Below are 141,297 nucleotides of genomic sequence, written 5' to 3'. Positions count from 1 at the left end.
TGAATGCTTTCTTAATCCTAGTAAGTTGAGAAGAAATTGTAACATTACATCTGGAAATGAAAGATGGTGAACCTTAAGACTGGGAAGTGCCTATGAAGGGCTTTTTGTGCAAGCTGATATAAAATGGACAAATAGGAGAATAGCTCCTGAAGGATTAGAGACTGTACCCATTCAAAACATCTGACTTATACATGCTTAACTTTTAGGCTATGATATGTCTACCTTCATTAGGCGGTATAGCAGATACTTGAATGAAAAAGCACTTTCATACAGACTTGTAGCAGTTGACTTCACCAAAATGAAAAGAGGGTAAGACTGGTACTGTGTGGTTTTTTTTTTTGGTTTGGTGTTTCATGCTGTGGGGGATGAGGGTGGGAATACCACTTGTTCTTGAGATTATCATGGAGTAGTGCTCCTTTTCGCGCTTAGAAGCAATACAGCTTTGTTGCAATAGTGTAATATACTGCGGTCTCTTGGTAACTTGTAAACGTGTTTCCTACTCTGTAGGATAGATGGGGTGATGAGAACCATGAATGCTGAAAAGCTACTGAAAACCCTTCCAATCATACAGAACCAACTTGATGCACTCCTTGATTTTGATGTAAGTATTTTAAAATCAGTCTTAGGTAACGCTTTGTCATTTTGAGTTTTATTATTTTATTAAATACTAATTTACTTTCTCATTGCTTTCTACACAGGCAAATCCAAATGAACTAACAAATGGTGTTATAAATGCTGCCTTTATGCTCCTCTTTAAAGATTCCATTAGGCTTTTTGCAGCATACAATGAAGGGATTATTAATCTTTTAGGTATGTGAGAACTTCTTTTAGCTTTTGAACTTTTACTGGGAGTAATAAAAAATATAGACCATTTCTGACTGCAGTTTCTTAATAAATTGTCTCCTCCATTACCATTAAATTAAGTCTTTCTTAGTTTCAGTGGCTGCTAGCTTAGGCGTAAATGTATATTCCTATCTAGAAGAATGCATCTTGAAACAGAAATTGAGATGAGGGGGTGACTGGTGAGATTAAAACAAAGATACTGTAAATGTGCAGTGGATGATCTTTGCAGTTGGGCTGTAGAAGTATTCGTGAGATATCTGGCATTTTGAGTATTTAGCGTAGTCTCCGTATGACTTCTGGTTTCCCATACTTTCTCTATAGCTTGACTATTCACCTTTTACCTGGATCTACATGAGCCTGGCAGGTTACATGTAGAGTTTTTTGTTCAAGTGGGTTGAACTCTTAGCGAAGCCTTATGACTATACAAGCAAATGTCTAAATGAAAACATCCGATCTATTTGTTCTGTTAATCCATTAGGTTTTACTTGGTGAAAGAGCTGTATAGAGGAAAACCATAAAAAGTGAGGGATGTGGTTGATACTTCTTTTGGTAGGGCAGTTTATGTACCACTTCAGTAGCCATTCTGATGTCATTTAGATATTAAGGCCCTTTACAAACATCAAAACATGTTAGTGTCTAAAAATGTGAATATGTTCCGGGCATATTTTCAAATGCTAATTTACCTTGTTGCCAGCTAATAAGCTGACTTCTTGAAAATATTCCATAATTTAATGATTGCAGTGATTCACATCCATGCTTAGTAAAGCTTTTTGTTATATCCTAATGCACTGAAGTAGAAAAAGTCTGTGTGAAACACTTGTTACGGACAGTGTCAGTTATTTGTGTAGACTTTAAAACTCTGAACAGCTTTGAGTTACTCCTGTCCTCTCTCCGAAGCTTGTCTCAAATTAATGTTAATACTGTGTCAGCTTTTGCTGGGCAGGGTATTATCTTACAAGAATTTCATTTGCATCCTCAGAAAGATATTTTGATATGAAGAAGAACCAGTGCAAAGAAGGCTTGGATATTTACAAAAAATTTCTGGCCAGAATGACCAAATTGTCAGAATTCCTCAAAGTAGCAGAGGTAAATAAACCTACATCTATGGAAAGGGTGTCACTTAGCTGTCTCTACTGGTACAGTAGTCTGTATTCATAATAACTTCACAGATTAATGTTTGCTTAACTTCCTTATACAAGAATTATTCTACGCATGAGGTGTTTTAAAGATTGTATACAGTCATTAATAGGAAGTGAGTATCTGTTTTATTAGCCAGATAACATAGTAAACTTTCTGAAGTGCAATTAAATTTTACTGGTCCAAAACGTATGAACTGAATATTACAGTCTATTTCCAGTGCTCTAGTTTACTGGAACTGCTCAAAATGGAGAAGTAGTTCCGGAAAGCCTTGTGGGTGTTTCTAATGCTCCCAGTTAGCTTTTATACATGAAAAAGTTAGGCTTGGATGAAAGTTGAGTTTGCTTTGAGATGCAGTTTAATGCAGTTGTGAGTTCCAAAGTGTGTTCCTAGTGAAACTCGTACCAGTTCAGAAAGTTATGAATATCCCTTTTCAGTGTATTAGTTTCTACGTAGCATTCAGACATCACTGGTTTTTATTTTCATTGCCACTGCATGTAGTAACGTACTTTATTTTTCTTTCTTTTTTTTGTAAACCCAGCAAGTTGGAATCGATCAGGGTGACATTCCAGATCTTACTCAGGTTAGTGTACACAACATTTATTAACCTAATTATTTGTGGTTTTAAAGTTTGTGTCTCAAGAGCGGATTCTCTGCTGTGTAATTATATACGGGGAAATGTCTGGTGACTCTTCACATAGATTAAATGTACTCAGTACATTTGCAGCTCTTGATAAGGTTTTTCAGTTGCTTAAAGCAAAAAAACCCACAAATAATATTTTTCAGGAACTTTTGGGTTTTATCACAGAGGATTCAATGGCATGTAAGCCACAAGCATCTTGCCATGCTTTGAGGAAAACCTTCCACTTCACTGTTACTTCTTCCAACAGACTCAAAGATCAGTTACCTTGTTCGGTCAAGGATTTTTTTCTTTCCCTTGAGATCTGAATACCTTTGTTTCTATATCAGCACTTACATTGGCTTTGATATTACTCAGTAGTATGAAGGACACACACAATACAGCTGGAACACTTAGTTTAAAAGATGGAATGCAGGGGAACAGCTAGTGAGGATAAATTTGCAAATTCCTTCAGTTCCTAGGGACATTGTATTTCTAACCTAGGTGCACCCCAACAGGACAGAGGTATTTGGTATCCTTTCTGTATCTCAGGGTCACCTGGTGGGTAGAATAAATGGCAGCTGGTCAGGCAATGAATTGGAGTACCTTTGAGATCTAGAGTACTCAAGCTGTTTATGTGGAGTCAGTGGAAAGCAGTTAATCTAATGTGTAAACTTGGAACAGATGCATCTAATCCTACACTACCTTCACAAAATCAAATATCATGGATTAATTGGGTAAAAAATATCTACTGTGAAGATTTGTCTAAACTTGATCACAGTGTCTCTTTAATAAAACTACGAACTTCCATCGTCAGTCAGTGATGTTCATTACAGCCTTCAATGTGGTTTCCCTCTGAAATACTACATGTTTCAAAGTACGAATCTAGTGCTTGCTCCTAGCAATTAATTTAACCCATTTAAGAACTTCTATGGCTTTGTGGTAGGAAAGAAATAGGGCTATAACTAGCAGGGTAAAAGCATGTAATGAGTGAAAACAGTAGTTTGATGTTTTCTATTGGTGTTTGATCTTAGCATCTTACTCTTTTGATTAGTATTGCAGTATTCAGCTGGTCTGTATAATGCTAATGAAATTATCCTCCAGTCTGAAGTTATACTTCACTGGCTTTGTGTGCACTTGTCCAGTTAATTGGGTCATTATAAGGCTCTTCAAAGCAGGGCTTTTTTTGATTTACTGCCAATAGGGGATTTAACTTCATTTTGTTGCTTTTTATATCTGAAATTTTCAGTGAACAAAACACTTTATCTACTGTTCTCACAACGTTTTTTTCTAATAGCTCAGCTATTTTGCTTTAAGTGCACTTAGACATGAAAGGCAACTCTGAACTGTGGTGGTAGATGTCAGTATCCTGTGTATTTGGGCAATTTCAGTGCCACTGTTAAGCATTACACTTCCAAAGTAATTTTCATGGCACTTAATAAGAGTCAAATAATTGCCCATCAATTTAGTGCCGCATTAAAGGAATTCACTAAAATTTCTTAATGCTAGGCTTTCACAAAAATTTAATTTTCAGCATGCCTGTCTTTCTGAAATAAGTTCTGGCGGGATTGTGTCTTTTGTTTCTCTTCTGGTCTGCAATATTTAGTTTTTTCCCAAATGCTTTGTTTAATTTTTCTGGTGTACATTCCGTTCTGGGATACGTGCTCTTCAGTTTCCTGAAGCTGTTCCTGACAACAATGGTTTTGTCTCTTTAGAGGTTTATTATTACTGCTACTGTATAACCATTTTCCTTCCTTGATTCTGATGTTCACACTACTGCCACTTCTTTGCCAGTTCCTACAGAGAAACTATTTTCCTTTGTAGGTGCCCTGCTTCACAATGAAGTTGCTTACTTTCGCTTTATAGTTGTTACTGTATTTCATGAGTGCAGCCTGTTCACTTTCCTCTGTACGTATGTTAGTCTATCAGATGGGGGAGGGAGGCCAGGTCATAAAATACAGCCTTTTTAAAGTCATACTGTCTGTCTGTCAGCCCAGGCATCTTGTCTGACAGAAAAAAACCAAGGTCTGTTCACTCAGAATTTCATCTGTGTTCTGTTGGATGTCTGCGGCAGAAGTTAGTTGTTTTATTTTAGGTTTTGTGCTGAGAAGGTAGTTGAGGGGGTTTTAGGAACAGTAGGTATAAAATACGCTTTTCCATACAGATAAGTTTCACATGGCCTTGAAAAAAAAGATGACTAGGAAAAACTTTCTGGAATTAAGCGTATAATCTGCTATTAAGATTATCCATCTAGCTGTGTCATGCAATACCTTTTGCACACTATTGTTCCTCCTGAAAGGTGTAAGTGTGGGGTTCTTTAGTTTGTGTGGGTGCGTTTGGTTTTTTTTTTCCTGCTACCTTTCCAGAAAGGAATTTTGGAACGTTCCCCCTTGGGATTTAGCTGTCTAGTTTGAACTCAGAATTTATTCATGACCTGTTGTTGAGGTACCTACACTGTCTTAGCTTACCTAGCTCTATTTATAGACAGAAGTATGAACTCGGGCCTTAACTTCAAGCCAGGCAGTTTTATAGGATTATTCTAATTGCTTTTCTTCACATCTCTTATAGCTTGAATTAGCCTTCATTGAATGTGGGAAGCTAGGATTGTGCGCAGTATTTCTGAGGGGAACTTGCCAGAGCCTAGCGTGATGAATATTTTTCCTTTTTCTGGGAAATACTTAAGTCTAGCTTTTGGTGCAGGCTAGCAAGGGCAAGCTTGTTTTTCTTCCAAACAATGTCTGTCATATCTGTTCTACCTACTGAAAGTTGGCAAGTGGTAACAGAGGCTTAATGCCTTTGCAGCCCTGCCAGATTAGGAGGACTTTGCTGGCAAAGGGATTAAAACTTTAGAGATCTGTTCCCTTCATCTGAATCTGCAGTAGGATTTATTTTGCCTGTTTTATGGAGTATGGACTGTATAGTTCAGAGTGAAGAAAGCAATGTGGCTGGAATAGCAAGGCAATGACCTCTTCTAAAAGTGCCAGCTTCAAAATTTTACTTGCTGGAGACTGTTTTTTGGGGTCATTTGGAGAAATCTTAATCCATACTAAGGCTGTATAATCAAGATGATTTCAAATTTAATTTTTATGGAAGAATTATTTTTGTAGTGGGTACATGTCTGTGGCAGAAAGATGCCAGGTGGTGGTTGGCACTTTTTTCTTGTTTTCTGTAGGAACTAAAGCAGCTCTAGTGTGCCTCAGTCTGTATGTTTTAATCTTGCTCTTTTCTGTTACTTATCAGTTAAAGTCTCTGTCTTGTCTACTGAATAATGACATGACTGTGCTCTCAAAAGTCTTGGTAAGCTTGTAAGCGTTGGTCAGCTAAACCTTATTTAGGTCTCAAGTCTTACATGAGGTGTCTGACTTCCTGCTGGATTTAAGTGGCAAGAAGCCTGTTTTTTGGAATCTTCTTCATTGCTTTAAAAGATAGCTTAATGTTTAAAAATGTCTCATGACCAATACTTTCTCGGTGGATTCACCCACCAGGAAAACAACTATTTGGAGTGATTTTGCTTGTTTTTAATGTTGTAGGTTACCAAAAACTTTGGAATAATTGAGTTGGCTTGTTGTGTAGACATGTGTTGAATAGCTGCTTAGTCTGTAATTCTGCTGTTGAGATCAGGTTGAATTTGATTGCTTTTTAAATCAAACCTAACATTCTGCTGTAGTCAAGGGTTTCTAATGCAAGACTGTAAGTATATTTGAGAAGCGATTGGCTTTTTGTTGCCGGGGGTGGGGGGGAGGGAAGTGGGGTGGAGAGGATTAAAAATGTAAAGGCTTCGTTTTGGTACTTCTGCAAGTTTAAGAGTGTAGTGCTTAATCAGCTGTGGTTATTGGATCAGTCTTAACATAGCAAATACTCTTGCCAAAACCAAGAATGCAGCTTATGTACACAGAAGCATACCTACTCTGGGGTAATCCTTATTTCGTGTCTCTGGGGTGCTGCTACTTTTAAAGAACCACAGCTGTGTAGATGGAATTCAGGTGTGCAGGATGGCAGCAAAACCCAAAGGCATAATTGTTGATGTGTGGTGTTTTGTTGTTAGTGGAGTGGATAAGGAAACTAATCTGTGTGCTAAACAATGATATGTTTAAAAGCAGTGTTTTATAAATGCTTTGACTCTAGGCACCGAGCAGCTTGCTTGAAGCACTGGAACAGCATTTGGCCTCTGTGGAGGGAAAGAAAACAAAAGAAGTCTCTGCTGCCAGCAGGTGAGCACCTAGTGAATTACAGGGATGCCGATACTTAGAATTTGATATTCATACTAAGAACTTTCAGGGTGCAGTCATTTGGTGTTCTCCTTGAATTTCACCCGCTTCCAAATGTATCTTTCTAGAAGTATAAATGAAGCATCTAGTGAGTAGTATGGCAGGGTAGTCATATTTGAAATCGAGATATATCTACTTGTATCTCTGGCAGGCTTACTGTGCTGTAATAAGCCACTGAGCTGAGACCTGTGTATTGTTCTGTTAAGCTTTTACTTGCTTGAAATCCTTTGACTTTTAAGAATTCTCAATATCTGGATTTTGAGGTGCTCTTTACCCAAAATAGGATGGTTTTTATTTTTGCTATCTCGGACCTTGAATTTATCTTAACATGCTTATAGTTCTTCAGTCCCTTCTTAGAACAGCCAAACCAGCTGAGATGCTTTGTGCTGACAGGAATTGTGTTACTCTGTCAAGTATGGTATTAATGTGTGAACAGTACCTCTGACTGAAGAGCTGCAGGTCTCTGGCATAGGCGTTCTCTCCCAGAACTTTGGTAATTATTGATAAATGCATCAGCGTAAGCTACATTCCTGAACTGCCATCTTGGTCCTCTAGTATTTTTTTTTTTTCTCCAAATATCTGAGGATTCACTACACGATATTGTGATAAAAAGAATACCGTATAGGGAATAACTTCTGTGCTTTCTTTGCTTGTTGTATGTATAATGTGTACGGACAAGCTTTCTGTGCCTCTGCCAACTGAACGGAATAGAATTCCGGTCTAGACTATGTGAAGTTAAAGAAAAAAGACAACTGGTATGTTCTGCACTTTCCAGTTCCTACACGCTGAAGCCTGAGGGAGTAATCCTGTGTACTCATGACACTTTTTCACCAAACTCCATCATTATTGAAGTGTCTGTTTTTGTGTACCAAGAGTAATAGAAGGAAACACTAGAGAAGGAAGAGCAGAGGGGGAATGACACAACTAGATAAGGCACTTGATTAAAGTGCCTAAGTGATGTATATGTGACTGTATTTCTTAATTAAACTTTTTAAAATTATGACTGTTTTTAGAGCTAGTGCCCTATCCAGTGCTGTTTCGACACTTGCCAACACAGGAATGTCATTTAGCAGGATGGATGAGAAGGAAAAGCAGCAAGCATTGGAGGAAGAACAAGCTAGACTACAGGCACTTAAGGTACTATGTTTTTCATGAGTTTGTGTTCTGAGATTTTATATTATTTTAATAAGATGTAGGTGAAAACCAGGATTGGCTTAAAGCAGTGTGTATTGGGGGAATTCTCATCTTGAAAAGAGAAGGCATGATTCTGTAGGATGCGAGTGTGATGGCTGCCAAGTATATGGTGACCCTTCTGTGAGGAGCGCGAGTTAAGTAACAGCAGATATAAATAGTTTATAATCTTCCTTACAAGAGATGGTTATTTATCTCAAAGATTTTCATTTGAGGGGTGGGAAAGCTTGCCAGCTCACTTGACATTTTGTTTGAGGAGTATAAGTAATGTAGAGCATAAACCTGTGCTTTGACCTGTGCTGTATAAACACAGTGGGCGTATCTAGAAATAATGAGGGATTTAACCCTAAAATTAACAATATAAACTAGATTTTTATTTTGCTAGTTTAAAATTTCTTATTGGAAAAGGTTTTCAGGACTGAAGTGTTAATAAATAAATAAAACTGAATGCAAACTATCCGGTCTTTCAGGAGCAGCGATTAAGAGAGATTTCTGTAGTATCAAATTCCACCTCATCATCAGCATCCCCAAGCACCTTATCAGGGAAAAGTGTGAATACCGCTGTAGCTGCTGACATTTTTGCAGTACCAGCACCCACAACAAATAGGTGAGAAATGCTTGCTTTGCTTTCTGATTGTGTTGGTCTGTAGTTCCACAATCGACTGCTCCTAGATTCTCCTCAGGTAGTTTTCAAGAATAGCCTTTTATTGATGATTTTCTGATGCGGTCACAGGAATTTTAGTATTAGTTAATAAGTGCTTAACTACTAGTTTTGTTTTGTATCACAATTATTGAGCTACTAGTCAACAAGAGAAATCGAGATTGGTCTAAGTGTCCATTTAACATAAAAATGCAATGTGTATTACATAGCTTAATGTTTCTCTCTCATTTAGCATGCCCAACCTTTCTAGTGATCTTTTTGATCTTCAGCCTGCATTTGTTCCAACTGTGCAAAGTACTCCTGCAATATCAACGTCAGCAAACAGCGCTTGGGGAGGTGAGCCGATACAGTGATTTGGCTGTTTAAATGATAGGTCAATTCTTAGAATGCAAGAATAAAACACAGATTTGTATGTAGGGTTAAAGGTGTAAATTCAATTAATTATGGGTCATCCAAACATTCCTGCCCTGAGATAATGTAAAATAAGTTATCCGAAAGGTCTGGCAAACTGGTATAGAAAAGTTAGGTTTTTATTTTTTTTTAACACATAGCAATAGTGTCAATGTGCAGTGATGGAATGAATGAGCTGCTCAAACACAACTAAAAGTTGAGGTTTAAAAATGCTGTGAAACAGAAACTAATCAGTTATAACTGAAAAGACTCTGGACTAGTATTTCCATTCTGTTAAGTGATATTTAATACACTTTTCATTTAAAAGGTGTTGATGTCTTCAGAGTTCTTCTAACAAAGCTGTTGTTCCCAGCTTTCTTGGGCACAGCATTCTCTGAACCCTCACCCATCTCTCTAAGGAAAGTCAGGATAGATGTCAAAGAAATGTCGTAAATGCTGAAGTAAGGCAATGTTAACACCATTGTAAGTGTTGGTACTTTAATAGGTGGAACTGATACTGTTTTGTGCTATTTAAAGTTAGATTATTAGTGTCTAACTTTCTTCATCAATAAATCTGTCATTCTTTCCCTGCCACCCAATGGCAATACTAGAATTATTTTCTTTAAAGAAAGATCTACTAACATGTTAATCTGAAACTAAGAATTTGTATCTTTAGTGGGCTGATCACTGGGTTGAATATTTATAGTTTGATTTTGTCTAGAGATTCTCATGTTCAATCACTTCAGTCTGTTTTTCTTCTCCATTATTTGTGCTCTCTATTCTTTCCTTCACTTCTGCATCTGAAAGGTCCTTTCTCGTCCTCAAATGGTTGTGTTGGTTCTCCACCTCATCTGGACATCTTTGACATGAAGCCAGTTGAAGAAGCTGTAAAATCTACCACCCCTTTCATCAATTCCACTTTTTCCTCCAAACAAACAGTGGAACTGTTTAGTGGTAAAAAAACCCAAACAAACCAACCCATGTAATTTCTTTGCAACTGGAGATAATAGTGCTAAAAAACTGGGCTGTGTAATATTTCTGTGGCTTGCACCAATCTTCACTTTTTATTAACAAGTCAAAATGGTGCATTAACTCCAGATGTAGTAAACAAACGGTTTCCATAAAGTTTTAGTTCTACAATTAAAGTAACTCGTATAGCTTCCCCAACTTAGACATACTAAGGCTTGCAGTGTTGCTGGAATTTTTGCCGATTTCTTTCAAACTGCAGTCTTCTTTCTCTTTTGCAGTGGGGAATACAGGCATTACTTGAGCTTTTAACATTTGCTAAACAAAAAACCCCCATTTTTTAATTAAAAAAAAAAAATTAACTGCAGGCTTAATTTTGGGGGCCCCTCTTCCTTTTTCTCTTAAACTGATCTTATTTTCTTCTCTCTTTTTACAAAGATGACTTTAGTAGTCATAAGCCTACGTATGGTTCTCTGTATCAACCTCTGACTGTTGATGGTAATTTGATTTTTTTCCTTTTAACTTTGATTTCACTGTAATGAGTGCTATTACTCCATAGGTGTATTTGATTACACTTTTTTTTTTCCAGGTTTTGCTCTTCATTCAGCTCCTCCAAGTACCACCTCTTCAACAATTACAGTGGATTTTGATGCTGTTTTTGGAGGAAAATCTACGGCACCAGAGTACAAGACTGCAAGTGGTAAAAGCTAGCTTATGGCTAATTAACACCCTACGGGCAACAATTGCTTAAGAACTTTTAATTGTAATTGCTGTTGCGGTTCAAAATTTACTAACTTAATACATTTGCAAACTGATTATAGGGCTGATAAGATAACAGGCAATCAGTTCAGTAGTAGTTATTTGCTTTACAATTAGCTTTGACTAATCTGTCTAATAACTGTTCCTCTCTTTTTGGGGAAATGAACTTTGAACATGGCCCTCTGGATATCTCCTAACGGGTAAGCTTATGTTAGTCTGTTTTCAATGCTTATGCCATCAGTGTTTTCCTTTTATATATTATAACAAGTTCCCTTTAACCTCATTGTGAGGCATTCTACTTAAAAAAATAAAATCTGAAAATATTTGTGTGTGTGTTGCTTGAAGAATAGCTGAGTTATGATCTCTCTCTTGGTTGATGCTCTTTTGCTCGTATATTCAAAGTTTTCATGAAAACACAGCAAAGGAAGTCTTGTGTACGTTTAGGATACTAGCAGTATCATGAGATGACTGCTATATTGTTACAAGAAACCTTTGAAATTGTCTTTAACAACCTTCCTTCTTTGGTTCTAGGGGAGTTTTCTCTTAATTAAAAAAAAAAAATCAGTTACTTCTAAAGTAAAATTAAAGATCCTGCTAGATTGAAGCTACAATATAGTATTCCATAAAAAATAAGAAGTTAAACTATTCTGTCTAAGCCTTAAATGCTTCCTGCGTGTTGAACCTTAGTTCTTAGGTTCTTAGGAACTAATGAAGTACTTAGTGTTCTAGAAAGAAAATAGCTCCCAGCCCTATAGATGTCTCTTATTAAATGAAATGTAACTGCTTGAAGTTGCTTTTATGTTCTTTGTCTAGCTTTTAACTTTCTAGATGAAGTATTGCAACCCACAGTACCACCACAAAGTCAAAGAGCCACTTCAGCCAACCAGCAAAGCGGAAAAATTTTGGGAAATGACCTTGATTCTTCTCTTGCTAATCTAGTGGGAAGTAAGTGGTGAAGCTTTTAAATTTAACTTTCCCATTTGTTACTGAAAACAAAACAATGGGATTTGGTCTGTTTTTCTTCCCCCTCAGATCTTGGCTTTGGAGGAACTCCGTCCAAAAGGTAAGTGCATATATGTACTTGTGTTCTGACAGGACTGTTTGGTAGTCTGTGGCACAGTTTAACAGCACTAACATGACACGAGTCTCAGCTCTTGAAAGTAATCTGATACCAAGAACAGCATTGCAAGTGTGGGTTTGTGGTCAGTCGCCATAACAGCCTTAACTTTTGAAGTAATTCACTTTAGTTTTCAATTGTTGCATTTTTATTTAAGTATTTTTATGAAGCACCATAAAAGATCTTGCAGTTACATGAAACTCCAGTTAATCATTATGCTGTACAGTGCAGTAGTGATGGTTTACTTTTAACACCAACAGAACCCCTAGGCTTCATGCTTGCTGAAACAGTAGTTACTGAAATTCTGAGTGTTTCTTCCACTCATAGATTTCAGGTCTGTGCATGTAGTAAGGCATGTTTGGATTTTCCTTTATGACGTTGTTACTCTAGCAGTTGAGTCTCTGAAAACTAATACCACAGTTTCATTTTAGATCAGATATGCAGTGGACCCAGCCTACAGAGAAAAAACTTACTGGTGGAACAAACTGGCAAGCAAAAACAAGCACATCGACCACATGGAATCCTACTCCCTTACCCACTATTCCCCATATGGTAATTTCTGTCCTATTGAAATTGGGCTTCATTCTAGCAAATGCTACTTTTCTGCTTGAATTAACTTTAAAAGAATAGCAAAGGCTGTTTGAGACAAGACTGCGGGCGGGGGGAGCGCTTGTAGGATCACTTCTCACAGAAAATGAGGTAGAGATTTTAGTATGCGTTGTCTCCCCTCAGTGTAAAACCGATCAAAGAATTAATTATATCAGTCTCTCTTAGTTCGTAAGTTCTTTCTAAATAGAAACAAAGACCCCAAACCAGAAATGTGATGTGCATCTTTGGGACTCCCCCACAACCACCCCACTTCACATGTGCCTTTTAAGAATGTTGCAAGGGCAAAACTGTGGTTCTTTCTAGTTTTTGCTCCTGTTTCAGTTTTATCACATGAAACACTGCTGCAGCTCGTGCAAGGCACCTTAATTGTCAGGTCAAGCAACACTTTGGCCTTTTGATAGTGCTCAACAGCAGTTCTGTATTTTTAACACAGTACAAAGTGCTAAGTGGAAGTTTTGTAATTGTTTAAATGAATAATTTTCATTTGTTGGAGGGATATTTGTTGGGAAATGATTTTCCCTGTGCTTTTAAAAGAAATATTTTCAAGTGTCTTCTATTTATAGCTGTTCAGAAGTGATTTGTTTGAAATAGAGGGAAGTAGCGTGTTCATCCCAGTTATTTGTACAACTAGGTAATTGCTGCATTTGCTGTGAATTTGGACTGCTGTCTGACTTCATTTTCCAATAGCATTGCCTGTAACGCATATTTTCCTCATCTTATGTTAGTATGCTAATTCAAAATTGTCAAAGTTGAGTAGAACATTAAATCCAGTATTGGACCCAAACTCAAAACTCAAAAATTCACCTGAGAGGATGTCTCCTTTGTATAGCAATGTTTTGTAACACTTTCAAGATGGTAAAATCTTTTTATCCTCTCTTGGTGCTCTAGAACACATTGTTGAGAGTGCTGATGCATTTTTCTTTTTGAAAGATAGAGGGCACATTAGCACTCACCATTCACTGGATTTAGGTTGTGTGCATTTGTTTCTTGATGCTTATGTTCAGTACTTTCTGGTCTAAGCATTCAAGGGCTTTATGCCAGATATCTGTGCATTCACGTGGAATTACAGCCATTAATGATGCAAAGAACCAGCTCAGCTATGAGCATCTTTAAAACCAATGATCTGCTGTTGGAAAGACGTAACTGGTCCTGGCTTGGTCTGTGGCATTCAAGAGTACTACCCCTCCAGTTTGTGTAGAGTCTGCCTGCTCTTTCATCGTCAAGTATTTTAACTAGCGCTCCATTTTTAGTATAATTAGCACTACTTAACAATGCATGGCAATATGAAATGCGTGTCATCGTGCCTGTGAACATAATTTGATACAAGTTATTACCAGCTGAATTACTGATACTTTTGTTTTTCACATTACTAGCATGTTAGCAACATTTACCAGACCACATGTCTGTTGCTGTTTATTTCTTAAGCTGAATGGTCACTGGCTTCCTCTACTTTTTTCTGTGCTTTCCTGACGTGTAATGAGAGGAAAAAGGATTATTGCATGACATGTCCTCTAAAAGCTTCTCACACAAATGTTGGCGCAAGCAATATAGTCAAATCTGGCTAGATTTAGTAAAATATGTATTTTTGCGGTCTCATTACTGACAGCTTTCTAGGCAGGGAGTCTATCCAAGTTAGCAGGTGTAGTTACTGCTTTTACTGTTCTTGCATTTTTCCTGCTCACTTTAATAAATTACTTGAGCGTAGTCACGGACAGTTGTGGTATTGAACTTGAATCCATCCCTTGGTTAGAATTTCCAGTTCTAATACCTCTTAAATAATTTTCTGTCCTTACTCCTTTTGCTGTGCCAGAATGGAGTACACTATCCTGGATATGTAAGTCAATTTCTTGTAAATATGTTGGTTATTTTAAGTATCGAAAGATGTATTTTTCATTTTTTTATATATATATTACTAGTATATGTGCGCGCATCCAAAATACATTAAACTTTTCTTGATTGAAGGTACCTGCTCCTATCACATACCCATTGACCACACCTCAAGTGCCTGTATATGGAATGGTAAGAAACATGACTCTCTTGTATGCCTGAAAAAAACTAGTTGTCTCCTCCAGTGGGTTTCATGACAGACATTATTATGCTCAAATAATCACTTACGTGTATTGTTTCATAAGGTTGGTAGTTGTGGAGTGTGGTAGCTCTTCCAATGCAAACTCTAGACTTTATACAGCAAGATTTTTAAAAGCTTTGTCTTTATTACTTATGTGTGTGCATGTAGCTATATGCTTATTTTCTATTATATTTACACTGTGAAAAGATGTATCTTTTGGAATTAGTTGGAAGCTAATATATCTGTCTTGGGGGGGGGGGGGCGTTGTTTTTCTAACAGGTACCTCCTCAGATTGGAGCTGCTCCTTTGATGGCACCCCAGTCAATGATGTATACACAGCCTGGTCTAAGGCCAACAAATCCTTTTGCACCTGTTTCTGAAACTCAGGTGAGCTCTTTTTTTTTTCCATCTTGAGATAACATTGACAGTTTAGTCTTAGTAAAAGCAAATATATTTTATAAAGGGCTGCTAATTTGGACTTCCTATGACATTAGCTGGATACTTGTTTTTGTTGCACTGACTTAGAGCAGCGTTGAAAGCTTTCTTAAGGATTAGGTGGTGGGGAAGTGAAAAAAGTACGGACGAAAGATCATCCAAATTGAAGAAACTGTGTACTCTCTCATCCATGTTGGTCTTGATGCTCTTTGTGGATTTTTTTTTTAAGTTCCAAAACGCATAGTCTTAATACGCAAGAAACAAGGCAGTTGAATAGATTCATAATTCTAAAAGACTGGGAAACCACGTGTTATGCAAGTGGCATTAATATGTAATCTCTGCTTCACAGATACAGTTTATGTAGAGCCGCCAAAGCAGCAAGATGCAAGAACAACCAAATACTGGAGAGAAAAAAAAAAAAAACCGACTGAATTTCAGTCTTTCCGTGATGTATTCCTGAACAGGGCAATGCTTTTTTCCCTGTATAATACAATATTATTTTGGATTGCAATGCTTTAGAGATTCTTGTTTATAACAGTCACTGCAGTGTGAATCATGTTTGTTCGCTGATTTTTTTTTTTAACTATTTCATTGAGATTGACTCAGAAGGTGCAAGCTGGTTTATCATCTTCAAAGCTGAGAAGAAGGGGTTACTATGCGATTGCTCTACAACCTTATTCATCAGTGGAATAACTTGAGAAGTTAACAGAGGATGTCAAAGCTATTTATTTTCTCCATAAATTCTGTGGCTGTTTTAACCAAGACAACACAAATGAAGTTAAGCAATAAATTTTTTAAGTGCTCTAATAAATATTCTGATAGAGCAATGCTTGCGTTTATCGTAAGGCCAATATTGTGTGAAATCAGACAGCTTTTTCACATTAGAATAGCTTATAGTAATTTGCAAACTTTATAATGTGAGTTTGAAATGCTGTGAATCAACAAGATATATACATATTACATATATATTATATATATAAGTATATATAGTAAAGACAACAAATTGCTCCATTGCTATGTCAGTGTTATGTGGCTGGTTGAAAGAACCAGGCTCTGATATGAGCTGAGAGTCTGTGATGGAGTACGGAGAACAAGTATGCTGCCGAACAGCACGAGCAGCCTCCAACAGGTGACTGGAGCTGCACTGCTGTTGAGTTCTCTTCCCTGCAGAGAACATCTTTCATAGTTGAAGGAAGAACTAGCATTGGAGTAAGGAATGGAGGTATCTCCAAGAGCAGCAGATTGGAGCAATTGGAAAATCTTGTTGCTAACTGCAAAAGAGGCAAGAGATCCAGTCTTCTTTTTTTTTTTATTTTTGGAAGTCCATTAGGTCAAAAGAAGCAAACCTTGCAATAGTGCTGATGCAACTGGTAACTATATTGGAATTATCCAGCTGTAGAGAGTAGCTTGTGCTGCTTTTCTAAAATAAGAACCTAGTTGTAAACCATGTAAAAGTAATTATTTTTAAATGTGTAAATATATGCAAACTTTTAGATAATCTTTTCTTTAATGCTGCAGTAATCTTTCTTCTGTAGTAATTTCAAGGTAAAAATGCAATGTTGAGAAATCTAGACTCTTTGAGAGGAATATCTTTTTAAATCGACTAATTTATGAAGTATGCTATTCATGATGGGTCGGATGTCTACAGACTTCTGGCATGTCTTTTGTATTAAACAGTATTCCTCCAGAACTGAAATCGGCTATGAAAATGCCTTATCTTGTATTTTTCCATGTCTGATAAAAAGTCATAGCATTAAAAAAAAAGTTTATAGTAAGTACATGGGACTAGGAGCAACGTTTGTTCCAGTAGTTTTGTGGCGGAATACACAAATGACTCTTGTAAATTACTTTTACTAATGATTAATATTAAAGCTGAGTTTTCAAAAAATGAAGTTTTTTATTGTTACAATAAATAGCCCTCCAGAGTAGACTTTTGAGGAGTCTATAAAAGCAGAAATATCTCCAACTCTCAGTATAAATGCATATAGGCCTGAGAACCTTGTCAAACCGTCCTGAGGAGAACTCCTAAAACACAGCACTTCCCTCATAGTGGGAACAAGCCTTCTCTTTTTCTAAACACTTAATTCTCTCCAAAGAGTGCAAAAGTAGTATCTCTTAATGCCACATACATATTTTTGCCAAGTGAAACAACTTGAAACAATTAAAAAACCAAACAACCCAGCCCTTGGAATCTGTAACCAGTAATGTCCTGGGAAATGTAACCTAGCAGAAATTTAAGACTTGGAGTTTCGGAATGTGTATTGATTTTAAAATAATTTGGACCAGTATATAACAGTTTAAGTTTGGATTACAGAAGGCTTCAAGCTTTAATCTACCTTTACTGGGTTGAACAATTCAACAGTGAGTTCTTCAGTGCCTGTAGTTAACATCACGTGATGGGGGAATAGATGCCAGAATGAGTTATTGTGTTATGGGGACTGTTTATTTAAGAAATGGTGAATTTCACTGAGTTGTTCAGCATTGAAAAGTTTTGAGTTCAAACTAGACCAGTACATGGTAGTAATAAATGTCTGGGCATTAATGACAGAGCTGAGAGTGCTAGAAGCAGGTAATTTCTAGCACTGTAAGCTGTTAAGTCTCTTCTCATACAGAGCTGTGTAAGTAGTAATCAGTTATTTTAATAAAATATGCAAATAAATGCCTGGCAAACTATATATTTGTTAACTTTATTGCAGAGCATTCTGAATATCTGGAATGTACTTTGCTCAGAAGTGGATTTAGTACTAGGTACAGTTTGCACTACTGCTGATCTGCTCTCGATTATTTTTTTTAAATGGTCCTTTGGAATGCTTTCTTGTAGCAAAGCTGTCTGATACCAATTTATTTAGTATTAAAAAAGGAGAAACAGCCACAAAGTACATCCTAAAAACTTTATAAGCTACCTTCTTTTTAGTCTTATTCAGAATGTTTGGTACATTAAAATACAGCTTTTGGATTTATCTTTATGAAGAAAAGATTGCTTTACACATTTCTCTCTGCACAAGAGCGCACAGGACTGCTTTTTGCCAAGCCTCTTCTTTGTGCGCATACTGGAACCCATAAAATGGCAGAGCACTGTGGTTTAAATAACATTAGAAGTGAAAAAACAAGGACATAGCATGCTGGCGAGGCTTATATGGCTCAGAACTTGTTCTCCAAAAAACTCCAAAGGCTAAGGTAGTTCTTGAGAGTGATGGCCCACAGGAATTGCGGATGGTAGTTATGATGAGTGAAACTCTGAAGAGAGATGTACATAAATATGTGACTTTCCCTTCCACCTCGTTTGATCAGAATCCTGTTCTGAATAGAACTTCAGAAAGCAGATAACTTAAGATGTCACTCCACGTTTGTCTGAACAAGGAGGAAGACTTGAAGTATGCTGTGTGCTTTGTGTTGTGCTTTAGTGAGTCATTCAAGCCGAACTGCTGGGATTCATGCTGCTGCAGGGAGGCTGTCTTTCATGGGATATACCGTAAGATAACTTCTGGGGGAACTTGGAGAGGTTAATTGTGTTAGGCCTGTTGGATTTGAAAGTGTACCTCTTTTTAAGTAACTGGGGTTTTCTAATGCTCTCTAAATAGAATCCAACTTTGCCTCCAAGGAGTTATTGCATTGACTTTTTGCTTAATTTTGGGCATGTGTACTCAAGAAATCTCAGTTCTGTGCACATAGTGGCAGAACGCTTGTAGGTAGAAATAACAAATGAACTTTTGTTTTAAAAAAAAATAAATAAAAAACAAAAACAAACCACAAACACACACACAAAAACCCCAGCAACGAAAAACCTTCTGACTACAGGGTTGAGTACAGGGTATATCCCCCTCTGGGTTTTTTGATGTGTGGCAGGGAGGGTGGGGCTACCATTAGAATAGCAGGCACTGTGGATCGGTGCTGAATTTGTACATAATAAGGAAAACTTTGTTTGGGGTAGTTTGTATTATAAGGACATCATTTAAAGGCACTGTGTATCGGTCATTTATTTCCATTTAAAAGATTATATTTTTGAGCAATGGAAACTGTGTATGTGTTACCATTTATACTTTACTGATAGCCAGGGGTATAGCAACCCTGTCGCTGTTACTCTGGAGCTGTATCTCACTTGTTGTTGATATATACATCACGGCATCACTACTCTATGTGGAGTCTCATGGTCATTTATTTAAAGAGATTGTAGTAACTGGTACAGTTACAGCAGGAATTGTAACACCTGATCTTTCAGTAGATTTCAAACATGTATCCTTACAATTAAGTTTTAATCCTTTACCAAATCTTTGGCTGGAATTTAGTCTTGGAGCAATGACAGAATAGGTGCTGGAACAGATTTCCCTCACCCCAACCCCCACTTTACATTATTTATTTAATTGGTCTTGTTTTGTATGTTATGTTTTTTCCTCAGAACAGGTTTGTGCCTTTTATTGGGTATTTATTTAAAAGGAGCTACAATAATTTAGGTTGTTGGGGCTTTTTTTCAGGTGTATTCTTGTACAGCTCTTCCTTTATGTGCGTTCCTTCATTTTATAAGAATACAGAATGTGTGGAAAATATACTACCACAAACTGGAAAAAAAACTTTTGAAGGTTTATGTTCTATGAATTAATAATTTTTTTAAAAAGAAGCCGAAGCACAAGACTGGCTGTGTTGATATTTTAATTGTGGAACTTCACAATTTGTTAGTACACAAACTGTTTCTTTTTTAAAAACTGCTCATATTCAGTTACTTGATGAAAGAACTTTTGGAAGAAAAATAAACTTTAGCACATGCAAGGAATGTGTGTGTGACTGTTCTTTGGCCTGGGGCTTTTTTGGTGTTCTTAGGATGGTGCTCCTCGCAGCACCACCACCGACGGCTCAGCCAGACTCTCTCCCCCTGCTGCATTTACAGCTGTTGCAGTGTTTTGCTTCAATCAGATTACAGGTTACACTTAGACATTCTCTTTTGATCCGGTTTTCCTTCGGGAAGGAGTGCCTGATTTCCCCTTGTGGGTTGTGACTGAGGGGGAGCCCCAAAGCTGGCTCCTTGCATGGGGTGCCTGCAGGCACTCGCTGCGCCCTCGCAGGATGTCACCCAGTTCCACCCCCTGCCACGAGCAGGGACACCTCCCACTGGCTCAGGCTGCCCAAGGCCCATCCAACCTGGCCTGGAACACCTCCAGGGTTGAGGCAGCCACAGCTTCCCTGGGCAACCTGGGCCAGGGCCTCACCACTCTCATGGTGAAGAAATTCTTCCTAATGTCCAGTCTAAATCTGCCCCTCTCTAGTTTATACCCGTTCCCCCTCGTCCTATCACAAGCCTTTATGAACAGCCCCTCCCCAGCTTTCATGTAGCCCCTTTCATGTGCTGGAAGGTCGCTATAAGATCTCTGAGCCTTCTCCAGGCTGAACAACCCAACTCTCCCAGCCTGTCCTCATACGGGAGGTGCTCCAGCCCTCAGATCATCTTTGTAGCCTCCTCTGGACCCGATCCAACAGCTCCATATCCTTCTTATGTTGAGGATTTCAGACCTGGACACAGGACTCCAGATGAGGTCTCACAAGAGAGGCAGGCACACCTCCCACCGGATGAGGCTGCCCAAGCCCCATCCAGCCTGGCCTCGAACACCCCCAGGGATGGGGCAGCCCCAGCTCCCTGGACACCCTGTTCCCGCCCCACGAAGACTCGGGACCCTTCCGCCCCGCTCGCTCCTCGCCGTCCCCGCCGCCACTGGGCCGTGCCTCACGTCGCTGCCTCCGCTGCAGCCAATGGGGGCGGCGGCGCGTGGTGATGACGTAAGACGCAATGACGCACGGCTCGGGCGGCGCACGCACCCCCGGTTCTCCAAGATGGCGGCGGCCACCAGCGGCGAGGCGGGGTGCGGCGAGGCGGCGGCGGGCGGGAAGCGCGGCCCTCTCGGCATCCCCGAGGCCGTCTTCGTGGTGAGCGGCGGCGAGGCTGGCAGCGCTGCGAGGCGGCCCGGGGGGGGAGGAGAGCGGGCTGCGCTCCGGACCCCGCCTGGTGGCACCTGCGGCGGGGCCGCGGCCTGGCGAGGGCAGAGCTGGAGGGAGCTGAGGGCCAGAGCGGGGGGCATCTGGGGCCAGAGCGGGGGGGAGCTGAGGGCCAGAGCGGGGGGGGATCTGGCACCAGAGCGGGGGGGAGCTGGGGCCAGAGCGGGGGGGAGCTGGGGGCAGAGCGGGGAGGGAGCAGGGGGCAGAGCGGGGAGGGAGCAGGGGGCAGAGCGGGGGGAGCTGGGGGCAGAGCGGGGGGGAGCTGGGGGCAGAGAAGGGGGGGAACTGGGGGCAGAGTGGAGAGGATCAGGGGGGCAGAACTAGGGAAGCTGGGGGGCAGAGCAGGGGCTGCTGAGGGGCAGAGTGGGGACTGGGAGCCGGGAGCTGTGGTACCCCCTCCCTGCCCGCCCCTGGTTTGTCCTCCCGGCCTGCTGTCCCGGCCTGGGAGACCCCGAAAATGCCAGGAAATCATCTTCCTTAGACTCGTTTTTGAGTTTTAGAAAGCGAGCATCCTTTATCAGGGCTGGTCCACACGAGGGAGTGATCTCCATTATTGTGTGCAGCAAGACAGGAGCTGGGGCAGAATGGATTTCCCACTTACAGGCATATGGATAAATTTTCCCAAAAATCTTGTGCACATTCTATTACTTTCCAAGGGCTAATTTTAATGTTATTATGAACTTGACAAGAGTCAAAACTCCTGCTAATTTCATAGAATTACTAGTTTGGAAAATACCTCTTAGACCATCTAGTCCAACTGTTCCTATCTGCCACTAAACCATGAATTTGGAGCTGGCTTCGGCTCTGCCTGACCTTGCATTTGAGATAGGGAAACACTACAAACAGAGGTGATTATAGAAAGAGACATGTTCAGATCAGATCATACTGAACATAAGACGTTATCTTCTCCAGAAGAACAAAAAGTGTAACAATGTCTGGAAAAACACTTTAAAAAAAGCATCCTATAAAAAAACATATCAGAGGAACTTTTTAACTTTCAAAAAATACAGTTACTTGGATAAAAGCTTAACTCTATCTTAAATCAAAATATTCCACTTCTTGTAATAGTAAGTGCTTCTTGTATTGGGACAGCACTTCTCCTCCCTGCAGTCTGGCCTGTGCCCCAGGCCGGGGCTGCTGCAGCCCTCAGGATTTGCACAGGGTGCATTGCTTCCTTTGGGTCCTGTCCTGGCCGTGTTAAGTATTAGCACACTTCACAGCAAACTCCTGCCACTGTTGTAAGCATTGCCATGTCATTTCCCTGGCCGGCTCACATGCCAGCAAAGAGCGCGTTATGAGTGAAACCCCATGTCACGCAGCCTAAGCTGTGGTTCTTGATTTGTATCCTCCTGCCTGGAGCACAGCCTTGCTGCTGCAATTTCAGCTCAGTGCCCTGCCATGCTCCCAGCACCCTTCCCTGCACCTTCCTCTCTTAATAGAGTTCTTGTCCACTGAGCAGAATCACACTGCGGAAGTACCTGCTGTGGCCAGCTCAGTTTCCTGACATCTTAAAAACCAACAAATGTATGTCTTCTGGGTGAACTTGTTTATCTGACTTTAGAAAAAGTAATTTGCCAAGCATTTAATAATTCTGTTGCTGTTTGAAAAGAAGAATCTGTTGACTTAGAGTGGCGAATGTCAAAATTATCTGTTATTCACTTTCTACTATAAGCCAGCTCTTGGTGTGCCATCTTGATTGCTACTTCGCTTTGTTTCACCACTAAGCATTGATCGGGCTGGCTCTGCCTGGCTGGTGTCATCTTGAAATGTCAGCTGTCTGCCCTGAGTTCTTTGTTTATGGGGCTGCTTTATCACTTAGATTTTCTTGGACTTTGAAAATCTATATTGCTCGGATCTGTCTTAATATCTTCACCAGAGCTGTTTGGGCTGATCAGGTGTGATTGCCCTTATAGAATTAACTTGATGTGACTTGCATTTTCATATTTCTAGGTGTAGTACCTGTATCTCCTGGTGTATTTTGCTAGGGCATAGGTCCTGAACAAATGGGTGCAGTATGTTTGCCTTCAGAGCAGCCAGATCCTACTTTTTCTTTAAGATTCTTTTACCTGTTATTGGGATCTGGCAAATCCTACTGAATGTAAAACCACTGCTGCCTGTAGCTAGCTTCCTTCCACCCCTTTATGTGAGACTTAATGTAGACGCAGGGGAATGGAAATGACCATGGCTTCAGCTGCCCTCCAAGATCTCCATCATTGTAACAGAGGAGAACTTGTCGTCTGTGGTGACTCTTACAGTGGAGATGGCCACCGTGAAAGGGGACAGGAGATAACCAGCCTCAGCGAACACTTTGAGGGTGTCTGTCTTATCCCTGATTTTCATGTTGGTAGCTATCAGTGCAGTTCATGTCTGGGTCCATGTTGTTCCCTCATGTCTGAAGTATCTCACGTGCTGTGCCATGCAACCTGGAAGAGTTCTGAGGGTTCTGGCTTAGCCCCGTGCTTCCGTTCAGTTCTTCATAACCCTGTGTCTGGACCTAAAACCCACTGAAATTTCCTAATTCTCAGTTCTGGGAGGTGCTGTATTCAAATACAGACATCTCTGCGGAAGAGACCCTTGATGGTCATCTTAGAGCACTGACATGCAGATTTTTCTTGTCTGTTCATGCAAACAGATGTTGGCTGTGGCAGAAGTGGGCAGGCAGTGTGTTGGGTGGGTTCTTGCCTTCCTGCTTGTTTCTGTCTTGGGTGATTTACCTGAGCAGAACAGCTTCCACAAGAGGGAGTTTCATTTCAGAACATCCTCAGGCGTTACTTCTACAAGACTTGCCTGAATCTAATCCTTGGGGGTATTTTTTGGTTAAAACGTCTCTATTGGCCCCATCAGAAGTCAGAAACACATCTCATTTTGTTATTGGTGAGGTAGCTTAAGGCATTCCTTGGGCAGATAGTCTGAAATGAGGCCCTTTGATTTCTGCTGCACTACCTGGCTCGTGCTGCCTGCTGAAGTCTGTTGCAGAGTTCATCTTTCTACTGCAGATTTCCTTACTGATGAAGGTAGGAGACCTTTTGCCAGGTTCAGTAATTTCATACTGAGTTTCTTCAGCCAAGAGAGCTTAGGAGTTGTAATGTGGGAAACTGGCTATGTCTGATATTCCTTTAATAATGCATTATAGTCTTTTTCTGATATGAAACTACTGGGACAGAAATATCTAGTTGAAAAGGAGAAGCTGAAGAGGCCTATGGGAGGCTTCCAGCAGATCTTACAGACCTACCTAGACAAATAAGGACAAAATTACCACAGTGGATGAGTGTTGCCATCTTGAGCTGTGCATAGGTAGATGTTGTCAAGGTCAAAACTGCGTGACTAATCTCTGGCGCAGTGTGCCTTTCACGAGGCTGAGAACATTGCTACCAGGCAGGTGAACCCTGGGAGTCTGAAGGAGGCACTTGCAGAGGTCAGCATCCTTGCCTGCTCAGGCCTGTCTTCTCCGGCTGCTTTTCCAGTTGATGGTAGAACTGGCTGGGATTGTTCTCCAGAGGTTTCTGTGGCTTCCTCCTGGCTATACAAGGAGCTTTGGAAGACAAGCTGTTTACTCCCATAAAACTTGTCTGAGCAGATACTACAGTTTTCCCCGCTTTGCCTCTTCCTCTGCCTCAACATGCTTGACCAGGCCGTGATTCTTCTCCTTCATCAGTCTTATCTTGAACAGATCATAATCTGATTAGCCAGAGAAGCATTATCCCTGCTTTACAGATAGAAACCCAAAGTTTAGCTGTGGACTGGGGGTATCTGTCCCTGTTAGGTGTCAGTTGGCATCAGGCAGGACTGAAAGCACTGCTAAGAAGGTCCTAGCAAATATGATGATGGAATAATCCTTTCACCTATCTTGTAGCTCCCTATGAAAAGAATGGGAAGGGAAAATGTGACCAAGAAAGGAAACAAAATGATTTTGTAGTTCACTCCAAAAAAAAGTTTGTTTACACATAGAAGCACCTCCAGATTTGGCTGCAGTAAGATGATAGCATGACTATGCCTAGGATTTCTGTAAAACTCTTCTAACACTGAGGGTTTCTTTCTCCCCTTAAAGGAAGATGTAGATTCTTTTATGAAACAGCCTGGAAATGAGACAGCAGATGTAGTTCTAAAGAAGTTGGATGAGCAGTATCAGAAGTATAAATTTTTGGAACTTAATCTTGCTCAAAAGAAAAGGAGGTAAGTCATAATTTTTGCAGAATTTGGGAATGTTTAGCACAGTTCTATTTAAATATCCCTTGTAGTAAAGCATTGATGTTAGGAGACCTAATATTTGCAGAGCTCTCAGGAAAGGCCAGCTTTTTTTTTCTTTCCTCTTTCTGAGAATTACATGCAAAAGAACTTGCAGTGTTGCTGAATTGTCCTTAGCCTTTAAGACCGCAAAATACAGCTGTAGTCTCTTAATTTTGTCAGCCTAGTGTAAATAAGAGTACATTTTTTGTCAAATGACGACTGTCTCAAGCCTGTAACTTTTGGTTTCGTTATCTCACTTCTCTGCAGTAGCTTTGTCTTAATGTGAGGCTAGCAAGAAGGGATTTTTATAAGCTAAAATGAAAATTTTATGTAGATTAAACCTCTTTCATGGACAGATGTCCCTCATAATTTCCATTTGGAGGCCTGCATTGGCTGTCACCATTCTCTGAGCCTGCTTGTTGCAGTGGAGGGTAGCCTGGAAGGCCAACAGGGACCCCAGCATCTGCTGGGCTGCTGCCATAGCCGTTGAGGAGCGGGGTGCCCTGAACTCCTGAGAAAGCTTTCATTTTAACAGTGTCAAGTCTTATAGCTCTAAACTGTTTGTTAGAATAGTTTGTGGACCTCAGAAGAAACAACACTTGTTTTGTTTTACCTACAGTGGGTTTTGTCTGTATTTCTGCTGAGGTTTCCCTCTCCTCTGGGGAGATGAGAAATATGCAAAAATGCACCAATAAAGCAAACAGGTATCTGTTCCTGTTAATTTGTGTTTGTTGCAGTCTGAGCTGTGTGTATTGCTCTGCTTCAGAAAACCAGTGAGCCTCAGTGTAGTGACAGGAGCAGCTTTTGCTGAGATGCCTTTACATGCTGGATCTTTCAAATCTGCATTTGTAAGCCTGGAAAGCTGTTAGGAGTGACAGGTTTTTAAATGGAGGTTGGACTGTATAATAAAACTGATCACTTGTTTAGGAAACTGTGTGTCTCTGTAAAATAATAAATTATGACTGTTGTTAATTCACAGGCTAAAAAGTCAGATTCCTGAAATTAAACAGACATTAGAAATTTTAAAACACATGCAGAAGAAAAAGGTAAACTATTTTGAATATCTAATGAGTATGAGAAAAGCTAACTACCTTTCCACCCTAACAGAACACATTGCAAGAAATGTTTTGGAGAGCACACTTATTATGCCTTTATAAATAACAGAATTGTTTTTAAAGGTATGTAGTACTTTCTGACAGCTAGTTCAAAGCAAGTTAATGTTCGTGATGCAAACTGCACTTTTAATAGTGTATTGATTGCAGCTAAGCTTTGACTTTGTCTCTGTTCTTTATACAGATTTCTGTATTGTTTTTAAATGTTTCATTCTTAGAGCTCTGACTTGAATGTTGAAGTAAAATTAAGTAACTTCCACCACAGTTAATACTGTATCAATGACAAAAAGCAGAAAAATGTGCTCTTTACTCTAAGTTTTATGTCTTTGGCACAAGTTTCCAGTGAAAATAGCAATTCTAAGTTTTATCGTTTGCCTTAAGGACTCCACAAATCCAATGGAAACCAGATTTTTATTGGCAGATAATCTCTACTGCACAGCTTCAGTTCCTCCTACAGATAAAGTTTGTTTGTGGTTGGGGGTAAGTAAAACGGACCTTTCTCTGAAACTGTTTAAATAGCTTGTAAAAGGCTTTTGAAAGACAGTGTTTGTTGCTGTCTCAGCTGTACTTCTAGTGGCCAAGGGCATAATTCTGTTTGAGGTGTGCCCTGCCAGTGGTAAAACGCAGGCAAACCTAATGAGACACTTCCAGCGCATTAGTGAAGGTCCCATGTTCAATTTTATTTGGTGCCTGAACAATAAGACTTCAGAAAACTGCAATTTTGCTGGATTGTTCTTTCTAATAAGCATATTCATGAATGTTTTCCTTATAGTTTCTGTCACTTTATGGTTCAGATTACCACCCAGCATTGCCTGGGATTGGAATGTGCCCAGCAAAATAACATAGTTTGGCAACTAGCTTCTCATCTTCTCTATTACTTATATTTAGTATCTCACTTTTCATTTTGATGCATGTTTTTAGGGAAAGATGGGGTTTCTGTTACTTGCAGGTACCTGCCAGCATTTAGAGTAGAATTTTTGCTAAAGACTGGTGGGATCAGAGTTCAAACCACAGATTTCTAAGTACTTAAGCAATATCAAGTTGGGATATTTCGTGTTCAGAGGCTTCCTTATATGTGGAGATAAACTGCTAGTGTTTAGAGACTTCTAAATCTTCGATGTTCCCAAATCCCTGTGTTGGCTGCCAAACAAACCTAAACTTGGTTAGGACAGAAACATTGTTGACACATGCAGCATCTGGGTGGATCGGGCAGGTTACTCCCAACCTTTCCCACTTATATTCTATCATTAAAAGAGAAGATTTGTCTGATGCCTGTTGTTTCCAGGAGACTGTCTTCAGAGTTCACAAACATTGACTTTCTGGAGAATCCCAGGTTTATTCCATAACAGAATGTCAGAGAAAGTTCAACCTATTGGTGCTTCATACAGAAAAGCTCTAATGCAATGCCACAAGTAGTTTATTGCATTTAGGTGTTCTGGGCCTTCTGCCTTGATCTTCCTTGTTGCTTGCAGTCTCCCTGCTGGGCTGTGCATATTACTGCTGTTGGGGAAACAATGTCTTCCAGCTGTTTTAGAAGAGAAATGGCTAATCCCACCCTTGCAGCTCTGTAGCATTCCCTGGGATCCTGTCTACTTAGCAGTATGTGGCTCTGCTCAGTGCACACCTCTCGAATGGCCCAAAGCTTCATTGGTGCATCACCACTTGTTCCTGTTCTTTTATCTCTTCATGCGGTAGCTCCTTACTGAAATAAAGGTTTCTAGATTAAAAATCACCACAGTGTAGGACAGGGCTTTGAGATGTGTTGTATCTTTATTTATATATATAGTATTTACCTGTGATACTTCTTGTTAACGACCAGTGCCATGAGGCTCTTTGTCAGTGTTCCACATGGACATCTGAGGTTAATCTTGAATGCAACAAAAACTATTTCTAGAGTTGTGCAGCGCTTGAGAGGTGCTGCTAAGAAACAGGAAGTCTCTCTTTCCAAATCTGGTGAAGGTGAGACACTGATACTGCAGTCCACGGGGAGGGAAAAACCTTATTGCTCAGCTATAGGAAGAGAACCTTTTTTAAGTCACTAGATCAGTTCCTGAAGTGGGGGAGGCTTCGGGTGGGTTCTGGCGTTGCTCGTCCTAAACCTTTTTGTCATGGCCTGGCAGGACAGCCTTTTGCTAATGCGATAAGTTGTAAGTAGCAGCCTGAAATAAGCTTCCTGTGGCTTATTTGCAATGCAAGAGTAAAAGGTTTTTCACTTCCTTTTTCAGGCCAATGTGATGCTTGAATATGATATTGATGAAGCTCAGGCTCTGTTAGAGAAGAATTTGTCAACAGCCACAAGGAACCTTGATCTTCTAGAGGAAGACCTGGATTTTCTTAGAGATCAGTTCACCACTACAGAAGTCAGTATCCTTTTTTCATTATTTGCAGGGGAAGAAGGTTGTGTGAAATCTCAGGTACAGGTAATTTCCCATTTCCTGACATGTTTGTATCTTAGGCTGGCTGCACTCTAGGAGCTTAACCCGTTCTCCCAGTGGCACGGGATCTTGTGTTTCCGGCACCGAGCTGAAAGGGACTGGGTTACATCCAGCAAAGTCTGGGTTTGTGATTGGGTCTGTGAAACCTCCCATGGTGGCTGCAGAGCTAGACTGGGAGCGAGCTGGGAGTGAGGGTTGGGGCTGTGGACTGATGTCCAGGAGGCCATTCCAAAGCAAAGTGACACTTCCTTCCTCTCTAGAGTGAACGTTGTTCTTCAGGCTATTGCTAATCCCATTCAGTTCAGCTGCCACTGCAGTGTTCCCCAAGCAACACAAGCCCTGCACAGCCAGCTTGGCGCTACCTCAGGCATCACATGGCCGTTTCATGTCTTTATACTGTCATGAACCACCTCCAGGGGTGAGGACGTTCACACTTTCTACTTACAAACTATTTTAATGATGATGATGGTAGCCATCAAGTGAAGCATTAGATTTAGTAAATGAAGGCACAGCTGCTTGGTTTTCCAAGTTGATACTTAAGGTATCTTAGTGCTGCAGGAAGCTAGGGATGCCTGAAACAGGCAAATACATTAGATACAGGCAGGTTGACTGGAATCAGAGCTGTAAGTAAAACTAAAAGTGTGTTTCACTGTAATGTCTTTTTGGAGGTTTCTAAGTACCTGGTATTAATGCTGCAGCTAGTTAGCAGCGTTCCTCTGTGCTGAGGCTTTGCACTAAGTCACCTCTTTCATTAAATGCTTTCTGTACCGACTGTTGCAAGTAAGTGAAGTGTAGCCAACTGTGTAACCTGCTTTTCTTTCTTTTTATCCCTTTCTGAATGCATGATCTATTTCCTTAATTGCACACCCTCAGATATGGCTAGAGTTTATAATTGGGATGTAAAGAGAAGAAACAAGCAAGACCCTTCCAAAAACAAAGCATAGTTTTGCCAAGTTTAAATGTGGTTTCAATTTCCAAATATTTTTTATTTAAACACCCCCAAGTTCATTCTTAAGGGGCTGAGTTACTTTAAGCATTTCAGTAAATGGTAAAATATATAAAAACTAATGGTGAGCACCATTTTATTTATTTGTAAACTCAAAATTTGGTTTCATGCATGCTTCATGAAATGAATTCTTTGAAAAGGCACCACACAGTCCAGCAGAGGACATAGTATTTTGATCAGACCGGTCTGTCATAAACAAATTTCTACATGAAAGCTTGTGTGAAAAGTTGAGGGGCATGTGTGAAATGAAGTCTCTCGTGTTAGCAGGGTAAGGTGATGCAGGGGCTTGCTTCTTCGTCTCTGTGTACAGCTGATGGAGTCCACTTGGGCTGGGAAGACACACAGCTGTAATGATCTGCGAGACGCAAAATACAGTGAAGTCTTGGATTTTGTTTCAGTCAGTTAATTGGCAGCATTGATCTGCAAGCATTCCTGGATATCCGCTTTGGATACACTCGTTTTTAACAGTGAGTGGTTAGTCAGCTGCCTGCTACTGAACTCTCAGCACTTGAAATAACAACAGTTTGTGACTTGTCTTCAGAGAGGAGTGGTAAAGGGAGTAAACAGCACAAGCTATGTCACGGCTGCAGATGATCTCACCCCGTTCTTTCATACATGTGCACACACTGCTTATTTTTGCAAATGGGTGGAACAAGGACACCGAAACACCAACAGCCTGTAAACAAGAAGCCCCTATTTACGATCCCTTAGAGAAGATGTTCAGTTCAAATGTCTTAACGCGCTCAGCCTCCCGGGCGGGGAAACCTGTATTAGCTGGGGACGGATTACTGACACATGGCTCCCGGGGTTAACACTTGGAACCTTTGTTTTGGTTCTTATGAAGCCTTGCAAGATTGTTGCCTTTTACCTCTGCAGTTTCTTTCTCAAATGAAATGCTCAGTGGTGATGTCAGTGGCTAAAAATATTCACATTCGGTGACTGAGAATACAGGTTTCACTGCAAAACAAATGCAAATGTTAACTGTTTGATCTTCATGTAAGAAACAATATACCTGTAAATTTTTTTGTACTTTTATTTCATGATATTAAAATAGTTAAACTAAACAGTTGTGGCAAACCGCACCTGGTTTTGTGCACCTTTCTTTGTGCGAGGTCTTTTCTAATGTTTCTAATGAGGGTGAAAATATTAAGTTGAAGCAGCAGACGGGAAGTGTGGCTGCTGAACACCAGCCAGAATGAAGCGGGGAGTGTGAGCCAGTGCCTGTGAATTTGAACACAAGCAACTGATGAGACAGCACTGTGGCTGTCTAAGGGTAAGAGCTGCTGGGATAAAACAGACCAACCCTTCCTACCCGTCACAACTAAGAACCTGGGCCTGGCTCATCCATGTCTTTCCTGCAGGGCGGTGGTGTTTGTTCCAGTGTCTCTGGCTGTAGCAGAGAAACGTTTGGATCTCTTGGATTATTTGATGAGCAAGTATCTGCCCACTGTTACACTAGGCCAAGCGTGGGGTTGCTCAGGCTGCTTCTCGCCTTTCTAAGAGCATCAGCACTGAGAGGGAAGGCAGCTGCACACACATCCTGATTTCTTCTGCAGTTTTCTCTTCAGTCTGGATTAATGAGATCCCAGCAGGCTCAAGCGCACTCCCTCCACCCTGTCGGGTCCAAAGGCAGCAATCGCCTGCCTTTGTTGTGCACAATGAAATGACGAGTTAGCATTTCAGCACGAGCAAAATGAGGACTGTGTGCAATGGCCAGTGACCTAATGCTGGGTACCGGGGCGGGTGACAGCATTCCAGCTGGAACAGCGCAGTAGGTTCCAAAGGTATCCGGCTTCGGGGGATGGGAGATGGCTGTGGCCATCCTAACTCTGGGCTTGGGGGTGTGTTTGCTTGTTTGACACAAACTAAATAAAACCAAACCAAAACTCATAGACAAGCACTTGGCTTCCCTGTGACTGATGCTTGAGTGGTAGTGTCTGACCTTTGCCGTTGGGTCTTTGTGACTCAGAAGCGCAGAGGGTCAGTTTGCAGCAGTTTGTAGCTGCCGTGCTGCTGGCCCAGCCTGCTGCGGAGCAAGGCCGCCCAGAGGGGCTGCGGCTGGCTTTGGCTGCTGCTGCAGGGAGGGCTTGGCTTGGATTGTTTTGTTAGTCTGTTCTGCCCCTTCTTTCTCAACGAGGCAGCTGGTTGGAAGATCTAAGCAGTGCGTGTGCAGAGAACACTATAGCGGGTGCTGTTGCAGGGCGCCTGTTTATTGCTGGGTCCAGGTCAGGCTCTCAGTCACGGCTCGGGTATAGAGGTGGTGCAGATAAGAGGCTGCTTACTGATAAAGAATGGAGAGGGGAAGGAAAATAAAAAGCCACCAGAGTTTCTTGACAAGTTTTGAATTTCACATTATCACATAGGAACCGTTTTGCTAAATACAAGCATATTTCCAGTCACGTACAGACAGCTAAATACAGCATTATTTTCACAGTTCGTTACAGTGCATAACAGAAAGCGAGGAAAGTGTATAGTATGCCTTTATTCTGGAGGTTCTGAGCAGTTCAGTCTAACATGCAGATTGTTTTTAACATGTGGGAGAGACCACAGAAAGTTAGCTTTTTCTTTTCTTTTTTTTTTTTTTTGTTCTAGAGTAAAAGAGCTCCTGACCTTGGTTCTGTGAAAGGAATCACCTTCCCGCATCTCTAAATCCCTCTCACACTAGAAGTCAAAGCATTAAAACCAGTTGTTAGAAAAGAATTCTTAGCATATCCTATGAGTTCTTCATCTTAGAAAAAACATTCCAAATTTTGTACAGCTGAATCTACATTTCCTATAGTTTAATAAGCTGTCTAGAAAATGCAAGGAATTAGAAAAAGATGTATATAACGATTTCTCTATCATTTAATATAACCATTTATTACCTCTAAGTAGTTAAGACATTTTCTTCTGTACTGTTCGTCTTTAGAAGTATGACACTTGTATTTTTAAATTGCAGATCTATTCTGAAGGCCTGAATGCACACGCTTAGTTAGGCTGTCTGGACTTTCTCTCTGGGAGCAGTAACAGGGAATGTCCAATGCTCATTAAATAAAATATTGGTTGTGTGGTGAAAAGTGATCTTTCCCCTGCTGGCCAGGTTCCTGCACAGAGAATTACTGAATTTTACTCTTGCTAAACCACCATTTGCCCCCAGGGACAGCTGCCACCCTCAGCCGGGCAACTCAAGGCACACCTCATGGCTGCATGACCCTGACAGACCAAAGCAGTGGCTGGCTGGGCTTCCCACGCTAGAAATGAAGAACCTGACCCTTTTGTACTTGTTTGTCCTTGCCTTTGTGAAAATATGACTAACAGACCTGGTCCGAGTAAGCCTTATGCGCTCCATTGGCGTCAGCCCATGAGAGCCCACGGCAGCCTCCCTGCATCCATCTTCTCCAGCTTCGCTTACCTAGAAAGAGACTTCGTAGAGGGATATTGTTTTATAAATCTTCAGGGCACTCAACAGCCACCGAATCCCCTTGAGCTCTAGCACAAGGGTTTAGTAGCTTTACACCTATTCCAGAGCGCTCCGGGGTTGGCAGAGGCGAGAGCACTGACCACCGCCACTCCTCCCTTCCTCTTATTTGCTACCAGCGCCCTCCCAGCTGGTGCAGTGCTCCCCTGCGCAGCCCAGGAACTGAAACTGTTCCTACAACACTGACAATAAAAATGTCCATTTTCAGGGGTTTGGTTGTTGGGTTGGGTTTTTTTAACATGGAAACCACAGGGGTATTTTTTATTTCATACAGCTGCAAACTGTGAGTGGGTTTAAAGGACAAAACAGTTGAACTCAACAGCAATCAAGACCCACACTTTCATGGATGGGGTAGCTGAAAAAGCTGCAACAGGTATTTCCTTCTCCTCTACTTTGAGGCCTAAAATCAAACACTAGATGCTGCCTGCATTTTTTACCTAGTCTCTCCCTCCTGCCCATTGGCAATTTGGTATATAAAGTTTGCAAACTTGAGGGAAAAAAAAGGGTCACTGTAGTTTTTGTTGTTCGCCTGTCTTTATTAGATTTGAACTTCCCTACTTTGCTACAGAAGCACCTGCCGCACCTCAAAAGCTGAAGCTGAAAGTCAGAGGAAGCAAAGCTCAAGTGGTGAATGGCATTCCCAGGAAACATCCACCTCCACAGAGCTTTTGTAACACAGCTGCCATCACATGATGGCCAACCTGAGATGGATCCTCCTTTGTCTAATTAAGCATGAAGAAAAACAAACGTTACTCTTGAGCTCATCTTGAGGCTTTCCCTTCGCCCCTGCTCAGACCCTCCTGTTGTGTGTTCCTCCTTCCCAGTGCTGCCTCTTCCAGAGATGCCAAGAAAGAAAATGACACTTGAACAGCAGAAAGTACCGATGGAAGCTGTTGCTTTCCATGCTATTTAACTTCTGTAAAAGCAAATCTCACCTTTTAGGATGTCTGATGCACCTGAGTTAAGCTTTTCAAGTTTTTTATTTTGTTGGGTTTGGGTTTTCCACCCCTCTTCCTTTCCATTTGTCCTGGTCACCTGGCTGCTAAGACACCCAAAAGGCCAGCACAGTGCTGTTGGCAAGACAGGAACGTTGGTGTGTCCTACCTGGCTGCAACACCCCTGCCTTGAGACATGAGGACATGGTTCCCTGTTTATGCTCTTGATCACTTAATTCTGCTGGAAAGCCCTGAACTCAGGGCAGTTTTGAGGTACTCACCTAGGCAGTAAATGCGTAAAAATGCATTGAATAATTACTACTGGAGCAGGAGCTGTCACTTTGAATCCCAGTTCAGCACAGCAAGAAAAGCACTGTTGGGGACGGGGGGGGGGGCGCAATAATTTAAATTTTAATTACCAGACAAATAAATAACTACTATTTTCCTCTTTAAATGCCGTGGAACATTCTTTGCTATCGAACTAGGTTCAAGAAAATAAGGAAGAAAATTCAGAACAGTGCATACCACGTCAGTAAACTCCCTTTGGAGTTGGCCTTATGAGACAATGGTATCTGAGCTGCCTTTACACCCTCCTGGTAATAAATAGCTGATGCAAACGAAGATGCCCTCTTTCTTTCTCTCTCTCTCTGCCCATTTTTCATGCTACTGAAATATCCACACTCAGGCTTCAATACCCAGCATGGAGGTCTGGATTTACTGGAAAGAGGACATGTACAGTGCTGGCATGTGCCAGCCCATTCAGCCCCCTATATACTCCCTCCTGTCTCCTGCAGCCCCTCATTTCTGCTTCCTGCCTCCTTACAACATCTACATGCACCCTCACTCACTCTCCGTTAGATTTGTAGCCCCCACTTCTCAGAACATTTCTTTCTGGGGTCTGTTCTGGTGTCCAAAACAATGTGGGAGGCTGTTCACAATGGGAGCGTTTGCTCTCCGTTCTGTCACACTGAGTTCACTTAGTAAAGTATGTTTGGTTAGTAGAGTTCATCACCACTTGCCTCACTAGAAGAGCTCAGCACAAGCATCGCCTATCTGATTTCACCACTTCTTCTGAAGAGTGCACTACGTTTGGGACAAACCCACTCTTTACTCCTTCCCATCCCTCCTGGATTGAAATGTCCCCCCTTTTAACAAGCTCATATATATCTCGAGTCAGGTCAGTGAAGGCCTTCTCCACGTTAATGGCATCCCGAGCCGAGGTCTCAATGTACTTCATACCATATGCAGCGGCCAGTTTCTCAGCCTCGTGCCTGGTGACTTGCCGCTGCGTGTCAAGGTCACACTTGTGACCTACCAAAACAAAGACGATCTGGTATGGCTGGACATGCACCTTGGTTTCTTCTAGCCACTCGTGGACATTCTGAAAGGACCTGCGGTTTGTAATGTCAAAGAGGAGGAGTCCGCCAACTGAGTTCCTGTAGTAGGCTCTGGTGATGGACCTGGAAACAAATGAGCCACAACAAAAGTAAAAGTTAGAGCTGTTTGGGAACACAGGCAGAACGACTTTCAAGCAGGGTTTTGTTTGTTACTCCTTATCTTTTTTTCTTAAGCCAGATGTGCCCTTCTGTACCTCTTGAAGACACGGAACCAGCCCCACCCTGTCAACCGGACAGAACACAGGGCAGAGAAGGCCATTCAGGTAATGTCATAACACCTTTGGCTTGTGCTTGGTAGAGCTCATCAGTCAAAAAGATGACTAATCTTGGCTTAAGGACTTCATCCTTGGGTAACTAACTGCCCCACCAATTTATTACAGCTCTGTTTAAAATCCCACCACCATCTTTGGTCTCTGTTCTCTATTACAGGTTTCTTCATGCCATTGGCTCTTAGCCTCAAGCCCCATCCTTAAACATGTAAGTTCTCTGAACAACTTGTATAACCCGTTGGTGTAGAAGCACCGTGTCCTGGTTTCAGCTGGGATAGAGGTAGTTTTCTTCCTAGCAGTTGGTATGGTTCTGTGTTTTGGAATTAGTATGAGAATAATGTTGACAACATACTGATGTTTTATTTGTTGCTAAGTAAATGCTAAGTCAAGGACTTTTCAGCTTCTCCTGCTCTGTCAGCAACAAGGCTGGGGGTTCACAAGAAGCTGGGAGAGGACACAGCCAGGACAGCTGACCCTGACTGTCCCAAGGGATATCCCACACCATACTACGTCTGCTCAGCATAAAAAGCTGGGGGAAGTTGGCCAGGGGTGGGCATTGCTGCTTGGCGATAGGCTGGGCATTGGTCAGCGGACGATGAGCAATTGCACGGTGCATCACGTGCTTTGTATATTCCTTTACCATCATCATTATTATTATTCTCTTTTCCTTTGCTGTCCTAATAAACTGTCTTTATCTCAACCTAGGAGAGTTGTTTCTGATTCTCTTCCCCATCCTGCTGGAGGTGGCGTGGGAGTGAGTGGCTGAGTAGCACTGAGTTGCCCTGGGGTTAAACCACAACACACTGTAACAAATCAAAGTATTTATCCCAAACAGAACACCCACTCTCTGATAGACTCATAAAAGAAATCTACCGAATTGAAAGGCAGGATGTAGCATTGTAAGCTCCTCTGCACACACCCAGGGCCTTGGCACAGGGACATCCACCAACCCCAGCGCTTTCTCCCACTACACCACTGGTCAAAATGACGGCACACACCTCTACAGCTCACACATTAATGGAAGCAGACGGGGAATCAGCTGCTTCCTCGGGGAATCTGCATTACTGTTGGTCTTGCTCCTGCCAAATACCAACAACATTAAACAGTAACTAAAAAGACTCCCAAACCATGGGCTGTGAAATGGAGTGTAACTTCCCCAACTCTTCTGAGCAAGGGCAGACTTCAACACTGCCAGAAGCAGCAAATGAAATCAGCTAACACAGGGCAAAGGAGCGAACCTGAGACCTCTAGGCTGAGCAGAGCCACAGCCAATGACTACTACAGGTGGAAACACCAAGAAACTGTAAAGCTGTGGTGCTTCTCCAAAGTCATGGATTCATCCTGAATCCAGAAGCAATGATTGATTTCTGGCCCTTGAGCAATTCAAACTGGGGCCTGAACTTTCTTTGCCAGAAAGATGTAAGCACTGCTGCATTTTCACCTTGGGGTAAGTCAGGTTTTGGACATACAAGACAGTTGTGAGGGGTTATTTGGTCCTGTAATGTGCATATCTAGTGAAACTGCCCCAAGAAAGGATGAAATGGAGGTCTTAAGGATTGCTTTTCCAACAGACATGCAGTGATGGGTGAAAATCCACAGCCAAAACTGAAGAAAGCCAGAAAAGGGGGGAAAAAAGATAGTTGGCTGCGTTTGGATAATTTCTCCTCTCCCAATTATCTGGCTGAGGAACAACAGTAGCTCTGCACATTTGGCATTAAGGGAATTAGAGCTGCCTTTTGCTCTCTAGCCAGCTGCAAGCAGATATTGGCGCTTTGCATTCACCCCCACGCTGTCACAAGCATTTCTGCATCTCCCTTGTGCTCAGCACATCAGCCCTGGCTCTGCTTGCCAACATCAACAATGCCTCAGGTACTTCTGAAAGACATGACAGGATCTAATCTGAACGCTGCTTTGAGGTAAAACTAGGTGAAGGTCTCAGTGCCTTTCCTTAAAGCCTTTTCTGCAGACTGTTCTCCTTACTGACCCACAAGAAGCAGACTATATTGCCTTCACACTGTACCCAACTCCCAACTCCCTTCCAGGACTCCTCCTTTCCCTCCTCCTGCCATGCTCTCACATGTTCTTGCAGCACAGTATGGGGATCTTCACCTATTTTGGCCAAGTCCTAACATAAAAGTGATGCCTTGGCGTGGGAACCCTCCCCTGCTCGGTACCCATAGTGAGACCTCTTGCACCCAGGGCCCACAGCCGTTTGTTTGAGGGAGAGCTGCTGGCTGGAAGGAAACAGCTCTTCTGTAGGTGGTAGTACACAGTTCCAGGGAGCGAGGGCTGCACATGCCTTTGCTTTTGTTAGCATTACACAACAATGTGTTTCAAACAAGGAAATCTCAGTATCTGAGCAACCAGAGATGAGCAAAACCTGATGGATCTGGGAAGAATCAGATCCTGCTCGTCCACATCTCCAAAGCAGCCTCAAAGCTGCCCCAGGCAGCATGATTTAGGGCTTCATCTGGCAAAACAGAATGGCACATGCTTAGCTGTAATCGAAGCCTTGACTGCAGTGAAATTGCTTCTAATTTATGGAGCAAGAGAGCTCACGACAGGGGTCAGGAAGAGCAGAAGTGTAGCACAGCTGCAGACCAGAGAATGTCAATGAGGTGTCTTCAAAATAACTACAGTGGTTTCTTCCTTGTGGGGCAGGTGTTAAACTATGCAAAGCAGACTGGATATGCTCAAAGCAGAGAACTCGGCGAAAAAGCAGAGCTCATCCCCCCTAGTTCCCTTCTGAAATTCCCTGTGCCCTGACAAAAAAGTTTAAGGGTTCTGGAGAGCATCTGTGCCATTGCGTCTCCTGCCTATGCCCACAAGTCTGAGAGGCTTCAGCTTACTCCAGTAACAGCTACATCTTGCCTTTTGCCAAGAAAAATAGTTGCAGGAGGAGCCCAAGAGGTGCTGTCTTTAAGGGGCACAATTCGTCAGGGGGCTAATGGTGAATTGACAGGGATAAACACAAAACATGTTTTGCCTAATTTTTTTTTGATATTTCAGAGTGCATCATAAATGTACCCCGGTTTGCTCAGTTCCCTCTAGTTTTTCACCTTGGGAATTTAAGTCTGTGCTTTGGCAAGGGCGTTTCAAAGTTGCATGATGTGGGGGTTTTATGTCACTCCCTGTTCCTGCCCCTTACACTCTTCCTGCCTTGGAACGCTGCTGCCCATCGCAGCGGCGCAGCTTGCCCTTGCGCTGAAGGTCGCCCACTCATCACGCTTACAACCTGAGCGCCTGGCCGGGTCAACGACCAGCACGACGGGTAAGCAGCCTCCAGGGCCCCAAACTTTCTCATGTGCAAAAGAAAGGAAATTGAAGCGTTCCAACAGCTTCTGTTCTTCACAGCAAAGGCAGAAGCAGGTGATGGCACCCAGGCGGGTTTTCTACAGACCTGAGCCTGAGATCCAAAGCTGGAAGCTGATGCAACTGCAAGCTAAAGCACCTCCTCTCTCAGCAGAATAAAGCACCAGCTCCTCGCCCTGAAAGGCTGCAAGGCAGCAGAAGAAAGAACGGTCAGTGGATAAAGACCAGTTCCTGCACAACTAGGGCAGATGCCAGCACCACAGATACCAACGGAGGTGGTGAGAGGGGTGGGGTAGGGGTGGTTTCATCTATCAAATGATACCAAAACACTCCTCAGGTGAGTCACTGCAGCACCGAAGTAGAAGCTATGTGAAGCTGCACGGAGATGTGGAGCTGGGAAAGTGCTCCCAGAGGGAGCTGGATGAAAGAACGGACAAGGGTTAAAGATGCATGAAAAAACGTACACAAACAGGGGGCAGGGAGCCGAGCGCACACTCCCACCCTTTCCAAATGAGCACTGTCTGAGCAGCACGCATTCCCACGACCACACCAGCCTGCGGTTTAGATGGGGCTGAGCTTGCTTCAACCACACAACTGCTGTTTTTACCATACAGTTCTGCGGGAAACTCTTGGTATCACCCCACATACCGCCTTTTTTTCCCCCTCGAGTCTTTGTTACTATTGCTTAACCTGAAACTGTTTGTGCGCACGCAGCACTCGGCCTGACACGCTCCAGCGGGCACCTGCACAGCCACATTCGAGGATTCATCCTGGCCTTTCTCTATCCTATGGACAGTGGATCTCTGCTGTCGCTGCAGAGAACCACACCACATATTCCATGGCACTCCGCGAGCCTCCAGGAGCGCTCAGCTATGAAACATCCTGGTTACTGCCTCTTTGCACCAGGGGGGTGCTGCATCCTCTGATGCACAGCTCCTCCCTGCCGGTAAACATCCCCAAAGCCCAGCGCTGCGCTTGGGCTCCATCCTGCTCCCCAGCAGCACAGTCGCTCCTCTACATCGCCATAGAATGGTGATGTAGATTAAAGACCAGTTCCAACTCCCTGCCACGGGCAGAGCCACCTCCCAAGCATCCTGGACATCCTGCACATGGATGGGACCGCGGAATGGTTTGGGTCGGAAGCGACCTTAAAGATGATCCAGTTCCAACCCTTCCACCGGATCAGGCTGCCCAAGGCCCATCCAGCCCGGCCTGGAACACCTCCAGGGATGGAGCAGCCACAACTTCCCTGGGCAACCTGGGCCAGGGCCTTCCCGTGAAGAATTTCTTCCCCATCCGGACCTTTCCCCGCCCCGTCCAAGGCCTCCGCCGGCCCGGTCCCAGGCTCCAAGGGATGCTCGAGCCGGGGCACCGGGGGCTCTCACCGAAACCGCTCCTGCCCGGCCGTGTCCCAGATCTGCAGCTTGATCCTCTTGCCCGGCTCGATCTCCACCAGCCTGGAGAAGAAATCCACGCCCACCGTGGGGTCGGAGATCTGGGCGAAGCGCCCCTCGGTGAAGCGGCGGATGAGGCAGGACTTGCCCACGGTGGAGTCGCCGATGACGATGAGGCGGAACTGGTACAGCCAGATGGCCTCCATCCTGCCGCCTCAGCGCCCGCCCATCCCCGGGGGCTCCGCGCGGCCCCCGCGCCGCCCTCACCGCATCCCGCACCGGGGCCGCCCTGCAGCGCTGCGGGGCGCAGGCGGAGCTGCGGCCGCGGCGCGGAACGGAGCCGCTGGCGAAGGCGGGGCGGAGCTGCAGCCGCTGTCGGAGCCGAGGTGCGGAGCCGCCGCAGGGGCCGCAGCCCGGGTGCGGGATGGAGGCGCAGCCGCTGTAGCGGCCGGAATGCGGGGCGGAGCTGGAGCGGCAGCCGCGGTCGGAGCCGGGGTGCGGGGCGGAGCCGCTGCAGGGGCCGCGGCCGCGCTGCGAAACGGAGGCGCTGTCGGAGCCGGGGTGCGGGATGGAGCCGCGGCCGCTGTCGGAGCCGATGTGCGGACCTGCAGCCGCTGTCGGAACCGGGGTGCGGAGCGGAGCTGTAGCCGGAGGCGGAGCCGCTGCAGGGGCCGGGGGTGGATGGTGGCCGCGCTCCCGCACCGCCGGGAGTGGCCGCAAACGGAAGGCGGCGCTGCGGGGACGAAGGGAGCTGCGGGGACTGGGGGGGCACGGGGCTGAGGGGTTCATGGGGCTGAAGGGGACACAGGGCTGAGGGGATCTTTGAGGCTGAGGGGGACGCGGGGCTGAGGGGATCTTTGAGGCTGAGGGGGACGCGGGGCTGAGGGGATCTTTGAGGCTGAGGGGGACGCGGGGCTGAGGGGATCTTTGAGGCTGAGGGGGACGCGGGGCTGAGGGGATCTTTGAGGCTGAGGGGAACGCGGGGCTGAGGGGATCTTTGAGGCTGAGGGGGACGCGGGGCTGAGGGGATCTTTGAGGCTGAGGGGGACGCGGGGCTGAGGGGATCTTTGAGGCTGAGGGGAACGCGGGGCTGAGGGGATCTTTGAGGCTGAGGGGGACGCGGGGCTGAGGGGAGCTTTGAGGCTGAGGGGGGCGCGGGGCTGAGGGGATCTTTTTGGGGCTGAGGGGACGCGGGGCTGAGGGGATCTTTTTGGGGCTGAGGGGACGCAGGGCTGAGGGGTTCATGGGGCTGAGAGGACACAGGGCAGAGGGGTTCGTGGGGCTGAGGGGAGCTCTGGAGCAGTGGGGGACATGGGGCTGAGGGGACACAGGGCAGAGGGGTTTGTGGGGCTGAGGGGAGCTCTGGAGCAGTGGGGGACATGGGGCTGAGGGGACACAGGGCAGAGGGGTTCGTGGGGCTGAGGGGAGCCGTGCCGAGCCCAGGGCCAAGGAGCCGCTGGCGGCCAGGTGTCCCCCAAAGCTAAGGGAGCACAGGGTCGAGGAGGTGACGCAAACACCTTCCCGGGCTTTGAACCCCAGTCTTGTTTCTGCAGAGATTTGGGCTCCTCACTGCAACATCCAGATGTTCGTCCCTGTTAACATCAAGTGCAGAGAGCCCAAGTGCTCCAGGTGCTTTGGGAGAGCCGCTGCCCCACCACCCTGTGCGTGGGGTCACCTGCCCTGTGCGAGCCTTGTCTGGAAAGGGACAGTGGTAATAGTAAGGTATTTTACTGACCTAACGCACCGCATCGACGTGCACACGCAGACACATGCGTAGTGCCTCTGTATATCTGTGTGTGCGGAATCAACAATGAATAGTTACAGACATTAAATACTCAGCAGGATAAATAGTACAAATCTTAGCAAACCCATTTTCCTTTGCTCCACTCAAGCGGGTTCTTGGCTCCACAGGGTGAACCACAGTGTTCAAGAACCCAAGCGGCAGCAGGTGTCGTGCAGTGTCTATGTGGGTACCATGGATTGTCAGTCCAAGGTTTGACTGGGATGTCATAGAATCATAGAATGGTTCGGGTTGGAAGGGACCTTAAAGATCATCCAGTTCCAGTCCCCCTGCCATGGGCAGGGACACCTCCCACTGGATCCCCTCCCTCGCCCTGCTGGCCACGCTTCTTTTGATGCAGCCTAGGACACGGTTGGTTTCTGGGCTGTGAGGGCACATTGCTGGCTCGTGTTGAGCTTCTCATTGACCAGCACCCCAAGTCCTTCTCTGCAGGGCTGCTTTCAATCACATCATCCCCCACCGTGTACTGAAAACGGGGATTGCCCTGACCCAGGTGCAGGACCTTGCACTTGTCCCAAATGGGTTGCACTGTGTGCTATCACAGCAGCAGGCAACCACACTCGTGTGGCACCGTGGGATACAGCTCAGCTTGAGTGCCTGCGCTTGGTCAGCACTTGCCAGAGTTTTGATCTCTGCAAGCAAAACTGAGCATGTGTATTATTAAAAAAAAAAAAGAAGAGCTAAAATATTTAAGTCAAACATCAGAAAAAAGGCCTATTGATGCTTTTTCTTTTTTAAAATTTATGAAATTGTTGGTGTTTTTTTTAAATAAAGATGCTTTCATGACAAACTCCTCCTATTGAAGGAAACACATTCACAGAGGCTGTTAGATTCATTAGATCCTCAAGAAAATGACATTTATATAGGTATAAGATAGTTGGCCGGGTTGCAAATTGGCCTAGGACATCAAAGAGACCATTTCAAGTCTCTCTGATTTTTTCAATATCCTTTGAAACATATTGCAATATCCTTTGAAATACATTTATAAAAAACTAACAACCCCAAAATATCCCATTTTAAAGTACCTGAGGACAGGAAAGAAAACTGATGAAGCAATCTGCACAGCAAGAGGAATGGTGCAACAGAAAAATATTAAACCTACAAATCCAAGTTAGTGGTACATTAACCAGTGACTCATTGCCGCTGATGCTTTTTGGATCTGCTGCACTTTACTGTGTGACTTCTGAGTATTTGATGCTCATTACTGCAAGCCCACAACAAATTGTGGTTTCTCCTAACCGCTTTTCTCTTCCCCATGCGCTCGTACACACAGCCGGCCAGTTCCCTTTCTTCTATGGGTTTGCCTGCACTCAAGCAGGCACAAGGCTTGAGTAACACACCCTGCAAGTCAACCATCAGCACCATCTCCAGGAGGTAACTCAAGGCAGAGGTATCGGTGGACACTCCCTGGCAGTGGCGTAGCTATGACCGGGAGCAGATGGAGCACCCCGCTTTGCAGGGCTGTGAGGAGCCAAGGAAAGCACCAAGGGTGCCCAGCAGATGCTGCAATAGCTGGAGGGATTCCTGGAACATCAGGGACCCGTTCTCTTCAGCAAAGAAACCCTCAGGATCCCGTGATGCAGATATTATTTTCGTCTTCTCTGAACACATGCATACAGATGAGCACATGCTGCGTGACTAGGCAGCCACGATATTAATTAGCAGCAACTGAGAAGGTAGGAGAAAATGAGATCCTGGGAGAGCCTTTGTTCTGATACTGTTTTAGAAAATGGAAAGTCTGGTGTCTGGAAGAGAGATTGGAAGGGTAACCTAGATTTGATGCAAAAGCAGGTTTGTTGGCTGGGGACAGAATGGCAGATGCTGATGAGAAGCGCATGCCATTCATGATGTCATGCGCACTGATGGCAGCACTTGGAGCAACCTCCGTGCCTGTTGACAGCCCCAGACTAGGGGCAACCCTTCAGCGCTCCTTCCATGGGTCTGGGAATGATTCCAGAGGAGCCACTTTCTCCTCACAGCTGCTAGCGCTGGCAGAGCGCTGCCTGAGAACGACCTCAGCACTGGTGAGGGCACAGCTGAACCCGTGATGGAACACTGGTGGGACTCCACAACCAAGGTCCAACCTGGCTGCTGGTGCTGCCTTGAGAGGTGAAGGGGAGCTCCCAGCACTGCTGTACAGCCCTGCACTGCCTGCAGGCAAGTGTGGATCAAAGCGCTTCCCAAGGGCTGCCAATGCACATATATTTGTTAGTTAGTAAATTCATTTTAAGACAGAAAAGCTGGGGCAAAAGGGGGTAAGGGCTGGAGAATGATTCCTTTGTTTCCCTGTCCTGCCTGTGGTCTCTGTCCCAGAGCAATTACATTCCTTGTCGTGTAAGATGATGAAGCTCTGATCAGGTATTCAGGAGGGGCTTCTGCGATTCCAGTTCCAACCTACTTCAGGCTGGTGAGTGGTGACTGCCACGTGTGCTCCAAATGGCAGGAACTGCTGCCCTGCAACCCCACGTTAAGAGCCCAGCGCCAGGCAGAGTGGTCCCTGTGGCTGGGGTGGAATGGTTTCAAGGCAGGCAGCTCCTGGGCTGCTGCTCTCTGCTGGGAAGCCCAGGCTGACTGTGGCTGGGCCACAAACAGAGAAGGTACTGAGCCATGGCCAGGGATGGCTAGGAGCCAGAGACACCCCCGGACACCAGCACCACAATTCACAGAGGTCCCTCCCTCTAAATATTCCGCCAGTCAGTTGTAATTCAGTTTCTCCAAAACCTGCCAGTGCCCTTTAAACCCTGCAGCTGGCAGCTGGAGGCTGAAGCTGTGTCCAGGTCCATGGCAGCACTACGAGGATGAGAGTGCATCAGCACTGCACGCACCATGCAATTTTAATGCCCTTTCAGTTTCCAAGGATACAAAAAACAATCGATCAGACATAATCCCTTGCTGCGGGGCTGCCTGCACAGGAGCTGCCCGAGGCAACCCATGCCTGTGCCCCAGCCTGGGAAAGTGCAGCCATCTCATCATGCTCGTTAACCAGAGCACCCAAACCACAAGGCCAGTGTCCCCAGCCCTTGCAGGTTTTATATCCCAGCCCACCTCGCAGTGGAGCATCTCCTCATTATAGAATCATACAATAGTTTGGGTTGGAAGGGGCCTCAAAGCCCATCCAGTTCCACCCCCCGCCATGGGCAGGGACACCTCCCACTGGCTCAGGCTGCCCAAGGCCCATCCAACCTGGCCTTGAACACCTCCAGGGATGGGGCAGCCACCACTGCTCTGGGCAACCTGGGCCAGTGTCTCACCACTCCCATGGTGAAGAAATTCTTCCTAATGTCTAGCCTAAATCTGCTCCTCTCCAGTTTAGAGCCATTGCCCTTCATCCTATCACTACAAGCCTTTGAGAACAGTCCCTCCCCAGCTTTCTTGTAGCCCTTTTAGGTACTGGAAGGCTGCTCTAAGGTCTCCTCAGAGCCTCCTGTTCTCAGGCTGAACAACCCCAACTCTCCCAGCCTGTCCTCATATGAGAGGTGCTCCAGCCCTCTGATCTTTGAAGCCTCCTCTGGACCTGTTCCAACAGCTCCATATCCTTCTTATGTTGAAGATTGCAGAACTGGACACAATACTCCAGGTGAGGTCTCGCAAGAGAGGAATAGAGGGGCAGAGTCCCCTCCCTCACTCTGCTGGCCGCGCTGCTTTTGATGCAGCCCAGCCTGCAAGGTCCATCCTTAGTGCTGGAAGGATGGCTTCCAGTGCCTGCATCCTTAGGCATCAACCGAAGCATGGACAGCCTTGGGAACTCATCTTCTGCGTGGGAACACAGTGCTCAGGATCTGACAGCCCAGCTGACAGCAGGCCCTGGGAGAGTAATTTAGGACTTTGTGACAAGGTGACAGCCTTAGAGCCTCCAAGAGCAGCAGCAGGAGGGAAGCACAGGCAGGGCTGAATGCCAGGAGGCACATGGTGAGGCTTCTGTCCCATTTTGGCTTTTGACTGGGTGCAGGTGCCTTTTGTAGTGCTGGACTTCTGTGGCAGACGGGCAGCCTCTGTCCCTAGAAAACTTGTCTAATGTCCCTCCTTAAACATCAGCCTTTCGGCAGAACACTTCTAGCGTGCAAGAGTACTGCACAAAGGCAGATTCAAGCATGCTGGTTGGGGTCCCAGGGGTGGTGTCCCACAGAGGTGCCACTGGTCCCCCAGTATCACACTGGCATCAAATAAAAAGCAGTAGGAGCAGATTTGATAAATATAGACACAGATGAGTGATGCTTGCTGTCCCACTAATGTTCCCCCATTAATATAAGAACATATTACCTAAATGTCTGTCTTACACTAGTTGAACAGACTCCTTCTGCAGCCAACAGAGAGAGAGGCAGAGACATCTTGAGAGCAATTTATCCCACTCAGCTTGATGGGATAAACCGTCCTCCACCACTGCTGCTCTCTCCCTTGGCTGTAGAGGAACGAGGGACTCAGCACAGAGCAGCTGCCCAACAGCTTGAACTGCTCCATCCCCCGAGCAGGAGGCTGTGCCTTCTCCCAGGTTGCTAAACAACGCCACTGAGACAGGGCTGCAGAGCCAGCCAGGATCTGTGCCACTGGGAGGATGTGGGGGAGAAACTTCAGAGCTAACCAGAGAGGCCTTTTGGGTCAATAACAGCGCTCCAGGGCAGCGTTAGCATTTGCTTTGCAACTTGAATGGTCAGGGAAGATTAAACAGTATGATCCACACGGGCAGATGTACACAGAGAATAAGCTTGTCCCTGCACCCCTGCAAGTGTCAGGGTCACCCTCTGATGCCCCAAAGCACCCACACAACAGCCTCCAGCCCTGACGCCTTGCACATGCGAATAGCTCAGCTGGGTTTTTGAAGAGAAGTAAACCATTTGTAAAACGTTTCCCCGTGACAATAAATTTAACGTCAGCTCGTTATCATGGGATGTCTTACTCCAGATGCAGCTCCTGGTGTCTTATTTCAGATTATGATCACATTAAAATGGTCATGGGCTGGCTCATCAAAAAAGGGGGGCTCCCATCAAGATATCATTATATCTGCCCGAGCCTGCCTGAATTCAAGAGCAGATCCTCCACTGGGAATATTATGTCCTTGTAGCTGTTCAAGTCTTCCCAGGAAGGGAACAGGATCTGCTTAGAGCAAGTAGAAGCCATTACAATCAGGATAAATTAGTAATGGTGAGTGGGAGAGGGACGAGAAGAGAAAAAGAGGTTATTGTGATTTTTTTCTTCCTACAGAGTGGGTGTCTGAGCCACTTACATTGACAGAAAACAGCTCCCTAGATTCCCCTCTGAGGCCAGAGCTCCAACTGCTTGCTTACAGCTCAAGAACTACTTTGGATTGTTAATAACTAGCAAGATGGCATTACAGGTTGTTAGATGCATGAAATCCGATTTCTGTTCCTACTGGTAGTCACTCAAGTTTAGCAGCAGCACAGGCAAGTCTGTAGAGTGAGAAAAGCAAAACATACTTGCATTTGGAGGTGTTGAAGGTCAGGCTGGATGGGGCCTTGGGCAGCTTGATCCAGTGGGAGGTGTCCCTGCCCATGGCAGGGGGTTGGAATTGGATGATCTTTAAGGTCCCTTCCAACCCAAACTATTCTGTTCCTATGATTCTATGATTTGCTCTGTTCAATGCCACTAAATACACGCCTTTTTATCAAAAGCTGCAATGCCTGCTGAGGAGTAATTGTAGGGGTCTTTAAAGTGCTGACGGGGGTAGGACTGTGGCTCTGTGGTGCTGAATATTTTTCATTTCATAAAACACAGGATGCCAAGTAACTCGCTAAACCCTGACTGCAGGCCTGGAAAAAGAAGGAAAACTGACAAGCAGAAATATCTTCATATTCAGGAAACCTTCCTTTCCTCCTAAACCTATCTATTAAAACAGGGCTGGTTTAAATAGTTTGGCTCTACAACAGAGATTGGATTGCCACAGCCCAGAGGTCAGTCCAGCCATAATATGATTTTACAGCATTTTAAAAAGCAAATATCTGCCTGCTTACATGAACACCTATTTTAGACCACTTGCAGGGAAATGACTGTACCAGCACCGTCTCTTCTCCGGCAGGAACACTAACCAGAGCCCTCCAGCATGAGTGTAGTGTGACCAGCACACCTGGCAAGCTCACACCCTGCTGCTCTTTGTGGTTTTCCGCTCCTCCTAGGATGCTGCTGCCTGCTGGCATCTTCACTCAATGTCATTTAGATTTTACTATGCGACATGAGGCATTTCAGCTCAGTGAATGGGCAAAAGCAAATGGAGCTTGGTCTAGGGCTACTGAATTCCTGTAGGGCTTCTGGAAGAGACTTTTCCAGCTCTACACCATGCACAGAGCTCTCTCAGAAGAAAGAGATCTCATACAAGCCATTAATAGTAAAATCTCCTTGAGGTGTCCTCAAGGCAGATACTCAGGTTTTGTGCTGTTACGAGATGACCCAGCACGCTCCAAACAACCAACATGTGCAGAAGCTGGCAAATGCCCTAAAAGTGGGAATGGCCACACCAGAGTTGCCCGTACTTGTCCAAACCTCATTGCTACAAACCAGCCATCTCCTGCTTACGACAGGACAGGCACTGGTACTGCAGTAACAAAACACACCGAGTCTTCCTGTGGCCCTGCAAACTTCATCCTGCCTCTTCCTGGGAGGTCTAGGACAACTCTCCATGGCCACCTCTCTGCAGGACAACTCTTTGAGGGCCAACACTGCAAGGCCAACTCTACACAGGTAGAGCCACCAAAACAGGGAGCCTCTCAAAAAGTGCAGCTCGTGGAAAAAAGTGGCTGTCCCCATGGGAAGGGACCTCTGTTTCAAGACCTTTCTACAGGTCAGTAGGATCTTGAGCGGTAGCAATGCTGCCAAGAGCAGCACAGCTCAAGTAACAAATAGAATCATAGAATAGTTTAGGTTGGAAGGGACCTTAAAGATCATCCAGTTCCAACCCACCTGCCATGGGCAGAGACATCCCACTAGATTAGGCTGCCCAAGGCCCCATCCAACCTGGCCTTGAACACCTCCAGGGATGGGGCATGCCATACCTTACAGCATCTTGCAAACATGAATTGAGGCATGCTTATCTATTCAGTTTTTGATACACTAGTCCATTCAATACATTTTTTAAATTCAATTTAACAAGCCTGCAAAAATACAGCATTTCTTATTTCAAAAGATCATGTTATTATATGGGTTCATTCAGCCAGCATAATTTTCTATCCAAATCTCCATAATACTTCAACTTTTTTTCCTGTCTCGGTGGAGGATGAGGCTGAGCAAATATTTAGCAATGGATAATTAATTCAACCACTTCTTTTCCATCTCCTCTGAGACACTCATTCACTAGATGTTGTTCAAGATTCAACAGTCCTTTCTTTCTCTTCTTTAGCTTGCTTATAAACTATTTTCAATAGCTTCAGATACCTGTAATATGAACAGTTTTGAATGGACACGGGCCACATATTATATTTGCCTGATGGGGCAGAAGTATTTTGTAGACTCTTGCCTTCTCTTCTTTTTCTTTCTTTTTTGCAAGGGTTCTAAGAAAAAATGATATAAATAAGGCATAAACTCAAAGGAAGCAAATTTCACTCTCACATGCAGAACACTCATGGGAAGCAGCTGCCCAGCTCTACAGTAGGTACTGAGGTTTGTATTTTACGTTGAAAGGGGAGTGCCTAAGGGTCCCAGCCCAAAACCTAGCATTTCATAGCCCTGCTCAGTCCCTGAGGTCACTTCTGTCTCCAGTGAGAGCTCAGCGTCCACAGTCAGCTCCCACTGCCTTACTGGCATCCGCATGCTCGTATTCATGGAAACGGGAGACAGAAACCACATTAATGATATGCATGAAGTCTTACCTTCTCAGGGAACTTTGCTTACCCCATTCTACTGTCAGAAAGCTTTCCATTGCATTCACAGACAACAAATGTCAGCATCATAAGCCACATACAAAGAGGCCGTTAACCTTATACTCCCAAGCTCCACTTCTCCACATGACAAAGACAATAAAAGTGCCCTAAGTCTTTTTCTGATTAAAGCGCTTTCAGATACAGCAAATTTTACTAACTCAGATACAGCTGTGTTACAAACGTGTATGTGGTTTGGCAGTGTAATTCTTTTACTCCGATAAACTATTAAATGCCAAAGAAAGCTTCTTATGTTAATCAGGGCTTAATATAAATAAACAAGCCACTCAAAGATTATCAAAAATCCTCCATGCAATCTGAACTCAAAAACAGTCTGTTCAAAAAGTCCCAGACCAAGTTCAAAAAAGCAACTGCACTGGGACGAAACTGGCCCACCAACCCCTTTTCATCCCCACTGATGAAAAAGATGTTAATTTTCTGAAATACCAACACAAGCATTTCCAGCTCTGTTGATACAAAATGCAGTTTGGCAACATCGTCACAACTGCTGTGCTAATACTGCAGAGAAGGAGAAGGAGACGGTGGGATGACTCCATTTCTGTGATGGAAAGGAGTCAGCTGAACCATATAATCATAGATTCATAGAATAGATAAGACTCGGAAGGGACCTTAAAGATCATCTAGTTCCAACTCCCCTGCCATGGGCAGGGACATCCCACTGGCTCAGGCTGCCCAAGGCCCATCCAATCTGGCCTTGAACATCTCCAGGGATGGGGCAGCCACACCTTCCCTGGGCAACCTGGGCCAGTGTTTCACCACTCTCATGGTGAAGAAATTCTTCCTAATGTCCAGTCTAAATCTGCCCCTCTCCAGTTTGTACCCATTCCCCCTCAACCTATCCCCACAAGCCTTTGTGAATAGCCCCTCTCCAGCTTTCCTGTAGGACCCCTCCAGGTACTGGAAGGTCACTATAAGATCTCCTCTGAGCCTTCTCTTCTCCAGGCTGAACAGGCCCAACTCTCGCAGCCTGTCCTCGTAGGGAAGGTGCTCCAGCCCTCTGATCATCTTTGTAGCCTCTTCTGGACCTGTTCCATCAGCTCCATATCCTTCTTATGTTGAGGATTTCAGAACTGGACACAGTATTCCAGATGAGGTCTCACAAGAAAGCAATAGAGGGGCAGAATCGCTTCCCTCGCCCTGCTGGCCACACTTCTTTTGGTGCAGCCCAGGGTATGGTTGGCCTTCCGGGCTGCAAGCGCACATTGCCAGCTCATGTCGAGCTTCTCATTGACCAGCACCCCAAGTTCTTCTCTGCAGGGCTGCTCTCAATCACATCATCCCCCATCATGTACTGAAAATGGGGATTGCCTCGATCCAGGTGCAGGACCTTACACACTTGGCCTTGTTGAACCTCATGATGTTCCCACAGCCCCACTTCTCCAGTCTGTCCAGGTCCCTCTGGATGACATCCCGTCCTTCCGGTGTGGCAACTACACCACTCAGCTTGGTGTCACCTGCAAACTTGCTGAGGGTGCACTCAATCTCACTGTCAATATCACTGATAAATATATTAAACAGCACCGGTCCCAGCATGGACCCCTGAGGGACACCACTCGTCACTGATCTCCATCTGGACTTTGAGCCCCAGGAAAAGATCTGGACCTTCCGAGCCAAAGCTCCTGGTGTTTCCAACCACATTCACAGCCACAGCAGAAATTCCCCACCCTGGGAGCAAGCTGTGGGACTGGGAAGTGCTGGGGGTGAAGGCAGCAGTCCTGTGGGTACCTTCCCTGTGAGAAACCACTGCTCCAATCAGCAGGGCTCCTCGTTGTAGATAAGCTACACGTATGCACAAATGGCCAGCACCTAAACAGATAAAGATAATTTAAGAGCTTTCATCATAGGTCAAATATTGTTATTTTACCCCAAAAAGGCAACACAAGACCAAACCTTGGTGAACAAAACATGCCAGGCTAGAGCCCATACCTTTGGGCTGACACACTGTATACATCAGGTCCTTCACTAGACAGTCATTAATTAATTCTATTGCTCTATGGTCTCCCTCTTAACGCTTTCAGTACAAGTATTATCTTTTTGCATTTGCAAAACCATCTTCTTTCTTTATTTTTTCCCCACGAAAGCTACTGATTACCTCTCAAATGTCTTAACTTCATGAAAAGTCTTACTTTAAGTGTACATTTTTCCATTCATTTATTTACAGCCATCTTTGCCAAGCTGAAAATTTACACTGAGCTTGAGTTAAATAAAATCAATACATTAAAGAAGAATATCAAAATAGTCACAGAGCCAAAATCTTGGGTAGGATAGCTACAAAAAAATTACTTCTCCATGACATTTCACTTGCCCTTGGGCAAAAATGGTTCATTTTGACATGACAAAATTTAACACCTCTTTTGCTTGCTCTTTCGTTACTCAGACCATGCTAAAAATAGGTACAAGGAGACCAGTTGATGACTAAAGAAAAACATGCTATTTAATCACAGTATGTACATCCAAAATAGAAAGTACAAAGCTGTATTTCAAAATGCATTCACAATGCCACTCTGCCACGGTCAGTGCCAGACGCGAAGTTCTTGTGAGCTACTGGCATAAAAGATATTCCAGCCATGGATAACTCACTGGTAGGCATCAGGGGAAAGAAGACCAGGGGGTCACAGGGTATGCAGAGACAGAAGACCACCCTAAGCAACTGTAGCTCTGCAGCTACTCTTGGCATTCTTTCTTTTCCTACTTACCTTTCCCTCCATCTCCCAACATCTCCTGCATTCCAGGGTGATTCTGACCTTGCTTTCCCAACTTGTTGTGCCGGGCTGACAGGAGATGATTTTCTACATCATTATTTCATATTGAAATGTTCTGTACACAAGGCATTTCAAAGGTGCAATTAGGCCCATTAGCAACATAACTATATTTTACACTTGAGTGAGCAACTTCAGTTCATATTGCACTGAAACTGTCCTTTCATACAGAAATGTGCCTGAGGTTACTGAGGAAGCCTGTGGAAAAGCTAGGAAAACAGCCCTTGGTTGCACAATCCCACTAACTGCAGGACCACCACTTCTCTTCTATTCTTCTATTAAAGCAAAAAGAAATTATTATATTACATTCCTCATTGTTATCCTCCCCACGTTGCTTCATTTTCTGCTTCAAACAGTTCTCTCTCTCTGTAGATTCACCTTGGATCTCAACTTTCCTCACGTTAGAGACGTATTCTCACCAGCGACAAATGCAAAGCTCCCATTCTCAGACTGTGCTGCTGCAATTCTACATTGAGTACAAAGTGTACCACTTGTAGGGGAATATGAGTAATACCATGCTGCTGCTTTAGTACAACTACATCTCTGTACAGAAAAAAAAGGCACAAAACCAGTAAAAAAATAAAAATATCTGTATCTTCTCTTGCTTCTAACAGTGTTCCCAGAGATTAATGGAATTAAAAGAGACAGAATACGATTAAATAAAACGGCAAATGAAGTTTCTTCTTGGTCAAAATCAAGTATAGCATCAGTTTGGCATCTTCCATGTCCTCTGTCAGGGCATTAGTACTTAACATTTAACATCTCTAAAGTGCTGTCTGTCAATTGCCTTATTAACCTGACGCATGCCAGCCCCGTGGGTGGTCTCTATCACCTTGGTGCAGGAAGCTTCCCGATTCTAACAAACACATCCAGCTTTTCTATGGCGTGAATCGGAGGTTATTTCAGTTTTTTCCTCCCTGCCAGCGAGCGCAGTGGCAGCAATCCCTCAATCCACTCATTGGCAGCCGACATCATCTCCTGCCAGAAGGCCACCTCCTCTTGTGTGGAGTCCATCCAGTCCACAGAGATGCCATAGCTCAAACCTGCAAAGAAAATAAAACTACAATGTTGGGAGCTATACAAAGTTTCTACTCCATGCAAAAACACTCAATGCGATGTAACTGTTACAGGTAGTATTTAAAACTACTGACTTCCCCTCAGCGAGTTGCACCCTAAGCACCTCCTGTTCTTCCGCTACTGACCTCCACTTTACTCTGGAGTTCAGAATGAAGTCCATGTATAAGCCACAAAATGGAAGAACCCCAAACCTAACCTGCCAAGGAAAATAATATCGGGCTCAAGCCCTTTCTGCATCTTTTGGAACGGCAAAGAAAGCCTAAAAGGCCCCTTAAAAGATTTTCTTGTAGATGAGGTGTGGTATTTGTCAAAATTCTCTTGCTCTACACTTCGTATATATAGGAATCAAACATACAATAGCAGAGAAGTGTGTACGTTAATTCTAAGTTGATTATTCAATCAAGTTTCACATGCCAACTACTTGTTGATGAGATAAAGGTCTAAATTTGGATCACAGCTTTTCTTAGAGTAGATAAACTTTGTATCTTGCTTATGAGCTTATTGTTGTTGCCCCTTCCTCCGGATAGCTCACAGCCACTCCAGTGACATGTTAGAGACTGAAAACAGAGAACACAGGCAAATCCAATTATTGAAGGTGCACCTATAAGGCAGATCTTCCAGCTACTAAGATATGCTCAAGGAAGAGTAACCCTTTAGTGTAACAACCCAAAATCTTTTGTTTGACTTGCATCTCTCAAAGAGCCCTCGTGCATGACAATAAAAGTTTAGAAAATCTTAGATATCCCACTTAAAAAAATACAAAGATGAACATGCTATCTGTTAAAGCCTAGGCATGGAAAGCTAGGACAGGATGTTTAGAGAGGAACAAATCTTCATGTTTTACAGCTGGACAATGGGAGATGGTCCCATTTGGTCTTTACAACTTCGGCTTACAAATACCGGAGTTTTCCTAACTTCAAGGATGAGGAACCCCACTGAGGTAAAACCCTTCCAGTTAAGCACGGCTCCAAGTCCTCCGAAGTGGAATCTCATACCATCAATTCCCAGATACACTGGGAGACCCCAGTGGAGCAAATGGCACCTCTGCTGAGGTCAGACAGAACAAAAAAGCAATAGTAAGACTTCAGTGTACACTCTTCCACTTTGTGATTTAATTCTAGCACTCTCAGTACTGACTGCCCACTAGCTCAACCAGTGTAGCGTGCCCCGTTTTTCAAACATTAGTTATTCTTGATATTAAAGCATTTTGAGGGAGGAGCTGATGTGGACAAAGTCACCAGGTGGTGCTGTCCCACATGGCATTCAAGTTCATCTCTGAGCACCCTTCCCTGGGAGGGGCAGCAATATAATGTTGATTCGTAACACAGGAAAACAGGCTGCAACAGCAGGAAAACTCTCTGATGGACCCAAGGAGATTCTGGAGTTTTGCCAGACCTCAGAGCTGATGTTGGCAGAAAATGTGAGAAGAGGGTTGCTGTCATGGTACCAAGGCCTCCTGCATCCCAGACACAGCACAAGTACCAAGACTCTCGCCAGTTCCTGAGACTCCCTACCCCTGATTTGTTCCCCAACAAGAAAATGCTCTGCAACTTCTCACTACATCTTGTATCTCAGCAATAAGGAAACAGCATTCATTTAATGTAAGGAAAATCACTTACCTGTCCCGAGGCCCAGCCTGATTCCTCCAAGGAAATGGTTGGTAAGTTTTTCATGATCCCACACAGTCAGTTCAACACAAGCATCCTTTAGATCCTCTGTATGAAAGCCATCATATACAATAGTGTGATTGAAAACAGGGTTTGTGTCTCTTTTTATGACTCGGGTCTTTTGGTAACTCTTCTTACTGGTGTCTGGGAGCACATAGCTTTGAGAGGAGAAAAAATACAGTATGTAGTACAGAATATCACCTGAGATTTGCATTGTTCCTGCAAAGTTTCTCAGCCTTAACAAACCTCAGTTCTGAAGAAAGGAGGAATTGGATCTCAGCATAAGTGTGTGCAGACACACACTTGTGTGCAGACACAATGGGAAGTGTTCATAATTCCCAAATGAAACTTCTTTTGCCAAGAAAATCCATTTTAAAAGCAAACACTTTCTGAAAGGTGGGTACTTGCTTAAAATGTTCAGCCTTTGGCATTTTTATTTTTCAAACTGACATCATACATAAAAAAATGGACATTACTTCCACATATTTCTATTTTCATAAACTTTCATCTCTTAGATATCTAGAGGACATTTCAAAATGGTCTGTTAGACTTGTTAAGTAGCAAAACTTTCTGCAGGTGAACTCCGTAAGGATTTAAAATATACAGAAAACATGGTGGGCACTTCAAAGTGCTGAAAAACTCTCAAAATCCCCTTAAAAGAATTTTAATTTTCTGGAATATTTGCAATATCTTTTCCCAAATAATAGGAGAACTAATGTTGCAGGCTGCAGAGAACAGGCATGTCCTAAATTCTGGGAAAGATCAAAGCAGGATCCAACTGGATCAGAACTGTCAGTTCTGGTGGATCCCTAACAAATTCCCAAAGTTTGCATGCAAGCCCATACCAAGGCAAAATTCACAACACCACGTGAACACGCTGGGCCCAGATATTACTTTCACTCAGATGTTATTGAGGTAAATCAATGAGTGAGTCACAGACAGTGACTGACCAACAGCTTCATCACACCAAAGAATCTCCTAATGTGGCCACAAGTGAATAACAAGGGCAATTCCCTTCTACAGAGCCCAGAGCAATGTGAAGGCTTTACAGTATGGAAGCACAGGTAGAAAAGAGAAGTAAACCTGATAGAAGAAAACACACTGCTTTGTGGAGGCACACAGCCAAGATCAAAGCTAGGACCATGCTCACGCACTTACCATTTCACAAAGGAATCAACTCCAGAGGGACGCAACTGCAGCAGGTCCTTGACATCTTTGACCCAAATGTGAACTTCGCCAGAGGGAGGATTCTTAGGACCTGCCATTTAGAAGAGAAAACCTTTGTGCCAGCATAATACTTAGCAAAATTACAGGCTTCCTCTCCAGGGGCCCAAGGGCACAGCAACATGACTTCTCTGCATAGTCACTTCTTCATGAGCTCTGCACCGCCCTGCCTGGCTGCCACAGCATGGCTACCAGCCCCATCACACCTGCAGCTGCAGAGGGCTTCAGATACTCTGCTGCTGCTGCATTGGAACAGCAAAGGAGAAGGAAATGCTGGGTAAACCCAACTTTGTGACTGCCCTGCAGTGTGTTGCTGCTACCACACCACAGCGCCCTACACTGCCCACACTACTCATAACAGCTGATGAGCATGAGGTTGTCAAACCCTTCCTCTCTTCCCAACACTGTCCCAATATATCACAGAATCATCAAATGGCTTGGTTTGGAAGGGATCTCAAAGCTCATCCAGTTTCACACACATCCCCCACCCCGGCCCCAGGCAGAGACACCTTCCACTGGATCAGGTTGCTCAAAGCCTCATCTAACCTGACCTTGAAAACCTCCAGGGATGGGACAGCCACAACTTCTCTGGGCAACGTGTGCCAGGGCCTCACCATCTACATGTCAAAACCAGATTCAGGCTGCAGGCAGTGCTACCAAGCGCTGCTGGTTGTGCCTCTGTGGTGATCTCTAAGATCTTGCTTTAATGAGGTTACTCTTTAACCAGCCCTTAAACAGATGAGGCATTGCAAATTGTATGCCTGCAGATGGGCAATACTTAATGCATGAAACACATTTTACCTAGGCTTCCTGGAGGGACGTACTTAATAGACAAATTCATCACTCCTCGATGATCCACCCCGTTAACAGCAGAAAGGCTCTGAAACACAAAGAGTTACAATTGACTAAATGATGGATTGTGTAAACATAGCAAGGCAAAGAGCTCTCGAGTTCAACAGCAGGGCACAAACTGACAAATTCTGATTTTGCATGGTTGGGACAGCCTGTTCTCAAGGCAGCTCCTTTCTCCGTGGCTTTGTTCTCAAACTCAGTCCCCTCTCAAACTCAAAAGCCAGAGGATTGAGCACAAGAGCACAGACACGTCCAGCTGGACATAGTTAAGCATCTTAGTTCTGAAAGACAAAAGTCCTTTATTGTCTTAAAAGAGACCTTAAAACAGACCTCTGAACCCAGCAGCATGCAGGACCCTGTACAGGCTTTACTAAACGTGGCACCTGAGCATTTACCTCTCAAGACAGATCCAACTGCATCACCTAGTACACTGCTGTCTATTTTTAAGGGATGGTCCTTACGTGAGTAGAGAGAGAAGCAAAGTCGCGTAAGACTTTCTGTTGATTAATGTCAATCACATTTATGAAAGTGTCTCCACAGAGCAGTCACCAAATAAGACCCGAGAAGTCCCGTGTTCACAGCTGAATATGGCATTAATGTGTCCAGGGATTGTGGGTGTTTTACTGTTCTTCCTTAGGTACAATTCAGGCTGTTCTGCTTCACCAGACCACCTGAGACCCCAAAGGAGTCAAGGATTGCTGCTACCCCTGAAGGCAGCAGGGCTGTGCTAGGAAGTGAGACTGCAGTTGAGACACACTTACTCGGGGCTTCAGCGGGTACCAGTTGAGTTTCCTGTTGCTCCAGTCCCAGCTGGCCAAGTCTATTTCGATCTCTCCCAGGAAACTGTTACGTCCCAGTGGGTCATTGTGCCAAACAGAGAGATTTAATTTTTGGATCAGCAGTACCATTTTCTCTATTTTATACTAGAGGAAGAAAGAGAAGTCAGGTTGTTCATTTTTTTCTTTCGTTTTCTTCATAGTCAGAAATAAACTTCTCAAAAGCTTGAATAAGCTCTGAGACACTCAAACCCACTCCACACATGCACTAATGGAATGGCCCCACTCTGAACATCTCTTTTTTTTAGCCTTCAGCAACGCTACTACACTGACAAAGCTTTTCCACTGAGCACAGGGCAACCTAGCCCTCCATTCATCATAGGGCAAACCCAATATTCTTTCAAGAATTACAAACTCATGCCTTAATGGCCTAAAGCTCCCCCAGGGGAGGTTCAGGCTGGACATCAGGAAAAAATTTTTCACGGAAAGGGTCATTGGGCACTGGAACAGCTGCCCAGGGAGAGGGTGGAGTCACCTTCCCTGGAGGTGTTTAAGGAACGGGTGGATGAGATGCTGAGGGGCATGGGTTAGGGATTGTTAGGAATGGTTGGACTCGATGACCCAGTGGGTCCTTTCCAACTTAGTGATTCTATGCCCAAGCAATGTCAAATAATCCTCCAGGCTTGGATGAATAAGATCACAAAATGAAGACCTTTCTTTCTGGTCCCACACCTTGTGACTGCGCACCGGGGAGGGAAGAAGAACACCCCTCACTCTGGCTGAAGACAGCACATGCTGCAGGTCCCTACCTCATCCAAAGATCACTGCAGTTTTGACAGAGAAACCTTGGGTGCCACACAAATGGGTGCAGAGAAACCTTTAACATCTCCACCTTCACAAAACCAAGGGATGAGCAGTGCAGTGTTGGCAGGAGGCAGGTGAAAAAGCCTGGCCGAGAAGGCACGCTCTTTCCGGTAGATGGGTGCCTGCTACAACACCCGTTTTCAGAATATGTATTTGTTCTTACCCGTAGCACCTCGTTGTAAATGGGATTCACTGTCCTCTTCTTCACTGAGGTTTTCCTCTTACCCATTCTAGCTTTGTCTGGGAGCAGGTAAGTTTTAACATACCTGGAAAAGACAACAAACTCCAGCTGGATATTGTTCCATATTGCCAAGCTCTAATTAACGGGCAACACAGGTAAACAGTGACATGGGAACAAAAGACCTAGTGTTGAGTCTTTGAAGGCAAAATTAATTAAGAGACACGCTCAGATATTAACTTGGTTTGCATGTGAAGTTATAAACCTCACTGGAGATGAGTGGATGCCCCAACATTCAGAGCAGGCAGTTGTCTAAGCAATAAGGGAAGCCAGGAAGGCCATTTTCTGAAATGCCCATAACTATAGCATCCTTGTGCACTCAAAATCAGAGTGAAATTGGAGAGGAGGAAAGAGATGGAATGTCTTTAAGTCTTAGGATTCAAACCTGAGCTCCTTTTCATCATCTTTCAAACCAGAGATCACTAACCTCTGTATATTGTGCCCCAAACAGCACTTCTTTACGGACTTTCTTTTCACAAAGATATGGGTCTGCATCACCAGAGTTACTACCACAATGTATCACTGTGGGGAGAACAAGTCTCACATGGATGCAAAGAGAACATATTCCAGTAATAACAGGAACTGTCTTTGTAGTGATCAAAGCTTTCTCAGTCTGTTCAAATTTAAGTCTGTGGCAACTTATTTACTGATGCCAACGGCTCCAAAACCATCAGCTAGGAAAGTCCCAACAGTAAGCATGCACTAGAAGCCTGAAGAAAGGAAGAAACCCCGATATCAAAAAAGAGAAAACATACGGAAAAAATCCTCCAGAACACATAGTTCAGCAATAGAGAAGTCATAAGGCACCAAAGAGTCACTCACGGGTCAGATCTGCCTTTCTTCTCATCCACAACAGCCAAGTCCTTGCACTGTGACACATGAACCTGGAACTCCCGGTTCTTCTCATCATAGTCTAGAGCAAACTCAACAGTACCTTGGGCATCCACACTCCCAAAATCGCCGCTGTAGACACTGAGCACACTGCCACTCACCTGCCAGGTGGAAGAGCAAGGTCACCATCAATGAAATAGGCACTCTCCTGACTTGGCTTCTGGACAAAGGCAATAGTCTGAAAAACGCATTCCCAGAGAAATAATCTGCAATTTCTCTGGTTGTGTAGTCTTTTGTCCTTGACACAGAAATGGTACAAGCCTGCAGCTGCGCTCAAACAGGCCAGGGTTGGGAAACCTGCAATGAGGGTCTCACAAGGATGTGCTACCCTAGACCAGGACTTAGAAGCACTATTCTCCTAAATGCTCAATAAACACAGAGGATTTTTCACACCTGAATTCCAAAACTTCAGAAAATAGAGTCAAATATTACGGGGGGACAGGCACACAAATCTCTTCTCCTTCCCTAGTACAGTCATGAATGTTTATTAAAAATATTTCTCTAGTAATTATCCCAATTCTTCTCTGTCTTCCCTGACTTCATTTGGTTCTGAATGTCATTCTATTACAGCCTACAAGAACCTGCTAAACATCTCCTCTCAGTCCTTGGAGCTGCCTTTACCACCCCATCAGGCTACCCAGACCAGAGGAGGAACCTGAGCAAGATTTTCAAGAACACCTGTGTGACTTGGACACAAAAGGCTTATTTATGGCTCCCAGACTCTCCAGACTAGGAGAATGACTCATGTGCCCCAAAGTTCAAGGGCTTTTTAAACATATTTATCTATGTTCATGACCTTTCCCTACCACTTTTATTTCACATATATTCTTTAAATCTCACATATAGACCTCTAACATAGATACCATCTCGCACAGACACCTCTAACAGGAATACAGCAAAAGCAAGCACTTTTAAGCAGTCCCCCACAAAACACTGCCTCTAAGGAATCTTTTAAAAATGCTCAACTAAACACACTCAGCTCTTTTCAGCTTTCCTCAGAAGCTGAAGCTCTAAATCATGCTTTTGCTGTCGAGTTCCCTGGACTTTGCTGATAAGGTGAAGGATGAGCTTGCAGAGGGCACCCATCTGCCGTCCCAGCTTTTTTAGAGCTAGACCACAAACATATCACTTAATAGCCGTGTGCCATCTAAAAAAAAAGGACCTCCCTCTCTCCTGCACTCTGCCAGGCTTCAGAGAATCCGCACTCCCGAGCGGAGCTATCGCTTACTGTGAATTTGTGTAACAGTGACCCAGTGGGTCTTTAATTTGAGATGGTACCTGGAGATCCTCCTTTAACACAAGTAAGTAATTAACCATCACCATTCTTTTAATAATGTACCATGCAGAAACTAACTGGATACTCCGGAGGCCACATCACCAGTACCAGTCTAAATGCAGTGTCACTGCATCCAACCGAGAAACCCTATCTATCGAGATGTACGCATTAAATACCTACCGAGGAGACAGAAGCCATGTCAGACGAGTGGCTGCCAATGCTAGGCGTCTTTTTGTGCTTGTTAAACTGGAAGCTGATTTCCGAAGCCGTGTCTGACTCAGTCTGCTCAGAAAATAACAAGCATCTTTAAGCTCTGCTGTACAAGCACTATGGAACACTACAGAGAAAAACCAATAGCTCAGCAGAGTCCCATTAAGCAGCGATCGGAATTGCGGAGAAGAGCACAGGGAGTCTCCCCAGAGGCATTCCCTCTGACCGGCAGCGAACGTCATCATTAACTGCCTCCAAACAGAGCTGTATGCAACCTCCTGGGCACTTAAGAAGAGCATAGAACACTGAGGTTTGAGACAGAGGGAAACACTAAAACTCCTCCAGGGTAGAAGGGCTGGTCTAGGTTACTGTGGACTTTCTTCTTAAGGCTTTTCTCATTTATTTATGACATAACCAAGGCATGCTCTAAAGCAAGTACGGCCCGTATAAAGGATATACAGTTTCATGAAAACAATTGCCATTTAGGGCATGCTGTGAATATTACTCCAGCCATTTCTGTTATCTAGCCTACCTCAGACAACAGGAGAGGAGAGGATCTGCTCAGCTCCTTGACTCTTTCAGGTTCAAGAAGCTGATGGGGTATCAAATGAGGCTTATTGTATGCTGTAGGTACAAGTAAAAAAAGGCGTTGAAATACCTTGTCAATTCAAAACATATAAGAAAGTCACATTTTTGTTTAAGGGCACAATGAAGGAGGAAAAGCTCATGGGAGGCACCAGAGTACCACCTACTTGCCCCACCCCGTCATCTGCCATTGAAGCTGACCCTTCTCAAGAAAAAAAAATGCTAAGCAATGTCTTAAAGATATTTTCAACATTTTCCTTCGATGTGTAGGAGTGTGCAAACTCCCTCTGGTGGCTAATTTAATTCACTTATTAGCCTAAGGATGTGTATCTTGCTTGTACCACCTTCTCTGTGTAGATTTAAGTTAGACTAAAACCATACAGATCTGCTGCCTTGTCAAAGAAACCAAACATGCTCACATTTTCACCTTGTAGCACATTTCCTGGTAGAAAAAAGCTGGATATGCTCTAAGTGCCATTACCTTTCCTCTGGCATTGCCTTCCCAGCCTTCTCACCTCAGTCCTGGCAGACCTCGCCTTACCACTTTGCTTTTGGGCAAGCCCTTAGCTGTCCTCTTGGGCTTGCCACTTTTCACCGTTTGGGGACTGTTACTGTCTTTCTTGGCTACAGAGGCTGCTGCTGCCCTTCTTCAGCCCCCCTTCCTCGGCTGCAGCCTTCTTGTGCTTCCTGGTGGCACAGACAGCTTTCTCAGCCATAAGATTCTCCAGCTTTGCTGCTGTTTTCTTGGTTGCCTTCTCCTTAGTTTCTCTTGGTTTCTCAGGGAGGAACTGTCACCATAAAACATGTCCCAGCTGGTAGCTGGGGAGATCAGCCCAGCAAACAGGGTCTGTTTTGGGTGAGGCAGGATGCACAAGCCCAGCCAGCGTGTAACAGGAGTCTGCAGCACTCTCACATGCTGGACACAAAGCCTGGCACCTCTGATTAATCCATGGCACAGGCTGACATGCAGCTCCTGCAGTACTCGGTGGGGTAAGAGGAGAGATGGGTACGGGCTGCTTGCCATCCCTTTGAAGCCCATGTGGGTTTTGCTGAAGACACCGAGTAACACACTATCAATCTAGCTGCAATTTCCTGGCTCTGAATTTAATTTTAGGCACTACAAGTTCTCTAATTTGATGATAAAACAACATGTAATTTTCCCTTCCTGGTGGTGCATTCACAGAAGCAGCAGCAGAACTTGGGTGTAATGTATCACCTTCAGGGAATGTAAACTAAAAAAACGAGAAAGAAAGACATTACTCACTCTCTGTGGTTGTGTAAATGTTCACCATGCTCTTTGCAAGATTCGTGCTATTTGCTCGGGCCAATGCCCGAGCAGCAGGAGAATGATCCCCACCTTCCTCTGGAATACAGGAAAAGCCAAATCAACATTGTAAATAAATAAACAAACACAAATGGGCACCGTGTCAACAAGCATGGGTATGTGTTTCTCCTGGCTTGTTCCCTCTGCTTCGAGCACATTGCAATTATATTACACAGGGCTGCTTTCAGAGAATAACTCTTCACGCTAGGATGGGAAACGTAAACACTGGATTAACCCAGCCCCTAAAACAGACCAGCACTCACAATGAGCTGCCAGTGCAACACACCCATTTGATAATATCATCTTGAAACGAATGCGATAATAAGGCAAAACCCCTCAGATCTGTAAGAATGACTTGATACTGAAAGGCAATATTTACATTTACCTGAAGTGCAACTCAGGATTTCTATAGAAATATTACATGAGGTAGGAAACAAGCCAAGCAATGACACAGTTAAAACAAAATCAGATGGATCTATGGAAAAATCCTTTCAAACAGGTCTTATCCAGGTACACGAGGACAGGAAACTTGGAAAAAGGAGATAAGATGCTCTCTCTTCCTAGGTCTGTGCTTGGCAGAGAGCAGACCTGCGGGCAATCAGAGCCCACGTGTAAAATGAATTTCAATTAATACATGGTTAATTTTGCACAGAGTAACATTGGCTACAACAGCCTGTCAAACCCAGAAGAAGAGGTCGATGAAGTGGTGATACTATTGACACCATCACTATCAGAATCCAGAAAGATCAAACTCCTTATTCAACCACTTTGGCTGCAGTTTAATCCCCAGTTTCACATGTGCATTCTCAAAAGGCTCAAAACACCACTTAAGCACTGACAGCCAGCAACTACATCAAGGCAGCCTAACAATGTATTTATTAAAAACTTTGCTTCACATTTTGTTTTTTCTATTTGTGTCAGACTTAACCTCTGCTACCAGAAAGAATTCCTCCAGCCCCTCATTTGAAGACAGTATAGTCTTCCCAGTGAGTGACATACAGTCAGTCCCTGCGACCTTGCTGGTGGTAGCGCTAAAGAAAAGCAGGGCTGTCGCAAGCTAAGGTGCTTACAGGGAAGGAACAAGGGCTGCTAGCGGGGCGGAAAGCAAGGTAACACGGCACTGCCCCCTCTACACTTGCACCACGTGACACGAGGTTTATTTCCAGAGCCGTTTGCTAAACACATTCCACACGTGCTAACTCTGGACATATTGCAATATAGGATAAACGGACAAATGAAGGCAACATGCAAAAGGCAGAAGGGCTAGGGAAGACAACAGGCTTAGGGATGACTATTGGGATCTCACAGGGTGCAGTTACAGCCCTCAGTACCTGAGAAAATAGCTGAGTCCATTCCCTGAACAGCTTCCCTCTCTCCGGTTGGTTCACTGGGTGTTGGCTTGTCTGAAGACTCAGATGTTTTTTCCTCGGGTAGCTCTCCATTTATTTCCATGCTGTCGTGAGTGCCCAAATCAGATCTTTCCTCTTTCTCATCATCATTTTCACCATCTGTAAGCACGGGCTCAATCAGTATCTGCACCCTGCTTGCCAGGGAATTTGTTGTGTGCTTGCGCTCTTCTGCCACAATAAACTCGTCTGTAGGCGTCCTTGGCTCATACATGCTGCCAGACACTTCTTTGGTAGGCGACTCGATTTTGACGGAAGGCGCTCGCACAGGCAATCTGGATTTCTTGGAGACACGCTGTGCCGCTTTCTCTTCCTCTGGCACCAGCAGCTTCCTGTTGCTTTCACTGAGCAAGTTATTTCTTGTAACCAGGCCACCTTTGCTCTTGGCATATGTGGATCTAGGAACAAGGGAAACCGAACCCTTCCTTGCAGGGGCTACATAGCTTGGTTCTTCCTCACTAGAAGACAAGGTTATTGTCCTTTTGTAAGGGGTTCTTGCTTTGGTGAAGACACCAGGTTTCTCTTCGCCATCCCTGGACTGCACAGAGAGTGAGCGGCACAGCTTGAACTGCCTACCATCTGCCTCCACCCAGCTTGGATTCTCTGGCAAGTTTCTCACTGTCGCATAGTCTGCTCCCTTCTCCCAGAAGTTCTTCAAGTTCTGAAAGTGTTCACGATTGAGGCCAACATCCTCCTCTTTGTTACTCATTGATGAGATCGTATAGTTCATGCCTTGCTTCACAACCTGGGTGCTTTCTCCCTCTGCAGTCCGAGGTTTGGGGCTTGCTAGCACCTCTCTCTTTGTGAGACTGTTCTCTGCTGGCTCCTTGTGACTCTCAAACTGTTCAGATCTGGGGAAAGTTCTGCTTGGTTTCCTCTTAACTGGTATTTTGCTGGGAGCATAAGTCTCTTCAGGTGGAGTTTTTGCCCCCACTGTGGTACTAGTGGCCCCATCAACAACTTCTTCAGCTGCACTGCTGGGCTGGGGCAGAGCATCTTCTGAAAGCTTAGTGGGCAATGGAGATATTCCATGACCTACAACAACAACAAATGCTCATAGCCTGTCATAGAATCACCAGGTTGGATAGGACCCACGGGATCATCGAGTCCAACCATTCCTAACACTCCCTCTAAACCATACCCCTAAGCACTTCATCCATCCGTTCCTTAAACACTTCCAGGGAAGGTGACTCGACCACCTCCCTGGGCAGCCTGTCCTACCGCATGATATAGGATTTCTCTGGAAGTTGTGGGCTGCAGCTTCTCAGAGTGAAGCCAGAGAGAGTCTCCAGAAACCACCAATACATTCATAATTCTTCCCCGTTTTGAGACTCTATCAAGCCTCCTTCCACCTGAAGAAAGCCCTGAAAACCCCAGCCCTTCTCTGTACAAGAAGACACATAAAAAGTCCTCTAAATTGTTGCTGTGAGTTGGGGAATGGTTTGCAGCTTTGCTTTCAGTTTGCCAACTTTCCTACTGGCTACTTACTATGTACCAAAAATACATTCAAGGCAGGAAAGAGAAGGTAACTTGAATCTCCGAGTTAAGAGTTGTAAGCCAAGCACTCAGTTTAAAATGTACTGAGAGCCAGAAGTTTTATTTATTGGATTTTTTTTTCTTGGTCCCTGCAGCCTTGGACATAATTCATACAAATGTTGGTAGCCCGTTCTTTTATGCCCAGGTGAGAAATACTCTTTGTTATTCATTTGCACACATAAAACAAAGCACCTCGTCTCTCAATGCTGAATAACAAACCCGCCAATGGCTCACTGAACAAAATCCTTACCTTTCCCAGACACATGCAAGCTGTTTGTTGCAGCCACAAATGGCCTTGTTCCAGTGTCACCCTCCGAGGAAGAGACATCATGTATACTGGATCTCTGAATGGAAAAAAAAAAGCCTATCAGTGTATATAAATTGGCAAGACTGGAAAAATGTCTTTTATTGGAGCACAGACAGTCTGTGGAGCCCCTGCCAGTAGGTGAAGACTGTGTGAAGGTCGACAGAATACGGAAACAAATTGCAGAGGCTGTGCCTATACTACCTTGTATGATGCAGATAGTGGGACAGGAAATCTCAGCTTCGCTTTTGGCAAGATTTTAGGCTCCTCTGTGGTATCAAGAGCTGACGTGCTGGATCTGTGGGAAAGAAAAATGCCTGAGCAAGATCATCAGTCATAGTGAAGTGCCTGGTAGTCTTCAACACCATCTCACTTCAGCTTTGCTCAGCTGCTTTGCCACTTTTATCTAGTCATTCAGTCCAATATAAAACTACCCAAATCTGATGCCTTCATTTTTCTCCATGACTGCCTGGAAGGACTGGGGAACATGTTAAATCGCCAGGATGAGTCTCCCACTGCAGTCAGTACAGAACTCGCTCAATAAAACAATGGTATCAGCTTCTAGGTTTATCAAGATGTTCTGGTTATGGGACCAAACCATAGGGAAAATGACAGGAAGCAGTAGTGTCAGAAAAGCCCAAGAGCCATGCAGGAAGGAGATGCGTTTCCATGCTATGGCCCAAGAAGGAACAGGCCATACCATCCAGTTCAGGCCAAAGGCATATCCAGACTCACGGAGGATTTAGAAACTACAGGAATAATTATGACAACAATTGTTAGGGTAAAACTACAGTACAAGATGTAAATCTTCACGCTTGGAATATACATTAATTACTAACTGCCTGGTAAATAAATATAAGAAACACATATCACAGGCAGTTTACTTGACTGTTTCTACATTCTTTGGGAGTCTTTAGCGGTGGCTGCTCTCTAGATGGAGAACAGCAGTCAAGCTGGTAAGATTTTAGATGGCAATGCTTTGTGCTTAGGGTTGAATGAGAAAATCAAAGCAAGCTTTTCAAGATTTAATCACTGGCCCATCCCATTTCCCCTTAAAAAAAAACAGATTAGGACCACTGCAGTGCTGGTAGAGCAGGAGCATCCTGGGCTTACTGACTCTGGATCTGTCATTAGGCAACACCAAATAATCAGCTGCAGTAGGCCTGGAAGTGTTGTCAAGGCCTGTATTTAATATTTAACTAAAGCAATTGCTACCTGTGAAGACTAATTCCTCACTCTGCTGATCAAAAGTGCAAATTAGGTGGGAGCAACAATAAAAGAATATGCGACTATTTTAACAGCTTCTCCAGTCCACGAATATTGAGTGAGGTCACTGATTTGCTCCTTGGAGCACTTTCAGTGGGTCTTTCTGCTCAGTCAGCACAATGTGCAATCCTGCCAAGCCTTGATAGAGACTACTGAGCACTGGACACAGAGGTTGGTACCAGCAGGAAATGAGCGGTTTCCTCAAACAGTTCATTTTGTTAGTGTTGCTCCATGGCAAAAATTAAACAAATAAAACCATAATTACTTTGAAAAAATAACCAGAATATCCTGACACTGGAGACAGCTTCCATTTTATTGACACCTTATCAAATCATGCAGGAAAAGACCTTTCTGGCATAAGCACATTAGCACTCAGTTACCTGGGGACGATTGATATTCTGACAAATCCTGGAAAAAGGATTTTTAAAATCTCCTATATAACTTATTACATATACAGTCTTGGAAACTCAGTTAAAGAGCAGAATTTAATGGGTAGCATTCAATTTTCATTAGAAGTAAGAGCAGCAGCCAGAGCATTGTGTGAGCAGCAGCAGTTACCTTTCCTCTCCTGCACCAGGAGTGAGCTCAGGGAAGGCAGAACTCGGGACAGCTTTGCTTTCCAGGCCCTCCTGGATGTGCTCATCGGCCTCATCTGTAATATAACATAGACAATTGAGAAAAGAATCATAGAAACACAGAATCACTAGGTTGGAAAAGACCTCTTGGATCATCGAGTCCAACCATTCCAAGACATTTGTTTAATCTTGCAATGGTTGGTGTGGTTTTTTTGAGGAAAGAAAAGGCTTGTTAAATGAGCCCCACAGCACAAACCCTGCGGATCTAACAGGAGATGGCTGATGGGGGCTCTGCTGTGTCACCGCGCTCCCCACACTGAACCCATGGCTCTGAGAGGCCGAAGTGAGCTGCCTAACGCCTGACTCACGCCAGAAGCTGTCGCATCACTGGAAACCTTCACAGGACACTGTCGTGGCTGTCAATAAGGTTAATCCGTTCCAGGACTTAAATTCAGCCATTTCCTGTTTTGACTCAAAGTCATCTTATCTTGGCAAAAAAAGGAGGAGGCCAACAGAGTTAATGAGGAGTGCCCTGTTATTTTTACTGGCACGAGGCTCAGCTATGTCTTCTGAGCTCTCAAGGACCCTAAGGAAAAAACAATGTAAAACGGTAACCTTTAGAGCAGCCTGCCAGGGTATAAAGTTGCATTAGACATTTTGCTGGCAAACATGCTTTCTTGCTACTGCAAAATCAAAAGAATTAAATGCCCAAACGTGAAAGAAAAACTAACATTAGTCTGATTAACAACATCCACACGTATTTGTTCACGTGCAGCTGGGTCTATTTCAAAGAGTAAATTCACCTGTTACAAAAACTGCCAAATCTCTCCATGACATATTTCATTACACAATACAATAGAAGCAGAGGCTCAAAGGATTCAGAAGTGACATTAAATAATATAGCTTCGCTTGTTATCTGGTTAGAGAACTGCACTAAGCCCAAGAGCAGATCTGTCCTACAGACAGGCTGTGAATTCAGTATCACGCTGGTGCTGCCCACGTGGTGCCATCCAGCATCAGCACAGTCAGTCTGCAAATAACAGTGATATCCCAAGATGGAGCTTCATTCTCCCTTGCCTGTGCTTCCCCATGGAGAAAAATGCTGCAGTCCCAACTCTTTCTTCCCACCTAGCGCCTGGCCTTGCGTGTAGGGGACCACAGGAGGCACTGCTTGGGGCTGTCTGCACTAGGACCGTGTGTCTGGCACACACAAGATGGCACTTGGAATCATAGAATAGTTTGGGCTGGAAGGGACCTTAAAGATCACCCAGTTCCCACCCCACCCCCTGCCATGGGCAAGGACATCCTACTGGATCAGTTTGCTCCAAGCTCCATCCAACCTGGCCTTGATGACCTCCAGGGATGGGGCAGCCACAGCTTCCCTGGGCAACCTGGGCCAGGGCCTCACCACTCTCACAGTGAAGTAATTCCTCCTTATGTCTAGGCTAAGTCTGCCCCTCTCCAGTTCACAGCTATTGCCCCTTGTCTCCAGCGTAACCCCGTGGTTTCCACAGCGCTGGGAAGTCGAGGATTCACTCTTGCTGGAAGACACAAGTCTAGGAAATGGAAATGCTGATGTGCAAAACCCATCACTGGACATTGTTTCAAGAGAGACAAGCTCCGGCACGGCTGGTGGCACGTGCAGGCCACGTCATGTGCAGACATGGGAAGGCATGCTAAGCGTTTATTTATACAGTGAGCCACATTCTCTTCTTCTGCCCTGGACCTGAAGGAGGGCAATGGCAGCAGGTAGCTGCTCTGCAAGTAGAGGAACCAAACACACAGCTCCTACGTTTTCCCTCTGCCTATCATGGTTGAAAAGACCTTTACAAGCGAAGACTGCATTCATTTCTCACCTCACTTTCAAAGGCATTGCATCATACTCACTTTTCAGCGACACTTCCCCCTCAGACAGAGCCCCCCACTCCCAGCTGGTAGAGGCAGCAGAAGATGTTTGCTTCCTCCCATCCAAATCACTGCCCTTCAAAATGGCTCAGCCACTGACACAGCTATACTTGGCTTTATTAACCTCAAAAAAATAGGTTATTAGTACATTATAATCCATCAAGACAAGCAAAATGCCTTTGCTAACTTTAGGATGAGACAGAATAACAAGCAAATTCCAACAAAAATTAATAGTGGCCTGATCAGTTTAACTTGTCCATAGATCTTTTATATACATATGTACAGTGGCACTCCTGCTCTAACACTTTAGCTGCTTTACTCATTTCCTGTTACACTAAAACATAGACACTCCACACTTGGGGAAAACACGGCTAACTGTACCATCGGGGCTGACTTGCCTCAGTGCGTGGATAAAATGGTCTCTCTCCTAGATGATTTTTAGATCTCATCCATCGTACACAAGATGAAGGAGAAGTTATCACCAAATTCATCCACCTGTGCTGCCCTGCACGCTGTAGTTTAAATATAGGGTATCTATGTATTTCATAGATTTCTATTACTTCCAGTCACTACTGTTATCTACTATAATCAACACCAACTGTGCAGACCCTTAGGGATCCACGCAATCCCTCCAGAAAAGGTCACCCGGCATTTTTCCTGTGCAGGCGTGAATTTCCACACCTCCTCAGCCCACTAACCATGCAAAGGGAATGCCAGTAATTATGTCGGTGGGTTTTTCCTTGCAGGAATTTTCTCATTTCACTCCCTACCAGTCATCAAAGACTTAACTCGAGATTAACAGTCTTGGAGTCGTGAACATGTTACGCTGATTGGGCTAAATTATCCCTTGAAAGCCAACAGAAGATGAATGACTCTGATCTTCCCAGAAGAATAAAAAAGGTTTTAAGACAGCAAGCAAGAGCACTTCTCTCCTCTACTGCAGGCTGAATGTGAGCTGTGCTGCCAAACTCTTTGTAAGAGGCCTCAACCTTGATCCTCGATGGGCCAAGCACTGCCCTCACCAGCGTGATACTCTTGCTCATGAGCCAGTGAGAGAAGTGTTTGCCCTGACATGTGAAGGGGAGGCCATCCAGAGATGGCAGCACTGCAGGCATCAGCATGGTGAAAATACTAGCTCCAGAATCTTGATCCTAAACCACTGCTGTAAAACCACAGAAGGAAAAGGAAGAGGAAGGAATATAGTCACGTTATACCCATGAGAACAGAAAAAGAAAAACAAAGGGAAGAAAAAAAGTTGAAAAACAAATAGAAGGCTAAATCTAAACACAATTACTACAGTAAGTTAGTAACATTTGCTTCTTCTTTCTTAAAACAGAATTAGACCAGTAATGAACATGCAAAGACATAACTTGCATATTACTGCAAGGAGATTATTTTAGTTGATACCTGAGGCCACATCTCATACCTGTGCATTAGCAGTAAAAGTTAAATCTAAAGCCAACAGTACTTCAGATTTTGCTTTCCTGAAATGGGCTGCAAGTTAAAGGTGCTGGTGGCAGGACAGGGCAGGGCAAAAGGCAGATGAATCCAGTTCATTGCTGGCTATAAGCTCGGCTGCAGATGACAGAGCATTTCTCTGACCTGGGCCCCAGCAGAGAGGCTGCTGGAGCACCTGCCCCTTCATGCAAAGAGGGTGCAAGTACAAATGCAGATCCCCAGATAGCAGAGAGCGTGCTCTGCAAAAACTGGCCAAGCAACTCTGCCAAACTGGAAATAGGTTTTATATGTTTTAGCATTCTAGAGGGATGATAAAATAGTAAGTTTAATGACACCATGAATCCTTAATACCAAGGATAAAAGCAACTTCATATGATGTATGATGGAACAGTTCTGCATCAGAGGGTCCAACGAATCTATGCTAAGTTATGAGAGCTCTCAGGGATAAGAAAGAAGCAAAAAGAAAATTCAGTTCTCAGTTAGTGTCAGTGTTTACTCTTGAAAATGTGTCTCAGTATGTGTAGCTAAGAGGATACATTAAGCCCAGGCAAATAATCTTACAGAGATTTCCTGGCCAGTGAGTCCCTCCAAACAATGGAGTGATCTACACTGCTGCTACCCCACAGCAGGAATGGGCACCTGGGCCCAGGAAAGAAAGCTGAACTGCTGGAGACAATGTCTGAGTTTTGGACAGATGGACGATAACTCTTCATCTATGTGTAACCTTTCTCGCAAAAGAACAGAGCCCAGTTATGAGGTCCTTAGAATTGGAGAAATTTACTGCACATAGCTGGTAAACAGCTTTCGCCTTAGTATTCTGCCTCTTTCTCTGGGCCCTGATTTTGATAATCAGGTATTTTTTTCTAGTACTGAAAGCTTAGCTGAGAATCCCCTTATCACAACACAAAGGCTGGTCCCACACAGGCTCCCACTACGGGGAGACCCCCACACTTGACCGCTTTTTTCCGGTCCATCAATTAGTTTTTGTAAGATGCACGCTTGCATACTTACTTTCCAGTTTGCCCTTTTTCCTTCTAATTGATGCTCGAAGTAGATCTGGCCCCTCTAAGTCTTCCTGAAACCTTTTTGCTTTCACTTCCAAAAACCATTCACCTGTCACAAACTTCTTCTTCTTTTCATCCTTGATGGAGCCTTGCATCCGCCTGAAAGTCAATGAGAACATTACACACCAAAAAGATCTCCAAGGTTTTGACTTTCCCCGAGCTATCTTTGTAATGACAGTCCCTACAGTTCGCCTGTCTGATACTTCGAAGGACCCACAGATTATTCTCTGCAATCACAAATGCCAAACCAGCATTAAACCAAAAGCTGATTTATTCTTTATCTGAAAACCTCTTTCAAATTTTACAAATCCAAGCCAGAGTCACATGGCAAGGAGATTTGTCCATTTGCTTTGCAGCCCTGAAGGTATGGGCAGGGGTGGGGCTGTTTACAGGTGTTGCACTTCCCCGTTTTATTTGTCTATTAATCTCTTTATGAGCAGCAAAGTCTTTTGGATCAAATCTGATGCAAACTATGGAAATAAATCTCATCATTTGCAGAAGCAACCTGTCCCTGCAGCATTCTCCCCAGGCACTGCTCCTCTCCCTACTCTGCCTGCCATGCCAATTCTGGCATTCAAACAGTTAGCTCTCCTTCCTGAGTACAGCTTCTCCTACTGTAACTTGCTAGGGCACACCCAGAGCTGTTTCTTGGCACCTAAACCCCTCAGTGCTCTGTACTTTTAACTCTCCTCCGTTTTTTTGCTGCCGTTCAGCAGGCATTCCCTCCCACAGCTCACCACAATTCAGAGAGTCCCTGTGAGACCCCAGAGACTGGAGGAAGCTCCCACTCAGCCCAATTCTCAGTAGGAAGAAAGGGAAAAATCCCAGATAACAAAGTTATCTGTTATTCCAGATAACTTTGGCTGCCTAAAGGCCAGAGGGAGTCGGTACAGTACAACTGGGCTCAAGCCTCTGCAGGCAGTGCTGGGGGCCCAGCAGGATTGACAACCAAGGAGCTGCACACCTCCCATCTAGATCAAGGCTGCATCTGTACCACGAGGGTCTCGAGGTGCTGGGCCAGAGGAGATGTAGGAACACATTTTAACCTTGTTGACACCAGATCCATGCAATGCCACTGACTTCATTTCCCCCAGCAGGGAAGTTGTGCTGGAGCAAAACATGTCCACGCTTGCACCAAAGGTCTTACTGCACACAGCCCTACTGACAGCAAGGGGCACTTGGCACCATCCCAGTGAGGATCTAACTCAATTTGCTCCCAAATGAAAGCCTTCTGTGCAACAGCTTCCAAAGAGAACTGAGAAAAAAACCGAAATAAACCAAACGCTCTTTTCCCCAAACCTCCACTGCAGAGCAGAAAATCCACCACATTTTAGAAAAAGAGAAAAAGAAGAGAAAAAAGAGAAAACCTTTTTGAGACCTCGTTTCAATTCAGGGGAGATACAAGAGCACACTGACGCACACGCTTCAAGCCCAATCTGCTTGCATGTCACCATCGGTTCTCAGTTTCCCCTGCTCACACTCCTGAGCGGAGCCCAGGGCATATACGCTCCCTGGAGCCTGCTGCAAAGCTACCTACTCCCCCTCTAAGACTTCAGCATCCTCCTACATGGGGCTCATTCTGTTTTGGCTCAACAGCAAGTCGAAGACTCACATCCTTAACAGGGGTAAACGGGCACAGTGCCACACTCACTGAACTACGCATTGCTTGCCGTGGAAAGTTTGGTGCCAGCTTCCCAAGCCTGGTGCCTACTGTCAACCCAGATGGTCTAATAGCTGGCATTTAAAAAGTGACAGCAGCAACAAGTAATCCCAGTCACCCATATCTGAGCTCCACAAGCGCCAGTGGCAAGTAAGCTCAACCAAGAGCAATTCCTGGCTCTGAAATAGCTCCCCGCAAATCTTTGGCAGATCATGCAGCCTCTTGCTGGCCCTCTCTGCTTGCACAGACATCCACCTCAAAGAGTACCAGAGGGACACAAAGTAGACATGGGTATGTAAAGCCTCATTTTAAAACACTCTATGGGATTTCTGTGCTGCCAAGTGAGGAAAACAAGGTAGCTTGTTTTCCTACTTTCCTGCTCAGACCTCTGACACTGAGAAATCAGCATCTTCCTCCCCAGAGCAGGAAAGGGATCATTTCCCTCACTTGGCGCCTCTGAGAGCTGTTAATTAACTTAAAAGGAGAGTCCAGCCCGGATCCTGCAGAGAAAGGACAGTGACAGCAGGATGGCTGAGAAAGCAGGAGGCACAATGAAAAGATCTGTCAGGATCTGAGCAAGAAGGGACAGCACGGCTGCAGCCTGCATCTCTCCTCGTTGTGCGCACGCACACACACAAAACCACACACACTCTTCTCCAAAAGAAACAAAAAAAATCCCTCCCGGTGAAGCTCACGCCCTTCTGTTGCTGCACAATCTCTCACCTGATGCGATCCCCATCCTTCTTCTTCAGCTCTGCATCTCTCTGCAGAACCTTCATCAGCTTCTCATACTCCTCCTCGGTAAGGAAGCTCAAGTCCAACATATTCCCTGCAATCTTCTTCAGTTCTTCAGACAGCTGAAGCAATGACACACCAGAAACTAATCCTGCCCAGCCTGCCGCAGTGCCATGGGCAGCCCCCGTGCAGCCCACCTTGGAGCGCTGAGCAGGAAGAAAAGGACTTCACAACAGCATGGCTTGAGTGGAAGTTGTGTTAGCACCTGGACGTGTACTTCCAGGCTCTTCAGTGGTGCATTTCTCTGCATGGCATGCCTTCCCCTGCCAGGAAAATTCTCTCTGCAAAATTATGCTCCTTTGCTTTTCTTCAGGCACAGTCGCAGTGACTAGGAAGCCAACGTCAATCAAACAGGCGAGCATGGGAAGGAGTGAGCTCGCTGCCCGCCTTAGCTGCCTTAACAGCCATGAAAGCTTGTCTCACCAACAACAACCCCAGCACCTCTGGCACGCACTTTCTTCAGCGGGGAAGTCTGCCTCCGTGGAGTTCAAGCATCCCTGTGAAGAAATAACACCGAGATGCCTTTTATGATAAACACAACATATGGTAACCGAATGTGTACATTGGGGGTTTGTATTTGCTCTTCAGCACAAGTTCCAAAACAAGCTATCCTACTTTCCCCCTTGTCCTACAGCTCCTCACACTGTATTAGCCTAATGGAGACAATATTTTATTTTAGCTGCCTTCCTACTAACAGGTAAACAGTTGACTCTGCGTGCTACCAGCAAAATATGCATCTAAATTACCAAATTATTTCCTCGCTTTTATATCCCCATTCTTCTTTTCCTCACTTCTTCCTGTCTTACCCGAGGCTGAGGATAAGCAGATAGCCTTTGGAAAGCAATCAGAAAATGACAGAACAGCAACCTGCAAGTGTTATTGCTGCATGTGATGCTATAAAACATCAGAGGCTGCTTATTTTCTAATACGTGTGCACTTTGCTTTACGCTGCACTGATATTTGCTATTCAAACAGTATGGGTGCAGATCACTTAGTGTTTCAACAGACACTAAAAACAGCCAGAGGCTGCAGGGCATGGAGAAAGAGTAAATTATATATTGCTTTGCTACTTTACTTCTCTTCCTCTCTCCTGGCCAACTTGAGGGCAATAAGGCACACCTCCAAGGGAGCAGAAGTTCTGCTCACGTCCATGTGGGAAGTTTCTAGCTCACCAGGTGGGATTATTCAGCTGTTTCCAGGACTGTCGGGTCACTGTGGGTTTCATCATACTCAGCTTTTTCCTCCCAAAGCCACAGGCTTGGAGTCAGGTCTTTAAAAAGGAATAAATCCCAGCTTTCAAGCCAAACACGATTTGAAGGTTATCAAGTGCATTCCCAATCCTCAAGGCCTGTATCACTCCTAGTCTCTGTCTAATCCACCTCTTTGGAGACAACAGCTGCAGTCCTATCAGGTCAGCTATTTCAGTGTTTAGTTAACTGGCAACAAGCAACTTCTCGACTACCTCAGATATCCCTCACAAATGTCAGCTTGCCCTATCTGATACAGAGGTGCTCCCTTTGCAGTCGTCCTCACAGAATTCTACATTTCAGCCTCCATGGTAACCAACCTGAGTTCCATCAGGTTCCCTGGAGCTGGTGTTGTCATCATCATTGTCACTCCCCTTTGGACTGTCTCCACATGGTGCACCTCTTCCTTCAATGGGTATTTCCAAAGCCAAGCACAAGTATTTCAGCTGAAGTTTGCTCATTTGACATCATTTCACAGATTTACATTATTTTTAGGGATACCACACTCCCAAACAATTGCCTTTCATAATAGCATAACAACACGTCAGAAGAACGAATAGGCATCTGACCTTAATGCTCACAAAGAAAAACCACAGAACCGCATAAAAAGCCTTGTAAAAGCAATGGGAATTGTCATAAAAAGTCTGTAATTATCTGAAAATAATTTTTGGAGGAAAAGAAACAACATTTCCTATTTGTTTGAGGCAAGTATAGCTGTGCTTGAGAGACCACACTTATAGCCTTTAACATCTGAGAAACTATCGATACCACTCAAAACAGGCAAAATAGAAACAGTAAGAAAAGGCCCTAATGAATCTCTACTGTTTAAGCCTATGTTTCATCGAGCTTGCCGTGGGTGTTCCATGTTTGAGTCCAACCACTTACATTTGGCATGGCTCTTCCACATTTGGTTCCAACCATCTACTATCTCTGGCTCTCAGGTACAATTCTACTTCTACAAAGACATTTACAGAAATTTCTGGGACAGGTTTTAGTTTTAAAAATGTATCTAGGGACAGTGTTTTCACAATATTTGCTTCTCTTGAACTTTTATTTATTTTTAACAAACCCATGACATGTAGGCTGAAAGTACTTCAGAAAACACTTTCAGCAGAGACTCATATTTATTCATTAGTATGGTAGTCAAATAGAAAAAGAATAAAGGCTAAGTCCTTGTAAATAGCTTTTTTTTTTTCCCCGAGATTTTTTTATCTTACTGGTTTAGTTACATTAGAAGGACAGGGTTAACAGAAACCAAACAACCAACTCCTTCTTTTGATTTAAATAGTTAAAAATCAAACCATTTAGTGCAATCACTGTGGGAAAGTGAGCTGGTCCACGAGACCACTCCACCTGGAGGTTTAGCTGGCAGTCTCAGGAGCTGCAAAGCTGTCAGCCCAGGCCTGCAACAGTAAACAGAGTTGGGAAATTATCTCCGTATGCGCTGCAAGGCTGTCCCTGCTGCAACTTGAGCCTCTACAGCCTCTGATGGTGCCCTGTGCTGTCCTGTCTTGGATGCTGCTGAGGCTTGAAAGAGGAGAACCCCACCGTTAACCACTCAGATGCAGAGTGATAAGGGAGAGTGGGTTATTTGTTTACTCGGGTCTGCAAGTGCAAGGATTTTTAAGGATAAAAATCAACTAACACATACGGTATGTTATCAGGCAGACACGCTGCACTGTGTCTAACCATCGCCTGCTCCCCAAGATTGCTTAATCCTAGAGCTCACGCTTATGCTCCTTAAGCGGCACCACACCGCTTTGATTTGCTTTGTTAGATTAATCCTCTTCTGTCTCAGAGCCTTCTTAATAAACACTTCAGAGACCACAGGGATGATGCAGAACAAACACTTAAATCAACAGATCCATAAGAAAGCCAGGACCCTGCGGGTCTCATGCAGATGGGGCCACTTTCTATGTGTCCTGCCCAGCCCTCACCTCTCCACCTCTGCAGACAGCAGGGAGGGGAAACACAAAAGACTTGTGGATTTGTAGGACAGGGATGGGAGTCATTGCGCAGCACTGGGGCAGATTTTACCATAGACCAAGTGCCAGCACCGTTATTAGCCCGCTGATATAAATTGGTTTTGGACATTATGTGGAAAAAAAAAAAAAGTTGCACGTTCCATCCCCACTGCCAGTGGGAGAGCCCTCCTAGGTCAGGATTGCTCTCTGGTGAAACAGATTGCTGTGAAAGAGTGAATTGTTTGTGTCCAAATTAGCAACATCTGCTTAAAGACTGGTGTCTACCATGCAGAGCAAACTCAAGCTGCTCTCAGTGCTGCATCACCACAGTGCCCGAGCTGTCCTGCCGGGTTCTGCCACTTGTCACGACAACATAGATGGGCAAAATGGATTATCATGGCTACAGGAAAGACCATAAATCCGAGCAGAGGAGCACACTGGACATCCAAAAGATTTTCTTCCCTCTAACTGCATTTCTGGGGAAGAAAAGACTACAAAGAGATCAACTTGCACACTCAGCTGTGTTGGCAAATGCTGGGTGTGGAGACAAGCAGAAGCATGACCTATCACGTGGCATAACTGGCTGCAACTCTTATGATGATAGGTTTTGATTTCTTGTGGTGCCTCCCCAAGAAGAAGCAAATTCCACAGTTGCCAGAGAAGACCCACAACGGTGTTATGCTGCTGTGCAGCTCGTCAAACCCAGAGCCCAAGTACAGACAGAGAAATGAGGCCTGTTCCATTAAAAGAGCACACTGGGATGTGCACTTCTTAACCACCAGTTAAAAACACAGGAAAGGCCAAACGTGGCCAGACTGAAGGTCCCCATAACACACTAGTTTATCTTCAACAAGGGTTAACAGCATCCAGCAAGAGGGGACAGTAAGCCTTCCTGCAAGGCACATGACGGGGACACCCTGAAGCAGAAGCAGTGCCTCTGTATTTCACAGATTTTTCTAATCACTCTCCGAACCCACATTAATTTTAAGGATTTACAGTATCTTCAAAGCTCCACAGTCCCACAGCCTCACTACGTTTTAAATGGTATCTCCCCTTGTTTTGTTTTGACCCAGTGCTTGTTTCATTTGATACTCCCCAGCATTTTGTGATCTATCTGGACCTCTGGAAAGCCTTTGACACAGTCCTCCACAACATCCTTTTCTCTATATTGGAGAGATATGGATATATCCCATCCCAGTAAAGTATTCTGCACTCACCGAATCCCTGTTGCTCATTTTGCAGACCTGTGTCCCAGCCACAGTTCCTCTTCTAGAGGAAAGAATTCTGTTGTTTGTTCATTCCAGGTGTTCCATCTAGCTTACTACAGAACTGTTTAGCAGGGTTTAGATGCAAAAAGGCTCTTCCCAGCTGCTGCAACCCCTGGTAGCTTTGCCTGTGAGACTGGTTTTGCAGTGCCAGGAAAGGCGGTGTAAGCTGTATCCGGCTGCAGCTCTGCAACCAGGAGGCAGACAGGCAACGCCAGCCTTCACATGGGGCATAGCTAATGGCTCTGCCATCCCCTTGGAGAGAGGAGAGCTCTGATCACCTGTGGAAAAGCTAAGAAGGATACTAATAAAAGAAATAAACCTTCCATTCATCAGCTGCTTGGACGGTGCACTGACGAAGAGCAGTGACGCTCAGGGAGAAGAGCAGTCCCATATGTTTTGGAGATGACAGCCAGGAAAAGGCTAGGTGCTGAGCGTGGATCCAGAGAACCTCCTGTTTACACCAGCTGAGACATGGAATACCATTACCTGTCCAAAACTGACCCTTTCCCCCCTCAGCAAAGCATCAAGTAGCAGTGTGACAAGCATTTCCGTAGCACCAACCCAATAGCCACCAGCTAAAAATGAAGGGGAAAATAAACACCAACCTTTCTTCAGTAGAGTGCACCATCTTCTTGCAGGGAGCATACCCGCATGGGGTAAGTGAGTGAAAGTGCATTTGGACAACCCGCATCCTGGACAATGCTCATTTCCTCGTTCCTTGGTTCTTTTCAGTGTGTTCACACTCAGGTGATCAAACCCAACTGAATTACCTGTGCCAATGGCCCTGCCTCCTCTCACCTGGAGCCTGCTGGCTGCACAGGTCATGGGAATGCAGCTGCACCCTCAAGGAAAAGCTTGAGAAGGTGTAGTTCTAGAGCATTTTCCAAAATAAATAGTTTGACTAATCCCATGTAGGGGATAGCTTTCTGCAGCAGCAAGCTATTATATTAATGGAAGAAATTATGTCATGGGCTTCTTGCCTGAATTAATATATCCTCCCTCTTTGAGTTTTTTCTTTTTATTACAGTGGAGAAGGGTGTTGTTTGTGGTAGTGTTTAGTTTTTTAAAGTAACTCTCTTTGAACTAGTTTTATTGGGTGAAAATTAAATGCTCGCTTAGCCTAGCAGGCATGAAACACAGCCCCTTTGGGGAAGGCAGATGCTGAAGGGGCTGCCACCTTCTTTGTGCTGCATTTTCATCTTATTTCTGGGAGGTTTAAGTCAGCTCCAGCTCAAATCAGAGCTATGTTAACGCTCTTCATAACTAACCCCAGCACAAATTGCTCTGACGCTCTTGCTACCATCTGCCAACAGACAAGAATCATCTACAGACCCTCTGCAGGTCATGCCAGTCTTGGTTCTGATTTCTCAGTGTTCACCTTTCCTTCCCAAAGCTACATGTCTTCCTCAGTGCTGGGATGTGCACAGATTAATAATACACACCATGGGCCAAGCAGACTTCATTGACTAAACACTGCTTTGCATGCAGAGGAAGAGAATGAATGTACGAACTTTAACTTGAGAGTTTGGTAGTCGGGACCCATGGATGATGCAGTATTTAACATCCCAATTTCATCATCAGGTCAGTGCAGGACCATCCAGACTCACCTCACCCTTTGAGACCTAGAATTGCACATAGGTCCATGTAATAAAGATATGAAAATATCTCTACCCAAAATATAACAAAACCTGGAACAGACAATACTGATTTTACCAGGCTATTCATAGCCAGAAGAAACTGGAAAGGTTGCCTCTGTCCATACCTCCTTATCACATGTCCTTTCACAATGTAAGGAAATAACCTCCTTTTGCTTAACAATGTGTGGACATTTCCCAATACCCTTATTAATCAAGACAGCTCTTGTAGGGCAGGTCAAAACCAAGAGTAGCATTGTATTACAAATGATGGATGTGGTCCTGGCATCCATAGTCACACTGCAGTTCCCAATATATGCTTTCGTTCACAGTACCAGACTTATGCCAAAATTGTCATAGCTGTAGAGTCCACGATCAGCTTTGAGCGTCTCCCTGTCTCCTGATGGAGGATCCGGCCCCTCTGTTCCTCCCATCTTATTTCTTTTGTCATCAGTACCACAACATATGCAGAGGTATTGAATCATGGAATCATGAAATTGCTGAGTAACAGCACGTGCAGTCAGTGTGTAAGCTTCACACTGAAATTCCGGTGCTCCTAAGGCAGCCAAGGGCTGTCCCACAGAAAAGGCAGATGGCTGAAAAGCAAACATGCCTACTCAGGTATATTCCACCTGTGGCCACGGTCACACCACTAAGCCTCTTGCTCCCTCTCTGTGCTCTCATCTCCCCTCTTACTGTCATGAAATAAATCTATAAAATACCTGCCTTTTGGTATAGGAGAGAATAGAGGTCTACTGTTCTTACCCAAAAACAACTACATCATATAGAAACAGCCTTTAGGTGAGAGACAGCTGATGAGATAAAGAATAACTTTGAACAAAGCAGGCAATTGTGGTCTTCCAGAACACAACATATAAACGCATGTTACCACCACACAGGGAATGCTAAGGCCAAATTCTGGCAGTACCAGGTTGTTTTAGTCTCAAAACGCTAAAATAACTCAAGTCTAACTAATCAGAGTTTAGACAGATTTTTCTCCATTCAGCGAGGGCTGTACATGACACAATGTGCCATTCCCACCTCGGACACAACGACTACTGTGGGCAGCTCTGGCAGCCCTGAGGGGCAGGCTGGAAGACAGCAGTTCTGCCCTAGGTGGCTCTTCACTCCGATGACCATCCGAGAAAAAAACATACCGCTCAGTTTATTGTGAGCACAGCCTGGGGTGGTTGCTTTCCATTTCAGTCATTGTCTCATGTTACACTTTCTGATAACGTCCAGCGCAATGGAGAATCTCATCTATTTTATTAAAATCCTTTGCCTCCTCCTCCTCCCCCTGGGCAGCTTTAGTGAAGGACATCACTGATCAAGAATGGCTCTGAGATGCTCTTAGGCACCTAGGAATTGCAGGAATTTATCAGAGCAATAAAGTCTCCAGCCCAGCCCCTTGAGAGCAGACAGCAGAAGATATTTTAGAACAGCAATACAATGCTAAAAAAATTGAGTAAACTCCCTCTTTGGTGCATGTGGGGAATGCGTAATTGAGGAAATGCTCCACTGACCACATTAGCAGTGGGTGAATTCTGCCTGTTTGCACTCAGCCTCAGAAATAGCACTGTTTCCGAAGAAGGTACGAGACCCACAATATTACAGATGATTCAGGTTCCTTTTGTACAAAATGGTGCATAAGGATTTTCCTCCCTTAGGCATTTTTATCAAATGCAATATGACTGTCATGTGAGTAATTATCTACACTGAACTCTAGCCATCTCCTTCTAGCAAGGAACTGCATGGGTGGAATTTGCATTACACACAATTTACTTCCTTTTATCCATTTTTAATTAAATGAACCATCCTATGGTTACCACCTAGGGCAAACAAAAGACTAAGCGTCTCAATCCAAACTATTATTTCCTAGAACAAGCATCACCAAAAAAAAACCAAACCCATCAGAGAAGTGTGACTCAGACTCCTTAAGGTCGATAAGGCCTTTTACTGGTAATAAACTGATAATCCAATGCTTTAGTTTAAATATTTGAGGCTCTGTTTATTTCATAGGTGGGGATTATTTGCAGATCTTGCAGGATGTAGTTCATTGTAATTCTGCAGACTGCCAGAACACAAACAAACAAACACAGCCACCTGGGACATGAAGAAAGCCTCCAACATCCCACTGAACAAGGACAGCCATGTCCCAGCTGCAAGACAGGATGCCAATATTTCAGAGACCCTGCTACTTCTGTCAAACAGCCAGACCCACTCTGCCTCCGTCCAGCAAAGGGAGTTTTGGTGCAGGTAATAGGGAAGGACTCCCACACCACCATGGAATGCACTCGGCTTTGCAATGGGGGCAGAGGTTTGCACTGAGGTCTGTGCCAAATCTGAGCTTACATTCTCAAGAAAATGGAGTTTTAGAAGAATTTGCAATTCTCTTGTTTATTAGCTTGTAACAAGCCTTCGTCCCCACGACTTAGCTGAGAGAGCTAGCGTAGAGCTCCTCATGCAAATCATGCTGCATTTCTGCTGCACGGACTTTACCATCAGAGATATATCCTGGTACCAGGCTTCCCTCTCAGCCAAGGGAGAAAGGTCACATTATATCAGCCTTAAAGAGCCCAGCTGTCCTGCTAGCAGTCTACTTAGATGCCACATGGTACGAAAGCTACACCTAAAAGCACCTTCTCAGCTGTTGTACTTAAACAGGCAACCATGAATAAACATATGGTAGCTAAGAGTGGGAAATGAGCTAGACCACTGCAGGTGAACATTAAGTATTCAGACTAATCATTTCTCTGTCCCCATATGTCACTCATTCATCCTCAGAACCTGGAAACGAACCTATATGAAAAAGAGTCATGGACGATAAGTTTTAGTTTAGTTCAAAAAAGGAACTGCATGACTGGAAGATGAAGAAAAAAGCAACCGCCCATGAAAACTTCTGGCTTTTATTTTTGACCCTGAAAAATATTTGCTGACCCCAACTTTGCTTCCTTCCAAACATAATTTCTCCACGTTTGTCTCCACTGGTGACAGAGCATAAACTGCTTTTCTGACCCTGCCTCCTTTTGACCCAGCAATACTGAGCTTGCAACTTGCCCAGCCAAGTGGAACAGGGCAGGAGCCCTCAGAAACAGAAGCTATTTTGCTGGGAAAAAAAAAAAAAAAACCCAAAAGAAAAAAACCCAAACCTCTGGTTTTATAACTTGGTGCTCAAGTCAAAAATACATGGGGCGCAATTCCTTTCTACTCAACTGCCTGCTGAGCTCGTTGTTGCTGAACGCAGTGCTAAAACCCAGTGTTCTTTGTTTAGGAAACTTGGCATATTGAAGGGTCTTTCCTTCTGGGTCAACAACGATTTTTAAGCCCCAGCCACACCTGGATGATTCTGAAATAACTAAAAAATGGAATAAAGGTAACTGCAACACAGTAAAGTGCATCTCATCATTGCTTAAAATGAGGTATGTTTGGAAGGTGTCATTCCCTCCAGCAGCTGGGAAAATGAAAGTTTTGAAAATAACATTGCAAGCAGCAATCTCCTGATCTGCGATTTCTAGTTTGTGATGCCAAAACAAAGGGGCTACATCTGGGGTCAGCTGCCACATTAGGAAAGGGACAAAAATTAAGCTCAAGTCCATATCTGATGTGAGATCCCCACCTTCTTCTCTTCTGATTTCCAAGCATGTGCTGAAGGCTGGGCTGGGCTGTACTGCGTCTGGTTTGAGCACAGAAATGGTCTGCACTGTAATTTCAAATAAAGCTGATACACTTTACCACCCTGAGATACAGTGAGTAGAAACTCCAAGGACAGTAACCCCACTAGTGAAGCGGCAACTTCACCTTCTGCCACAGAGCTGCTTCCATGAGAAAACAAGTTCATACAGGGGAATATTATTTTTAATAAACTGTCCACTTTTCTTCCAGGAACAATGCAACTTCCCAAGGCAAACAGAGACTCAGCCACAAATTCACTTATGGGAACCACGTGTGCTCTAGGAGCTGCATGACTTGAGTGGGACAGGAGGCACCTCTGGCAGCACTTCTTACCTACAGTAACAAAAAAAAAAGGACCCACTTCCACCATCTGTCCCCAACAGCGCTCAGCATTAGGTGCAAGATCTTGTATTTAAGTCTTCCCAGTGAAGGGTGATGTACAACACCCACAGATATGAGGCCGCCGGTATGTGTGGTCTGAATTCCTGAGGAAATTAATTACTGACTTAAATAAATCAGATGCCACACTAATTTCATCACAAAGGCACAGTTCTCATATGAGGTTTTCTCTATGAGAGAACGTTACAGTAGGTTAAATAACCACAGGCATGGCTGTAAACAGATGTCCTTAAAGTGGCACAAATCTGCATGTGGACACGGACTGCCACTTAGTTCAGCTCAAGATAAAGTTTATCTAAACTCAAGTGAGAAATCCAAACACAGATTGCATCAATTTAATTAAATCGCTAAAAATAAAATTAGTTTTGGATGATCATCTGGTACAACTTCCTTGCACAGACAAGGTGCTTCTTCCATCTGTGCAGCTCCATAAATACTTAGCAAACCTTGCAGAGGGGTGAGGAAGAGACTTTTTGGATAAGAATAACATGACCACCTGTACTGCTGAACAACGTAGTTTTACTTCTAGGCACACAAACTGAATAAGATTTGGAGCTTCTACATGCACAGCGACGACTATAATTCTGCCCAGGCGTAACTGCGTGATGACACTGCTGTATAAAACACACTTTATACTGCAAAGGGAAAGGCTCCTGCCCAGTGACGGTCCACTCTACTGACTGTTCTGCAGTGCTATGTTCAGCCCAGTGAGCTGTGTGTCCACGAGAAGACGATGCCTTGGGCTGAACCAGCTTTAGCAAAGCAAGCTTATTCCAGCAGGCAGCCCAAGCAGTTACCAGCAGCATACAGCATCCTCTGGGGGTAAGGTGCCCCAAACCACTGCCCCAATCCCACTTGTTTCCTCCCCTCCATGACAAACTGTACCACTAGCTTCAACTTGCAATTTGATTTTGATTCAAGAGTCACAAACAGGCACTTATTTCTCAGTGCAGTCTTGTGCATATGGACTCCCCTGGACAGCCACTAAAAAATTATTTTTAATAAGCTGTCCACTTTTCTTCCAGGAATAATGCAACTTCCCAAGGCAAACAGAGACTCAGCCACAAATTCACTTATGGGAACCACATGTGCTCTAGGAGCTGCACGACTCCTTTCCACTTTGTTGCAAATATCTATTATTGTCCTTTCTCCCTATCTCCTTAGTGTAGATAATAATATTGATTTAAATGCAATCAAAGCAAGCCTGCTGTACAATGAACACTTTGTCCACATCGTGCCACACTGAGGCAAGGGCTGCTGCTTTCCCAGTGGTGGAGGAGGCCCATTAAAGAGACATGATTTATGAGTTCAGGAGGGAAAAACAAGTTTGCGCTTAGATTACAGAATTGTGCAGGAGAGCAGAAACTTGGTTCCCTGCGTGAAGCTTCTCAGATATTCTGCCAAAGGCTGGAACAGGGAGGGAGAGAGAGGAGGGGAGGGTAAAGGAGACTGGTTCAGTCTGTGTAACCAACAGATCCTTGCCTGCTGATGCCCTCTCAGAGGTTTCAGGGTGGTAGGACAGTAGATCTCCACCATTCAAACCATACCCTGCGATCTGTCCTGAGGGTAGAGCTACAGGGGGCACAGCACAGCCTTCAACATTGCCAGGGATGATCAGCTCCATTGCAAACTGTTTGATTTAAAAATCATTCACCACCAAAGAAACACGAGTAAGACACGATAAACCAAAGAGCAGCGGCCACAGGTTACTATAGCTTACTCAGCAGCATCGATTGCACCGGGAGCTGGTTGCAAGGGGTGCAGAAATTAATAAATGCTGCTCTGGTTGCCACGCCAACTCTTGACAACAATGGAGCATCAATAAGAAGTAAATAAAACCAGGATGGACGGGGTGGGGGCGATTAGAACAGCCCAACCTGCAGGAGAAATGGCAGCGAAGTGACACTTCACCTTCCAAGCCTGCACAAGTAACTTACAAAGTGAGGCAGGGAAGCGGTAACAGAAAGTATGTGAGGGAGCAGCAGGAGCAGCCCTTGCTCTCTAGGATGTTCCTCCTTTTTTAAAGGTTTTTCATGTCAGATTTTTCCTGCACCTTCCGTCCAACCTCTCTCCTCCGACAGCCCGCGGCGGCCTCACTCACTTAGGTTCGACAAAATACCCTGTGCCCCCCGGAGCGGGTCCCACCGGCGGCGGGAGGCAGCGCGCCCCGAGCCCTGCTCTCATCTCTGGGGCGGCGGGAGGTGGGGTTTGGCCGGCAGGCACCGGTACCCCAGGCCGCCCCGGCGGGAGGTGCCAGGCTCGGCCCCAGGGGCCTCCTGCCCCCCGCCCCCCTGGGACGCCGGGACGGAGCCCGGGACCGGCAGAGCCCGGCAGCCCTTACCTGCCCTCGGCGGCGCGGGGCGGGGCCAGCGGGGGCGGACCTACTGCCTCAGTGGGTGGGGGGCTTATGCATCAGTGGGCGGGGTTTGTGCCTCAATGGGCGGTGCTTGTGCCTCAGCGGGCGGGGCTCTGTCCCAGGTAGGCTGGGCTGTGACCAGGGGGCGGGGCTATCTCACCTAGGGGGTGGAGTTCTCCGCCCTCGGGGCGGGGGTCTCTCTTGGGGGCGGGGCTAATTCCCTCGGGGCAGGGCTAATGCTTTGGGCGGGGGCTATGACCAAGGCCAATTCCCTCGAGGGCGTGGCCAAGACCTCTCGGGGCGGGGCTATGAGCAAGGGGCGTGGCTAATACACTCGGGGGCGTGACAAAGCAGATCGTGGCGGAGCTATGAGAAAGGGGCGGGGGCTAGTGTATGAGGCGTGGTCAAAGCTCACCAGGGGCGGGGCTACGACCAAGGAACGGGGCTATGACTAAGGGGCGTGGCCAACCCCCGGGGGAGGGTGTGCTCAATCCACACAGAGGCACGGCCAAATCACCGGGGGCGTGGCCAATCCAACAGGGGCGTGACCAACCCCTTGGGGGCGTGGCCAATCCCCACCGGGAGCTGGATCTGCTTAGTCTACCGCCAATAACAGGTGTAAACTAACAACCAGTAAACTTCAGAAACAATAAGACGTACAAGTGTCTGATCACCCCCGCGAGTTTGAATTCCTGGGTGCTGGAGAGACAGTGCTTTTGCATTAACTGGAATAAGAAACAACAGCTAAGTAAAGGTTTTGCTTCTGGCCAGCCCTGTTCAGAGCAAATTGTGACTTGGAAGTGAGTAAATACGATCCCATAGGGACAACTTTACAACAGCGTGTAAATCAAGTGAAGAAATGCATTTTGAAGAAATGCAGAAGAGCAGCCAGCTCTATGCCTTTGTCAACTATCAGTCTTCAAGTGTCTTCATTTAAAGAAGCCACATATAAGACTAAAATAGTAGGCAGATGTTGGAAAAATGTGTTTACTTGCTGATAGGTTCATAGAATAGTTTGGGTTGGAAGGGACCTTAAAGCTCATCCAGCTCCAACCCCCCTGCCATGGGCAGCGACACCTCCCACTGGGTCAGGTTATTCCAAGACCCATCCAACCTGGCTTTGAACACCTCCAGGGATGGGGCAGCCACAGCTTCCCTGGGCAACCTGTGCCAGTGCCTCACCACTCTCACAGTGAAGAAGTTCTTCCTTATGTCCAGTCTAAATCTGCCCCTCTCCAGTTTATACCCATTGCCCCTCATCCCATCACTCCAAGCCTTTGTAAACAGTCTTTCTCCAGCTTTCTTGTACCTTCAGGTACTGAAATGTCACTATAAGGTCTCCTCAGAGCCTTCTCTTCTCCACGCTGAACAACCCCAACTCTCTCAGCCTGTCCCATAGTTAAGCTTTTATGCTCGGTATCCTAAAATGAACTGCTGATTCAAGTCTAAGGTTTGGGCTATTAAGCTTAAAATACAGAAGGTGTTCAGAGTGGGAGGTGCCGATTGCTGTCTACCCTTCCAAGTCACTGCTCATCTCTTGTGATCAGCTGGCGCTTTGCTTACGGCCCACGTGCGGCCCCGATGTTTTGTATTAAGGACGATCCTGCCTAAGTGCATAAACTTCTGAGCCTGGGAAAGGAGACTAAACATCCTTGAGCTGGATCAGTGTCCCTGGTTCTGTGGGTCTGGTCTAGGATTGCCCACTGCCCTGGAGCGCCCAGCCCAGAGGGGAAAGCAGAGAGAAGAGAGGACCTGGGGCTGTTTAAGCCTTAAGTAGGTTTTAAAACAGCCCCAGACACGAGTGGTGGAGCAATAACCTTTATGGGTTACTGCTCTGCCAGGGAGCTGCCTCTGGGGGCACTTCTTCCCTATTGCCATGGTTGAAGAGACAAAGGTTTGTTCACTCCTGTTGCAGTAAGGGAGAAAAGTCATCCCTCCAAACCTAACGGCTTTGGGTGACTCTCTTTAGATCAGGTGCACCTTCAGTGCGGATGAACCGTCCTTTTGTTACCAAGCCTTAACACAGCTTGTTGTTCTCAGCCTTTTTCTCTCTATGCTATCCTTTTTCTTAACTCAAATCCCTTTAAGACTAGAGTGTTTTCAGTATTTTTAGCCATGACTTTCAGAAAGCTGCCAAAAGATAGCTGAAAAGTATACAGCAGTGTGATTAATGCTCTTGGCGTTTCTTCATGATTCAGCTCAGTGCTAGAGGAACCTAAATGTGGAAAAATGACAAAATCACCAGTAACTATTTAATTGGGGGGGGGGTCATTCAAATTTTTTTTACCCCAATGAGTTTCTGTAACTTTCCTCCTTAGCTATGTAACTGCAGGGCTAAAATTACTGGAGGACCAGGAGAAGAACACAGTGCTTGTAGATGCCATTTACTTCCCACTGCTTTGTCACAAAAATATTATACTGACAACAAACTGCCTCTCAGTTTTGTTTACAGCACACTAGAATAAAGAAAAAGATAAAAATCCCCTGTCCATTACTGCAAATGTTCCTCTAGCAAGTCAAAAGCATAAACACAGAGTCCAAAAGAGAAAAAATAAATCAGAAATCTGTGTATCAGCAGAATCCTGCTCTGCAGGACCTGAGAATCCAGGAATGAACGCGTGCAGAATAGCAACGTGTCTCTTTAGACACATGCCTTGCAAGCCTGCTCTATGTCTTAGAGAAGGAAAAGCACGTAACAGCCAAAATCCAGCAAGTAAAATTTGGTGCAGTTCAACTGAAGCTACATGGAGCTCATGCAGTTTACACCAGCTAAGAACCTAGCCTTCTTTTGTTTGGTACTGTGGACCTCATTTTTTATTGATGAAAAGCTGAGCTGTTTTAAATCAAAAACTGAGGCTCTGTGTCCTTTCCACTGTAAGGTATAAATTGGTACTGGTTGGCAGTGAGAACTAAGAACGATTTTTGATACTATCTCACTCAACACTGCTAGAATGATGAGATTTCTTTTTTTTTTTCAATTTAATAACAATTTTAAAAGAGAAAACAGCTTAGAGAACTTTCTGAGACTTACAAATCACGAGAGCTCAAGTCATGGGAAAGATGTCACCATTTGCTTTCAGCAAAGACAATTTTTGTAGGGCCACATTCATCCCAGCTACCACTGAGAAAGTGGGACAGCAAAGTGCATGCAGCCACCCATGGCTTGAGTGACAGGAGGAGCTTGAGTCTTCTCCCTGTTAGGGGTGCAAGGTCCAGACTCGTATATGTAGTGAGAAGTGCTGGTACTAGAGGTCTTGGCTGACTATATGACATTAACCTGCAGAACAAAATGGGGCAGAACTAAAAGCTAATACTAATTCAATACTAGTCACCTCAGTGGTGCCAATAAATAAGTCCCTGAAGTGGATTTTAAGCCATTATTTCATTCTGGGGGCTGCCTGCTTTTAGAATTGGAAGCTTTTCAGCATTTCATACAGGTTCCAAGAAGATATCGCTTTACTTACTGAACATTATAGAAAAGGCCACCCAGTAAGAGCTTTACATCATCTCTGGCACAGCAGCAATGCTCAGTGTTTCAGGCAGAAAAGAGAAAAAAAGAGCCCCATTGCACATCTGATAATTTTACAAAGTAATTTAATCACTTGGGGACTACTGTATAAACCTGTAGCTTTTCGCCTTCTGAGAGTCTGGAAATTACAGCGTAGTTTATAAATCCAGATTGTTGCAGCAAGTCAAGGGCTCTGAAGCCGCACAGGTGAGGAGGAGCCCAGCCTGGCTGTAGGCAGCATGAAGCAAGCATGCTACTCACCCGAGGGAGCTGGACTGTGGACTGCGTGCCACAGCTACCGGCCACGCATCAGTGCTTTTTCCAGAATGGGACATGTTTGCACAGCTGTAAAAGCCTGCTGCCACAAGAGAAGGCGTGACAGGGATGTAAGTGTGCCAGGCCAGGCTGCCTCACTGCTTTTCTAAGCTCGTTAGAATCAAATTGCCATGTACAACTGGATTAGACAGTTGTTCTTCAAAGGTTACACCCTACACACTATTAAAATTCATGTGTTTTTCAGATGAAGTCATCTGAGCGATCGCTTTCTCAGCTGCTCCTGTGATGCATGGGCTGCTGACAGTTTCATTTTCCATTACCTCCCTCCAGTTTGCAAACTCACTGCCTACTTGACCACCAAAGGATAATAAGTGCTTCCAAAGAATTCCAGCTGCTAATACACAGTGTGTAACAAAGCTGCCAGCCTACAGGATCTGAGTCCCAATCAGTTGATGAATAACTGTGGTTGCCTGCCACAGGCAAATCAAAAAACAGTGACAAAAACAGCGCTGGTCTTTCACAGCTGTCTTTTATCTCAGCTGGTCATCCACACTGGTTTTTATTCAGGATAGCTGATCCTGAATTCAGGATAGCGACCTTCCAGTACCTGAAGGTACAAGGAAGCTGGGGAGGGACTGTTTACAAAGGCTTGTGGTGATAGGATGAGGGGCAATGGGCATAAACTGGAGAGGGGCAGATTTAGACGAGACATAAGGAAGAACTTCTTCACTGTGAGAGTGGTGAAGTGCTGGCCCAGGTTGTCCAGGGAAGTGGTGGCTTTCATCTCTGGAGGCATTCAAGGCCAGGTTGGATGGGCCTTGGGCAGCCTGATCCAGCGGGAGGTGTCCCTGCCCATGGCGGGGGGTTGGAGCTGGATGGGCTTTAAGGTCCCTTCCAACCCAAACTATTCTATGATTCTATGATACTCTGATCAAAAACTTCATCACATCACACCATTGCACTGTCATACACAATGTAGTTAAAGTAATTAAGACTATTCTAATGAGACTATTAACAAAGCAGGATAGGAAGCATCATATCACTCTACATGAGAATTACAGCCAACTAAACAATTAACTTTCTCCCAGCACAGAGCTCCCGGCAATCAAAAGAAAAAGTCTCACCAATCCAGTCACTAAGTAAGCAGTCACTCTTAGTTCACCTCTCATTAGTTTGCTCACCATAACATGCTGCAGCATTTCCAAAGCACTGCCTAGCTTCAGGGAATCTGGAGTCTCCCATGGAAAACATCCCATCACGTCACACCTTGAGGAGCTGGCACCACAGCAGCAGTGGGAAGCTGACTGCCTGCAGGCAGAGCCAGGCTTTGGTTGCCACTGGGAACACCATGGCACACATGCTTGGTGAAGGACATTTGAAGGAAAATAAGCTATACAACTATTAATTAATAATTAATGGCATATACAACTATTATTCTACCCCTCACCCCTCCCAAGAAAAAGGTCACGTGGTGTCAGTGAATGTAGGCTCCTTCAGAGGGCAGCTGAGCTGCAGAGCCTGGACGTAGAAAAGCTTCTACCAGAGACTTCAGTTCCCTCTGGGGGGCAGTTACGTTCAGTCCAATTAACACCCAGGTGAAACTCAGGCAGGCAAAGCACCGTACAGACATCAGAGGCTGCTTTAATCTCTTTCCTATATTTAAGCATGCCAAACGCAACGAGATTTTAGCAATTCCTCCCTACTTGGAGTAGGGAGCAGCTGAGGCCCCTGTGTCCAAGCATTTTCTTGAAACAGTGAGAATTAAAAACTAGCTATTTTTTGAAATAAAGAATGAGATTGCCTTATATTCATGTGACAGCATGAATTGGCGCGTTTGAAAAGCATCAAGCACCAGCATTGTTTTAATACCTATCCACCTAAACCTTCCATTTCAGAGATGGCAGAAGCAGGTGGGAACCTTAGAGTTCAGGGAATTGCATGAATTTTACGCCAGGTTTTAATTTGGCATGGTAATCTCAAAATTACATTACCATACCTGTTAAAACAAGCAAGCACCATGTAAATTATAAAGTTATATGCACTCTTTAGCTGAAAGCATTTTTCATTTTAGACAAGTACAACAAATGCTGCCAAACTCAAGGAACAATATCACCTAGCAATTTCAGAAATTGTTAACCTATGAAAATGCAAATGATGATTAGAAAAAAGACTTTTCCGTCCAATAAGGTTGATAGACAGTTTAATCCCCAGATCCCCACTGTGAATTTTCTATTTTGTTTTGCTTTATTAGCTTCGATTTTGAAACTACATGAAAAAGAACAAGGGGAAAAAAAGACATAACAATGAGAGTTAATCATATGCAGTGAAAAGGTTATGCAGCCAAAGCAAATTTGAGGGAACAGCAATTCTACAAAGACAGAACCATTTTACTGTGATTTATCATGCAGCAGTGAGCTTGCTTTGCTTTTGACACCTGAGCCACAGTGCATAAATGGATCATTTGATGGTGGCACTTTTTGTTATAAAGTCATTCTTCATCCTGCATCAGCCAGGGCACTCATAGTGTGCAGCTTACCTGTGAAATGAGGGGATAAAATTTACCATTCATATTAACATCACAACTGCTGTAAAACTGTGGCTCTGCTTCCGCAACAAAACTTTCTCCAGCACTCCCATCATCCTAGTCCAGCACAATCCAAGGCAGCCTAGTCCCTGGCCACATGGATGCTACACTGGCATTCCCAGGAGGTCAGGGGCAGCAGCACTAGCAGCCACTTCTCTGATGGTTTATGCTTTTCTCAGGACAGAAGGCAGGGACGACAGGGGCAGCGTTACCATCGGCCAAAAAGGACTGAACCAGATCCATAAATTTATCCAGGTGCTTACTTATGCACCAATTTCACACGGAACTGGGATGACTCAGAGCAGGGTCCAGCTCTGTTCATTGTCTTTATTGATGACCTGCATGAGGGGATTGAATGCACCCTCAGCAAGTTTGTGGATGACACTAAGCTGAGTGGAAGTGTTGATCTGCTGGAGGGTAGGGAGGCTCTTCAAAAGGATCTGAACAGTCTGGACCGCTGGGCTGAGACCAATGGCATGAGGTTTAACAAGGCCAAATGCCGGGTCCTGCACTTGGGGCACAACAACCCTGTGCAGCTACCGGCCAGGAGAAGAGTGGCTAGAAAGCTGCCTGGAGGAGAAGGACCTGGGGGTGTTGGTTGACAGCGGCTGACAATGAGCCAGCAGTGTGCCCAGGTGGCCAAGAAGGCCAATGGCATCTTGACTTGTATCGAAACAAGAGTGCCCAGCAGGTCCTGGGAGGTGATTCTGCCCCTGAATTCGGCACTGGTGAGACCTCACCTCAAATACTGTGTTTGGTTATGGGCCCCTCACCACAAGAAGGATGTTGAGGCTCTGGAGCGTGTCCAGAGAAGAGCAACGAAGCTGGTGAGGGGGCTGGAGAACAAGTCTTACGAGGAGCAATTGAGAGAGCTGGGGTTGTTTAGCCTGGAGAAGAGGAGGCTGAGGGGTGACCTTACTGCTCTCTACAAGTACCTGAAAGGAGGTTGTAGAGCGGAGGGTGCTGGGCTCTTCTCCCGAGTGACAGGGGACAGGACAAGGGGGAATGGCCTCAGGCTGCACCAGGGGAGGTTCAGACTGGATATCAGGAAAATATTTTTCATGGAAATGGTCATCGGGCACTGGAACAGCTGCCCAGGGAGGAGGTGGAATCACCATCCCTGGAAGTGTTTAAAAGATGAGGTACTCAGGGACATAGTTTATGGTTGGACTCGATGATCCTAGTCTTTTCCAACCTAGTGATTCTATGATTCTATGACTAAATAAACAGCGCTGTCAGTACAGGTGTCAGAGCTCTTTTGCAATGCCTTTTACACAAAGTGCCCTCAAATGCAGCAGGCATAGGCTTCCCATGGCCAATACAGGACAAGAGAACTTTCTACCTCTTCTGTGTCTGTCAAACAGGCCAGATCAGATGGCAGAGGTCTAGCACTGTCTATGCTCTTAACCGAATTAACTGCCTGCCACATTTTTGAGCAATCTAAAATGTGTACCCACAGACGAGCTGCACCTCCAGCTCTCGACTCCAGCACAAACTCACCTATTGAGTCGCCAGCACGTGCCTTGACAGGTCTCTTGTCAAAACTGAAGCTATTCTACTCACACAGCACAGGAGTTCTAGGTGGAATTCAGCATAATCCAGTACACACTGCTAACATAGTAGGCAAAGTTTATCTCTGGGGATAAAGTTGCTAACTGGCAAGCAGGACATAAAGGAGGCATATTCAGGGCTGCCAAAACCACTGAGGATACACGCACAACACTGACCCAACAGCTTTGTTACCATTCTCAGGACACAGACCTGCAAAGGCAGGGCAGCCAGGTGTGACAGGTGAGTCTGTGCTGCTCTGCCATGCCCAGGAATCCCACTCGGAGACACTGGCTAGCAGAAGGAAGTTAGAAAGCCCAGGTACAAGCCCATCAAACTCGGCCAAAGTGCTGATGCCTCGCTAGGCAGCCCTCTAATCTCGTGGCAATCACTGCTCTGGTGTGTCTGATTTCAGTCCCTCCCCCCTACTCCTGAAAGAGGAAAGCTTGCTGGATAGAGAGTTTGCTGTAGGGCACCCTGCCTTTTGAATGGTTAAAAGGGGAAAAAAAAAAGTACTTCTTTCTGGAGTGAGAAAAGGGAGAATATAATAAAGACCAGTCCAGCACCTTTATAAGGAAATGGTATTGTGCTGTTTGATAATGAGCTCTGCCTGTTCTGGGAAATGCATATGGAGGATTAGGTATATTTCTGACCAAGTCATTCTGGGGTGACAAGCCATGTTGCTATCCTCAAAAGAGTTTATATTATCAGTACCTTTACAGACCTTCACTCTCTGTGAGCTTGAACATAACAGCGAGTTCCTGGATTAATTTTTAGGCAGCAAACACTCCAGAAAAAGCTTGTAATTTGTAGACAACAGATGAGGCTGGGCAATAAGCAAGTGAACTGTAAAGTGCATTTGAAAGTCAACCTAATGATGGATTTAGAGGCTTAAAGCAGCTCTTTTACCGCACTTGTTTGAATCTTTAATTACACTCCTCTCTTCATCCCCAGCCATCAGATGCGATACTGAACTAGAGAGCTTTGTAAATCACTTTATGTTGGATTTGGTGTCTTTGTAGAACCACATATTTAGCATATTTCAGGAAGACAAAGCAGTTGAAGTGCTGCTGGGCTTTATCAAGTCAAACACGGCATTCTCCAGGAAGTTTTTAAATTAGGTTTCAGGCAGACAGAAACAACTCCTAAATATCACGGCAGTGCCTGGCTGGGCAACGCTGCATTGCTCTGAGTGTGCCTCTGGGCTTCATGCTCTTAATAACTGACACTTCTATTTATAGAATGAATATAAAGGAGTTGTGGGAAGACAAGATTTCTGAATATGTTTCAGTGTACACAGATTTGAGTCACAAAGTCTGTTACCGTACAGCTCCTGGTACCGGCCCCTTCCATTTTATCTCAAGATAAGAGTCTTTGCTCTACCCATAGCAAAGGGGCTGCTGCTGGTGCTGCAATCTGGGCTGTTCTCTCCTCTTAGCTAAGGGCCAGTGGTGTAAGTGAGAACTTCTTTGTCATCCCACTGTAACTTAACTTTAACCATCATCAAACGAGGTTTTACTTCCTGTGTTCTGTTTTCCACTACAGTGACACTGGAACAGGCTATTCTAGTAGCAATGAGCTAGAAGCAAAACCAGCAGCTGACAGGTGCCATCTATTACCTTCACAGGAGAATAACCCTGGATGGCCTGGAAGATTAGCGTTAGGGTATGCATCTCTCGTTTGATGGTGTGAAACATGCCTCAGGCTTGTAATAGTCAAAAGTTAATGCTACTGGTGTTCAGTATCCTCTGTAAAACAGGATTGATGGTTGTAATAATTTGCTATGAGATATACCTACTCCATAATTGGTAATCTCAGCCCTGCGTCCCAAGCTTAAGCAGACACATATTACTGCAGAAGTGGTGTTATTGGCTCCTGTTCTCTGGCATTTCACCCTCTAGGAATGTTGTTCTGTTATCTTTCAGAGACTTAATTCACAAAAAGTTAATATAATAGGGAGAAAATATATATTGAGGGTGCCTCAAGGGCCAGAGGGAGGACTTTGGTGTTGATAAATGGGAGGGAATTAGAGGGCACACTGATATTGTGGTAAAGACACAGGATCCTGCAGGTGCGTACTGAGCAGCAGTACGGGGTGACAATGCTTTTTGTACCTTCTTGAAAACTGCTGTCTTTTGCAAAGGATCAGTGCTCTGTGAGCTATGAGTCCGACTTCTGGGTATTATGGAGCTGCTACAGGTGATCACTGAAATGGGTCTGTAAATTGTGCTCATGTCCAGATCATTTGTGCTCATCAATAGATAAATGATTGGAGAACAGAGCAGCTCCCATTTTAGGCTGACCTGGGGAAAGGCACTGAGAAATTCTCATGTGCATTTGTGATTCCTCCATGCTTCTTTAGTGACGGTGAATCTAAATGCTTTTCAAGTTTTGGAAGAAACCTGAATATGATTTTAATCTTTCAAAGCACATATTCTGCTTGGACTCTGGGTCACCTGTGCACCCTTAGATGAGTCATTTAACAGTTCCAAGTCTTGTCCTCGCCATCACCAAAGAGCAAGCACTGCCCACCCCGTGGGAATGCTGTATGAAGTGCTGACAGTCAGAACTAAGATAAAGACACCTTTTATAAAACTTTTGGAGCTGGTTCATATAAGAGTATAATCAAACCATGACATCTGCCTAGAGATTATTGAGACATCTGCCATGCAGAGAAATATCTGGCAGAATGAAATTCCCCTACGTCCATAAACCTCATCCCAGTAGTAACTGACACCACCAGTAACTCACCACTTCTGTGTTGAAACATCTACCACCACATCCTGGTAGAGATGAGGGAGAGCCTGGGAATACCTCTGCCCTCCAACCACACAGAGTCGGATGTGGAGCCCCATCTGCCTAAAGGCTTCCCCAGCTGCAGCACAGCCCTGCCATGGGCAGAGTGGCTGCCCTTGCCTGTCACTACACAGACAGGAACATCAGGCATGAATTGACACAGGTTTTCAACAAGCGTGGAAAAAAATAAGTAACTGATAGTTTTATTTATCTTGGTCCTAGGTACAGGCGCTCATCTAAAAGGCAATGCTGCCCTCTGTTCTGTCTTCAGCAACTCACTCATGCATGGCTGTCACCACAGACCCAGTTACTCCCATCACAGCTTGGGGCTTTTAATTGGCCTCAAGTCAAATGATGTGGAATAAAAGAAAGCAAAGCTGGCTCCGGCAAGAAGCTGCGCACCCTCAGTTCCTAATGAGCTTCAGAGACTTAGAGAAGGTGTTTTGCATTCACTAAGGAAAAAGTAATATACTGCAAGTTATTGTAATTAGTTCTTCAAGTCCTAGTCTTCATCCACTGCTTTTTCAATATATAACGCAGGTATTAACATTTAAATAATAATCAATATATTCACCTTTTATATTTCAAATTTGCTATAGTTTAAACCCTCAAGTCCTCATCCTAGTCGCTACTGACATGGAAAGTAGATTATTCCCTTCTTTCTCACCCTTACAGTGAGCTTTTACTATTGAAGCCATCAAACAAGGAAAATGGACTCCGAAGAGTTCAAATTCTAGGTTAAGACAGGTTTGTATATTGTAGCAACTGATGAATCTGCAATATTTACATGGTTAACAATGTCAAAATAGATTATATGTTATTTTAAATAGTATTTTCTCTTTAATACTACATTTTGTATTAGTAGCAGCCAACATAAGAAATTAAAACCTGATGAAACAGATTTCATTATCAGTTTAGAAGATAATGCTTATTTTATCTTTATTTTGTTGTGTTAACTTATTGATTAGTTCAATACAGAAATTTCAAGGCAACTATGAGTCCTATGTAATCAGTCTTTACAAAACTGTATGGGAAACATGTTTTAAAGTGAAAATGTATTAACAACATATTATCTCCACATTTTTAATACCTGACTATTTTTTAAAAGAAATTATAGAATTAACAGGAAATAAAGATCACCCCTTATTCATATTAGACCCAACTCCAACACCAGTAATACCATTGACTGTTAAATAGCTCCACAAATACTTTTCTTGCACTTGGTGGAAGTACTTACGTAGGCAAATACTGCTGGGCCCTCATAAAAGAGGGAGAATCTCGGCTTCTCTGATTCAAAGGTTTATTATTAACAAACCCCTCAGTTGCTCAAACCCCACAAAATGGTTTCAACTGACAGCCACACCATTAGTCGGAGGAAAGCACACATGTGATAAAGAAGGGGAATGACAAAGCTCACTGACGTGTTGATACACAGCTGATAAGGAAAACAAAAACTCACTGGTAAAAAAACCAGTTGAGTTTTAGTTGAAGTCAGAAGCAGCATCTGGTCTCTTTTCTCACCAAGAAGATGTTTGCAACGATGCTGAAGATATTTCCAGTTCTAGTCATCCTTACAGGTAAGAATAACAAACTGATTGAAATAGCACTGGAATAAAGGAACCTGCTGAAATAAGGGAGAGGGTGAACCTGACTGGTAAACCTGGAGAAAGTTCAAGATTAATTTCAGGATGGAAAGAAAATCATGGCTCTAATGCTATGCCGTTCTGTGGAAACAAGCAAGCTGACCACTGACTGCTAAGAGTTGCTTGCTTGAGAACAGAATTTTGGCTTTGGTAAATTAATACTTTGCTTTAGAGCCAGAAAGAGGCAGAGAGCTCTCACGTAGAGTGTTCAGATCTTTCAAGAGCTTCAGGGTTCAGTTTTCTCACATTTGGCTGTTGGCTTCCCTTGATAATAGCCCTGGGAAATGCTGCCTTTGTCCCACTCCCACCAACAAATTTTTGGGAATGCTTAACTTCAAGCATGAAACAATCCTTTGGATCACCCTGAAGTTAAGTGACGATGTAATACTTTGCTGAACCTAGGAATTATATAGTATATTGAAGATTATGCATTATTTATGTTTCAAGGACATTTCATTGTGCAAAGCTTTATTTTTAATGTATACAGAAGCAGACATTTTAAGTCTAAAGCACCACAGTGATGAACAGCCTCTGCATCCACTAAAGAAAATGGAAGTCAAGTTTCCACATTTTCTTTTTAAAATGGAATTATCTTGTTTGGGTGGGTGAGAAATATTTTAAATAGTTACTCCTGGTGTTTCAATGTTACCGCTCTCACTCACACATGAACCTCACAGATTTTTTGCCTTAGAAAGGAAAAGTAACGCACTGTTAGCACCGATACTTTTTAAAACAATGTCTTGTAATTTTAAAGCCCTGGATTTAAGACTAGGGGTGGGTCTGTACTGACAGGCAACTGGTTCTGGGGGTTCTGTAGTGGCGAGGAAAAGATCAGCAAACGTGGACTTCAGGAGCGTTAAAAACTGCATGGGACTTCAGTGAAAGTAGGCAATCCCCAATTAACTGCAATGGCTTTGTTCAGAGCAAGGAAACGATCTTACTGTAATATTGATCAGTAAAAGACGTAGATCAACCATTTTTAGAGTCCTCTTCAGACTAGCCCTTTTCACTCAGTTACCTCTTACACATGCGCTTTTTTTGCACAATGTATGAAAGGGGATTATGAGTTTGAAAGTGTCAACAGTGAACTAATGCAAAGCAAAACTGCCATGATAGGGGAACCGGTTCTGCAGGGGCCAGTTTGCTTCACTTCCAGTCAAAAACCCCACCTTACAATTAGTGATGGCTTTAAGATGTCTCACTGGACAATGGGCGTTTGGTTGGTTTGGGCTTTATATTTTTACTAGACCAAAGCCTACTTCAACTAAAGAGATTCCTTCAAAATACGCAGCTTCGTGGAGAATAGAACGCTTTGTGGACTCGTTTCTGCTAAAATTAATTTTTTTCCGGAAAAGTTTATAACAGCCAGCCTCTGTGGCACCCCTGACTCCAAAACTAGAGAATGATAATGGAAATACGTGAGGCAGATGACTGGGAAATGGATATTTTCGGTAGAATGACACAGTTTTGAAAGACCATAGCTTTATTCAGCAAATAACAGGAAATAAATAAGTGTAAACCTGGAAGTATTATGGTGGCAAGAAACTCTCATCCTCTGGCCAGCTTCAGTTGATAAAGCTGAGAACAGTGAACTGAGATATCAAAAATAATATTACACAGCTTTTGTATTAGATCTCAGTAAGGAATAAGCTACCCTAAACGCACAGGAGAAGCAGGACTTGCAGCCAGCTCTGGGATCCCCTCTTTCCCCAAGGCAGGTTTGACACATTTAGGTCAATCTCCAGCCATTCCTGTGAGATTGTCTGCACATATAATGTAAATCTTGCTGTAGTTTAAGCCCTCAAGTTCTCATACCAGCCACCACCAATGTGGAAAGCAGATTATTCCTTTCTTCCTTACAGTGAGCTTTTACTATTGAAGCCATCAAACAATGAAAACAGATCCTGAAGAGTTCAGGCTATAGGGTCAGATAGATTTGTATATTGTAACAATATACAATAAACAATTGTATATTGTATATTATAACAACTGAGGAATCTGCAACATTTACACGGTTAAAAATGTCAAAATACATTATATTTCATTTTTAAACAATATTTTCTCTCATAGAGCTGATAATTTGAGCAAAATACTCTTTTGGCACTACTGGAGGCTCAGCTTAGGCTCTCAAAAGCAGCACCTAAGCGTAGGAAGTACAAATATTTCATTGAGAAGAAAATTTTGTATGTTCTGCCTCTATCATTCATATATGCAATAAGCGCACATGAAAATTACTACAGCATATAAAGCTCCGAGAGACTTGTATTTCCCATCACATTCAATAGAAATGTATTATCATTCAGAATCTCAAGACAGTAGCTTTAAAACCCGAGTCGATGGTTTAGCAAAACCCTGTCATCTAGACTTATTTTTCTGACAGCTCTAGCCTTGCTGCCACATGTCCCCATTGCTATGGAGAACAGAAACAGATAAATACTGTAAGATGGTGCCTGATTCCTTTCATTAACATGGCAGCGTGGCCAAGACAGATTGGAATATTACGTGAAAGAGCTCACAAGTTATGTTTGCTCCCTCTCTGCTTTAAGCACAACAGAAAGGGTCTATAAAGTTATCACAGAATTTCTTACAATCCACATAGTAAAAGCAGTTCCCAAAAGCTTAGTTTAAGGTTTCCAATGCAAAAGCATTAGAAAAGAACAGCTTCTGCATCTAAGCCCTAAAAAACCTAACCAAAGGCAAAGTAATTAGCAAAAGAAAGGCTGCTGGGTTGCAGCTGGGGGGAACCTGACAGTGCCAGTGAGTCCACAGAGACAACACTGTAGGAGAAGGTGATCCTCAGTGAGTATCAGACATTAAAGGAATAATTGCTAAAAAAAAAAGGACAAGAAGGGTGTAAAAGAGGGCTTGAGACAGCTGCGAGTGAGAGTGCAACGTGCAGGAGAGCTCTGTGAGTATGGAAGAAAGGTTCGGTTTGCCACAGGCTCTGAAAGAGAAGACAAGTCTCTGCAAGCGAGGACAGGTGTGTTTTTAGGAACTTTGCTTTTTCAGAATGTTATTTGTTGTAAGGGCACAGGTATTCTGTGGGATTTCTCTGCTTGTTAGCTTTTGCCCGCTCCCAGCTTGTTATCACTCAAATTTCCACACAAAGCCCAAGGGAAACTGTACCGACAAGAAGAATGATTGGACACGTCACACAGGTTTCTTTGTTAACTGTTGCACAGCTCTCACGGTTGGTCCTCGCTGATCTCTCCTCACCACACTTACTACCCACAGGCCACGTCAGCGGTGTTGTGGTGACCATCCCTGAGAAGATAGTGAATGTCACTACAGGCGGAAATGCAACCCTCCTCTGTACATACACAAGTTCTGAGCCGCTGGGAAATTTCTTTATTCAATGGAGCTTTTACAGTGCCCAGGAGAGCCAGCTGCATACCGTAAGATATTTATTTAATATTAATACAAAGTTATATTTAAGATATCCTTCAGCCCTCACAGAGTCCTGTTAGGTTCGACAGTCTTATTCTCACTATAGATAGATCAGTGAGGTGGGTAACGTTGGTGCTCCCACCCTAAAGAGAAGGGGCTGGGGTGCAATGACATTTAGGGGCAGATGCAGAGTTATCTAGGCTATTGGCTCCCACTGGCATGCCTGAACTCCTTTAGAAACTTATGAGAAAGTACAGGAGGGATTCAGATGCTTGGACTTGGAGCAAGTCACACAGGAAGGGTGAAGCAGAGCAAAGACCAGGTGTCCCAAAACCACACAAGTGCTCCAGCTCCCTTTGCTCTTGTCTGGCAGGTATTTCCTTCCATTGTAAAGGCTGTTTTCCTGGCGAGACACCCTTGCCTATGACAATGTGTTCCCCCACGGAAGGATCAAATGAGAGCTGCTTGGCTCAGTCGCTGTTGTGGCTCTTGGGCAGCTCAGTAAGAGGAGCACTGCCCAGCAATAGGCTATCAGCGCAAAGTGAGCAGTGAATATTTTGGCAAGAATCTCCAGAAATTTGTCAGAGCAGGAAATCTGCCATATGAAAACTTGTGCTGGTACTTCACAGAATCCCACGGGTGTCTTTGTGGTAGCAGAACAATTGCAGATCAAAGGCAAACACCCCCTGTCCTTTCTGAGACCCTAAAAGGCAGCAGAGCCAAACAGGAACTCCCTCCAGGAGTCTGAAGAGACCACGAGGTAGGTCACAGTATCAGCACGGAGACAGCACCAGGACTGTGAAGGACATCAAGCAGTACACAGCTAGCCTGAGCCTCTCACGCAGCTGTAAAGACTTGTAGAGCAGCCTGAGGTGCCTGGGAGGAGTCAGGGATGGGATGTGTATCTCTTATACATACTGACACTACTGCCCAGACTTCAAGAACTACCCATGAATCCTATTTTTCAGTGAGGAAACACACCCATGGATCTCACACCCAGCATAATGTGGAGGGTATGAGTTCCCTTCAACTCAGTCCTAACAGGTGTCAAGCAAGCACTACCACCTTCCTTTATGAGAAGAAATGCTGATTAGAAGTGTCACTACATCCTTGAAGGTGACTGATTTTTTTCCATGCCCTGGTGTCGGGCTTGTGCCTGTTGGACAATCAGTCCATTTTCTCTCACATGGTTTTCATCCTGCTGCTAACCTTATTTGCCTGGAAGTTCAGCCCTCCTGCCTGGTGTTACACCCGAGAGCTGATGTAAAGAGATTAGACTGCCACAGTTCGCACTGGTGATATTCCTGTTACGTTCACCAATTTCCTAATAACATTGTGTTAGGAAGTTTGCCATTGCTGATAAAGTGTTACACCTTCTGCTTGATTTATCAATTATAGCAGGATTAGACTGTCTGCAATTTGCAGAATGTATTGTATGTAACATATTTGGCATTGAACAGCAACAGCAGCTTGTAAGAAACAGCCTTTCAATGTGGGACAGAACTGCTCGCCCTCCTGTGGTGTCTCATAGCCACGGATAAAGACTGTGTCAATGCTAAGTACACTGGGCCCATCCCAAATTCTGATTCTAGCTGAACGCCTGACCAACACCTTGACTGAATAATTGTATGAATAGCTGTTACTCATCGATTTTTTTTTTCCAAGTCAAAACTATTGTATTAAGTGAAGAATTATTCAGGAAAGGGCAGTAGCTGCAGGTTTCCTAAGCTGTACACAGCACAATAGATTATATCCACTACATTGCAGTACATCATAAAATTGTAATCACTTGTTCAGGTGGGAAGTACAGCACTGAGAAAGGATCAAGCCTATCCTCTCCAGATTTGGTTAGAGTCTCTCCCTGTTTCACTTGTGTCAAATTTTCCATGCTGAAGATATTTTCTGGTCACAAGCAAGAGAAATAAGCAGATTGGAGTTGTGAGTATTTTAGAGGGAGAATGAGACAGTCTCAGGAGACCCAGGAGAGGAAAAACATTTGTAGACTGTGACCAACGAGAAAGCAACCCCAGAGGATTACAATCAGAAAATACTGTAAGTGGTTCAGCGTATGCTTAACAAGAACTGATGTGAGGCTACCAAATGTCAGGGAAAGCTTACAGATCAATCCCTTGAGCACTCATGCCTGGTTTCTGCAGCTCCCACTGCAGGCAACAGGAAATCTGTGCCTGTAAGGACTGTAAGAAACACCATTGGTAAAACCTGCATCTGGTTTTCTCCCTATATGAAACCAATTTCATGGTAAATTCACTTTCACACCACAACACATGACCATTTTTAATGGATGATTCACATTTTCATTAAATAAAGTCAGTTAAATTGGGAAAACCATGGGTTAGTGACTAACCCTGCTCTCCTTGATCCCAAGGTAAAATTCCCTCTGGCCACAGTGCCAGTCATCCTCGGCCTGTGTGCTGGGCGAGGCCAGGAGGATATCCTTGGCTCCTCTGAGCCTGCTGGTGTGTCCAGAGGGTAAAAATGCTTGACTCTGTACCCTCGTTCCACAACATGGTACCATTTTGAACCTATTCACAATAAAATTGTTGTAATGAAAACACTGGGGAGAAAGGACTGTGCCTGCTTGGGGAAAATACAACTCAAAAAATTACAGCTGAACATGACATTGGATTTTCAGCCTCCCTCTGAACCCACAGCAATCCAAGGTTGCTATTTCTATGACTTTTCTGAGCTTCAGGAAGGACAGAGGGCCTGAAACCATGCGTGTTTTTCTCCCACAAGTTTAAACAAAACATAATCTCTCTTTCTACAAAGCTGGCTTTGCCCTGGTCGCTTGGCACGTAGCTGCAGTTAAGTTTCACATTTTGTTCCAAGTAGGAAATATATGCACACCAATGGAGAGATGCCAGCTTTGGCTTTAATTGTTTAGATTAAAGAATACTAAAATGCAAGTAAAAAATATATTAAATATCCTCGTAAAATGACAAAACCAATGGACCTGAACAGACCGGCACCATAGCTTACCGAATACCAGAACAGTAGCATTCACTTTAAATGGGATAAAATTGTTTAATTTTATGAGCTATTTAGATTCTTCTAAAACATCAGTAATAAATAAATAAACACAGAAGCAAATATTTCCTTATATACAGCACATACTGTCCCTGAAAAAGTTTGCTGATCGCCTTTTTTTTTCAGTAACTGGATAACATTTTCAACTTCCATTTTTTAAAGTAGAAAATTCTGCCAAATATTTTGAAGATAGGATTCTTACAACTTGAGGGGAGGAATGTTCATTGTAATAAAGAATCATAGTAGTGTTTGGGTGGGAAGGGACCTTAAAGATCACCCAGTTCCAACCCCCCGCCATGGGCCAGGACACCTCCTGCTCGATCAGCCTAGTCAACCCATTCAACCTCGCCCTGAAATAATGTTTATTTACATAATAGGAGCTGTGGCCCTTTCTCTCTCCAAATAACGGAGCAAACCATAGAACATTAGAATTAAGGTAAATTTATGTCACCAAGATGCTTTTAGCTTGAAGCATTAATGAATGCGAGCCCTAAATTACTAGACTTTAAGACATAATGTTTAATAAGCACTGAGGCCATAGGTACCCCTTTGAATAAGAAAGTCAGTATTTCACCCTGCCGCTTACATTACAGATTTTGCAGTGTTTTGAGCTACATCAGCTCAGGCACAGCTCCGTCTGGAGTGAAATCAATAAGATCAGGATCAGGACTGGTGCCAGTGTTAATTTAACACCCCAGAGCACCCAGCAGCAGATTTTACCTTGCTTCAAGGTGAGGCAGTGCTGTGCATTATTCTGCAGCCCCGAGGCAGGGCTGCCTCCCAGCACTGGCTCTGGGAAGCCGGCTGGTGTCTTCTGTTGTTTGTTCTGGTGTTCTCACATCCTGTTCCACATTGCCCACCTCACACAACGCTGGTGCAGGTGCCTGACAGTTAAAAGTCACGGCAGTTACACGGAATAGGGTGAAATACCGCAAGCAGGCTGTTCAGAGGCAGTGTGATGAAAAGGGAGGCAGCAAACAGCAGAACAGCAGGTGTTCGCAGCCCTGTTTTGGAGACAGGGTGGCTATGTACAGTGTGCGAATAGAAATCTTGTTATTAATTGGAGCTTAACCCTGAGAAGTTTCTCCAGCGGAAGTAATTCCCCTCATTTAAACTAAGTAAGGTAAATATCAACTCACAGAAAATAGAATGACATTCATATTTTAAACTTTTTCTTCTTGTCGTTTAGCCCTTAGCAACACGATTTTAATAATAAATTTAATTTTTAAATTCTAACTCCCAGCCAAGGACCTTGAGAACTTTCCAATACTGAACTATCTCTCTGTCACCTAGACAAACTAGGGCAAACACTGCTCATTCAGCTCACACAGGGTAAAAGCACATCACAGCCTGGCCTGGCTCATAAGGTGAACTCTCAGCTCCTGCAAAGAGCTATATCTGTGCTTCATTTCATGCTCTGAGTCATTTGGCTGGCCTCAGCATGAAGCACCTAAGTAAATGTTTGAAAGCTTGAAGCTTGCTATTGACTTTGCATAGGCAAGGCTACAGCGTTGCAAAGCCAAGTACAAGTCCTGAACCTCCCCGTGGCCACACCTTGAGTCTCCAGCCCAGGCCACTCACTGTGACTGAGTCCGAGTGACCCCCTCCCTGGATGCCAATGGCACACTGTGGGCTGCCCGTGGTTATGGCTGGTGCTGAGGTGACACGCTGCAGGGAGAAGATAAAACACGCTGAAGATAAAACACGCTGATACACAGCCGATAGAGAAAACACAGAGGAAAGTGGAGGCATGTCAAAAATGATCAGGTTGTAACTGGTGTGTTGGGACCAAATATTAGACTACAGTCTTAATTTGCCTAATTTTAGGTAAAACTTAGAAATAGCGTTGTATCACATCTCACTTTTGATCTCACTCTTCTGCAAAATCTGCTGAACACGAGGCATAGAATCATAGAATCATAGAATAGTTTGGGTTGGAAGGGACCTTAAAGATCATCCAGTTCCAACCCCCTGCGATGGGCAGGGACACCTCCCTTGTGAACAGCACCGATGGTACTGATGGGGAGCCGTGTTGAGAAGAGGCTCTTTGATTTTGGGGGAACACTTAAAGTCTCATTTAACTCTCAGATCAGCACATTTTTACTCAAATACAGAGTTCCCCGTGTCATGGTATTCTGAGTATGGATGAAAAGTCAGTCAGTCATTGTCAAAAGATGGTGTATGTGACAGATGCACGGGGAAGATGTAGCTGGAGATACAAGGTAAGAAAAAAATACCCACAATCTTAAGGGGAAAAAAAGAGCTAAAGTGCTTCTACTGCTTCTACTAGATTTATGTTTCTGTGAGACCTATAACCATGTTCTGGATTAAAATCTTAAAGCCGGCTGAATCAGATGCATCATGCAGAATTTTTAATTCACCCTATTTTTTATTGCATTTTCCTCTACCAAAATTATTTTGGATGTAGCTATTGTTTTTTTCCCCACAGCTATTCTAGGTGGCTGAACTAGCATCTTCAGGAATATTCTACCCAAATATTCTACCATCTGAAAGGCATGCCCACACACCAGGAGCCTCTGGGCTGAATGTGACCAAGTCTGGATAGCCCAGATTTGGTCTGCAATATTTACATAGCAAAACTTCCTCATCCTGGAATTCCTTTCTAGAATATAACAACATTTTGAGATGTGATGGATACAACGGAACACTAAACTGACTGGTGAACTGTCTTCCTCCCAGCTGTCAGTTCAATGTCCCGTCCATAATCTATTCCAAACTCTCTGACTGCAGTGGGATTCCTGTCTTACCATGAGGTACAGGATACAACCCAGTGTGAAGGAGGTCTAATAATAACTAATGCAGAGCAGTTACCCAAAAAGCACTGAGAAAGCATGTTTTTGCTTGATGCACTGTAGAAATTAGTCACTAACAGTTCAGCCACAAGGATGATACTGTGAGAACTTGAAAGAGCTGCTCCTCGAAAGCATTTTGCACCAGTTAAAGCTGCTGAATGATTAATGCTTTAAAGGCTTCTGCCATCCATCCCTCTCTTCTGCTACCAACACGCAATTGTGACAAGCAGCTTATAGCCATTATTAACATCCTCAGTTACCCATGGAAAAATCCCAGTCATGCCGGACATAACAACCCTAAAAGATGAGCAGAGTTCCAACAAAAACGTGTGAAAAGCAGCTGTGGATGAAAAAGAGGGCTCAGGCACAAGACACACGTCAAAGAAAACAACACACGTGAACATTCGCTTTCTTACCTAGCCAAGCTCAGAATCCGAGTCTTGGGCTTTAATTGACCCTTTGAGCGTGCAGCATTTGTTCTCTAATGAGATGGTAAGATGGTTAAGGGAGTGATGAACACTTGTTTCCCTTGCTATTTTATAAATTCTGTCTGTACTCAGAATCAAAAAGACATAATGATATCCAACAAGTGAAGCTGTTAAAATCCTCCTTTGCATTTATTGTTGAGAAGGAGACTTTAACGGTTCTTTTTCTAGTAGCTTCAGGAAATGTCAGACAGAAAACGATGAAACAACCCAATGACAGAACCCTCTGAATGCCTGAGCTTTACAGCTCTCCAGGCAAAGACTGTGAATCAGATGCTGAATACATAGCCTAGAGGAACATCATCCAAGAGGATGCTGTATCTTTGCATCTGCTGGGGAGGGGAAGTGAGCAGTGGCTGGGAGAGGGAAGATGGGTACTGAAAAAGAAGTCACGTCCTGAAACTGCCTCCTAGTCAGGAAATTAAGACTGTGGAGACTGAGTGGGACATTTTGTAACACATCTTCAAGTACATCCCATCTTACAATTTTGATATCCAGATGTACAAGGCATGTTTCTTGCAATGTGATGCAATGACACCAGTAGAAAGGAGGCAAGAAGAATGTTGACCTGGACAAACGAGTCTATCCAAAGACATCTGAAAAATATGTAATTAATCAAATTCTAGTACGTATTTGTCCTGCCCCAAGAAGAAAGGAAGCAGATGGAGGCAGGTTTCTTCTAATTTACTGCCTGTTTTTTCACGCACCCCCTCCACTCCTTATGGAAGAAGATCTTTCTATAGAAGTTGTATAAAGAAAACCTGTAGGTGGGTTCCTCTCTCGCTGCCGAACATCTGGCAGCCTTTGAAAATCCTCAACTCAGCATTAGCTCTGCCAACTGTTTCCTCTTCAGGCAAAAACCTTCCTCACTCCCACACTAGAAATGGAGAAGCCTTCCCACAAGTCAGGTTACAGGAGAAGAAAAGCACATGTGACTTCAGATCCTTCAGAACTGGTGACAAATAACCTTGTCTCCAGCATCTGGAGTGCATTGAGATTATCAAGGTTCTCTTCCAAAGGAGTACGATCATTCCCAACTCCCCGTTCTGTTTGTAACCCAGCTCCCCCAAATAGGTACATGAATAGTTTACCCGACTGCCTTGGAAGTCTGTGAGCCCATATCCTTTTCTTGGTTGCAGCAGAAACTATGGCTGTGGAAATGCAGACTAACTACACCACTGCCTTAGAAAGGAGAGAAGGAAGGCTGCTGATTTAGGCACTGCCTGGCCCACAGGTTGAACAACCAACAAAACTGCAATCCTTTCTAAGGCCAGCGAGATGTTTTCTGGGCAATTTACCTGTTTTGCAGAACTTGTTTTTTCAGCCTGTGGAGTTACTAAGGGCAGCATTTTTAGGAGTGGTGTTCTCCACTTCTTTTTCTGTCAGTTGTTTTATTAGTCATCCCAGGCAGCTGCTCCCATGAAATGTGAAAAGGCACCATTATATAATAATGTGCATGATTAAACTAACTGGTAATGAGAAGCGCTGACCATTGCTGCATCCTTAATACTGTTTTAACTCCGGTAAACCATCAACTTAACTAGACCTGCTCATGATTTTGCTTGAGGACATAAAAAGCTTATTTTTTCAAGAGAAGCACAGCAGATTTCTTTCCTTTTCTTTTTTTCACATTCAAGATGTTGCACTTTAAATACACTTATCACATCAAATTAAAAAGGCTTCCAGGAAAAGTCTACCATTCACTAAATTTACCATTTTCCCATACAGACATTTTAGGTAACAAGGAGAGAAATGTCAATGAGATGAGTATCTGTAGGAGGGAAGATTAGCTTTCTGTTCGCCCTCTCCCCCAAAATTCTTCTATATCTTCAACAGAAAAATAGTTTACTTTTGAAAAGAACAAAAACATTTTTGCTAAGATTTTCATTTCAGCTTTTTGAAAGGCACAAACACGGGCTTTTCAAGGGCAGTATAAAACTACTTTGAACAAGGGTTTAAAATCCCCATTTTTAATGTATTATTTAAAATGGGCTATGAATTCACAGCCAATTAATTGAAACATGTTCCTCTTAAATGAAATTTCCTGTGTAAACAACCCAATCACACCTCTGGGACAAGATATGCACTCAGTAATTAATCACAACGTTACTCAGTCTTTTTGGTGTCTACCCCCTTCCTTCAGGCAATGAACTCCAGAGCTGGTGAGATAAGCATCATGCAGGAGCAGAAGAACAGAGAACAGGCAAAAGCCTGCAGAGGAACTGAATGTGTTTCCTTAAGATGTTCCACTGCTTTTATCTTCATAGTTGAAAAAAAACAACCAAGAAAGATTCTGCTTAAATCCATGAAGGGAACAAGCATTCTCTGCTGTGTTGACACCTGCCTTGGATTTAACAGTGTACACAAAATACTTTCTCCGCATGCATTCAGACAGGAAGAGAGAACACAGGGGATTAATTTTTCAGGGTGTTGGATGAAGGCTTAGAGACATAATTCACTCTGACTTCAGATCATATACCCAGGAGCACTTGCTCCTCTGTATAGTGTTTCTGGCATGCCCTGACTGCATTTAAGACTCATGGCAGTAACAGTCCTATTTCCCAGGAACATGTGCTATAGCTATGCCAGCACTCAGTGGGCAGCTTCTGCTACTGTTCACTCTCACATAAATCCCACATTGCTCTGAGACAGACTCAGAATTTAGGTCCTTTTTTTTCAGGCATTTTAGTAGGCTACAATGGCCCTGCCTCTCCCTGTATGCTGCTGGCATGCATTACTTCATTTAAGTCATTGTACAACTTCATTTCACATTAGTGCAAAGAGCTGATGAAACCTCTTTCCCTGCCCCACTCAAACAGATCCAATTGATGGAGAGGAGATGCAAATCCAGCTCATTGTTGCTGAGATCTATATAGGAATGTCAGCTTAAGAGGAGGCTGAAATCAGACATCACAGTTCTTGTAACTTCGGACTCTTGCAAGGAAGAGTGTATAACACTTGTTGCTCATACTGGATAAATGTAGAATGAGACAAGTGTGGCCAGTGTGGTTTTGGAATTACAGGTAGATAAATTTTCAGATGACAGATTTGCTTAAACCAAACTTGCTATCTTGAACATTCGCCTTTCTTGGGGAATACAAGGATGCATATCCAGACTCTAGTTTTACAACAGAGGTCCATCTCTAGACATTTCTAAGCAAAAAATCAGTTTACATACAAACAATGGAAACTGGAGAGTCTACCCAGCTGCCCAGAAGACTTTCTAACCTCGCCTGCTGCTGTGCTAACCTGGACCTCTTACATTCCCTCACTGTAACACCAGCTTTCCACATGCTGGCAATGCAGTAGCGTAGCTTGTGTATTCAGAGCCCTGCATCAATTGTACCTGGTATTTGTAATCGTGGGGCAGGGAAAGCTAAGGTCTGGCTGGAAAGTAGGCAAAAATGCACTTGGGATGGGGCCAAGCTGCAGTACAGAGCTGCTGGTGCTGTGCAGTCTGGGTTCTGACCTTCATTTCAAAGCCTTATCTTTTCATAAACCAGCTGTGCTCTGGCAGTTTTGGGGTGTAGCTTGCCTTAAGTTAATAAAGGCTTTCAGATAACATTGCTTAAAGACTTTAGTCAACACAGTATCAGGGTGGACAAATAGAATTAAGAATAAATATTCTTAATTCAAAATGCAATCAGTTGATCTGCAAAGTAAAGCAAATCATACTTCTTGCCTGGAGATGTGTAGTGTTCCTAAAGGCAAGGAAGTTTGACCAAAAGGAAATTTTGATAGTAGTCAAGTGTGAATGGTGTTTCATAGGAGTTTAAGGAGCTTTTTCCTACAAGTATTCTCCAGCTATTCTCATTAAAATACATGCTGTCAGTCCAACTCAATAAATATAATACATTTACACTGCTGATTCTGGAATACCATCAATAGGAACAACGTGAGATCTCTTTGGGTCCCAACCCGTAGTTCTATATGTTTATGTCTCGCCCATTTGCAAAAATGACCGAGTATGCTGGAACTGTTTCCTTTGCCTGGACAGCGGAGTTTGTGCAGTCAGACGCTGGTGAACATAGTGCCTATCCCAAATACTATCACTTTCACACAACACTGTCATTCACACCTGAGAAAAATAATTAACATTCCGTAGTTTTCCACATTAGCTTTGTTCTTTCAGATCTTGGTTTCCCAGCAGAGCTAGACTGGACAGAGCGTGTGTACTCCTTGAAAACCAATATATTTACCCACAGCAGGTGAGATACTGCCATTCCTGAACAGACTCAAGGCCCAAGTCTCAGACAACCAGCCAGGCTCCACAATGAACACAATTCTACCTCTCCTTTCAGTCAATAGACAGCAGGTTCGGGCTTACAAGCTTATGAAGCCAATTTTGCTCCTACAGCGCCATTAAGTACAACTGATGCTACCGAAGTCAGTGACATCAGTTAACTTTAAGAAGTAAATCTTTATTTGGGAGGAAATGTTGCATTCATTAGAGACATTGACTACATCTACAATTCTGAAAAACTTCTTTCACCATTTAGTAAAACCGGAACCTCTTGATCCCTTCTCCAAGCCCTGAGGCTAACAGTATTCTTGACTTCTACCTGTGGTATAAACTCAAAAAAACCAGGATAGTCCATGACACTGACTCTGACCCTTATTACAAAAACAAGGAGAACAGTGCGGCTGCTCTAACTGCATCTGTGATGATTCTGCTGGTGTTCTTGTACTGCATTTTTATTGCTTCTGAATTCACTGCCAACAGATCAGGTGCCTTGTTTGCTTAGACTGATGCCTTGTCAATTCCTTTCAATTGTTTGCTTGCTTCTGTCTTTGGAAAACTCTGCAGCCATCCATTTTTCACACTGGTAAATCATCAACTTCACTACAGCTGCCCATAATTTGCTTCAGAATATAGAAAGCTTACTTTTTCAAGAGAAGCACAGCAGATTTCTTTCATATTTTTTTAACAGTTAAGATGGTGCACTCTAAAAACACTTGTCACATCAAATTAAAAAGGCCCATTCTTGTCACAATCATCTACTGAGTTGCTCAGTAATAATATCACAAACTATCATATTTCAATTAGAACCACAATTCATTGTGAGTGGCAGCATTTTGCCACAGAACTGTCCTGTGATAGAAAATGGCATCACCTTTGTTTCCACAAATGCATCAGTCTGCAACTGGAGGACCCACAAAGAACTAGCTACTGTCCACTGACACAACTAAAAAAATCTCAATTCTGAAAAGCTTGTCTTTTAAGAACTATCAGGAATATATATTCAAATGTACCGTGTTTTCAGCTCTTTTTTTCTTGGGTGAGGGGGCAAGGAAAGGGGTGATATTGCTCGGCTTAATCAACTATATGCCAATTATGAGTACCAAAAAAAGCGGCAGGAAGATGTCTTGTTATTAAACTAACAATGGATTCTTTATCACAGATCTATTATTATTCAGGAGGCCAGTCTTACTCCTACGGAGAGTTTAAGAACAGGATAACAGCTGCAACAAATCCAGGGAATGCATCAATAACAATCTCCAACATGCAGCCCTCAGACACTGGTTCCTACACCTGTGAAGTTTTCAGCCCACAGGGCGAGGCTGGTCAGAGTCAAAAATCGGTGATTGTCAATGTGCTGGGTAAGTGCCTTTCCTCTCTCTTGCTGTAGTGCAGCTTTCTGCCCTTATTATGAAACAGGAGGCTCAAAATACACACGACTAGAAGGAATAAGAGAACTGTGACAACTGAGGCCCAAAGACTCAGAGAAAGGGCTCAGTGATGCCTGAGGCACAGGTTTTTCCAAGGGCTCTGGAGGCAGGCAGAGCCCGGGGTGCCCTCTAGCTTCCAGGCAAAGCAGAGCCCAAAGCTTCCAGCACCGCTTGGCAGCCACGCTTGCATGACCGACAGTCACATCTCATTCATCAGATTCACTTTGTGCTCTCAAAAAGCTACCTGATGCAAGCAGGTAAGCTGGTTGCTGGAATTACCCAACCTCACGATATTTTTTTATGTCAGAAAACAAAGCCCTTTTGGCTGGGAGTGAAAACTTCTCTCTGGAGCTGTTACTTTCATGATAAACCAGCCCCAGGAAAGGCTAAAACTTTACAGATTTTACCTAATGTTGGTAATTGTGACTTGCTTAAATCTAGGGAGAGGCAGCAGTACAGCCCAAGGGTTCCAGCTAACCTCTATTCCCCAAAACCCCAGAAACTTAGTATGTGTTGGATGGAAGTAGTGTAAAGTCTGTTTTGCACGGAAGAAAGCAACAGTTCAACCATGAATAGACAGCACAGAAAGGATGAAAAGCAGTGGAATGAGATATTTTACCTCCTAGTAAGATAAAAGTTTGTACTAACCCCATTTAATCACTACTTTTATATCGAAAATTCATACCTGGTCAGAATGACAAATCAAAGTCACATGAGAACAGGATTTCCAACATCATTTTTCTCTCTGCCAGGGATAAGAAAAAGACACACATAAACTCAATCCCTGAAAAAATCAAAATACTACTGTTAATTCTCATCTAAAATTTCCCAAACAAGTAGTAAATCTTGGAGCAGTTGAGTAAGAGATTGTACTTTTCACATGAACCCAAGACTTTTCACATGAACCCAAGAAAGGTAGTTCATTTATGCACACAAAGTCGGGCTCTTGTTCACTGCTGTTATAGTTCCACTGAGGGTACGCTGAAGAACCTCAGCAGCATATCTGTAGGTAAGAAATGAAAAATAACAGGTGTAAGCGAAGACAGAATCGTTTCCTTTGTGCAATGTGAGGAAATGCTATCAAAACAGATACTTTTTTTTAACAGAACTGCAGTTAATTTCTTTCCTCCACAGCTGCAACATACTGAAGAACTGGACCCTGACCCCCCCCTTTATGTGGAAAAGCTCCTACTGCCTCCCTGAAGAAAATGATTCCATGTGACAGAATGCTGAAATGATGAATAGCAATTGGCTCTAATTATAACTAAAATAATTGATAGTCTTCATCTCAACACCTCCATAATAATTTTTAGTATGCAAATGGAAAAAAAGATAATAAAAATATATCCTAGGCCATGTACACGTAGTTAACATTAGTCAAATCCTTACGGGAGTGCCTTTGGTCACAAGGCACTGTTCTCAGATGGAACTCTGTAGATGTGGTTCCATTCTTCACTTACAGCAGAATCATAGAGTAGTTTGGATTGGAAGGACGTTAAAACCCATCCAGTTCCAAACCCCCTGCCATAGGCAGGGACATCCCACTGGATCAGGCTGCCCAAGGCCCCATCCAACCTGGCCTTGAACACTTCCAGGGATGGGGCAGCCACAACTTCCCTGGGCAACCTGTACCAGTGCCTCACCACTCTCGTCGTGAAGAAATTCCTTCTTATGTCTAGTCTAAATCTGCCCCTCTCCAGTTTATAGCCATTGCCCCTTGCCCTATCGCTACAACCCTTCGTAAAAAGTGCCTCCCTGACTCAAGGGGGAGGCTTGTAGCCCTGGGTTTGTGCTCACAATGTGTCTGTTCTCATTATTATTTTACAGTCAGACCGTCAACACCGTTCTGCAAAATAGAAGGAACGCCTGAAAAAGGCCATTTAATCTACCTCTTATGCAAATGTGATGAAGGATTCCCTCGCCCCACCTACCACTGGTACAAAGTAGATGAGAATACCCTCAAGCCTGTGACTGAACAACTTAGTACGTAACCCATACTGTGATCGAGATCTGGAATTCCACAGCACCAGCCATTTCAAACACCATATATCACATACGGTAGTTAAAGCCTATCGTATTCTGACAGTTGATGTCACAAAACCATCTTTACTTACTCAAATCGACTGGTAGCTGTGACAAGCACAGCACGTTTTTACTATTTGTTTTAATAAAAACTGTGTGACATGGTAAAGTCTTGTCTATGCTGCTACTTTAAGTTGTTAAAATGGGAGGAATGGTTATGCCTTTACATATCCATTCCCTTGGAATTTTGAGTGAACTCAGAATAAGTCAATTTGTCATGCAGGTGCTGAGACCTGCATCCTGAAAACCTTCAGTATCTGTTACATTTTCATTTGTGAAGTTACATTGACAATCCTATCAGTGTGGGTAAAACCTCAGCCAGACAGATTTGCAGAGTAAGAGCTTACTTTTCATGTTCTAATACACTCCTGCAGAATCCACTGTAGTAATTTTCAAGGAAGGTAAATGGTTTTAATGTAAAGAATATTAAAAAAACCCAAATGAATAATCAGAGAACTGTTTCTGATTTCTTAAAAGCTCTCAGTATTACTAACTAAGGAAACCATTTGCCTCTATACAGTATACAAAGTGTAATCTGTACTTGCTCTCTTTTGTCACAGATCCAAATACTGGCATTCTTTACATTGGCAACCTCACCACCTTTGAAACCGGGTATTACCGGTGCATAGCCAGCAACATCCTGGGGAACAGCACTTGTGAGCTGGACCTCACTGCAAAACGTAAGTTTAATGCATGAAAGTAATCACACATTTGATGTATGACAGGTACAGTATGCAGAAAAACACTGTAACATCTTTAAAATAGATATATTTTTTTCAAGTAAGAACAGAATGGGCTTTGGAGAGCTCTGGAGTTTTCACTCAGTTGTGCCCAGAATTTATACTGACCTAGACAACTCATTTAACATCTCCAGCTTCATTTCTCACTGGGAGCGGGAACTGAACTTGGCTCTGACTGCAAAGCCTTTACTGAGAATCAACAGACACTGAGTTTAGAGCAATGTCTTCCAGCCAGCAGTCCCACCAAGGTCCCCCTGCCCCAGAATTTACAACCACCACTGAATTGTGGTAGTCCAAGAGCTGGGGCACTGTAGATGTGACCAGTAGCTAAGAATACTGCAGCCATGGAAAAACACCTTATTCTGACTGCCCTCAAGCAGTGGTCAACCACATCTGCAGGCAGATTTTTCATGTAACCTGTAATGTTCTTGGTTCTTAACAAGAACCAAGCATACGCTGTACGAGACAGGAGAGGTGTCCCTGAAATGGTCCCTACTTTACTCCATGGTCTATAAATTGAAAATTGCAGTCCAGAGCTAGAAGCTGTTCTGAAAAGGAAATAGAAGATATTGGGGCTCACAAACGATCAGAGCATACATTTTACATCTCAGCTGAAATACAGAGATAAAAGAACCCTGAATTTCAGAATTCTTTTTCAAGGACTGAAGAGCAAAGGATTTCAGCTACCACCAGTTAACAGCCTAACATTCCCTTAGATAAAGATAGGGTTTCTTGGGGTAGGGAGCTAACTGACATGAAAGGAGGCAGCAAAGGTCATAAAAGCATACTTTTCCCTTTCCTACAGAATCACTGGCCTCCCTCCTGGAAATACAGCTGCCAGTCAGTTTTTTTGTTCTTTGAATCTGATGCCTTCTCTCTGCTAAAGGCTCCTCCTCTAAAATTTCCATAGTTTTTTTTGCTATAATAATACTTTTTAAAAAGGCAAGTAATCTTTTCTGGTTTTCCAGATTCAGATGGTGGAATCGTTGCAGGAGCGTTAATTGGAGCAGTTCTGGCAGCTGCTGTCATTTGTGTTATCGTCTGGGTCTTAACCAAGAAGGCAAAGAATAAGAATTCATCAAGTAATGAGATGCAGTAAGAGTTCCATTTGCTTCCTTTAAAGACAATTACTTCTGTCAAGTTCTGCTGCTAATCCACAACTAAAGTTAAATGTAATTGCTGTGGGCGTTTTTTGAAGAGTAAATAATACAGATTTTGAGAAAACTTCTGGAGTGAGAATATTTGCTTTTGTGTGACTTTTAAGCTGTTGCTCTTCTAACAGAAGTGGCCGTTACTGTCTTCCCCACATTTACAGCCAGATACCACTTAAGAGTATCTAGAATAGTAAAGTATATGTTTTTTAAACAATGCAAACTAAAAATGAAAAGTTGGAAAATTACTTTTTTAATACTTAAAAGTTAACATGACTATTGGCAAGTGGAAGACTTAAAACAAGGAAGAGCAACTAAGGGTAGCCTCAGCAAATTTATTGTTGGGATTGTACATTACTGGATTTAAACACAGAAGGCTCAGTTCAGTATGATTTGAAATTACAGGACACATGTTTGGGATACTGTAAGGCATCTCAAATGGCAGGAGTCACCAGGTTGAGGCAATAGAATGGAACCCAGAAGATCCATTTTTGATCCTGCTCTGGAAATGTAATTTCCTCTGTGTTTGGTTGCTCATTTTTTCCTTAACTTGCCAAATCTTCAGAACAGGGATAATCTTGCATGCTTTACAGACTGTATTTAGCTCCATGATGTTAAATATTAAGTGAATACATACAGCTGAGGCCAGGAAAAGATATTATGTCATATGGACACTTCCCTGCAGCAGAGGTCTAAGACTTCCTAATATGGAATTCTGCTAAAATCCAGACCAGTGGCCAGTCCCTCATGCACCTGATTTCTCCTTTCAATCAATGTAGAATTAACTCCTATTTTTGTGCTCAGATCCTAATAAATCTTACTATACTGAATTAATCCACTAGCATCTGATAATTTTTACATGTGAAAGCACTTGTATATCAGTATATATATACTCACTTAAATATCAGGAGTCAGTTTATTATTATTTTGATTAGATAAATGGAATTCATAACTGTTACTAAAAATATTTGTCTAGATTTCAGCCTTTTCATAGCTCTTTCCTGACTGGACTCTGTTTTTAAAGCACTTGAGTGGCACACCAGTTCAACACGGAATTTCTCAGGAAGCTCACGCTAAGCAGTCTGTTTTGCTGCCCCTTCTCAGACACTGATTGCCAGCACTTGGTTCCCCATTCTGCTTTCCTGGCCTAGCATTTAAACATAGTAAAATTCATTTTATTCTAACCAGGTCACTTAAACCAGTGATGTAGAAGCCTTCTCAGGTGTTCTTCTTGGAACAGATTCATAATAAGGGGGTTACTGTTTAAACAACAGTAATACAAAGACTCAATCTTTTGAAAGACTCTAGTGTAGATGGGATTTCAACATGTGAAATCACAATCCTCATCCTGTCTTCCTGCAGAGAAATGGCTCAGAAACAACCCAATGCAGAGTATGTTCAAGTACCCAATGAAGAAAACATTCCTGGGACCACCATTCCATCAAGCAACGCGACAAATGAATACCATGGTGTTGACGAAACAGCAGCTGCTGGAACACCTGAAAATGATGAGAAGCAAGAAGTGGAAAAAGAAGAAATGGCCTAGAGGTTTAATACAGTTTTCATTGTCAGCTTTGGACCTCCTTATACAAAAAGCATTGTCATTGAATTAACATAGAAGCACGACTAAAACTTAAATGGGCATTTATATTGTGAACCACTGGGCTGGAGATCAAAAAGGGTCTGTTACACATGCACTTTGTGAATAGCAGAACATTTGGCCTTTAAACAAGTTTAAACAAATTTATTATCTAGTTACAATTGTACATAAATACAAGTATAAAAATACTTTCATCCACACTTATCCAACCTATTTTGCAAAACTAATTAGGAAATGGGCTGAAGCATCTGACAAAGAAAAAGCTTTCCAAGTCAACTCTCAGTAATGCTGTATATATCCATGCAGTTCTGAACCACAGCATCTTCTCCAGAAACAGTGTTGGCCAACCTCATGTTTCCTGTGCACCAAGAACAATCATCACGGCCAATACATGGCAGTTTTTAAAGGATCTGATTTTGTGTGTCCCAAGTAAAAAGAAGTTTCTTCCATGTCATCAGAGTGCAGAAAGAGATGTTAAGACCCTGAACAAAGATATCTTTTGTGTCTGAACTCCTCTTAAAGCTAAAAAAAAAAAAAATCCTTGAAACTTTTACCCTATTGCTGTCTGATATGGAATATGTTTTGTTAACAATGACCTTCTTGGCTTTGAAGTCCCCAAGGCATCAGCATTCCAAAGTTAGGTGTTTCAGCGGCTCTGGTTTTCAGTTCAATGGAATTAGTATTCAGATACCCAGTTCAGACATTGATTGACTGGCTTCAAGACAACAGGAGCTGGAAATCTAAATCCCTCGCAAGACTTGTTACAGTAGAGTAATAGATTCCTCATGACACACAGATACATCTGCTTTCAAACCACAGAAGTGAATACTGCCTACCACACAACACACTAGCTCAGATGATGCTTCCTCTGAGATGATTTGAATCTATTTCCAGGCAACTGCCCTACCCACTAAGCAACAAACTCATGCTACTGCTGCTCTCTTTAGCCCAGCGTAACTTTGACTGTTTTCTATAGGTTAAAGCATTGAGAGGAAGGGTGACTGGTGCACCCATGCCAAGACCCAACAGCTCCAGTAATGAGCACTCTCTTGGAAAGGAGAAAAGAGAATCGAATCATATACACTCTGATCACTAGGCACCTCTTCTCTCTGGGTTTCATTTCTAAGCAAACTCAGCTCTCCAAAACGGCAGAGACATACTTTCTGAAGAGCTCAAGGACTGCAGGGCTCCAATAAATACAGGCACAAAACTGCAGCAGCTACCTTCTCAACTCCATGGAGCAGATACTCACTGACACAAGGAGGCACGGGCTTCGATCTCATGCGCTGCAGGAAAATCTGTCTGGCTCAGGGATCTGGAACTTCGTGGCACACAAGTCTTTTATAGGATCATATAGGTTCATGCAGGATCATAAATCCTTTGGTGACTGTTCCTAGCCTGTAAGCATTAGTTATATGCAAGTCAACTTTAAAATAGATAAAAGAACACATCTGTGCCAAAATTTCCCGGTTCAGTTCCTACAGCTCTAAGTAGATTTATCAAAAAAGTGATCACAAAAGAAACCAACCAGTCAACCAAACCCACCAAAATAAAATGACAAAGGAAAAAGATGTCAACATTCAAGCCATGAGGTCCTAAATAAGATTAAATTTGGATCATTATGCATAACTGCATTCATTGCCCTTTCTACACAGTTTTCCAGCTTTCAATATTTGTCTTCAACATGTGTGATCTAGAGTTTAGTCTCATTCCAGAGCAAAACAGCATTTATAGTGTTCTTGTAGCATCATTTTAGCTAAAACCTGCTTGTGCTGGACTCAGAGGGCTAAATCCTTACTAACACCTACACTGCCGTGTTCTACCAAGTGGATCCTCGCACTCCTCTCTCTCCAGGGTATCCAGGGTGAACCTTAAGCCCTGACCTGCATGGAAGTCTTTTCTTAATCAGGCATCTCTTACTGAGTCTTGTGGCAATTTTGCTAAGCAAATTCCTCAAACTCACATCCTTGCCAAAGTTGTTTCCTAATGAGATAATGCAAATAAATTGGTCCAAGGGAGCCCACGACTCGGCTGAGAGTGGCACTAATTCTAAGTAATTTCTTTTCTGACATTCCCAGGCTTTCTTTGACTCTTGCCCTTCATGGGAAAATGTAAAAAACTCTCTTCTCTACACTGCTGTAGTTGTATTAGTTCTTCTAAAGTCATCTACTGTATGTATGTCTTAGCTACAATTTTCTTATTGTAACAGTTTTCGAACTTCCAAATCTCTGCAACAGCACTATTGTGATTGAAGAGGGGAATAGATTATGTGGTTATTATAATTATTTTAAGGTTTCCTTAATCTCACTTCCGCAAATTTCTCTGCATGTATTCCTAGTATAACTTGCTACACTAAGATATGAACTTACGCTGGTATTGTAATCGCCTTGCATAGCCAATACAACTTCCTAGAAAGATCTTGCACTGTCTAGAAAAGTAGAAATTACTCAAGTTAGGTTAATGTTTTTACATGAAAAGAAAGAACAATTGAGCACAGGTTCTAGACTAATAATTCCTCTCATATTTCTAGCCACCAGTGTGTAGTAGATAGTATTACAAAACAAAACAAAATGCAAAAAAATAGAAGCAAACTACATTGCTGGAGGTGAGGAGGAAAGTAAGGAAAATAACATTTATGTGGAGAATCTTAACATATTGAGATATTTCTGTAGGCCTCCAGGCAGATGTTTGTTCTCATTATGAAGTTCCTCTCATGTAAAACAGTTTATTAAAAAGGATAAGGCACTATTCCTAGCGTTCTACTGATGCTCTTGGCAAAGTACAAGCCAAATTAGGGATTGATCCACAGTGCATAGCTGAAAACCCTGCAGAGCTACACAGGATGCAGAAACGTTTCAGAATTTGCCTCAGACGCTCCGACAGTCTTTGCTGCGTGGCCCATTTGTCTTCTGAGAGAGCAGGAATCATTAATATGGAAACCAGGTATCAGGCTGACAGTCGAGCCACTGTCTCCTAGGGAAGTTGATTTACAAAGCTACACAGCTGCAGCAGGTTTTTTGCCTCACAAAGATCAAGGATGAACACAGAACCCTAACTTCAGCTTGTCTCAACTGAAGGATTCAGTAGCACCTGCGCAATACACAAGACACGTGTACTCAGTCAGATTCCTCCTTCAAGCAAGGTCTGCACGGCCAGAGCTTACTGTATAGGCGATGTTACTGCTCCTGCTCTCAATAGGCACTCTCAGTGAAATTCAAGCTGCACTTTGCTTTCTAGGATAGACTTAAAGCACTTGCTGAGGACATTTTTTATATGTTTCTGTCTTGCTTATAAAAATAAATTGCATTACCTTAATCCCTACAAGTCAAACTGTAGAAACTGTCATCTACCATTTCAACCTTTCCTTGCAGCCAAAGAATAAACATGTTCTATTTCCAGACTGTGTAATGGATGGCAGGGTTTCATCTGACTTGTTCACATCCCAAGCAGAGAAGCTATTTAGAAAATATTGGGTTTGTTACATGTAAGTTTAATAAAGTTTTATAACACCAAAGACTGCTGTTCAAGAAAGTTCTTTATTTCAGAAAATTTCATCACCATGATTTGTGCAGAAGGGAGAACCTATTGCACTACTACCAAAAGTGATCTTACCGACATCAGAACAGAAGGTCACTTTTCAGAGTCGGTCTCGTTCGCTCTTCCTTCTAATAATTTAATACCAGGATGTGCTATGAGTAAACAAAGATTAAACCAGGCTTCTTCTATAAAATAAGAAGCAAGCACCAGTGCTACAGAATGGGAGTCAAACACAACAGAAAAAGAAAACTACAGAAAGAGCAAGAGGAAATGAAATTAGATCCCAGAGAAGAACCCAGAGCCAACCATTACATAGGATCATATTTCCAGAGGTAACCCCGAAACTGTGCCTGCATTCTGCAAACAGTCCAGTGCACTTCATCAAATACATATATTTAGAGATTCAAAGAAAGAGGGTAACAATAGAAAAGAACAAAAAGCTTTAAACACTCAGGAGTTCACTTGAATGGACAAAGAAGAGTAAAAATGGATGCAATTAGCCAAGTAACTGAGCAAACTGCATTCTACAGAGGGAGAGGTGGAGTTTAGAATCATCGGAGAAAAGAAAACTGGTAATCACAAAGAAGCCAAATTAAAAAAACACACAAAGCAAAAAGGCTTTGGTGGTTAAAGCTGTTTTGGTCCCGTTGCTTCAAAGAACTAATCCTAAACTACACTCTGAAACAGAAGGAATGACTGCATTTACGCAGGTCATACTGTAAACTGAAATACAACCCTATGCAGTGCTACAGATGGGGGAAGAATGGTTGGAGAGCTGCATGGAAGAGAAGGACCTGGGGGTGTTGGTTGACAGCCGACTGAACATGAGCCAGCAGTGTGCCCAGGTGGCCAAGAAGGCCAATGGCATCTTGGCTTGTATCAGAAATGGGGTCACCAGCAGGTCCAGGGAGGTTATTCTCCCTCTGTACTCGGCACTGGTGAGACCGCACCTCGAGTACTGTGTTCAGTTCTGGGCCCCTCACCACAAGAAGGATGTTGAGGCTCGGGAGCGTGTCCAGAGAAGAGCAACGAAGCTGGTGAGGGGGCTGGAGAACAAGTCTTACGAGGAGCGGCTGAGAGAGCTGGGGTTGTTTAGCCTGGAGAAGAGGAGGCTGAGGGGAGACCTTATTACTCTCTACAACTACCTGAAAGGAGGTTGTGGAGAGGAGGGAGCTGGCCTCTTCTCCCAAGTGACAGGGGACAGGACAAGAGGGAATGGCCTGAAGCTCCGTCAGGGGAGGTTCAGGTTGGATATCAGAAAAAAATTCTTCACAGAAAGAGTCATTGGGCACTGGAACAGCTGCCCAGGGAGGGGGTCGAGTCGCCTTCCCTGGAGGTGTTTAAGGAACGGGTGGATGAAGTGCTGAGGGACATGGTTTAGGGAGTGTTAGGAAAGGTTGGACTCGACGATCCAGTGGGTCCTTTCCAACCTGGTGATTCTGTGATTCTGTGATTCTGATTCTGTGAAAACTGCAAGATATTGAAAAATACTTTATAATCAGCAAACTGTTTAATTAACAGGAAGTACAAACAGTTCTTTTGGCACTGTATTTGAAAGAAAGCTAAAGATACACATTGTATCACCACACTGATGCCCATACACCACATCCCAGAGGAACTATCAAAATACCAAGACTGCAATCTCGAATGCAAGTGCCACAGGAAAGAGTCAAGCCAGCAGTCCCCACTAGCCTTCCACCATCCTCTTAAGTATGGCTCCCAGGCCACCCTTGGCCACTTTCAGTGGGGTCAGCTCTTCTTTATTCTCAATGTGAATACTTGCACCATGAGACACCAGCAGCTTCGCCTCCTCCACTCTCTCTTCATCGCAGGCTAAATGACTGTAATTAGAACAAGAGACCCACAGCCACTATTAAATAGTCCAAGCTCATAAAGGACAGTAATTACGCCTTGTCAAACAACAGCGTGAACCTTGGGGGGGGGGGGCGAAAGATACATCCTAGGACAACAAAACCACACCCAACCAACTACCTGCAGATGCCAAAGCCTGCTGTCCACTCACTCTGCTGCCATTAAAGAACTCAAGAACATTCCTCCTGCTACTGTCCTCACAACATTAAGACACTTGTTGGATTAGGATTTAGCTCTGCAGTCAGCAAAAGCTGAGAAGCACGTAATCCACGCTGAAACTGCAAAAGGATAATCTCTATTTGCATCGAAAGAGATAAAACTAAATCATACAATGCTTTAAAATAATCTGAAGTACAGAGTTGCTGCAAAGGCAGTAAACTTTTTCTTTCCCACAGTATCTCAAGAATAAACGTGCACATTCCAGAACAATATTGGATATGGGACAATATAGCTACAACATACTGCTTGACCTTACTCAATGCAAACTCTTGATTCCACTGTTGACAAGGCAGAGTTTTGCCACAACTTCAAAACAGAGAAGGTTTTACCCTTACAGATTCAAATTGATCTCTAAGGTAACATCAAACACTGGACTGAACCTATTTAAGTTACAACTTATTTTCCTGAGAGAGGTGAAGAGAAGCTTCCAAAATTGGTTCTTGCTTGGCAGGACAGAGCAGACGGCCTGCAAGACCAGTTTCCTCCTCCTCTCATGTTACAAGCTCGCTTTCTGCCCTCTAGTGGCAACCAAGCGTATTCCAGATTATTTCAAAAGCTATTCCACACTTTCCAAGTAGTTGTAGGAACACAAATTGAAGTATGTTATGTACAAACACACTCAGGTAAAAACTGAGTACAACTCTCTCAAATCCTATTTAATTACACAGGACTGTGAATCGAGGGAGTCTTTTGAGGCAACGAAAAATAAAAAAAGAAATTGAAGTAATGGCGTTTCACTTCATAGAGATTATGCCATATTAAGCAAAATGAAAATAAAAAATTACTTACAGAGGAGTATTCCCTTCAGAGTCCCGTATATCAACAGATGCATTGTGCTGGAGAAGGATCTGCACCATTTTTAGGTTTCCTTTGGCTGCTGCTCTGTGTAACGGGGTGGATTCAAAATGATCTCTTGCATCTGGATCAGCTCCGTTCTCCAAAAGCATAACTGCAATCTGATTATGTAGAAAGAGGAAGGAAGGGGGAGAAGGAGAAAAAGTTAATATAACTAAACAGTTCTTCCCAAAGCAACTCCATCTCCAGCAGCACAGGCAAACATACCTCCTGTTTATTTTTGGAGGCTGCATAATGCAGGGGCGTACAGCCGTTCTGATTGACAGCATTTACAGGAGCACCCTGGGCTATGAGGGCTTTCACAATTTCCTCACGGCCTGCTGAAGAGGCGATATGTAGGGGAGTCCAACCAGCCTACAGAGACGAGGAAAAAGCCGTGTTATTCAAACCGGGAGTTTCAGGCAAAGAACATGACAAATCATAACCCCAATACAGACTCGACCGCTCGTTAGCTATACCACATACGTATAAACGGTAAAGCTAAACATTATTGGTTACTACCAGAGAGACGCGTCTCTTGCCCTCTCACACGCCGGCATTCGGTACCCGACAAAGGCTGCCTGCTAAATGACAGAGATCACTTCTGTCACGCACGTGATCTTCCAGGGCATTTTGCCCCTGCAGGACTAACAGTAGTGCTTTTTACAGAAGAAATAAGAGTACAGAAATGGGCAATGAAGGTCAAATCATTTCTTTTAGATGCCAGTCTTAAGCAATACTCGGCTAAAAGATCAGAAATGGAAAGTTCAATCAAACACAACTGCGTGTCACTCTTAAAGCAAGTGCACAACTATGCAGCACAAATAATCCTGGAATCCTAGAGCACGGTTTGGGTTGGAAGAGACCTTAAAGATCATCCAGTTCCACCCCCTGCCGTAGGCAGGGACACCTCCCACTGGATCAGAGGGATCAAAGCCCATCCAAGCTGGCCTTGAACACCTCCAGGGATGGGGCAGCCACAGCTTCCCTGGGCAACCTGGGCCAGGGCCTCCCCACCCTCGTAGCGAAGAAATTCCTCCTTATGCCCAGTGTAAATCCGCCCCTCTCCAGTTTACACCCACTGCCCTTTGTCCTACCACCACGAGCCTTTGTAAGCAGCCCCTCCCCAGCTCTCTTGTAGCCCCGTCAGGTCCTGGAAGGTCTCCTCGGAGCCTTCTCTTCTCAGGCTGAACAACCCCGACTCTCTCAGCCTGCCAAGGCGGACAGGCTGGAGGGAGGGCAGCCCCGGCCCCGGAGCACGGGGACCCGCCCGGCGAGCCCCGGCCCCGCGGTCGCTCCCCTCACCCCGCAGGGAGGGGGCCGGGCCTCTCCCCGCCGCTGCCGCCGCTGCCCCGGGGAGGCGCGGCCCCGCCGCAGCCCCTCAGCCGACCCCGTCCTCCCGCACCGATCCCGAGCCAAATGCCAAATGCCTTTGGAAGTTTGGCCGCGGCGCCCTTCTCTCTCATCTCCTTATGTCAAAAGTGCAAAGGGCAGGATGGTGTGGAACTATCCATAGATGTCTGTCTTATCAGGCATTTGCACGAGTGAATTTCCATCCACTGCTGTTAACGAGCTTTTCAAACCAGGGTACATCACCTGCTACTCTCTTTCTTTGTTCCATGGATTTGAAGTATAGGCAAGGTTTATTTCCATCAGGAAGGCTATGGAACAGCTCTGAAAACTGCTCCCTGCAGTCAGTTAGGGAATGGCCTCTTCGCTTTGTCTTTTGCAGGTGACCAGGGAGAGTCTGTTGGCGTTCCTGGCATTGCTGGAGCAAAAGGAGAGCGAGGCAACCCAGGATTCCCAGGTAAAGTAGCTCTTGGTTGCTCTCTTTGAGAATGCAAAATTCTAGAGGTCGAACAGGCGAGCATTGCCCAACGTGGGTATTTTTGTACTCAATAAATTCAAATACTTCAGTCCTCTCCCGGAAGTGAGATTTAGGAGTCTGGGATCTGGGTGAGGCACAGACGGGGAAGACCAGATGATAACAAACGTGTCCAAGCCCAATTGTAATGCTAAGTCCCACTTCACTTCTTGAGGAGGAAGCTGTGATCTTGCGCTGGTATTTGGCATCCAGGGAGTCCAGTCCTGGGCCCAGACCATGGCTAAGCAGACACAAGTGCTGCACTCTCAACGTAAAATGTTTCTCATTCTCTTCACGCCTTCCTCCAGTTTGACTTGTACTATATCACGCTGTCTGTTTTTATCCTGTCAGGAGAGAGAGGGAGAGAAGGACCCAAAGGTGAACCAGGCTACCCAGGGAACACTGGGGTGAATGGACTCAAAGGCAGCCCAGGAGATCTTGTGTCTGTGAAGAGGCTTTTCTGGTGACGGTTGTCCTTGAATTCCTGAAGGACTATGTCACTGCGGAAAAGTCTATGGAATAAAATCATAAAACTCTTTTGTTTCTAATGGATGTTTGATTTTAGCAGGCATGTTTAAATGCTTGCTTTGAGTTGCGCTTAACGATGGCATGTTTCCTTGCTGCTTTCCGTAGCTCTCCCATTATATGGAGCTCAAGAAAGGCGTCAGTAGAATCAGAAGCCGATTTTTTTGATTAGATTCTTTTTGATTAGATTTTTTTGATTAGATTGTGCTGTTGGGAAGCTTCTGCTGGATTTTTTCGTATTTTTAATCATATGAAAATACCGTTTGGTTCTGTTTTACAAAGTGTTTTACTAAATGTAAAGTGGTGGAGAAAGATCTTTCTGGAAAGATTTGTTTAGTCTCAGTCATCTTCTAAAGCAGCACTTAAACTTTGTGGCAGACATTTTATGCATTAAATGCATGCAAACAGCCTTGATGTGGACGCCTCAATGCCTGTGGTTTTTTTATATAAGTCATTATTGGAAAGTAATGATTCACAGCATTTGGATCCTCCTCTGAGAGAGCCACTTAGTATTTACTCTTACCAGAGTGACATGCTGAACATCTCCCTGCAGTTTTTCCTGGGAGCCTCTGTCCTGCACCGGCTGTGCCTGAGTGCGTCTTCAGTAGTCTCTGCAAACTGAACTCTTCATGTTGGAGCATGAAGCCCGCTGGTTTCATTAAAGACCGGAAGCTTGAGTCTACGTTGCATTCTCTCTCGAGACGTAACGTAGAGGTTGGCAGGCAAATCTTGTCCCAGGAGTGCTATCTTCACATCCTTGTGCAAGAGCCTTGTGGAAAGGCCACAGCAGTCATATGCTTCTCTCTCAGCATCTTGCAGATTGTTTAAATTCATCTTGCACAACCAGAATTGCGTGTGAGGCACCAAATCTCTTTCTATTGCTGTACCGAAAAGAGCAGAGAGGGTAGTAAATGGCTGAGTTTGTATTACTACTCAGTTTATGTAATAATTTAACTGCTATTAGGCAGTTTGAATATGCTCCCTTATCTTTGTTAACTGTGTTTAATTAGGCCTGAGTGAAGCTGGACTGAAAGGCCCTGCAGGTCCCCCAGGTCCAAAGGGTGAAGAAGGTTCTCCAGGGCTGGGCAGAGGAGCTCTAGGATTCCCTGGACCAAAAGGCTCATCAGGAGACATGGGTAATTACTGACATTCTGGAAGCCCAGCAGGATGCATTGCAGCTCAGGTTAATTGTTTGCATGGTGAACAGAATTACCAAAGAGAACTCCTGAAGCCACAGAGGTGTTTTGTAGTTTGACAGGTAAAGGTGAAATCTGTGATGTGGCTATATATTTGAGAGCCACTTGGTTATGTAGTTCTCACAGTGTGCTTCTGCTGAACAGCAGAATGTAGTGCTGTTTCACCTAATGTAGCGAGATGGCTGTGTCTCAGTATAAACGTTGCTCAGCCACTACTTCTGTCCATATCTGTGAAGATCCCTGAAGAGCTTTGGGCACACTCTCTTACTTTATATTTCTCATTCTAGGTCCCCCTGGTCCTATTGGACTGCCTGGCTTGCCAGGAACGCCCAGAGCTTCTCTTCCTTCTGATATACCTGGGAGACCTGGGGATGCTGGCCATCCAGGAACGGATGGGAGCTCAGGTATGGAGAGGCCTTTTAAGGAGAGTGGACTAGCTAAGGGGACGTCTCTTTCTTTATGTGGTTCCTTTCAAGAGCTCTGAGGTAAAATTACTTGGATGAGTACTGTCACTTTAATAACTTAAAGTGTTTTAGGTCAGGAATCGAGAATGAGAAGGTCCGTTTTCAATTCCTGCTCTTGAACCCTGATTTGATTTAGCTCATTATTAAAGCTCACTAGTCCTTATTAATTTCCCCTATTCTGATACTGAAGATGGACCTGGGCACTGAGAAGTACTGAAGTGCCGCGTAGTACGTTGACATTTGGACACCAGCTCGATTTTGGACAGTTGTTTCCACAGCTGTCATCATGGACTCTGTGTAAAGTTTGGAAGTATCTTATGTGAGCTGGGAGGCAGCAAAGCTTCATTGCTACTGACAGGTACATATGAAGCACTTGCCATGGAGTTGACAGCAAGTATGGTTTGAAAGATTTGTCATATTGTCATTGGTAGGCATTCGATACCTCAGAGCCTTGGAGAGGCTGAGACTGTAGGCCTTTCCCTGGCCGAGGATTTGAAACCACTGCTCTCATTTTCCTAGGGAATGTCTGAGTCACCGGCTAGCTACCAGGTGGGGGAAGGACTGTGCTTGGGCCCAGAATTTGAAGCTAAATGACTGTGGTTAAAAGGATGTAGAAGTTTGTGAGATCTATATGGATATAAGCAGGTGGGGGTGTGGTTCTTTTCCTCTGGCAGGAAGACCCCTCTAGGAATACAGACACCCAAACAGTGACTGTCCTCTAGAAAGGTGTGCTGGAGATAGCACCAGCATTTGCTTTGCCTCAGGAGCAGATTGTGCTAATTCCTCCTGTCGGCTCTAGGTCTTCCAGGTTCTCCAGGACCACGAGGGCCTCCTGGCCCAGCTTCTGATCAAGGTGACACAGGCAACCCAGGTTTGCCCGGCGTACTTGGCTTGCGAGGCATTAAGGGTGATGTGGGACGCACTGGTCCAGTTGGACTCCCTGGAGCATCTGGATTCAAAGGTACTCTTACCTTGAAAGGGCCTGGGTGTGGTTTGGCAGCTGTCATCTTGATGGTATGATATCGTGTGCTTTGAAACAAATCCTCGCTCAGATGTAAACATAGCTGAGTTTGTTTAAGTCTTTGCTTTTGGCCCATGCACGTTTTGCCTGCTGACTCTAAAAGCACCCAAGTGATGCCAGCTCCAGGTGCTTTTCAGAGTGTCCCTAATGATTTTTCTCTCTTCTCTTTGTTTTTTTTTGCTGAGTAGATGATGCAGCAGAGCAATGCAATGCTGCATGTGATGGTGGTGTGCTTGTCAGCTCCAGGTACCCACTTGCATATGCTGTCTAAGGAAAATCTGGAAATGCTGTGTCATCCCACCTATTGTGTGCTCAGAGGCATAGTGAGGTGTCTCCACAAGAGGCTAAGAGGATTGTGGGAGTTAAGAGATCTTGTTCTGGGTTAGGGCAGGCAGCAGGTTGCTCTGGCTTTTGTCTCTGCCAAAGGAGACCAGAGGGCACCTGCAAACAAGAACTCTAGTAGCAAGGTTTCAAAGAAACCGCACGGCTGAAAAGCCAGGAAAGGATGAAGAACTTGCCAGGTGAAGAACTGTATGCTGTCTTTGTAGGCTGTCAGATCCCCATCCCTCTGTCCTGTGCATAGAGATGGAGTCCAAATGGAAAAAATGTGTATTTCCCAGATGCTGCCTGGGTTACCCAGGGAAGGGGAAGAATACTTTTTCAGTAAAGTGTAGTTACGTAGCTGTGGAAATTCTTGTCTCGAGGCTCTGCAGCCATTCTGAACATCAAAATGGGCGCAGAGTTCTTCCTTAAGGGTTCTGATGCCCTCCATCTCGGAGCTGAACTGCTGTTGTTTTTGATACCATCAGTGTGTTTCTCAGTGCCCCGGCTGCGGATCAGAATCAGGACCCTACGGTTAGTCCGTGAGGTCTTTAGCTCTGTATCTTTGCAGGTGTAAGAGGGGAGCCTGGCCTTATGGGGATGCCAGGTAAAGATGGGCCTGCGGGAGATCCTGGTCACCCTGGGCTGAAAGGTGAAGTGGGCCGTCGAGGTGAGTGCTGGAGGGTTTGAAAAGCTGTACTTTATTGCGCATGGTTTGGGCTGGGAGAAATTTCAGAGATCCCCTAATGGGCTTATGTGCGGGACTCAGTTTCTTAGACATGGGAATAAACTGGGAAGAGCTTGACATACCACTTTTTACAAAGATCCCCAGTGCTGATGTACTGAGGCAGTCTTTAATTTAGCACACTGCTCTTTGTATCCGCATTGTCAGTACTCACCCTGTCATTTGCACTGTGTGCAGGTCTCCCTGGCCGACAAGGGGCTCCCGGTATAACCCCACAGCCAGAAGAACTCACAGCCCCTGCAGGCTTACCAGGTCTGCCAGGAGTTGATGGTGTCCCTGGCTTTGATGGAGATCCTGGATTGCAGGGTGCAGCTGGAAATCCAGGTAAAAAGTACATTCAGATCACTGAAATGCCGGCTTTCTGTAAGAACAACACTATTTTCTCAAATGCACTAGGAAGGTTTATAGGATTTTCTGATAAAGGAAGTAATTCCAGTAAAATGCATGCAAATATCATGCTTTATTATTATTAGAGTGTACTTGATAATTTCTGTTCATGCATTTAGACATAAGGAGGAATTTCTTCACCATGATGGTGGTGAGGCACTGGCAGAGGGTGCCCAGAGAAGTTGTGGCTGCCCCATCCCTGGAGGTGTTGAAGGCCAGGTTGGATGGGCCTTGGGCAGCCTGATCTAGTGAGAGGTGTCCCTGCTCATCGCAGCGGGGGAGGAACTGCATGATCTTTAAGGTCCCTTCTAACCCAAACTATTCTATGAATCTATGATGTTTATAACGTTTTCTAATTAGGTTTCCAGAATTAGGTGCAGAAGGCTGTCGTAGCTGATCTGATACCAGCGCTGGTAGTTGCGGGTGGAGTGGTCATGAAAATGAATCACCACTGAGAATGTTTTGAATTGTCAATGAAATACTGTAACTGAAGGAGTGCTGGGAGCTTCAGCACAGGTGGTTCATAATGTTTGACAAATCAGCTTTGGTGGGTCCTGTACCAGCTGGCTCTCCTAGGTGTAGCAGGTCCCCATGATTCCTTTCTTAGCACTGCCATACAGGCGATCTGTAGATGTTAGTATTCTCTTTCACTCAAGGAAACTCCTAGAGTGGGAACATCACGTAGCACCAGTCCTTCTCCCTAGATGCTATCCTGAATCCCGTCACGGTGAATAGAGCTGTGTTAGTTCCTGGCTTCCTGTTGTCACTTCCTAAACTGAATAAACATGCAGGAAGTAAAAACTGAGATAGCCTTGATTAGTACTCATCAGGCAGTCAGGTAATGGATGTTGCAGAGCAGTGGCAAGAGACAAGTTTGTTGGGAAATTACCCCTGCTTATACTATTTTTGATAGTATTTACAAAAGTGATGCAGATGGATCCCCATCTGTTTCCCAGACCCCCATTTCTTTAGACTAATGTTAATCTTCTGCATTACTGATTGCAGGAGAGGTATCTCAATCTGTGCAACTGCATGACACCTTCTGTCTCTTTCTACTATTTTGTTATAGTTTGACTTGTAACACCTTCAACACTTACTTTATTGTTCATTTATCCAATCCATGCCAGACCTTTCTAGTTTGGGGTCAGGACAGTCCTGAGCGGATTCTGAAGGACCACAGGGAGGTACCTCCTCTTACATCCCACTAAATTCTAAGCCTTTGTATTCTAAGCACCCTTCATAGTGGCAGAAATCTTGCAAGACAGAGGAGTTTACAGACTTCCACAGCCATCAAATTGAAGCCTGAGACTCAGTTCCGATGTGGCTTCAGGCTAAAAGCAGTAGCTTATCTCACCTGGCATAGTTGGGGATCCAGGACCATCAGGTGCCCCAGGACCACAAGGATTTGAAGGTAATTTCATGATTTGGGGAGCACAGATCGGAAAGAAGCAAGCAGTAGAATTCTGTTTGCCTACAGGGTCTGCAGAGATCGTCCACAACACCCAGTTACCTTAGGAAGACCAGGGGATGTACACGATCTTGTGTCTTGTATCCGCAATGAAGTAAATTCAATCTTCAGTGAGAAATGTTACGTTACACATCACTGCTGTGTGTCACTGATGGTGTTTCCCTAGGGACAAGTCTGAACATCTTTTGGTTTTAATGTTTTGTGAATGTGGGGTTGGTCTTGAAGTGGTGTTCACAGTGAACACAGATGTGAGGGCTGGGAAGCAGAGGAAAACACAGTGAGAGAGAGTAGGTTTGGATTCTGCCACAGATTTGTTGTGCAACTTTTCGCCTTTCTGTGTCAAAGGAATATCATCCTGAAGAGCACAACAGCAAAAATGAATTGATTAAGTTTTGGTTGGTGCTTTGAGATCCTCAGAGTTATTGTACTGTGAGATATGTGCTACCACGTTGGCAACAGAGGTGTTGGGTAAGGAAAGGAAATCAAGTGAGGTAGGAAATGTGTGGGTGCTACTGTGAAATGACTGCCTTTGGGACTGATAAGTCTAGTTAGCCCTGTAACAACTATCAAACTTGGACTTCTCGTTATGTGAGATTGACATAAAAACCATGACAGCAGCGCCAAAATCAGTTACACATCCAGCTGATGTCCACACCGCACGTTAGTGATAGCGACTCCTTTTCTGTCTTCTAGGTGTTGCTGGAAAGCCAGGCTCACATGGTTTGCCAGGAATGCCTGGTCGCAGCGTGGGCGTTGGATACACTTCAGTGAAGCATAGCCAGTCAGAGCAAATCCCGCCCTGTCCCATAGGAATGAATAAGCTCTGGGATGGCTACAGCTTATTGTACGTGGAGGGGCAGGAAAAGTCACACAACCAGGATCTTGGTGAGTTGACGGAATTCTCTCAGGCATAAAGAATGTAAGCCAAACTCCTGTTTGAATTGAGCAATCTTCGTTGGCACCGCAGGCGATTGTAGTTGAGGTGGTGGAAGTCTGCTTGGCCAGAATCTGTACTGGAAGCAGTGTCATTTGTGTCATCCTCCGCCACTCACGTCTGGTATGTATGAACTCGAGCACTTGGCAGATTCTTGATACGACCACTTCTCCGATTTTTGCAGGTTTTGCTGGCTCGTGTTTGCCTCGCTTCAGCACCATGCCTTTTATTTACTGCAACATCAACGAAGTGTGCTACTACGCCAGCCGAAATGACAAGTCCTCTTGGCTCTTCACCACTGCTCCTATCCCCATGATGCCAGTGGACAGCACTCAGATCCCGCAGTACATCAGTCGTTGCTCAGTATGTGAAGCACCTTCCCAGGCTGTGGCTGTGCACAGCCAGGACATCACCATCCCCCAGTGTCCCCTTGGCTGGCGTAGCCTATGGATAGGATACTCTTTCCTTATGGTAAGGATACTTCGGCTAATGCAAAGGCAGCCTTAAACCTTTACATGTGGAAATGCGGCAGTCCTTTTATGTAGGATAGTCAGCCTAGTCGTTAGCTGTCCCAGTGTGGGCCGATCATATTGTATTTACCTCTTGGCTAATGCAAATGTAACTTTAAACTCTGTGTGCACACAGTGAAGCTTTTTAACTTAACTTGGGTGCCTCCTTTTAGTTTGTTTTTAGCAGTTACCTGTCGAGGCTGAGCATTTCAGAGCAAGGGTTTCCTTTTCTTCTCTGTCTGTGGGCTACAATTGCTGAGATGAACAAGATGGTCATGAATTAAGCAGCAGTGCTTTGTTTTAAAAAAGCCATGCAGTGAATCCCTGGCAGGGGGAGCTTCCGAGTGTAGAGTTTCCAGGCTGTGGGTAACGACCATGGGAGGCAAAGAAGATGAAATAGAACGTGGTGAACTGTTTTCCTGGAGATCAGGCTGGCCCTGATCAAGAGCTGCGAGTGAGAGGAGACAGCATTCACTTGGTCTCTGTGTTGGCATTTATTGGTGAAGATGAAACTGCGGTTCGTGCCCGTTACACTGCTGTGGGACAAAACAACCACAGTGGGAACTGTTGGAGAGTAAAAACAAACTTTATAATGGATTGAAAGACCTTTGCCTTTAGTCATTCTGAGCTGTGCTTATAGCTGCTTGAGAGATTCTCTGCCCAAGAAATAAAACCACACCGGCTGTCCTGATAAACCTGTAGAATGAAGGCCCTTTTACCAAAACAGGCTTCAGAAGGCAACAAGCTGAAAAACAACAATTAAGTCATTTGCACATACCTATATATTAAGTTTTAAGATAACCTGGCTTATATTTAGTTCACACAAACAAATTAAGAAAACGTAGCAGCGTACAACCTATGAAAAGCTTAAGAAATGTATCAGATGCACAGATAAAGTGCTGTAACAGAGAAATCTTTTTTGAAATAAATAAGGTACAGATAAACCACCTTGGGTTCATGTCAGCTCTCAAAAGAAAAGTCAGCCTAAGTTTTAGTGATCTGAATTTTAGGGTCAAGGTGGAATATAACTCTTAACAGTGGTTGTGATCTGCACTGACTATTTGAGTCTCCTGTTCCTCTGAGGTTTCCCAGAAACAGGAAGGCTATTGCAACCGTAGACATTAGACAGTTCCTTTGACAGAATCATTTTTGTAATAAAGTCTGGTTGCTCAAAAACATGTTAAAATAGTTAACAAGGAAACAGTTTTCTTCCGATCCGGTTGATCTTTTATACAAGACAGGTTTTTTTTTCCTATGATGCAGCCCACAGGAGGGAAGAGACGTAAGCATCCTCCTTAACTGAAGAATGTTTTGCTTTAAAAACTAAACTATTGCTTTATAGGAGAGCAAGAAAAATCTATTTGGTGTTATCCCTTCCTCCAAGCATTGGCCTTTCCATCTGAAAGTCAGCCCTGATGAGCAAAGTATCCTCCGTTTGAGATTAGGATCAAGTACTATTTGCACAGAATTAAATCCTCTCACATGTTTTGTCAAATATAGCGTTCCATTCTCGTTACTACTTTTACAGAAAAAGGCGCTACATGGCACTGTCTCTACTCGCACTCGCAGAACAGCTTCTCACTGCTTGCGGCAGAAAAAGAGAACTTAGGAAACCTGATGACCCACTCATTTGTGCTCCTTTGTCCGTAGCCTCCCCGTCCCTGCTCTGTCTTCCCTGCAGAAGTCTCCCTGCACAAGAGGCAGCGTGCTGAGGCTTGTCTAGAACAGCCTGCTGCCGACAGCTGAACGTTGTGGTCCCTCACTGAGCAAGGTTGTGTCCAATTCCTCCTCTGCCCACTGACCCTTTTTCTCTCAACTGACGGGAACCGAGACTTGAAGTATAATTCAAAAATCTGGGATTTCCAGAGAGACCTAGGGAGACTCTTGCCTAAAAGGAAGAAAACTCAACACCTAATACACATTAACGTACTTCAGAATAATTAATGCATCTTAATATTGCAGATCCAGAGGCAGAGTGTGCCTTTATGTTTAAAAAACAAATAAATAAAATAAAATAAATGAAATAAAAGATGCCAGGGCAATGATTTGCCTGGTGTTTACTTTGTTAAGGAGGTGAAACCAAGTCAATCCAGCCTGTGTTAATTTGATGTCTTCTCCACAGTAACTTATCAGCTGCAGGCTTAGAGCAGCTACAGAGCCTGGGCCATTTCCGTGTGGTGCCAATGGTTTTGCCATTCAGCCGTTCAGGTTGTGTGTGTTAAAGCGTGTTTCAGCACTGGATATTGCAGAGCCCCTGGAGAGGGTCCCGGGCAACCGTCTCCAGGTGACGGTGGTTGAGGAGGGGGTTGGAGCAGGTGATGTCCCATGATTGTAGAAGGCCCGTGGTCTGCATTGTGATGCGTTGCAACCCGAGGTGGTGTGTGGAGGAGTGAGCGGTGCCGTGGCATTCCGGTGTGGACGCTGGCAGCGGCTGGTTCACTCCTGACTTGCTCTGTTCCGAAGGCTGTGTGTCTGTTCTGTACGGGGACACTGAGCACCTGCGTCTGTTGTCCAGGTACTGCAAGTGATGTGAAAGAGAGCATAAATTCAGGACGGACTTCAGGAACTGTTGCGGGCACAGCCACAATATTTCCAGGAAGCCTGTGACATTTCTGGCCTTTAAAAGTGATTTTCAAATAGTACTGTCCATCAAAATTGACATCGCACACTGACTCGGACGTATGGGATTCTGCTTGAATGTGTAATTTACCAGTTGTTTATTTCTTTGTTTGTTTTTCTGGAGCTGTTTAATCCCAAGCTCTGTCATTGGTATTAGACTTGTGGCATGTTCCTTTTGTTGGACATAGTTCCTTGTGTTTGGAATTCCATGGTACTTAGAGTGAAGAAGAAGGGTCATTTTGGCCCCTTGTACACAGTCCCTTTGGTACCAGATTCGTCTGGGAGGCTGGATTCTGCTTTAGTCCTGACCACGGGGTCAGCTTGTGGCATTTCATGCGGATTGGATAACCAGGAGAGAGAAATCGGAATGTGACTGTAGTGATTGCTTTCACAGCGAGCAGCAATGCAGTGAGTCTTGGATAGATCTCTTACAGGAGGGGCTTTGTGCATTTAGGTGACGTCTCTCTGACCATCTTCCCACTGCTTTGCCTGGCACTTGCTTTGTTAAGGCACTGAAACCACATTAATCCGGCTTCTGTTAATTTGGTGTCTTCTCCCAGTAAGGTGCCGGCTGCGGGTTTAGAGCAACAGTGGAGAGAAGCCTTTGCTGGTGCGGTGTTGTTCTGCCTGTGTGGTGGACAGCAGTGTGACATTGGTAGGAGAGAGTGGCCAAAAGCCTGAGCCAGTTGCGTGTGGTGCCAATGGTTTTGCCATTCAGCCGTTCAGGTTGTGTGTGTTAAAGCGTGTTTCAGCACTGGATATTGCAGAGCCCCTGGAGAGGGTCCCGGGCAACCGTCTCCAGGTGACGGTGGTTGAGGAGGGGGTTGGAGCAGGTGATGTCCCATGATTGTAGAAGGCCCGTGGTCTGCATTGTGATGCGTTGCAACCCGAGGTGGTGTGTGGAGGAGCGAGCGGTGCGGTTGCAT

At 44.2% G+C, this 141,297-nt stretch overlaps 7 protein-coding genes across 16 annotated transcripts in view; 4 read left to right on the top strand and 3 right to left on the bottom strand.

Annotated features, from left to right (window-relative positions):
- LOC104060500 (phosphatidylinositol-binding clathrin assembly protein) overlaps positions 1–19,842 on the top strand; it is a 31,318-nt gene extending 11,476 nt beyond the window's left edge. For 3 of the 6 annotated variants that reach the window (XM_054075424.1, XM_054075426.1, XM_054075428.1), the window contains exons 4-22: positions 207–309; positions 508–601; positions 699–810; positions 1,823–1,929; positions 2,522–2,563; positions 6,725–6,810; positions 7,881–8,004; positions 8,529–8,665; positions 8,952–9,055; positions 9,917–10,063; positions 10,514–10,573; positions 10,665–10,775; positions 11,663–11,779; positions 11,867–11,897; positions 12,383–12,503; positions 14,371–14,394; positions 14,523–14,579; positions 14,908–15,015; positions 15,413–19,842. In XM_054075424.1, coding sequence (XP_053931399.1) covers positions 207–309; positions 508–601; positions 699–810; positions 1,823–1,929; positions 2,522–2,563; positions 6,725–6,810; positions 7,881–8,004; positions 8,529–8,665; positions 8,952–9,055; positions 9,917–10,063; positions 10,514–10,573; positions 10,665–10,775; positions 11,663–11,779; positions 11,867–11,897; positions 12,383–12,503; positions 14,371–14,394; positions 14,523–14,579; positions 14,908–15,015; positions 15,413–15,427 — 1,700 coding nt within the window. In that variant the 3' untranslated portion in view covers positions 15,428–19,842. The remainder of the gene's footprint in view (positions 1–206; positions 310–507; positions 602–698; positions 811–1,822; positions 1,930–2,521; positions 2,564–6,724; positions 6,811–7,880; positions 8,005–8,528; positions 8,666–8,951; positions 9,056–9,916; positions 10,064–10,513; positions 10,574–10,664; positions 10,776–11,662; positions 11,780–11,866; positions 11,898–12,382; positions 12,504–14,370; positions 14,395–14,522; positions 14,580–14,907; positions 15,016–15,412) is intronic. The other 3 variants (XM_054075425.1, XM_054075427.1, XM_054075429.1) reach the window with 3 other exon arrangements.
- A 1,001-nt stretch (positions 19,843–20,843) lies between these two features.
- Positions 20,844–34,916, top strand: VBP1 (VHL binding protein 1). The gene is made up of 6 exons (XM_054075374.1): positions 20,844–20,976; positions 25,094–25,218; positions 26,252–26,318; positions 26,766–26,864; positions 28,610–28,748; positions 29,693–34,916. Exons 1-6 carry the CDS (start codon positions 20,884–20,886, stop codon positions 29,761–29,763), a joined length of 594 nt encoding a protein of 197 aa, XP_053931349.1. The 5' UTR covers positions 20,844–20,883; the 3' UTR covers positions 29,764–34,916.
- Positions 34,856–41,003, bottom strand: LOC104060502 (ras-related protein Rab-39B). The gene is made up of 2 exons (XM_009562304.2): positions 40,581–41,003; positions 34,856–35,677 (listed from the first exon to the last, which is right to left on the bottom strand). The coding sequence occupies exons 1-2, from the start codon at positions 40,793–40,795 to the stop codon at positions 35,251–35,253; spliced, it is 642 nt and encodes a 213-aa protein (XP_009560599.1). The 5' UTR covers positions 40,796–41,003; the 3' UTR covers positions 34,856–35,250.
- Positions 41,004–52,393: 11,390 nt separating this feature from the next.
- LOC104060503 (synaptotagmin-like protein 2) lies at positions 52,394–110,714 on the bottom strand. 4 transcript variants are annotated; one of them, XM_054075735.1, is made up of 17 exons: positions 110,545–110,714; positions 75,914–76,482; positions 73,478–73,629; positions 69,087–69,180; positions 67,467–67,560; positions 67,209–67,302; positions 65,348–66,457; positions 63,957–64,055; positions 62,640–62,731; positions 62,078–62,179; positions 60,553–60,722; positions 59,656–59,758; positions 58,614–58,775; positions 57,802–57,880; positions 56,935–57,034; positions 55,729–55,934; positions 52,394–54,075 (listed from the first exon to the last, which is right to left on the bottom strand). In XM_054075735.1, the coding sequence occupies exons 2-17, from the start codon at positions 76,012–76,014 to the stop codon at positions 53,930–53,932; spliced, it is 2,904 nt and encodes a 967-aa protein (XP_053931710.1). In that variant the 5' UTR covers positions 76,015–76,482; positions 110,545–110,714; the 3' UTR covers positions 52,394–53,929. The 4 variants fall into 4 exon arrangements, with proteins under 4 accessions (XP_053931710.1, XP_053931708.1, XP_053931709.1 ...); XM_054075733.1 differs by lacking the exon at positions 110,545–110,714 and adding an exon at positions 88,511–88,566; XM_054075734.1 differs by lacking the exon at positions 110,545–110,714 and adding an exon at positions 81,070–81,204.
- On the top strand, positions 100,587–125,808 carry LOC128853173 (V-set and immunoglobulin domain-containing protein 1-like). Of its 2 annotated transcripts, XM_054075737.1 has the most exons (8): positions 100,587–100,814; positions 104,115–104,275; positions 109,430–109,537; positions 116,016–116,214; positions 118,111–118,266; positions 118,926–119,045; positions 120,074–120,200; positions 121,619–125,808. In XM_054075737.1, exons 1-8 carry the CDS (start codon positions 100,766–100,768, stop codon positions 121,800–121,802), a joined length of 1,104 nt encoding a protein of 367 aa, XP_053931712.1. In that variant the 5' UTR covers positions 100,587–100,765; the 3' UTR covers positions 121,803–125,808. The 2 variants fall into 2 exon arrangements, with proteins under 2 accessions (XP_053931712.1, XP_053931713.1); XM_054075738.1 differs by lacking the exon at positions 109,430–109,537.
- A 1,070-nt stretch (positions 125,809–126,878) lies between these two features.
- On the bottom strand, positions 126,879–128,878 carry LOC128853195 (26S proteasome non-ATPase regulatory subunit 10-like). Its single transcript, XM_054075856.1, has 4 exons — positions 128,861–128,878; positions 128,547–128,693; positions 128,274–128,440; positions 126,879–127,234 (listed from the first exon to the last, which is right to left on the bottom strand). The coding sequence occupies exons 1-4, from the start codon at positions 128,876–128,878 to the stop codon at positions 127,081–127,083; spliced, it is 486 nt and encodes a 161-aa protein (XP_053931831.1). The 3' UTR covers positions 126,879–127,080.
- An 8,685-nt stretch (positions 128,879–137,563) lies between these two features.
- The window catches only part of LOC128853194 (protein ELYS-like), an 18,540-nt gene continuing 14,806 nt past the window's right edge, over positions 137,564–141,297 (top strand). The window contains exon 1 of the mRNA XM_054075855.1: positions 137,564–137,714. Coding sequence (XP_053931830.1) covers positions 137,690–137,714 — 25 coding nt within the window. The 5' untranslated portion in view covers positions 137,564–137,689. The remainder of the gene's footprint in view (positions 137,715–141,297) is intronic.

Source organism: Cuculus canorus, chromosome 10 (assembly GCF_017976375.1).
Source record: "Cuculus canorus isolate bCucCan1 chromosome 10, bCucCan1.pri, whole genome shotgun sequence".
Lineage (NCBI taxonomy): Eukaryota > Metazoa > Chordata > Aves > Cuculiformes > Cuculidae > Cuculus > Cuculus canorus.
This window is presented reverse-complemented; position numbering and strand designations above follow the sequence as displayed.

Bases quoted from the DNA above. Each gene is read 5' to 3' on its own strand.
- VBP1 (XM_054075374.1), top strand. From the start codon at position 20,884: ATGGCGGCGGCCACCAGCGGCGAGGCGGGGTGCGGCGAGGCGGCGGCG. The intron at 25,219-26,251 runs GTAAGTCATAAT...GTTAATTCACAG, and splicing joins CTTGCTCAAAAGAAAAGGAG to GCTAAAAAGTCAGATTCCTG. The intron at 28,749-29,692 runs GTATCCTTTTTT...GCACACCCTCAG, and splicing joins GTTCACCACTACAGAAGTCA to ATATGGCTAGAGTTTATAAT.
- LOC104060502 (XM_009562304.2), bottom strand. From the start codon at position 40,795: ATGGAGGCCATCTGGCTGTACCAGTTCCGCCTCATCGTCATCGGCGAC. The intron at 35,678-40,580 runs GTGAGAGCCCCC...ATTTGTTTCCAG, and splicing joins GCCGGGCAGGAGCGGTTTCG to GTCCATCACCAGAGCCTACT.
- LOC104060503 (XM_054075735.1), bottom strand. From the start codon at position 76,014: ATGTTGGACTTGAGCTTCCTTACCGAGGAGGAGTATGAGAAGCTGATG. The intron at 60,723-62,077 runs GTAGGTATTTAA...TCCACCTGGCAG, and splicing joins ACATGGCTTCTGTCTCCTCG to GTGAGTGGCAGTGTGCTCAG. The intron at 59,759-60,552 runs GTGAGTGACTCT...TGTCTTTTCCAG, and splicing joins AAGAAAGGCAGATCTGACCC to GTATGTTAAAACTTACCTGC.
- LOC128853173 (XM_054075737.1), top strand. From the start codon at position 100,766: ATGTTTGCAACGATGCTGAAGATATTTCCAGTTCTAGTCATCCTTACA. The intron at 109,538-116,015 runs GTAAGAAAAAAA...TCTTTATCACAG, and splicing joins GATGTAGCTGGAGATACAAG to ATCTATTATTATTCAGGAGG. The intron at 119,046-120,073 runs GTAAGTTTAATG...CTGGTTTTCCAG, and splicing joins GCTGGACCTCACTGCAAAAC to ATTCAGATGGTGGAATCGTT.
- LOC128853195 (XM_054075856.1), bottom strand. The intron at 128,441-128,546 runs GTATGTTTGCCT...CTACATAATCAG, and splicing joins CCTCCAAAAATAAACAGGAG to ATTGCAGTTATGCTTTTGGA. The intron at 127,235-128,273 runs GTAAGTAATTTT...TTCTAATTACAG, and splicing joins TCTGAAGGGAATACTCCTCT to TCATTTAGCCTGCGATGAAG.